The sequence below is a fragment of the Hydra viridissima genome, unplaced genomic scaffold, assembly GCF_058129835.1.
Source record: "Hydra viridissima isolate aposymbiotic clone 2 unplaced genomic scaffold, HvirCarnegie_v1 scaffold_4, whole genome shotgun sequence".
NCBI classification, from domain to species: domain Eukaryota; kingdom Metazoa; phylum Cnidaria; class Hydrozoa; order Anthoathecata; family Hydridae; genus Hydra; species Hydra viridissima.
Genome location: NW_028324303.1, coordinates 4446631 through 4590809, shown reverse-complemented (window position 1 = coordinate 4590809; position 144179 = coordinate 4446631). Strand labels below are relative to the sequence as shown.

Below are 144179 nucleotides of genomic sequence, written 5' to 3'. Positions count from 1 at the left end.
ACTTTGATAAACCAGCAACTTACGTTCGTCATCTAAGAAATATTTCAACTCATATAAAATAACAAGATATCTTTTTTTCACACAACGCGAATTAAGTGAAAAAATTAATTTCGAGCCAAAACTATAATCAAGAAGTTTCAGAGCACAATAACTTAAACGTACCTTAAAGTCCCTTAAAAAGACTTTAAACCCTTTTTTTTAAAAATAGACTTGCTGCGTGAAAAAAACAAACAAAAATAACAAAAAACATGGCTGACCTAAAATCATCCAATAAAAAGCCTCGTTTACAAACGCACACTTAGATCTCACTTTATATCAAATAAGTTTTTTTTTGCTATATAAAAAATAATGTTAAATAAATCTTTTTTTTCTCGCTACACGTCAACTCTGTGAAAAACATATTCTGTCTCTCGCTGCACAACAACTCTGAAAAACATTTTATGGCCTCTCCCTGCAGGAAAACTCTGCGAATTTTTTTTCTTCCATTCAGAGACAGATACGAATATGTACAGTGTCATTACTCATGTTCTAAAAAAACCAAGTTAATCGTCCTGCATTTCTTCAGCGATTTCGTGCGGATTAAGAATACCAGGTACATCTTTTTGTCTTTTTCGTTTCTCTTCTTGAGCAGCTCGTAGTTGCTGCTCACGTTCGTCTAAATACAGATCGCTGCAGTCTTCACCTTGGAACTCCTAAACAAGAAAAATGATACAATATAAAGAAATCAGTTTTATAAAAAATAAAAATTTTATAAAACTGCGATAATATCAAATTACCTTAATTTGAACCAAGAAATCTCTTAAATGCTCCTTGAATTGGGCGATATTTTGATCGAGATCGAACAATCCCTGAACAAATATCTTTATTTGTGGACTAAAAACAAAATACTCGATATATAGAAATTAAACGAAAACATAAAGTTCATATATAACTTCTGAAGATATGCAAAAGCAAAAGACTTCACGATATCATAAAAGGAATTTTTAAGAAACATAACGGCTAAAAATTAATTTTTGGATAACAATAAAATTAAACACTCACTGCTGTAAATGAGGAAACGCTTGCTTGAGTAAAGCTGCAGCATATTCTTTTATGTAAAGCTGAAAATAAAATTAGAAATGGCTTTCAGATGAAAAATAAAAGAGAAGTAAGAGAAATAGCAGAAATGCTGTCATTTTAGTACCTCATTAGACATTCCACCTTGTACTTGAGTAGGATTAAATAATGGCACATTTATTCCATTATTTTCTGCGATGGTAAACATATGGGATAAGATTGATGCATGTTTAGTAAGAGCTAAAATAAAGAATAGCAAAACTCATTGAAAATAAAAATTTGCTTTTGTAAATTGTCTTTTTAATTTTTAATGTATGAACCATTTCAATATTTAACATTCATCAACATCAGAATATAACATTCCATCAGAAGATTGTAACATTACTCAGGAAGCTAAACATACTCTTTTTGTATTGTGTAGTCTGCAATAATCAACATAAAAAAGTAGAACACTTACCTGCAGTATGGGAGCTATCGGTAACAACAGAGAATACATGCTGCAGAATCATAATGTAGTATTGCTGGTAAAACACTTGAGCTGCTTGTGGGTGTTTTTGAATATTCAATAAAATACCCAGTAGAATTTCAAGGCCTAGGCAACAAAGACCATAAAAAAAATTAGGCACCAAAGATAAAAACCAAAAGCCATAGCACTTAGAATAAATGACAACACAAAATAAAAATATAAAATTAAAAAAAACCTATATCTGCAACATTTCTCATGGTGTGTTTGAATGCCCATATGACAGAATCCAAAACAAGTTTAAACTGAGGAGGAGCAAGAGCAACCAATGCTAAAAATAAATTAAACAAATTGAAGAGAATAGGTTTAAAAATAAAAAAAATAAAATAAAAACCACTCTATGACTTCAGTTTTGGGTTTAGAACTAGAGCGCAAAAAATTGAAACCTGTCCTCAGACCTGGAAGTTGTGTAAGAAAGAGAAACAGCAATTTAGAAAATATATCAAAAAATGGTCAGCATTTAAACAAATTGTTCTTAAATAAGAAATTTTAAACAATAACAGTAACAATATTTTATCAATTTATCAACAAAAGAGATTAAGCAATTAAGGGAACTCTTTTGAATTCTATTTCAAAATTACTATTATATTACAGTAACTGGATTTACTATTAGATGTCTCTGTAGCATATTAAGTATGAAAAACTACCTGGAAAACAACGTTGATTAACTGCTTGTAAAAGAATAAAAAAGTTAGTTCGATGTTCTGGGAATTGCTCAAAATCCTAAAATAAAAAGAGAAACTTTGAAGAAAAGAAAATAAGTTGAAGTTAATACAAAATGTCTTTAAGTAGACTTAAGTTTTTATTAACAAAAAAAAACAACAAACAAATGTACCTTATTTATCATATTAAGTGTACATTCAAAAACAGCATCAAACATCAAAGGAACGTCATCAACAACGTGATTCTGAAAAAGAAATTTCACACAGTCATTTACAAAACAAAATTATCAAAAGTATCTTCATCAATTGGTTGAAATATTCATATTTAAATAGTGTTTTACTAATAACGCACTACAATCTTTTCTTATATTAAACTTGCATTTTTAATCTTATATTAAACCTGCAGTTTGTTGACAACAGTTGCAAGTGTGTTTAAAACTTCAGCTTCCCTTGCTTGTGGAACATTTTTGCTATAGTCCTCAAGTACAGTGGAAAGTAACGGAGGTATAAAATTGTCTTTAACCTACAGAAAATTAATTTAGAATAAGAAATGCAAAGCTTTTTATAAAAAGGCATTGAAAAAGTAAGAGCAAGAAAGAAACATGACTTACAAGCTTTGGATCAGTTGATTTATTTACCCAACAATTTATTAAATTTAAAGTTTCTTTTTTGACACCACGCATAGATTTTATTAATGATTGTTTTGTCACTCCTTCACCTGAGCAGATAAAACAATGATTACCTTTATATAAACAATGAAAAAATACTACAAGGTTTTACAATTGTTAATATGTATGTATGCACGCATGCATGCATGCATGTATGTATGTATGTATGTATGTACACTACTGTGGGCAAAAAACAACAAGAAACTTAAACTTGAATTTTTTTGTGATTCTGATAGGGACAAATGTTTATATTTTTAAGTTGGCACTCCTGTCACCATTATCTGTTCCAAATTGCACATTTGAGATACACATCCGTTTAAAAACAGCTAAGAGTGAATTTTTTGTTTTTTGTCTGAAACTATTATCTGAAACTAATCAGTAAAGCAGTTCAATTAAATTTTGTATGCAAAATGAAATTTCTACTGCTAAAGCGTTATTGCAGAAGGCTTTTTGGAGGGCAAGTTCTATTGAAAACAAAAGTTAGAGTGGTACAAAAAAGGTTCAGGAAAGTGTTGAAGACCAGGCACAGCCAGGACAACCATTAACATCAACTGATGAACTACACACCAACAAAATCAAAGAATTGGTGCTCCAAAATTGTTAAATGACAGTTCGAGACCTTACTGACCTTGTTTGACTATTGGGAGGATCAGTGAAAACCATTTTGAGTGACCATATGGAAATCAGAAAAAAGAAATCTTGATTGGTACCAAAAACACACAATTTCATGAAAAAACAGTACTACATTGAAGTGTATAAAACAATGCTTTCTGACTATTGACAAAAATGAAACGCATCGAAACTTGAGATAAGACTTGGATCTAAGCTTACGACTTGGAAACAACTGATCAATCAGGTGAATACTGTGCCAAAGACCCAAAAAACCACATTAAAGCAAGTCAAAAATCAAGGCCATGTTGACAGTTTTCTTTGAATTATCAATTCTTTCCAACTGGCAAAATTGTCAACAAAGACTAAAATTTGGGTGTTATAAATTGTTTGCATAATGCTGTGGGTCAAAAAAGATCAGATTTGTGGAGAGACCATTCTTGGTTTTTGAATCACGATAATGCATTATCTCACACTGAATTTGTAACTTGTGATGATTTGGCCACAAACACAACACATATACTCAAGAGACTGCTCTGTGGTCACCATTTTAAATTGATAGAGATAAAACCAAAATGAAGAAGGAATAGAAGGCTATACCAGAAGAAGTCTTTGTAGCATATTTTTAAAACTGGAAAAAATGTTACCACAAGTGCATTCCATTGGGGAGGGGGAAGAGGAAGAGAAGGAGGAAGAGGAGGAGGAAGAGGAAGGGGAGGAGGTAAGGGAGGAGGAAGAGGAGGACAAAGAGGAGGAGGAAGGGGAGGGGGACTACATTGAGGGAAATAAAATGAATTGATAATAAATAAAGGTTTTTTTATTTATAAACAAATTCCTGGCATTTTTTGCTCACAGTAGTGTGTATATATATATATATATATATATATATATATATATATATATATATATATATATACACAGTATTGGACAAAGCATTTGCAACCAAATAATGCTAATTTAGTTTCTTTATATAAAAGTGCTGCCTTTTTTCAATTTAGAGAAATAACTATGCAACTGTTTAGAGACAAAGTTCTTCAAGTTTTATTCATCACAAGGTTCATTACTTGTACATGAAAATTAATAAATTAATCAAAAGTATTAAAAAAAGTTGATTTCCTTCTGAACAAAACAAGTGCAACTTGACAAAATGTTGACCAAGCTGTATTTCGCTATCAATATTTCGTGGCGAATCCTTTGTTGTCGATCACAGCCTTGCATCTTTGAGGCATAGATTCGATCAGGTGATCAATGAAACTTGGTGGAATCGCTGCCCAGGCCTTTTGGATTTGTTCAAACAGTTAATCCTTATTACGAACACCTTCACCATTAATTCTGCGGTTGACGATCTCCCACAGGTTCTCGATAGGGTTGAGATCCGGAGATTGAGGCGGCCAATCCATCACCGATAGGTGGTTGTCTTGAAACCACTGCTTGACTACTTTTGCAGTGTGTTTCGGATTGTTGTCTTGCTGAAAAACCCATTTTAGTGGCATATTCCATTCAGCATGAGGTAACATAACATCTTTCAGGATATTTTTATACATGAAACGGTCCATTATTCCATCGTTTCGATGTATTGGACCTAGACCGTTAGCAGAAAAACACCCCCAGACCATTACATTGCCTCCACCTTGCTTCACGGTCTTATGGCAGTAACATAAATCAAGGCATTTTCCAGCCGGTCGACGAACACGGCAAATGCCATCGCTCCCAATGATGTTGAACTTCGATTCATCACTGAACAGGACAGTTCGCCATTTCTGCACATTCCAGTCAATATGAGATGTAGCAAACAGGAGTCTTTTCTTCTGGCTTTTTAGTGAAGTCAGCGGTTTCTTTGCAGGGCGTCGAGAAAAAAATCCGGCTTCAACAGCACAATGTCTGATTGTTCGGTCTGATACAGGCAGCTCCTAATTGCTTTTGTATCTCGACTGATGATATCCAGGGATCCTTCTTGACGGATCTGACGATCATAGAATCCTCTCTAGAAGTGGTGGAACGCGGTCTTCCACCTTTGTTATCTGCTGCCAACTTCCCAGTAGAACGATATTTGGAACATAGTCTTGATACGGTCCATTTTTTCACGCGATATTTATCACAAATACTTTTTTGTGACATTCCACTAACGTAATCGCCAATAATTTTCTTTCTTAGTTCCAATCCAAGACTGTCGGGAGCCATTTTTGCACTTGAAGTCATAAAAATATTTCTGGATGCTACTGGATGCTTCCAGATGCTTCTTCTGGAAACTTCTGGAAGCTTTTGCATGCTTCTGGATACTTCCTTTAATTATTAAAAAACTTCCGTGACGTTGACATGGACCAGACTTAAGAAAATGAAACAAACCAAAAAAGTTGCACTTGTTTTGTCCGCTGCAAAATTGCACTTGCCAACAAAATTCTGCCTGTGTGCTTTCACCTGTCAGCTGATTGCTCATGTCATGGCATGCTATGACTCTAGACTCCTGAACTGTTTGCTGTGGTAGTATAGTTCATTTCAATTTTAAGACATGTAAAATTAGGAACACTTTTTAGCATTGTTCGATGTTGGTTGCAAATGTTTTGTCCAATACTGTATATATATATATATATATATATATATATATATATATATATATATATATATATATATATATATATATATATATATATATATATGAAACTGAAAAACTATTTTTAAATCTTTTGAATAAAAACAACATGCCTTGTAATGTCATGAATAAATAAACACTATATTTTAAAGTAAATCAAAAAATTGAATTAAATTTTATTAAAAACATAAAACTATAATAACATTTAATAAAGAATAACATTTATTTAACATGAAACAAAGGTAATATCAGAATTTTATGTCAACAAATATTTAAATTCTTAAAAATTCCAAACTACAAGAAAATCTGCTCTTAAACTTATCAGATCATAATGGATGCTGACTATGTAATTATTTCAAATTTCATGAAAAAAACATACCATGCTGAGCAACTGCAGAAGATATATTTTCACTGAGCACTTTGTAAACATTGACCATATCTAAGTATATTCGACCCAATTGAATAACAAATGGATGCCCTATTGAACGACAAGCACTAACATTTGTCTTTAAAATATTCATTAATTGCTTTACAGTCTCAGGATCACGAAGGATGCTAATATCTTTAGTTGCAGATTGAATTATACCATCCCATATTTGGTTAGGTAAAAGCATACATTTCTCAATTAGACGTTCTGTAACAATTTGATCCTAGCATAAAAAGATTTTCTCAATATATCATAGAACATTTAAACTTATAATTTAGGTCTGATTTTGTGCTAAATGTTGCAAGATAAGAATAAAAAAAACATGTAAATTTAAAACTAAAATCATATTCCTATTTGCAACAATTATGGACAGATCACTAAAAAAGCATGATTTTTTACAACATTTTTTTTTTTACAACGAATTAATCAACCAAAACAAATACTGAGACAACACTTACAGTTTGTGAGCTTATCATAAATCCCACTGCCTCATAAAAGGTATGAACTTGTTGAGGTTGTAAATCACACACAATTGAACTGATATTGTTTAATATTTCCTCAATAAATGGCATTACCTCTCCTTGGTTTACCTAAAAACACACAATGAGTTTCATTAATGTGAGACTGTTACATTAATTTGAGATTTTTCCAACACTAAGTGAATAATTAGATTTATAGAAATGGTGTTGAAATCCAGCTTTAATCTCTATTGCTTCCCTAGAGTATTTTATTTACCTGGACAAAATGTCTTCGGCATTTCTGAGCAATTTTTATAAATGTATCACAAGCCATATCCTGAACACCATCATGAGTTTCTAAAAGAACAAACTGAATATATCAGGAAAAAATATCTACCTAAAAATGTATTTTTGCCTACAAAATCACCAGAAGAATCTCATTTTCCAAAACCTTTTATACTAGTTAGGAAGATTTAAATGCAGCAATTATCAACTTTTTAAAAGTTTTTAAAGACTAAGATTTAAAAAGGAAATACAGTCAAAGAATTCCTCTTAAAAATTCATTTTTAAAACATCAAAAGATGGTTTTGATGTTTTAAAAATCTATATCAGATTATGAATATATATAATTTAATGTCAACTTTATTATCATAATGGTTAAAACCACATAGCTGAACCATTTGGTTTTTTAACAATCTTTTAAAATTATTTGAAAAAATATACCATGCATAAATTCAAACAGCTTATTTACGACTGTCTTCAAAAACTTCCAATGAGCCCTAAAGTTAACAGAAAATACTATATTAAACAGCTAAAAGTAAATGTTTGATTGACAGAAAACCATGTAATAATTTTAACTAACCTTAGAAATCTTGGATATTGACCAACAATGTACATGATATTAGATGCAATAATAGCCTTGTTATCCTTCCCACGTTTTACTTCACATAAACCAAGTAAATCCTATGCAAAAGAAAAAATTAGTAAGAAAAATATAACACTTTTCTCCAAAAATATTTCTAGCTAATTCTTGTTCTTTTTTGAAGATAAAACCTTTCCCACTTTAATAGAGAAATTAATTCAGATTCTGTGAAAGTGTACTAACATTTTAGGTCTACTTCATAAATTATACAAAATGATAACATTGAACGAAAATAAAGGTAAACCTACTTTAATGACCATCACCAGAAATCTTTTCTCATCTTCTTCATGCATTGCGCCACTTATAGAACCAATTGCCCAACATAGCTAGAAAAAGTTCATGCTTCAATAGGTTGAAGGTACAGTACTTATAAAATGAATGTGTTTTACAAAATATAACATGGAAATTAACACTTTAAGAAATCTGAATAAGGTTCAGATTAAGGAAAAAGATAACTTTAATATGCAGGGGCTTAGCATGTTTACAAAATTACTTAGATTCAACTAAACTCACTGTATTTAGATTCTTCCATGACCATTCACTGCCATTAACCTGATTTTGCAATTTTTCTGTCATAATATGTTCAGTGTCTTGATAATCCAAATGTGTTAAGTAAACTAAATTCAAAAGATAATATCAAAACAATAAAAAAAAAAAAAATTGAAAAGTAAGCCTACTACAATTTCTATTGCTGCATTTCTAATAATTCCAGAAATTATTTAACAGCTCTTTTTAAGAACAATGTTTGATTTTTTTTTTTATGAATGAGTTTGACACAAATATAATTCAAACAACAACATTTAACAAAACATTTAAGCTAATTCAAAAACTTCTGTTATACCAAGTGTCTCTCTCATATTTTTGTAGTTATCAATGGTATCAGTATCTTTCATAAATTCTCTAACAACTTCACCATGTTCATTCTCTACAATCAATACTTCTTCAGGCTTAGCCATTCGTGAAACCATTATATACCGAATCTAAGTTACAAATTAGGACCAACTATTTAAAAATAATTCTGATATATATGAATAAAAAACAAAAAAACAAACTTAGCTTTACCTTCGATAAAATAGGCATGTAAATCATTCTCCGTGGAGTCATGCCTGCAGCTGAAGGAGAGCCTAAAAGTGGCATTGGAGCAGAAAAAGGACTTTCCCTATATAAATCTGAAGCTATTGAATTCCAATATTCTAGGCATATCTTAAATATCTCCATATCTTCTACTTCTGATACAAGAAGCAAGTATTGTAAACCCTAAAATTAAGTAAGATAATTTAGATAAATAACTTAGCATCAATTTTTGAACAGATTATAAAAAGAGCTTTCATGATATAACCACTAAACATAAACTATTAAAAAAACTCTCCTACCTCTTAACACACCTAGAGTTTTCAGTTAATAACTGTATAATATAATTAATGACCATACTCTAAATAACTGCATTCAAAAGAAACCTAAAGCGTTTGTTTACCTCTAATAATGATGCCTTTAATTCACTCTAAAAATTAGATAAATCCATCAAAGTTACATTATCTTTCAAGAGCATAGAACAATTTAAAATTAGCACTTTCAAAATTACATTTCTATACACAAATGATTTTTATCAGTTAAATTTAAAAAACCTTTTTTTCTAGTAACACGCCATGCTCTTTTAGGAAGCAACATAAGAAAAGTGCCAAATTCTGTATGAAGTTCTGCTCATCATTACTTCCGTTTACATAAGCTAACTTTAAATTTGTAGTTAATGGAAGCATCTAAAGTAAGTTAAGAATAAAAAACTAATTGTTTGTAAATCAATTTAAAATTTAAAAAACTTTATTGATAAAATATAAAAAATGCTTACTTACAAATTTATTTTATTTATAAAAACTCAGGTAATAAAAAAATTTACTTGTTTCAATTGAGCCAAAGTTAAACTATATAGAACAGTAAACTGCTCCTTGTATTGTGCATTATTTATACACCCTAAAAAATGGAATAGTGCTAACAAAATTTAAATGTGCTCACAAAATTATTATATGCACATTTTCACACATTTGCCAAAACTTTTAAAACAACTTCTTTTTTTAACAATGAAATTCATATCAAGGCAAAGTAAGGAAAAATAAATATTGCGCTCTCAAACTACTTACGTGGAGTTGCAAGCAGAATTCTACTTAAGGATGAAAAAAAAACAACCTAGTATTCAGTTAAATTAAAAAAAAAAATTTAATTAAAAATATTTTACCTATTTCTGTTAAACATTGCAAGGTAACATTACGAAATACTGGAACATTTAAAAACTAGAAATAAAGAATATAATGTGAGATGATTATAATTATGGTCAACAATTTCATTTAAATAATGTAAAAAAAAAAGCTTACTTTATAAATAAGAGTTGATATGAGCTTTGTTTCAAAGACATATCCAAGAGGAATCCAGTTTAAAAACTTTAATAAGGTCTGAAATATAATCAATAATTATTTACAATATTCTGCATCATTCAGCAGCAAGCTCTAAGCACTAGTTAATAAATTAAAAAAAACTTTTTTAAATTAACTACTGTTAAGCCAATTATTTTCATTAGCGGTACCTTTAATGTTGCATCAATAAGTGGTATGTTCATAGAATTATCCTAAATTATGATAAAAATTCAGAATTGATTCAAACATTTCTAAACAAAAGCTAATACAATATGCAAATATGCAATGAACAGTATGTAAAAGGAGTTAGACACAGGGATTAGGGATATCATTAAGAATGATATCACTAATACCTGTGTTCAACTCCTCTAGGCTATAGATCTTTTTTAATTGTTGAGCAAATAATTTTTAGAGAGATCCAGACTTACCATTACAAACTCACACAACTGGAATATTGAAGAGAACTCTTGACACATACTAAAAAGAGAAATTAAGAAGCTCTTTTATTGAATTGAGTAAATTATGCTTTGCATTTGTAAATCCATCATCATAGGGTATAAAATAGGGTTTGAAGTGGAAATTCTTTTAAGACTCAATAAATAAGTCTGAGTTATAAATAAAACAACAAATCAACCAAAACTCCACCTATTTCTAAGTAACAACAGTTCCTTTATGTTTTAGAACTAAGAAGTTAAAAGAATAAAAAGAAATGAATCTAAAAGTGAAACATAAATTTATTTATGCTATTACTTTATGCTTGTGTTAATGGTATAAATTTATTTAACTATCCATATCAATTTTCTATTATACCTGTCCTTGAGATGTTTAGCTTTAGTCTGTGTCATTTGACCAAGAGAATAATCAAAAACCTCTTCACTAAAGAGTAATAACTCAAATAAAATATATAACTCTTCTGAATATGTTACATCTATTTTAGTAATGTAAAACAAAGCAAAAACTTGTATTATATTTTACCTGAGCAGTTTAAGAATGATGAGGTTGTTTTTACAAAGACTTTCATTTGACTTGCTAGCACCAACGATATCACTGATAAATGTAGGCCAGTGCTTAGGCCATTCTTGCTTTACAACCTGTATTGAAAACAGACTTAACCATTTTTTCTGATTTAATCATTAAATTTATTTGAGCATCACATTATTTAGATACCATATATTTTTCTTTAAATTCACCTGGTGCAAGTAAATTAATTCTCAACTTTTCCAAGTTAAAAATATGAAAAATTATTGCAAATTGTGCAATGTAAGCAGTATACATTTCAGTGAATTATACACAGGTATATAAAGTATTTGTGAAAAATGTTTCAACCATATAATCTTACTCTACCTTTACAATTTTTGAAAACTTTGTTAACAAGTCATACTGTTACTTAAAAGTGCTATTAGAATAGTAAACAATGCAAAGTTTATAGATAAACTCAATAATAATCAGTTCATAACATAGATAACTTAGAGCAATTTTTAGAATTGACATATTCTAATTAAATTTTCTTAAACTTTTAGAAATCGAATAAAAAGGCTTGGTATAGTTTTAGGTGATCTAAGGGCAGTTCTTCAAACTAACAAATCCAAGTCTATTCATTCTGAAAGATGTTTTCTTTAAAGTATTTTCTGTATATTACCTGTATGAGAATAAGATTCAACTTGTTCAAGTAAACCTTTTGTTTCTAAAATAATTAGTTAAAGAAGATCAAAATATGCATGGAAATTAACAAGAGTTATAAAAACACGCACAAAAAAACATACTACTAAGAAAAATCATTATATAGCCTCAGTTCATTTTCATCAAACATCTGATAGTCTTAGTTCATATTCACAACAAAATTGAATTAAAATTTACCTCAGCAGTCTCTTCAAATGATGATATTTTGATTATTAAACCAACAATAAACTGCTTTATACCTAAGTTAAAGTAAACATAACTATTTAACAAACATAAAAGTAGTGTTAATAGTATTAACTCTTCTATAATCATAAATTATAGTAAATATAAACAAAATTAACCTTCCCGCTGTTCAAATGGAAGCATTTTCCAACGTGTACGAATCACATTCTCAAGAATTTGTAGAGCATAGAACTGAAAACAAAATTAGACTATTACTTAGTTATTGAGCTTTTTGCACATACAATACTTTAAACACACACCACAACTCATTTGCTCTTTAATGTCTCTTTTAGTCAAGGACCTAGTAAAATCTTGATGCACTCTAAACACCATAAAACTGAACTAGTACTTGTGACTGTAATAGGTGAAAAATTAACTTCATCCTTCAGTTTAAAAAAAAAACAAAAAAACCTTAGTTTCTTGGTTATTAGAAGTTTCCAATATTGAGTCAACTTTCATCCATGAGTCAGGATGTTCTTTAAGCTGATTTAATATCTTTTTTGCGAGTTCGTGCTAAAATCAATTGACTTAATTTTAGTTAACAAAAATACACCTCAGCTATAGATAAGAAATTTAAAATACAGCTATAAAACAGGTTTACAAACTAAGCGACAGTGCAGATGGCACAAAGATAACAAAGCAATACTGTAAATGTAGCTGTGTTGGTGTGTTGTGTTAACAAACTAACATACTACTTATGTATACTACATATGATTAACATGTAACCACATATACAATATAAATATGTTATAGACTTAAACACTTTTGATTAATGGAATGCTATTTAATTTTAATATAGTTATTAACATTTATTAGTTTTAGTAGCATTACATAGACATTAGATAAGTAACTATTCTTATTTCATTAATGCAGAAAATCAAAAAATACAAATATATACATATATATATTACTTGTGGACCATGGCCTTGGTACATGAAGTTAACCACTTGATCTAATAGTGTGATATCAAACTTTTGATTAAAATCTAGCAACTTATTTACTTCAACTTCGTTTATAACTTGATTCATTATTAAATTCATAATCCTAGACAAAGAAAGGCGAAAAAATTGTAAAAGTTATCAAAATAATATTGCTTTGATTAGCATTATAGCATTTTTCTCAATTAAAATTGAACAAGACCGTTGTTTACAATACAAGCACACGGAGCATGCAAGGGTAACTTATTATTCATAGGACAGAAGCAGTTTTAACTGCTTTCCGGACTTTCGAGTTTAAGATTCGAGTTAAAAATGTTTGAGTTAGGTGAAAGAATGCCAACTCGTCTAAAAGTCCTAATATTTGGTGGAAATCGCTTCCACAAGGGATTGTGGGTAGGCTTGCGGTACTCTTATCAGATTATCTTAAGTTACTAACTATAATTAAAGGCCAAACTGGAAAACAATTAAAATCAATTTTTCCTTTTTTTTTCTTTAAGAAAATTTTGTCTTAATAACCAGAAAAACAATTAGACTCCATGGTTATTAATCTTTTAATTTTTTCATAAACTAAAAGAGTGATCATGATCCTGTAAAATGGAAAAATAATTGAACTTAAGGACTTAATCAGATCTTTTTTTTAGCACTTCACATCGGACTTTGCATATAAATAAAGTAAAGAAAATTAGGTAAAGAAAGCTAAATGAGATTGTTAACTTTTTGATCTTTATAATAATAAATCAGAAGTTTTTTCATTTTATCCCGCGATAATTTTATACATATAAAATATCTTTATTCGAGTAAAAGAGAATGTTTAAAATGTACATTTACGGCTAAAAATAACTTCACATTTATTTGAGAAACTTTACACTTAACCAAGTTACTGTGAGACGTCAATAATGATTCTGAAGATTGTGTTATAGTCACTGAAGGCGTACTAAGAAAATATTACGGTTGGTGTCAAATTCCAAATGATCATAATAGGTTTTTGAATAATGCTTCCTGTTAACAAAATTAACGTATTGCTACGTGTAATTTTTCTGGATATTTTCCAACGTAAAATAAAAACTAAAAAGGGATCAAAATCCAATAGGCATTTTTTTGTTCAAAAAGGGAATTTTATGAGTTATTGAAATCATACAGAATCATTTTGATTGTAAAACCTGCTTCTGTTATCATCAAGATTGTTTCTTCAAACCATGAATATGAGAAAATAATTGAAAAAGGACAATTCAGTTACCACGTTTTAAGATTAAAATCAGATTTATTTAAAATGATAAAAAAAATAAGTGTGATTGCTTCTCTAATGTGGTTTTCAATGAATAGCATGTAAGAACTGATGTATACGTATTAGCAATCTTATTGTGCGGCCAGTAACTGTATAAAAAATTGCAAAAAAAATGTCGGAAATGATTCCCAGATGACAATATCTCTTTTTAGATTCCCAGACAAGAAAAACAGAAGAAAAAAAGAAAATTTAAACTATAGTAATAGTATTGGAATTGAACTGAGAGATTTAAGAGATTGCGATGTTGACTTTTTTAGTTCATTTTTAGTAAAAAGTCTCTGAAAATAATGCTTTCATAAATTATTTCAAAAATAAATTTATTCAAAATACTTCTTTGTTTTCTAATTTTATTTAATATGCTAACTTACCTTACAATTCTAGCTTATGTTGATAATTGTAAGAGCTTTTAAAACTTGTGTAACTCAGTTGTAACAGTTATCCCATATTTATGTTCGGTTTCATTTCAATTTTAGATCTAGGTTTGTAATAATCATCGACAAGACTTAGATCCTATAAGGAACTTGATCATAGTTACACTCTTTGTAGTAATCATTTTAATTTTACTTAATACTATCTAACACTGATAGCAAAGAAGCACTTGGAGCATGTGCACCAACAATTTTAAAATAATTCACCGTCTCCAAGAGAATTTCTTAATTAACACAAAAAAAAAAAAAAAAAAATCAATAAAAAAATCAATAAAAAAAACCTAAAGTAAGAGCAAAAAACTTTTAAAATATTGCAATGGTTCAATAGAGCATATCACCAAATTCTCAAAAAGTTAAGGATTATATACCTTCGCCCTTAAACTTTTAAAATGATAATTAGAATCGTTTTATTGCCCAGTCGAGCTTTCAATGTGCTAAAATTGCAATTTTGCAATATCAATGTCAATGAAGTTCAATTAAATAGAAAATCAATTGACCAATTTCATGTTTGACGATGCATGGATTGTCAACTAAATGAAAAACAATTGTATAGTTTTATAGTAAAGCTGATCAAGAGTGATGGAAGTATGAGGATAGAGGTTGTGGGTGGAAGGGGAGAAAGGGGGAAAATCTTTAAAGTTTTGGATTTGACTATATTTGCTCAATGTGGATGGGATATTGTGGTTTGTACAATTTCATTTGCCACTAATCGGTGCCTAAAGCAGCAAATGGAAAAGCAAAGATTCTATAATTCAACTCTGCAAGTTAGGAAAAAATTTTTGGTTTTCTTAAAAAAAATTTCTCTTGTAGGAAAAATGTCGTCAACAATGGTGGTACTTATTGTTGATCTGCCGGGTTTTCTTTTAAGTAATGTATCTGGATTAGAACGGATGACAAGATTATTGTAAAGTAAAACATAGAAATAACATACAGCTCAAAATCGATAACAAAATTATTGTCAAAAAAAATTATTAATTTAGTAAATTATTTTTGATTAAACTGACACCTTTATAAATATTTCCTATATAATGCCTTACCTTTATAATGTAAGATACCTTTATAATAAAATACCTTTATAATTTTGTAAAATTTTATAATATTTTATATAATATAATACCTTTATATAATATAATACCTTATATAATTTAATATAATACCTTTAATATAATACCATAATATAATGTAATACCTTTATATAATATAATACCTTTAAAATAAAGAAAACCTATATAGTATTTCCTGCACTTTCCCCCTGGATATTCTCTTCCCGGATTTTATTGCCAATTGTAAGGAAGAAATGGAAAAAACAGCGATTAGGAAAATGCATCCCACCAAGATGCACACACGAAGACTTATTCATCCTGCCATGTAAATAAATAATAAGTAGTCATAGGAACAAAAAACAAACAATAATTATGGAAGTTGGAAAACTATAAAAAGTTCAAAAACAGATATCGATGATGGACCGAAGGAAAAAGAAAACATAGATATCGATGATGGACCGAAGGAAAAAGAAAACATAGATATCAATGATGGACCGAAGGAAAAAGAAAACATAGATATCGATGATGGACCGAAGGAAAAAGAAAACATAGATATCGATGATGGACCGAAGGAAAAAGAAAACATATATTGGTGATGGACTGAAGGAAAAAGAAAATATAGATATCGATGATGGACTGATACTTCAAGATAATTTAATTGCAAAGTCAGCTAATTTCTCAGTCCAAATATTTAGTCGTTCTCAATTTTGATGTGTTAACAAATTGAACTGGTGCATATTTTTGTGTGCTGCTAATAGCTAAACGAAATCCTTATATTAATCTTAATATTTATTATAATAACAAATAGTTGCATTAAAAACTGCATAGAAAATTGCTAAAGAAATAATAGTTTGTTAAAATATTTTTATTTTGAAGAAACAAAAGAATTTTTTTCAGTGATTTTTTCAGTATTTTTAACAACTTATATCGTGTGATTAATAAGAAAAATTGTTTTTTAACGTCAATGTATTTATAACTTATCTGCTATTTTCTCATTATTGGTTGTTCAGTTTTAATCATGCAAACCACCGTAAATCCTCGAATAAGCGTCTCCTCTAATAAGCTCCTACCATTTAGATAAAAGTTATGACAAATACAAGATTCAACGAGTTCTACAACTTAACTCTCGATAGTGATCAAAACGAAGAGAGGAATGCGAAAAACAGGTCGTTGTAGTAGCAAGCATCTCGATCGGATCAAATAATCAAATAAAACGCCCGGGCGTTTTTCGAGAATTTATGGCATACTGTGAATTATTTAATATTAGGAGAATTTTCTGCGGTAAAATGTTTGAATGAAAAAAATGAGTTGTCTGCTATTCCAAATATTTAGTGACTTAAATACGAGAGTGTGAAAGGCGTCATCTGCACATACTCAGTGGTATGCCAAACAGATACAACTCAGCCGAGATCTATAAAAATATTACATATTATATTATCATATTAGATAAAAGGTAAAAATACAAAAAATAATTTTGCGATTATGGATGAAGAGAGAAATCAAAGCGATGGGGTGGGGATTTGAACAAATCTACTCTGAATAGATTTGGAAGGGGACAAACTTGATAACCGTCGGGTTGGAAACATCTGGCTCGGGTGGGGATGAAGATAGCATCTAAACCCGTGTCACTCTCTACTGCATGCTGAAAACTTGAACTTTAGTGAAAATGAATGATTCTTGCTGAGTAATAAAGATTTCTCTTTTGATCTTGAGAATAATGAGAAACCTTGCTTTAATAAACGCTTGTTTTAAGTGAAGTTTTAGTTAACTGAGGGTCGTCCCGAAACAGTTAAAAAGAAAATTTCTACAATATCACTGAAGTTTTCGTGAAAAATATTTGTTGTTAAAGTTTCGATGTTTTTAAAGTATTCGTAATGCTTTTAAATAATATCCTAATTGTCAAACAAATATCAATGGATTAATTTTATAGAAAGCTCGAAGTAAATCGCATAACATTTCTTAACATATCAAACTTTATCATGATTATAAATTAATAGAAAATGTTTTTTCCTCTTTCCCAATCCATCAGATGAGAAGTGCAATAATGTTTTTGCATTAAAACAAATTTCGTTTTTTTTTTTACCTCCAAACAAATGTTACTCTAACAAAATTTTACCTTTAAGTGCGTTTACGATGACCAAGTTTTGAATATATCCGCTAATATTGCGCTTCAATCCACGGATTACCCAAAAATACCTTCACGTTGGTTGTGAATTACTTTTGTTTGTTCTTATTCTTCATATCTTTTCTAAATAAAAATATTTTTAAAAGTTGGAAAAATTGTTAAAATTAAAAACAACATTTCATTTTTTAGTTTTAATAATTTTTATAATAATTACTCTAAACATTTCAGTTCCTTAATACATATTGTAAAATATTTTTCCGAAAAAAATTTTTTTTTTTGAAAAATTGCTGCATACCTTTAAAATCATAATTAATGCAAATTAAAAAAAAAATCTTATTTAATCCAATCCGAAAAATAAAAAAATAACGAACGTTTGTTAATTCTTAAATTTAAATAGTTATTTGTTAAAAAGACTTCGCAGCAAATCAAATTAACTACCATGTCTTTTTGTTTTCCGCTTTTAATTTCATAAAAACTACTTTTAAGAAGAATATGTCAATTGCCCTGCTTAGAAAATCTATTGCCCTGTTTAGAAAACCCATTGCCCTGCTTAGAAAACCTATTGCCCTGTTTAGAAAACCCATTTCTCTGCTTAGAAAACCTATTGCCCTGTTTAGAAAACCCATTGCCCTGCTTAGAAAACCTATTGCCCTGTTTAGAAAACCCATTGCCCTGCTTAGAAAACCCTGTTTAGAAAATCCATTGCTCTGCTTGAGTTATCTCTGCTGTAATAGTAAAGTGAATGGTTATCTCTACTGTAATAGTAAAGTGAATGGTTATCTCTGCTGTAATAGTAAAGTGAATGGTTATCTCTGCTGTAATAGTAAAGTGAATGGTTAAAAAAAAAAAAAAAAATTAAGTTCGTTATCGAGTTCATTGAACATTTAACATCCATAGAAAGAAAATCAAAATTAGCATCAAAATTTACTTATATTTTCTCAACAAAAAATTTAAATTTTCTTTCCATAGAGTTTAAATGATGAGCTGAATCGGCAATAATATTTTTTAAAATGCCGTCGAAAAGCAGTTTTTCAGTTACTGTTTTCTAAGCTGAGCAGAGCAGAGAAACTTGTCTTTTAGTAAATATCTCTGGGTTGAGAAAAAACTTTTTTACAAAAGGTTTTACATAGAAGTAACCCATTTTAATGGATACCTGATAGTGCGTCTGTGAATAAGTTTCTTATATATCCAGGTTGCGCATCGTACCATGGATCACCCATATATAGCTTAACGTCGTTATTCTCGATTGGATTTGTTACTTCTGCAGAGACAGAGTAAACTTCACCAATAAAAACGCTTCAGAGATATTTCCCATTAATTTCTGCGTTGCAAAAATTTTTGTCCACTCCATTTTGGAATGGTAGTTAAAGTGGCAAAAAAATGCGGACAGAATTACGGTATTTGGAACAGAAATGGATGCTCTTTCAGAATGATAATACTCAATCCATACTCCTCAAAATCCTATCTCCATAAGTTTCACTATTGGAACTGAGTGTTAATAAATGAAAGTAGACCAATCCAGCATAAATCCTGTTCGTTTTACTTCAAATGATTTTTCGTTTTTCCGTTTAGTAGATGAACCTTCACTAAAGATGATAATTATACTAAATTCAGAAATTTAAAAATAAATTAAATCTATTTTCTCTTTGATGTTTTGTGTCAAGGTATAAAAGCCTTTTAACAAATTTTTGGTTTGGTTTTAAAAAACTTTCATAAATTATTATACATTTCAGAGCTAAAATTTTGAACTCGTAAAAAATGCTGTGCCAGTTATTAATACTGCAACATGTAGAAAAACCCAGGCCAGTATAGACTTTCTTTTGAATAAATTATGATAAATTATAGAAATGTTACAGAATAAACCGTGATCAGGTTGGTAATAATATTTCACTAAAAATGCCCTGGAATTTCATTTTCTGGTAATCCGTACGTATTTTCTGGGTTGATTTCTACAGTAACTAATATTAGGACATTTTGGTAGTTTTAGGCATTCCAGTCATTCCAGTCATTATGTAATCCCTTGTTGGGTTAGGAATGTCTTTCTAAACAAATTTTCTAAGTTGCATAACTCAAGATCAGTTAAAGTTGCTGGTGCTCAGAGGCATCTAGATGTTTTGACTAAGCATCAGAGTTTCAGAACGGAAAGTATCGTGTGGTCACTGGATCGTTCATTTTTTATGACACCCGTCCAACGACACTGGTACAGAATTGGCATCGGTTGATGGTAGGACAGGGAAAAACGAGATTTTTTGAGTATCGGACTCGAAAGGACGGGTTTTTACTAGTCCAAATCTTCAAAAAGACTGACGCTTAATTTTGACTTGCAGTTTTTTCAAACATTATTTTCGCCACAAATTTTATGTTTAACAAAAACTTCAGCAATAATCTTTAAATGAAACAACTTTGTTTAAAAAAATTTCGAAGTTGTTAAGCACTCACCGAATGTTCCTTGGAAACAAAGAAATCACCACATCAGTGTTTCGGTAATATGAACAAAAAATAAACTAATGTACAATTAAAACGGGAAAGTGAAACAGTGCTAAGTACTTTTAATCATCTAGAAAATAAACCTTTTTAAAAAGCAACCAAAACTTTTCTTTCAACTAAAATCTGGAAATTTCAATTATAGAAGATTTACCATAAAAATGTCAACATGTAATGAGAATTAGAACTTGACAGAGTAAATTTTTATCTTTCCTCAAAAACTTACCTTAATCGTAAGACGCAAAAAACAAAAAATTATCTTATCTACGCGCACTCAATCATGAATGCACTCGAACATTTTAAAACCACCAACTTTTTCAGCAATAGTTGTAAACATCAATAGATATTTACATGATCTGGAAATATTACGGTTATATATATAGTTACCAACATTAACAAAATTGGGAAATGAGATTTTTAAAACTTAAACGGGTTATACAAGACTTTTTTCATATAAAATTGAAAATTGATTTTGTTAAAAATTCGTTAAGCAAAAAAATATTATCGTAGACTCCAAAATTCTTGATGGATTTTTGTAAAAAAAAAACTCTCCGCATCTAATATTTCTTTAAAATGTATTGATGTCAATTATACAATATATACTTTCTCTAAATAGTTCGGAAGGTCGGAAGAAATTACTAAAAAATCGGAAAGAAAATATTGGCATAAGTGAACCACCTTTTAAGTTACGATACACAAACCACATTAAGTCGTTTAATACTGCAAAGTAAAAGAACGACACCGAACGACACCGAACGACACTCAAGAAGTGTGGCGCATAAAATAAAAAACGGTAAACCGTTTGTTATACGGAGTATCATCAGAAAATGTCAACCTTACCAACCAGCCACAAGAAGATGTACCCTATGAAAAAACTGAAATTACCATAGGGGCGAAAATCTATTAAACAAAAAACAAGAGCTGGTGAGTAAGTGTAGGCATATGGATAAATACATGCTTGGTCATTTGACAGTAAAGACAAATTTGAAGCCATTAATAAGGATAATTCTTTTTTTAACGGCATTTTTAACGGTTTTTTCGTTTTCTTTAATGTTTTCTTTTGTAACGTTTTTTTTCATTATGTATTTTGACTGATGATTGCCGGTACGCCGGTATGAAACTCTCAGTACCAACAAAGTTGTTATCCTTCGCTGTATTTTCAAGACATATATATATATATATATATATATATATATATATATATATATATATATACAGTGTCTCAAAAAATTATCCGACCAAACAAGTTTTTCCCAAAAAAAATGTTTTTTCTCTAAATTATACTAAAAACAATGAATAGCGGTACTTCGTCTGTCATTTTAATTCTATTGGGAATAGTATGTTATTTAGCGTTCATATTTTTTGATTCATGCTTCAGTTGGTTTAATATTTGTCCTAAAAGAAACTTAGTATTGAATAGGCTTGTAAAAAAATTATCTGACCAAGCGACATTTAGGTAAGTTTAATTAATTTTATGTAAAATTTGTTGAAATATTTTAGCAAATTTTTATACAATTAATGAAATTGCATAACAAAAAACAGTTTTTTTGTAGTAAAAAAAAAGTTTTGTATAAAAAAAAGGCTTCATGTTTTTTTAAGTAAAATGGTTGGAGGTAAACGTCACTGGACTGTTTCTCAGAGAAATTTAGCTGTCAATCTAGCCGATCAGGGTAAAACCTATCGTCAGGTGCAGGAAGAGATTGGAATTCCTCATAATACAGTATCCGACATAATGAAGAAGTATAATTTGATCGGAACAACAGCCACAAAAGAAGGGCAGGGTCGCAAAAAAAAAAGACTTCTAAGAGTTTTGATAGAAACTTTATTATACAAGTCAAGAAAAATCGCTTCATTTCTGCTCGAAAACTGACTGAGCAAGCTGAAGAGAGTTATGGAATCAAATTATCCGCATCAGACAATCAGAAATCGTATCCGAGACCAAGGATTTCAAGGACGACTTGTGCGTAATAAACCATATTTGAGTAAGAACAAACCATATTTGATATAAGATACACATGAAAAGAAGATTGGAGTTTGCTAAGTTCAAAAACATGCCGTTAAGTTTCTGGAAAAAGATCCTGTGGAGCGACGAATCGAAATTTAACTTAAAGTCATCTGATGGAGCCCAAAAAGTTTGGAGAAAAGCCGGAGAAGACTACAAATTAAGCTGCGTGAGAGAAACTGTCAAGTATGGTGGCAGTAACGTGATGGTATGGGGTTGAATGGCTAGGAAGCGTGTCGGAAAACTCCAATTTATTGATACTATAATGGATCAGGTGCAATACAGAAATGTATTAAAGCAAAATTTGAAGTCATCTGATCGAAAACTTCGGCTGGGATCTAATTTTGCAATTCATCAAGATAACGATCCCAAGCAAAGTGCCACTAAAACCAAGGAGTGGTTTGCTGAAAATAATGTTGAGGTCTTGGAATGGCCCGCACAATCACCGGACCTTAATCCCATTTAAGATTTGTGGGAAATTTTAGACCAAAAAATTGGAGATCGGTCATTTTCCAAAAAAGATAACCTCAAAGTGGCAATTGAAGAAGTCTGGGAAAAGATTCAACCAGAACAAACAAAATCTTTAGTCGAATCAATGCCAAGACGTCTAGAAGCTGTAATCCAAGAGAAGAGAGGCCCAACAAAGTATTAAAATAATTGTTTTGTTATATAATAATTTACTATGAAACAAATAATGTGTTTGGTCGAATATTTTTTCGACAGTAAAAAAACGACCTAAGTTCCTTTATTTTAAGACTGAAAACATTGTGATTCATATTTTACATTAAAATAAATAAAACTATATAAAAACATGTTCTTTTATTTTATTAATCTTTAGTTTACCAAAACAGTCTAAATTTACGAAAATACATCACTTTTTTAAGGAAAAATATTTAAAAAAATGTTTGGTCGGATAATTTTTTGAGACACTGTATATATATATATATATATATATATATATATATATATATATATATATATATATATATATATATATATATTTGTAAGTTTTTTTTCCTATAATAATTCTATATTTCTACATTTAACTCCTATAATATTTTTGTCTTTCTATTTTTAAATCCTATTAGTCTTTAAACATTTACTGCAAATTTCATCTACATGAAAAAAAAATTAACTCCCCAATCTCATTTTTCATAAAAACATGAACCTCCCATGTCTTTTAACAACGATGATAAAACCATAAACAAAGATATAAAAACTATTTGCTAAATGTTGCTCAGAGTTAAAATGACTTTTGCGATTTTAGTGCGAAACTTATTGTTTTGGCAAATTTGGCACCTACCAATACCACCTCCTAACTCATAATTGATTTCTAGCGTTTATTGTACTTATTGTACTATTATTATTTTTGCGTTTTGATTTACAACAAATTAGTAATCATTATGTGCAATTAACTGCAAATAATGCCGTTAAAAATGACCGCTTTTTTTATAAAAAGTCGAACCTTTTTATGAAATTTACATTTCAACCTGAAAATGAAAGCGTCTATTCCAAAATGAGAAGCTGAGAATTGAAAAGCGTCTAATCACATTTTTCCTTTAACCGATTCTCTTTCTTTTAATATTGAATGTAAATTAACATAAATATTTTAATATTGAGTGTAAATAATTTTAATTCATTTTACTAATTTTAGTTACACTAAAAAATTAGTCGACTAAATTTAGTTACACTAAAAAGTTAGACGGCTAATTTTAGTTTTAAAATGACTTAAGGGCGCCTTTAGGGGCCCTTAATCATTTTAAAACTAAAATTAGCCGACTTAAAATGACTTAAATGACCCGCTTTAAAATGACTTAAGGGCCCCTTTAGGGTCCCTTAGTGGTTCAGGGTTTTCTAAAAATAGTAGCTTACATTTATTTTCATCACAAAGTTAGAATACTTTTGATAATTTTTTAAAATGAGGGTGTGTTTAGGGCAGATCCTAATAAGGGGTGGGTTAGGGCTAAATTCGGGCTAGCCCGAAATCGGCTCCACTTTTCTAGAATTTTAAAACTCGGAAAAAAACGATTTAGTAGAACAATTTTTCACCCTTCAGAAAACATGTTTTAAGAAAAAGCTTTATTATTGAAATAATGTAAATATTGTTTGTAATTAAAATAATGTAAATATAGTTGGAGTGTTTTTTTTAATGATGTAATTGAGGTATTTTTACGGATTTTAATAAGTATAAATTGTATGCAAAACTTATGTAGAGGAGAGTTTTTTTAGTATAAGAGAAAATGTAGAATGGAAACGTTGTGTTCGCTTCGAGAAAGCTACAGTATTGGACAAAACATTTGCAACCAAATAATGCTAATTTAGTTTCTTTATATAAAAGTGCTGCCTTTTTTCAATTTAGAGAAATAACTATGTAACTGTTTAGAGACAAAGTTCTTCAAGTTTTATTCATCACAAAGTTCATTATTTGTACACGAAAATTAATAAATTAATCAAAAGTATTAAAAAAAGTTGATTTTCTTCTGGACAAAACAAGTGCAACTCGACAAAATGTTGACCAAGCTGTATTTCGCTATCAATATTTCGTGGCGAATCCTTTGTTGTCGATCACAGCCTTGCATCTTCGAGGCATAGATTCGATCAGGTGATCAATGAAACTTGGTGGAATCGCTGCCCAGGCCTTTTGGATTTGTTCAAACAGTTGATCCTTATTACGAACACCTTCACCATTAATTCTGTGGTTGACGATCTCCCACAGGTTCTCGATAGGGTTGAGATCCGGAGATTGAGGCGGCCAATCCATCACCGATAGGTGGTTGTCTTGAAACCACTGCTTGACTACTTTTGCAGTGTGTTTCGGATCGTTATCTTGCTGAAAAACCCATTTTAGTGGCATATTCCATTCAGCATGAGGTAACATAACATCTTTCAGGATATTTTTATACATGAAACGGTCCATTATTCCATCGTTTCGATGTATTGGACCTAGACCGTTAGCAGAAAAACACCCCCAGACCATTACATTGCCTCCACCTTGCTTCACGGTCTTATGGCGGTAACATAAATTGAGGCGTTTTCCGGCCGGTCGACGTACACGGCAAATGCCATCGCTCCCAATGATGTTGAACTTCGATTCATCACTGAACAGGACAGTTCGCCATTTCTGCATATTCCAGTCAATATGAGATGTAGCAAACAGGAGTCTTTTCTTCTGGCTTTTTAGTGAAATCAGCGGTTTCTTTGCAGGGCGTCGAAAAAACAATATGGCTTCAACAGCACGTTGTCTGATTGTTCGGTCCGATACAGGCAGCTCCTAATTGTTTTTGTATCTCGACTGATGATATCCAGGGATCCTTCTTGACGGATCTGACGATCATAGAATCCTCTCTAGAAGTGGTGGAACGCGGTCTTCCACCTTTGATATCTGCTGCCAACTTCCCCGTAGAACGATATTTGGAACATAGTCTTGATACGGTCCGTTTTTTCACGCGATATTTATCACAAATACTTTTTTGTGACATTCCACTAACGTAATCGCCAATAATTTTCTTTCTTAGTTCCAATCCAAGACTGTCGGGAGCCATTTTTGCACTTGAAGTCATAAAAATGGTAAAAATAAATAATCACGCTTCTCAAGGCTTACCGTATTACATTTACCTTGTGATGATACAATATTGCTCTGTGGAACACAACGTCTTGGTTGGATGTGGACTGTATTGATGTAATGAAACACTTGTTGCATTTCACTTCTTGTATTGATGTTCTTCGATAAAACACTGATAAAACTCACTTCGATAAACTGTCTTGATAATACTGATTGATTGACTTCCATATACTGACTGAATTACATGTCGATTTACATGTCTCTTAAATAGTAAAATGAACCTGTGTGAACCTGTTCTGGAAGATTCTAGATGCTTCTTTTCGATGCTTCTGGAAGCTTCTGGATGCTTCTGGAAGCTTCTGGATGCGTCTGGATGCTTCTGAATGTTTCTGGATATTTCTGGATGCTACTGGATGCTTCCAGATGCTTCTTCTGGAAACTTCTGGAAGCTTCTGCATGCTTCTGGAAACTTTCTGGAAACTTCTAGATACTTCCTTTAATTATTAAAAAACTTCCGTGACGTTGACACGGACCAGACTTAAGAAAATGAAACAAACCAAAAAAGGTTGCACTTGTTTTGTCCGCTGCAAAATGGCACTTTTCAACGAAATTCTGCCTGTGTGCTTTCACCTGTCAGCTGATTGCTCATGTCATGGGATGCTATGACTCTAGACTACTGAACTGTTTGCTGTGGTAGTATAGTTCGTTTCGTTTTTAAGACATGTAGCATTGTTCGATGTTGGTTGCAAATGTTTTGTCCAATACTGTATATGGTTAGATAATAGATTTGCTTGAAAGATTTTTGTCCGTTCATATAGCTTCTAAGACATTAATCATGATGATCATTTTTTATTTGAACTATTTTTAACTTATTATTAAAAGTTATAATTCTATAATAGCAACAAAATATTTGTTGTATAAATTAAAAATGGCTTAAAGAACTGAAAGAAGAAAACGTCGTAATCAGTTTGATATTTTTGTTTTAAAATTAAAAGGTTATACAACGATGTAAATAGGTAACTAAAAATCTTGATAATTTAAAAATATCAAAGTAATGCTATAAAGTAATTATAGTATATTGTTACTTTTATCTCATCCCAATTACAGACTGTCAGAAAAGTATCTGGCTGCCTTTTTTTATCTAAACTTTTGTAAAAAACGTTTTGATCAAATATATTTATTTTAGGAGAATCTTCCAATTATATGACGCAGGTTGAGCCTGTTATAGAAGAGGAGAATGTTAAAATTGGTGAAGATAACTTTGATAACTTTTGAATTGAGCTTGCTGGTTGGTTCAAGAGAGGAAAGCTGTGCTCACCCCCTCACCCTCAGCCCCACCACCACCACCACACCACCACCACCACTTCAAGGTATTTGTACCTTTTGGGGGATACTTTGTTTTGAGGTAGTTCTCTATCTCCATCTCCCCCCAAGATATTCCCATGCATCTTGCTTGGGTCATCCTCTGAATCCAACAGATAATCCAAGAGAGCAGGGCCCCTGCTTTGTTTCCGCCAGAAAATGAGTATTGATTTATGTCTCAACTAGTTTTTCTATGAGATCCCTCTTGTGTTGTTCCTTTGATTCAGGAAACCAGAACCCTTTGACATTGGGGTTCAAGAAATGGGGCAGTTTGATGACATAAAGACCCATTTGGGAACCTCTTGTCTAATTGAGCCACAAAAATCATCATTTATTTACAAAAAAAAGCATTATTTATTTAGTATTTATTAAGAAGTCTCATAAGTAGTTTGCCGACGCCCATAGAGTGGGCTGCATTAGCACATTAAATACGGACTTTTCTGCGAAAACTTGTCTTTAGATGTTAAACAATTTTGCACACATCAACCATATCTCACAAATTCATTTAGCGTTTTACTAAAATCACTTTACTTAACTAAAAAAGATATAAATGGAAATCAATGTTAAAGAGAGTAATCTTGAATATGTAGTGTTGTCACTCATGACTTGTTATTAAAGGATTCTGTGACAGGTATAAAACAAGGTTTGTTAGACTTAATTTTTTTCTGCAATCTGATTGGTCGGTTAACTTAACTGGACAAATCATCATAGAAGTATTAACAATGCTGAGCAAGTATATGATTGGATTCGCCCAATTTTAAGCTGCAAAAATTCATACATATGCTTAAAAAATGCAAGTGGTAGAATTTAATCAAATTCTAAAGCTAAAAAACTTTTCTTTAGAACAGTTTCTAGAACTTAAATTTATCTTCTATTTATAAGAAACGAACTCTTGAACTGTTTTGTGGCAAATAAACGTGTTATTAAAGCAATGTAGTAAAGATTGCGCAACTAAAAAAGCAACTCCCTCTCTCCCTACCCCAGGAAATTTTATAATTTCCTACAGTTTAAAGAGCAAGGAGCAGAAAAATGTATTGCTAGTAATATTAAAATTAAACAAGCCATTTTTACATTTTATTAAAGTGCACTACAAATTTTTTAGCTTAATCTTTTGCCAAAACAAAACAATAAATCACCATTTACAAAAATATAACTTCGATTAAAACAATAACAGACTGCACATTGCTTTCAGATTTTCTTTTAAAAGATTGGACGAGTTGCTATTTGGTTTATTTACATTAAAGGAAGAACTTAAGCACTTTTTTTTTTAGTTTTTCTAAGTTCAAGACTCCATTCTTGTTAAACAAGGTTGAGATTTAGACTTTGAACTCAAATATCTGACAAAGAGCATAAACAAAGTACTATCATTAGTAACAGCATTTCTTCGCTAAAATCACTCGGTAACAGATTTTTTAAATTTTGTTAAAGGTTTTGTTAGAATTAAAATTATTTTCGTTTTTGTTGCTGTTGTAGGTTAAATTGCGAAAACTATTCAGAATAAACACAACAAAAAACAAGTTTCTTAAAACGAGTTACTTTATACCATAAATGCAATATATACAAACGGTCAAAAATATCACTTTATTTGGCGAAGGGACACGATCTTTTCGTATGACCTAAAATAAATCGAAATCAATGGAATCGTTCATGAAGTATTTTCCCAACAAAGCAACAAGCCAATGAGGCGCTATAGAATCTTCAATAAGGCAAACATTTAAGATGATTACAAATTAAAGTTACATTTCAGTTTTAAGTTACACTTAAATTACATTTCAGACAAACAGATTACTAACCTTCCTGGCCACACCCTCCACATTTTCGTTTTTTGGATTGTCTTTGAAATGCACCTGGAGGTGCTTTTCTAGTATCTAAATAAGAAGGGAAACCACAACAACTTTAAATAGTTTTAGGGTATCTTTTAGTTAAGAAATAATTTAATCCTAATTTAAAAAAGAAAAGCATTATATGAAAGTTATAAAAAATGCGGTAAAATGATTTAAAAAATCTAATTGCACTTTTTACAATTGAAAAAAGTATGATAATTGACAAGCGTAAATTATAAAACTTTAAAAAGAACCAAGTAGCCATTAAAAAATGGTGTTAAATCGAAAATAAAACAAGGTGAATCACCTCAAGTACCATTTATGCGCTAAATTACAAGTGGAACAAATTTGCTTACTGATTGAAACTACTTTGGTTGAATTCCTTATATATATATATATATATATATATATATATATATATATATATATATATATATATATATATATATATATATATATATATATATATATATATATATATATATATATATATATATATATATATATATATATATATATATATATATATATATATATATATATTGTCAAAACTTTTTGTTTGATTTGTAAAAGTAAGAACTTGTATTCTTTGTTTATTTTAGTCTATAAACACAGAAATGGACATCACATAAAAAAAGTCGTAAAAAAGAGAGTATTTGTTCATTTAAAAAAAACAACAAAGCTTACTCGTATTAGTGGAACCACTATTTCCACTTTCGTTTGTTTCCTGTGATTGATCTGACCATTGAAAAAACCCACACTGATCACCACGTGATTTTGAACAACAATAAAATTGACGACCCTTATTGGGACCATCTTTTTGAACAGTGCGCCTATAATTTAAAATGAAAGTAAGTTTCTTCGTCATAAATATTCCTGTTTCAAATAAAAGGCAAGTAAAAACAAGGAGGGCATTTCAAGTAATCTTTTAAACCTTACTTTAAGCAACATCAACTTAACATTACTTAATTTTAAAAATGAGTAAATCATTTCAATAAAATAAACTCAGACTAATATATTACCATATCCATATTTAATGTGAATGCAAACCAAAAAAAAACACTTACAGCACAGCAGGTAGGGAACAATTGCATTTTACCCCATTTTGTATTTTGTTATTTACACTAAAGAAAAGCAGTTTTTAAAAACTTTTTCTTCATTGAAGTACAAACAAAAACACGTAAAAAAACAGACATACCTTAAATTGGATGCAGTTCTGTTTACATGCTGTACATCTGAATAGGAATGACTTAATAGTTAGAAACAATAAAAAAAAAAAAGGAGATTAATCTATTGTAAAAAAGATTACTTGTAGTTTATCTTATGATGCAAACATTTTTAATGAAATTCCCATAAAAAGCTTCATGAAGCAGGATAAATATCATTGACATTCATAATCACAAAGCTCACTTGTGTTCCCTTGCTCATCACACCATAAAAAAAAATTACACTGCCTATTGGTTTGTCCGCATTTAAAGAATTGTCGACCTACATAGAAATTTTTATATAAAGAAATGTAAGTAGAATTTTTTTCCAGATCAACAAAAAGATTCCATTTCAACTTTCATGCCACAAAAACTCCAAATTGAGCAGCATAAAAGGAGTTAAATTTAATTAAGTACTTGACAATTAAAATGTTACCTTCATTGGGTCCTTCTTTACGCACAGTAAGCTTGACAGCTGGTTCATTACAATTGCACACTACAGCATTTTCATCAGCTGGATCATTATTAGTGTTTAGTAGGTTATTATTTACATTACTCAGATTATAATTTCTCTGTCCACAATCCTTTGCAGTACCCAGGTTCTTACTACCAATATTTGAAAAGTTATTTGTTTCTCTTTGATTAATATTGGAAGCTCCGGGTCTGTTTATTGTTCCATACTGATTTGGTTGTTGATTAGTGCTTGCTGTTGTTGAATTATAATTAGTCCTAATCTGTTTGTTAGTGGAGCTACCGCGCTTATTTTTAAATTGACTTTGACTGCCATTATCTTTGTTTATTCCTCTTGATTTAATAGCATTAGAGTTATTAAATAAACCATGGCCAAGATCTGCTCTCCTGATAGGAGGATGATTTGGTACAGGCACTAATAAATAAATATATACATATAATACAGGCACTAATAAATAATTTTGGTACAGGCACTAATAAATAAATAAATATATATATATATATATATAATATTGATATTAATGAAGTGAATAGTAGTAAAAATTAAACTGAATTAGAAAATAGGTTTTTCAAGAAATGGTGGTCATAAGAACATAAAAAAATTAAAAGTTGGGAACCTGTTGTATCTCTTGCTGCAAGAGCACCAAGTAACATTTCATCACACCCACCAACACAACCAATATAACTAATAAATGTTTTTATCATTCAATATGCAATTCTTTAAATTAAAAAAGTCTTTATAAAGACATTACATGCTAATGATCTGAATTGTTATCAGACATTTTTTTTAACCTACCGCTCTCCAATTCCTGGAGGCATGCTGCCACGTTTAAAATGAAATTCTAACTTATATACAGGATGAGGATTGCAAAGCAAGCAGGTAATATTAGAACGCACAGCATTCAACAAAAACTTTGGGAAAAAAATACTGTTGCGGCAATCAGGATAACCCATGCATCCCAACATAAAGCTAAATAAATAAAAATGAACAAAAGACTAAAGTAATTTGCATACTTTTAAAATAGAAGATTGGGTTTAGAGCCATTTTTAAACTTTATTATTCAGTTTTAATCTTAGTTTATATTATTCAGTTTTTACTACTTGAGTTTTTATTATTTGAGTCTAAGTTGGTTTAAGCTTTCTCAGATAAAAAGTTTTAAAAAACTAACCATCCTTCTTTAGTTTTCCTCAAAACCATATTGTTGCCACACTTGGGGCATTTCCGAACAGGATCAGAGACTTCACTAGGTGGATCTTTAAAAATCAAAATCAGTTTTTAAAAAGCATTTAACTATAAATAAGCATCCTAATTTTTTATAAGGACCATTTTTATAAATAAAAACTTTAAAAAAATAAAAAGTTTTCAATGGTATAAAGTGTAGTTTAGAATATAAATTATAAAATATTTCATATACAAGATAGTATACAAAACATTTGAAATAATAAATCAAATGTTTCAAAATTGATAATAAAAAATTAGAGTAATTCTAAAATCCAACAACAAATATAAAAGTATTAAAGCAAACCATCAGCAACATCACAGGCTTCCCCAAAGTACTTTGATAATGCATCATCCAACTTTTGTACCTAAAGAAAAAAAAATCTATTTACAAAAAAGTTAACAATGTTAAAATTATAATCATAGAGATGAAAGTTGTGATCATAAAATCAATTCATACTTGAGCAACTGCCTGCTCAAAAACAATTTTGTAACTTCGAATCTGCTGGGCCAACACCTCTATATAAATTTTTTTTCTGATATAGTATATTTAGTATATATACTATATAATATATTATCTACACTATATTTACTTATATATTTTTAAAAAAATACTATATTAAGTATATACATATACATACATACACATACATACATACATACATACATACATACATACATACATACATACATACATACATACATACATACATACATACATACATACATACATACATACATACATACATACATAAATACATACATGCATGCATACATACATACATACATACATACATACATACATACATACATACATACATACATACATACATACATACATACATACATACATACATACATACATACACACACACAGGTATACACATACTATTAAATATTATAATAACATAACTGACCTTTCTCATCTTTAGTACCTTGACATATGCTAAATAGAAATAATTTTATAGTGCAAATTTTTGAATAACAAAGAGGCTGGGTAGTAATTTCTGCTTTGATGATGTAGAGATATTAGAATTTTAATTTAGAGTGACTAATTTTTTGATTTTTTTTTTTTTTTTCTTTTTTTTCTTTTTTTCTTTTTTACTATTGCAAAATCTTATATAGTTAAAAGTAGATCAAAGAAAAGTTGAAATAAAAAGAGAACAAAAAAAATACACATCTGAAAAAAATCTATTTATTTAAGCTTTTCAAAGAAATATTCAGATGGTGGCTGAAGAAAATAGAAGTGGGAAAAATATCTTTGAAAATTGTCATGATTACAGGAAAAATGTTAAAAGAACAAAATGGTAGAGATTTTTAACAGCTACAAATTTATTTTTTATTTGGTTATAAAGTTTATTCAGAAGATAACATTTAAAAATATATGAATCATCACTGTGTTCAAAATTATATTTAGAAATCCTAAATTGGATTCTAAGCAAATAATAGATAATAGGACAATCAGGTCTGTTGTGGAATAAAATTTTATTGCTAAAATTGAAAACATTTAAGTAAACTATTTTCCGTAGCTCTTTAAGATATAATTAATATCCATATCCCAGAATGCAATATGGGTAATAAAATATTTACAGAATGCAAAAAAGAACTAATTACAAAACTTTAAACTTGGAATTGTCTATCATTGTAATATAATTTCAACAGCATTTAATATTACTTTTTTTGAACTGATTTTTAGAACAGAGGACCCATTAATTTAAATCATTAACATAAAGCATCATTTATGGTTTTGTACAAACATGGATTTTTCACATAAAACTTGACCTATCCACATTATTCATGAACAGAGTGACCTTGATAGATTTAATGGTTCCCTAGATCTGATATACTAATGTATGTAACTTGAGATGTATTATTAGATAGTTTTAAAGTTGATTAAAAGTTGAAAGGTAAAACATTGTAAGTAAAAAAAAAAAAATCTTAATTTTAACTTCAAATATTAAAAATCTGTAAAATAATTTTATAACTAAGTTCATTTTACTTAAACAAAATCACAAACGCAGCTCAAGATTTTTGCTGTTTGCTTTAACAACTTTAACAACCTGATGTTTCCAAACTTATGTAGTTATGAATTTTAAAACTTCCTTTTTATTTGTATAATGATTTTTGATACAGGAGTAAATTGCATGATTTTCTAAACCTAGAACTGTTTAAAACAAGTCAGTTATGGCAATTGCTAAAGTGTAAACAGTGGTGATTAAAAACAAAAAGAAAAAAAAAAATCAGTATTTACTTTATTAAGTTAACTTTACATTCTTACCACACTAAATCTGCTTCCAAACTTGCTCTCAAGTGAGGTTTAGACATTGCAAAGCCCATAGCATCATAACCTTAAATTGTAAAGTACTTAATACACATTTACAAAAATGTTCCGCTGAAAAAACTTGTGATAAAAAAGCAACACTTTGTGGATTAAAAAAAAAAAGAAAACTATTTTGTATGCATACTTAGAAAATCTGGTTGATAAGTAAAAAAAATTAAAAAAATCTGGTTGATAGTTAAATTTTAAACAGCCTAAAACTTTAACATTGTATGACATTCAATAAAAACAAAGAATAAAAATGCCACCTTCTACCAAAGCCATTCCAAGTTGACCAGGCAAGAAAGTTCCATCGTATTGGACACCAACATAATTTCGAGCTTTGATTGTTTCAATATGCTCTGCATGTGTAGCATCAGTACCTTAAAGTAGTAAATAAATATCTCAATAACTAAATATCATTTTACAAGTATTTTAGCAATAGTTGTTTAGAAAGAAACTTATATAATTTCTTTATTTAACTTTTTATATAACAAAATATTTTTAATTTTGTTCTACATGAATTTTATAACAAAAAAAAAATTTCTTTTTTCAAAATTCAAAACTTTTACATCACATTTTTATTTATAAATTACATTTTTAAGCAAATGGGATGTTCTTGATGTGAATTAGTAAAATGGAACTTTTTAAGTTGATAGGTTATAGCTTTTGAAACTTAACAATTGATTAAAGTAAAGATTGAATTTCACAAGTGCACTTATAATGGGATTTGGCTTTATTATGAAACATAATTGATCTTATTTCAACATTTGGTTTACAACTTCACAAGTGCACTAAAAATGGGATTTTCATTTGTTATGGAATATTTAACTGTTGCAAATACCCTTTCCAGGCTTCTTGATATTTAATGATTGTTATTGCTATGCTAAATTATTTTTGTTGGTGAGTTGGTTTTATCTTGACTGTAAATCATAAGGTAATAAAGATTTGCATATATGGCTAAAGTCATTATGAAATCACTTATCAGATTGTAAATATGGGTTAAACTCAGCATTTGATTTACAGTTAGTGAAACTCTACATCTGGTTTAGATTTCTAAATAAAATAATGAATAAAAAAAATTTACTTATCTGATAAAATCATTATTTACCAATTCCATGTTTATCCATCAATGCTATCAAATCTGCTTCGCTTAGCAGTGGAGGAGGACAAGTCTCACCTGATATTAACTTCAAAAAACACACAAATTGTAATAATCAGTTTCAGATGGTCATTCTTTCAGGTGGACATTTACCCAAAAAAGATTTTTTAGATTTTGTTTTTCTTGAGGAATGATTAAGAAAGTTCATTTCTCTCAAATGAAATATCAAGATAAATAAATACTAAAAAGTTCAGTGCAATTACAAAATATGTTACAAATATTATCAATATCCCTTATAAAACCTATTAATAAGAAATGCTACATTTGCAAGCATGTTGTATTTATAGAAAATTTATTTCACCTCAATGCTATCTGGAAAAAAGACTTCTCCTATTTGATAGTTGGGAATGTTCTGGATGAAATAAATACTTTTAAAATGTAAAAAAATGTAAAATTTTTGTAATTTTATAAAAAAAAAAAATAGTAGAAAAAATAGCAAAAAAATTAAATTAATTTTTAAACAAAGTACAAAACCATTTATTCAGGAATTCATGCAGTTCTTACTTTGGCGTTCCATTGGTCATAGGGGTAGACATCTAAGTAATTTCTTTCAGTGATCACAAGGCCATTAACAGTAAAATATTCATCTGAAATTTTAATCTCAAACACTGTTTCATGACCTTGGGCATCCTAGATTTTTTAAAAAAGAGATTTAAAAGCATTGAGCAGAAGTTACAAACTTGAGGTAAAGAAGACAAATGTAGACAAATCTCTCAAGATATTGAAACAAATAAAACTTAGCTTTAAATAAATTGTAATATAATTTACCTTAGAGACACAAGCAAGAAAATGCCGCACAATAAATTCATAAATTTTCTTCTCATTTCCCTAAAAAAAAAAAAAAAAAAAAAGATTTAAATCTTGAATTTCCTAAATTTGTTTTTATTCATAAAATTCAATAAAACTGTTTGTGAATTTTATTGTTTAAATATAGCAGATAAAGATGGAAGATGAGATGAGGACTTCACTTAATATTATTTTATAAATAAAATGTGTAGATTTAGAAACAGTTTAAAGAAGAGCAGCACAAAGTAAGAGACCATATACTATAGTTACAGACCATTTATACAGCACTATTTCAGTTAAACAACAAAAAAACAAAAAAAAAGAAAGAAAAAAGAAACAGCATTATGCTATGGACATGCCGTGGAATGGGGAAGGTGCCTGTAGTTTCTTGAGTAAAAAAAGTATTCAGAAAAACAATACTTTACATAACTGCATATCGCAGAATAAAACTCCAGTAATACGCTAAAATCCTGTGTATATCATTATTTAAAATAACTACAGAAACACTTTAAATATTCAAATGGACAGAACAGTAATTAGGGGGAGAAAGTTAACTAATTCAGTTCGCATTACTAAACCAGCTTTTGTTTATGAACTGCATCGTAAACGCAATATTTAACAAAGTTTAATAAAATGACTGTTAGATAGAAAAGTAAAAACTTGTACAACATGGATGGAGATAAAAGATAACAAAAAAACTTACTTGCAAAGAATCAACATATTTTAAAGGGTGTATGGGGGGATGTGCATTGTCTGTTTTTTTCCCTTGTCTTGGATTTGGTCCACCATTAGCAAGAATATTAGATGCAAAATCTAAAAACAATAAGATACAGAATATAAAAAGTAATTTTTTCAATCTGATCCTTAAAAATAATTCCATTTGAGAAAATACTAGATAAGAAATACCTTAATATTTAATATCAACTTTTAAAGAGAAAAAAGTACAGTTCATTTTGATTGATTTTTAGCACCCATTAACGCAAGTATATTTATCATTTCATACTTTAAGATTTTAAATATCAAAGGAATTTTTCATTTCATAACAAAGCTAATGTTGGAATAGTATCTTTCACTTTACCTCCCCACTGAAGATCAACAGTTTGACATTCAATTAAAGGTGTTAAATCTAAACCTTTAGGGAAAATGTTTGTTTCTGTACGCGGATAACTGATTATTCTAAAGCAAAAACATGGTGAAGATCAAGCATTTATATTGTGTACCATACTTTAGTGTGGATCTTTATTTCAAAATGCTCAATAGTAATACTTAGCAACTCTGATCATTTTGACCAAATCAATCTATTCATGACCAAATCAACCTATTCATGACCTAATCAACCTATTCAAATTTAAAATAAAGAAAAGAATCCTTACCCTTGAGTATATAACATCTCTGCAATTTTCATAGTTTCTTTTGCATTGATTCTTAACTTACGTGATGCTAATTTTTCAAATTCCTGTATGAATAGACAACAAATAACTCAGCATATTTTAGCTTTAAATTGCTATATAAACTAATGTAAATATGGGAACTTAAAAGCTTGAATTATTACTTTGAAACCTATTAAATATTTTTTAACAAAATTCTAATTAGATTTTTTTAACCCACAAAAATAGGGATTTCTGAGAAAAATCTTAAAATTTTAAAAACCGTTTTCTTTTTTGTAACATTCATGCTACTCACCACAGTGTCTAATGGTACTGGACGCCATTTACTTTTTGGTTTAGAAATCATGTTTGTCACTGTAGCTTGGGGATTCTAGAAATAGAAAAAATAAAAATAAAATTTCTTTACAAACTTTTTAAGGATTTTTATTACTTAAAAATTTTTCTCTTAAAATTTTTTACATAATACAAAGCTACTTTTTTTTAAAAGGTATGTAAAGTAAAATCAGTGATAAAAAAAAAAAAGGCAATAAAAAAACAAATGGATAATAAGATAACAAAACCTCTTGACACATATTACATAAAATTGAGCAAACTCTTTCATGGAAAAGACGACCTCTAAATTAAATAGAAAGTTACCAACCTTTTATAAAACACTTAACAAATGAGAGACTCTTGACTTAAATTTATTAATTGAAACATGTTATTGTCTATACAAACTTTTAAAATTGAAGAAAATTTTTGAGTGAAGAGTTATGTTGTGCAGCAACAAACTTTTTTGATTGCACATTAATGTCGTACAAAGAATCTTTTGTTCTCACAAGTACTATCCAGTCACATATAAACTACAAGGCAACTTAGAAAAATACACAATTTTATAAAATATACCTTTTCCACACAAAGTTAGTTACATATCCATCTTTTGTATGGGTAACTAAATAAAGTTAAAATGATACATAAAATAATTGTCCAGATGCATTGTAGACATACTACATATTGAATCAGAGCTTATAACATTCTCTATGCCCAACAAAAAAAACCAAAATATGGTAAAGACTTAAAGGCTTTCATTAAACTAAAACTATTTATATTTAACGGTGTTATTAAATTAAAACTATAAAATCATTAAAATGTTAAGCTTTCTTTTTTTTTTTTTTAAATATTTAAAAGTTCTTCAATAAAGTGTATTCAAAGTAAAACAAAATGTCAATTGAAATATAATTGAAATAAGAAGTTTGAATTTGAAAAATAATTCAAATAAGAATTATTACCTTTGATCTGAATCTAATTATTATTAGTTAATAGATATTTAATACAATATCAAGAAGATATTACAATTATTGTGTCTACTACAGCTTTAAAAACCATCCTGATATTATACTATCATTTTGGTATTATAAGATCATCTTAAAACAGGAATCTCTAGATAATTTTGATGTTTATGAATATGATAATTTTATAAGTTTATGAATATGATAATTTTGATATTTATGAAAAAATTGTGAATCAGACTTTTTGCAACTTATTTATTCAAGTGAAGAAAAAAAAAACTATTATTTACTTTAATTTTTTTTTTTTTTTTTTTTTTTTTTTAAATTTCATAAAACTTTTTATTTGAATGAAAAACAAAAAATGCCATCTTACCTTTAATTTTATAAAATTTTTCAGGAAGAAACTCTTGGACTTGCTTATACTGGTTAAAAAATAATGAAATAATAAAAGTTTTAATTCATTTTTTAATTTTTAATTTTACAATAACTAAGAAGTAATAAAGTTCAGGTCATTTTCTCAAATTATACACTTAAAAAAATGGATATTTTCAGAACAAAAGCATTTCTTAAAATTGTGACAAAATTTAGCAAAGAGATATAAAAAGTGCTGTTTTATGTTGTCTTCAAGATGTTCTTATTTCTTAAAGTTATCATACTTGTACTACTTGTTAAAACTTAAAAGTATTTTTCTTACTCTTTCCACAACAAAACCAAGAGTAGGAAATTGACAAGAACCTGTAAATAGAAAGATGCATAATATATGATCATACATAAACAAAATATATGAAGTAATACATAAATATACATTATGTTTTCTTACATTATGATTTTTTACATTATGATTTTTCGCATGATAATATACATATTCACATCTTTTTTTGATAAAAGATAACTAGTGAATATATATTTGTTGATCTAACTTATTATCTTTTTTATATATTGAATATGTATTTTTTCATGCAAGAACTCAGATTATTACATTCTCTACTAAGTACCTAGGGATATAAGCATGTCTTCTTTTTTTTTTTTTGAAACATAAATACAAATGGTATTTGCCCTTCCATGCACATCATAATTTACCTCTGTACAAATGTAAGAAAGAGAGTGAATTCTTTTTGCACTTGTGATATTTTAGCTGGTCAAAGTATAATTTGTTTTATCTGACATAACTGAAATGCTTAACGAATACTAGTAGCATCACTTTAAAAGTTCCTAGGCTTTTTTTTTTTAATTTCTTACCATAACTTATCAGTTGATCAGCCAAAACAGTTGGAAACCTTTTTTGCAGCCTCAATGTTTGGAATCTAGTGAATGATGCTCCTAAACATAGGTGAAAAAACATTCTTAATTTCTGCATGAACTTTTACTTTATAACAAATTAAAAAAATTGCAGTTTTCTTTATTGAAAGGCTTATACCTTTTATCTACATACCTATTCTTAAATCTAGCTCTCGTCTTACTTCCACTGCATTTGACACTTTTTCATCAGGTGCAGCAAGATTTCTACAAGCTTGATGGACAGCACTTAACAACAAAAATCAAGGTCTGGTTTAAAATTCACTCAGAAAAGGATATATTCTGCAGAAAAAGGTTATATTCTGCAGAATATGTGAATGATTTTACAATGAACATTTTTGATTTTTGATATTAAGCTGGGTAAAAAATGAACATTAAGATAAGGTTGACAGAGTACAGTATGCACCCTTAAAACCTACATTAATTTTTTGAAAATGGTAGGTTGTAAAAACAAGTAAACAAGAGAATACTTTCAGCGTAATAACTTATTTCATGTCATTTTTCTATGTATTTCAAATAAGTTACTCAATGTGTGAACCATTACCCTTGATCACAGCCTCAATTCTGGGTCTAATCCTGTTTTCAGGTCATAATCCCTGGGCATAGCATTTCACTGTTTGATGACAGAGGCTTTCAAACCTGCAATATTGTTGTGGAGGGCATCAGGGGGCAAGCTAGAGGTGATCCATGGCCAAACATGGTCTTAAAAGATTTTAATGTACACATCTGGATTGATTTTGACCCCTGAATTAATAAAAACAAAGGGCATTCAGGCCATTTGAGGCCACAACTCTAAATATCATCACAGAAGCAGGATGTTTTGTTCTGAACCTGAACTCAATGGACTCTGGAATATCTTCTGGCTTTGAGGTGCTAATGTAGCAACCACTCCTGCAATTTGATACAGAATCAATTGTAAAAGATTTTCCATTTTAGAATAGAATTATTGGGTGACCTTTCTTAAAGATGAACAAAAGTATCTTACTTCTTTTAACTTGTTTGACCTTGACTTTTTATTAGTATTATTATTAACTTGGCCATCGTCCTCATGAATTAGGCTGGATTTACAGAAGAATTTGCAGAAGGATTGGGGTTAACTTGGCCTTTGACTGCTCTAATTAGCCTTAAAGTCCTCACAGTCTTGGTTTTACCACTTGCTGGTTTCTTCTCTATGCAGCCAAACTTGGGATAGCTAAACAAACTGATATGATATTTTAAATCAATTTAAAATGTTACATGCAGTTTAGCCATCCTAAGCCTTACTATAATATCCTTGGGCATAACACTCAAGAGATGAAGGTCAATAATGATCTTATTTTTGACATTCATTGTAAAATTATCTAATTTTTCATATTATTACTTGTTTACGTATGAATCAAAGATTTTGAAACCATAAATTAAAAATTAAAAAGGGACATTTAAGTCAGTTCAGATTTTAGGGGCCATGTTGTACGGATTTTAAATCAGATTGGAGCATTACCATAGTGATTAAAATAATAATGAGACTTTAAGTTTACTAAATGTTAAAAAAAATTTTTTTTTTAAAGAATTAAAAACTTAGTAAATAAATGGGGGAGGGGGATTTTTTTTTTAATTGCAAAAAAAAAAAAAAAAGTAGCTGAAAACCTTTTTTACTGACTATATAGTAAAATTAATAAATGAAGTAAAAAAGTCTCATCGAAAAAATAATGACAGGATTTGAATCTATTAAAAAATAAGTACAAATATATTAAACAGAAAAAAAATCATACCGAGAAGTTATTTCTGAAAATCTGGCCCGATAAACATCAATATTAGCTTTTGCTAAAAAATATATTATAAAAAAACTTTCACCATAATAAATCTAAACTTGTAAAAAAAAAAAAAGATTTAAAAAACTAAGGAATTTATTGAGAAATTTTTTTTTTAAATTTAGAACATTAAAAATGAAATTGAAGTGATGCAATTCTTATCACCTTGTTTACATACTTCAATGATTTCAAAACCTATATTTTCACCTTCACGATCACCATCAGTCCAAATTATGAGTATTTGACATTTACGCACTTCACGCTCCAATGTTCTCTAATTAAAACAACTTCAAAACTACTTATTCTGAAAAGTAGTTGTGAACTTGCATATGTTGCAATGTAAGAAGTGTTATGTTAAATCACAATATACCTTTTATTAATCTTTTTTAAAAAGTGACTTTTTTAAAAAATCTAACCTGAATTTGTTTGAAGTTTTCAGGAACAAACCTGGTAATTGGAGCTTCAAATAGTGCAACTGGAGCACACTGGTTCCTAAAAAAGAAACATTTTAAAATTTTCAGAATTTTTTAAAATTGTTTAACTAGAAAAGTACTTATATTCAGAGAAGAAACAGAGAGAAAAAGCAATATATTTATGTTCAATTACCATTTATTGTAACCTCCAGCAAAGTCCATATCAAGTAGATGTCCAGAGACAGAAGTCATAATCATCTTGCAATTCTATTATATATATATATATATATATATATATACACATATATATATATACATATATATATATATATATATATATATATATATATATATATATATATATATATATATATATATATATATATATATCTGTGTCTATATTATACACACACACACACACTAAAAAAACAGACTTATGCTTGGCTGGTTAGCCAACTATTAATGTAATTATGCTGTTAATTTAATAATATTGAATATAATGGCACATATAAAAAATTACTAAAATTTAAAAAAGCTTACACAGTTAAATATATTGTAGTCGAATTCATATATCTTGTTAAACTTTGAAAATCCTTCTCTCTGTCAATAAAAGATAAGTGTACAGAAATTTAATCCTTCATGTAATTTACATACACTGTATACACCAGTGTATAATTCAACCTGATATATACAACCAGGAATATACAGTAAAAAGTAATTTATAACTCTTTTACTCGGTTTGATCTTCCATTAGACATGATTTGAGATAAGCATTTTGCTGCATCATTTTTTTCTGCAACATTAAGTACATGCATACCATCTTGACCATATCGTGGCATTAATGAAGATTTCTAAGTGTTAATATATATATATATATATATATATATATATATATATATATATATATATATATATATATATATATATATATATATAAAAGAGCAATTTAAGTGTGTGTGTTTATATATTGCACACTCATGCACACATATAGCTACTAATAATTATGAAGATATCAATTCTAAGAACATCTAGTATGAAGACAGATCATAAATAATATTCAGGATTAGAGGATACACTGTATGTATCTTAAATGTATCTTATGATAATAGATAATAAGAATACTTGATTGTAAAAATAAAATTGAATTATAAGATTAGGTCCTTTATAAACTATAATTTTAAATTCATTTATAGATTATCAATCAGTTGTTTATTCAATCTTCTAAGCACTGATCATCATTTGGATGTTTTTTATAACCTTCTCGATTAGAAAATAACAATAAAAGTAATTATGGAACAAATTATATATATACTCTTCATTTTTCAAATGATTGGCATTTCGCGGATTCTTATTTCGCGCCTTTAAGTAGGATTGTTATGATTGAACTCTACACGATTCATAAAAGAGCATGTGAGACGATTAAAAAAAAGTTTTACTAAATTTAAGAAAATATGCACTAGTTAAGATAATTCAAGAAATTATGTATAAGTTTCAGAACTTAAGGTGAGGTCTTTTAGCCAATTTAGGCGCATATATATGGCTTCAGCATAAACAGCATAATTTATAAAGCCTTTGTCTTTTGTCCCGGGCCCAATACAATATAATGCCGATTCATACTCAATTAAAATTTAGATTGAAACCCTGTCTAAATATTGGATAAAGTTAAATAGAAAACAGTTGACAAATTACTTGGAACATCTAGACGTAAATTGTCAAAGAAAAACTGTTAGGATCGGCATAAAGTAATGTAAATGAATTTAGATTAACATGACAAATGCAGATGTGTCGAACATTAAAGAAAATAATTTCTTAATGATACATAAAAAAAAAAAAAAAAAAAAAAAAAATAGAAATTTAAATTTTTATAAAAAGAGCTGTGGAACTAAAACTTTCGCAGAGCCCTGGATTTCTGTGGTTGAAGAGCACTAAACAAGACGTTTCTATCAACTAAACGTGAATCTTGCTTAGAATATTCAATGAAGTCAAGAAGAATTTTTTAGAACTGAGTTATTTCCGTGGTGTAATCAGCCAATAGGACTTTTCAGAAAGTTATTCTCAACTTAAATTTAACTTACATCTTACAGACCCAAGTTATAAATAGTTATACTATAAAATTGCGGATACATCTTACATCTTACAGTCCCATCGTACATTCTTACAGCCCCTTTTCATCTTTCATCTTACAGACCCAAGTTATAAATGGTTATATTATAAAATTGCGATTAATTTAACGAAATGTAGCTTTTAAATTATTCACAATGTTATCAAATGTCATTTTTATTTTAATATTTTACTGTTGGATTACTATTAAAAAGTTTTTCATATGAAATATTATTAGCATCTTTCTGTGGAAGAATTTAATTATATACTACTTAAAAATATATTACTAAGATTAAAAATAAACATCCACCCGTAACAGGTAGTTACGCTACTGAGTCAGTTAAATAAATTTCATTTAACTCAAGAAACCCGAAATCACTGCTGAATACCCAAAGATCTACGCTCACAAAACACTTTAAAATCTATTCTTCTATTCCCTTTCCTCCCAATACTTGTGAGAGAAAGTCAACACATACACTTTCAAATATGAACTTTGAAACTGATTTCAAATATGAACTTTGAAACTGATTTCAAACTGATCATTCAAAACGTGTTCCAAAAGGTCATTGTGATTACAAAAGTTAATTAAATAAAAGTTAAATATGACGTACTTTTGTATGAAAATCAATAAAAATTGCTTTTGTTTCAATGTCGTTGGATTTTCTTTTACATTGGTGTCTCAATATAAATTCCGTGTTATATATTACACATATACATATATATATATACAACAAATCACATAAGTAGCGATGCTTATCGAAATGTCTTGTGTCAAAGCAAAACACGTTTCATCTCTAGGTCTAGAACTCCGCAAGGCTACTCGCGGCTTGACCATAAAACCTGATCAACTTTTCTCATTCAATAATTTATAAATAAGTTAAAAATATTAGTTTTTATATACAAAGTATTTACATTTTGTAATAAAAAGCTATATTTATTACAGAGAATTTAACCAGGTTCTTTATTGATAATTCTCTTTTGTTTACTATGATGAGTCGAAAGAGTGTTAAAATTTCTCGTCTTCTTGTTTGAATCTTCTTGTAACTTTGAATCTTCTTGTAACTTAATTATTCGCTCCTGGACTTTAACTACTTTGGCTTGCGTTCTTAAAATTTTCCATTGGAGTTTTAATATTTCTCGAGCCGTGTCATGGTCCTGCTCTACAGTTTTAAATACGCTCGGCACAAGCGACGGTTCATCTTCTATACTATTTTCCATATTCTTTTCTATTTTATTTTGAATTGCACATTTTAAATAAGATTTAACGTCGTGCTTTTTCTCAGTTTCATAATTTAAACTTTCTGCACTTGATTTAAAAGGCTCTTTTCTTGGTTTTACATAATGAGGTTCGTTACTTGTAGTTTCTGAAATTCTAAACAACTGTTCTTTTGTTAGTTTCTCTTGAATTGTCCTTGTATTGCAAGATGCATAACTCATAATACTTTCACGATCGCTTTCAATATGGTCTTTAAAATTATCGCTAAGTTTACGTTTAGACGTAAGAGCTTTCCCGTCCTCGCGAATAGAAGTACCAGAATTTCGACGTCGATGTGCTTCATTTTTAATACTTTGGTCATTTCGACTATCTGGAAGCTTTTTTGACTGAAAAGTTATTTTTGATTTAATAGAAACTTCTGAATCAACTGATTCTTCAGAAAAAACTTTCTTTAAACGTGGTTTTTTTCTATTGCTGACGTTTGAATCAAAAGTATTCCTACTCGGAGGTTTAACTTCATGTTTTACTAGATGATCAGGAGTGTAACTTAACGACTGACACATTTTTTCAGGTTGTGTATCAACACAATTGTAGCCTTTATCCATGTTATCATTACCATGATTAAATGATTGAAAACCATTTTGGGAAGATTTTAGCTTAGTATGTGTTTTGTCTTCATATTGTTCGTCCTCTTGTATTATACCAAATGTCGGGCCCCAGACTCTTTTTACTAATGGGGTCACTAAAAACCAAACATATATAAGACTACATACAAAGCTTGAAGCCATTTGGACCCAGACTGAGGCCCAATTTTTTACCAATCTTTGTAAATCAGAGTTTTCTTCAGGAGAATGCCAGTTTGTAAGTATCATTAATATGTATAAAGAACCGATTGACATAACCATATGAAAAAATGAATAGTTGTAACCAACATATTCATCCAAAGAAACTTCTTTTTCACCTGACTCAAGTCTTTTTTCAACATTGGCACGAGCTTTGTCTTCTTTATAAGTAGACATTGCAAAGTCTTCACTTTCAGCCAATGCAAGACCATACTTTCCTAAATGCGAAGTGTTAGCTCTAACAGTGCACGCAAATAATAATAGAATTAGGGTTATTGCGCACCCAAAAATAGCTTCACCGCTTACTCCCGTCAACGAGTCATACTCAAGTATGATGCTACCAAGAGGATTGCAGGTAGAGTCAGGTTCCGAAGACAAGGTGTTCCAAGTTAAGTACATTGTATATAGAACGACAACAGAACTCTGTAGGAGCCCAGCTCCTGTAAGTTCTTGTTGTACGGAGGGCGTTACAGATACAAGAACTGCAAGAAAACACTGCATTCCTACAAACGATATGTAAAAAACGTTTGCCTGACATTTGTGAATATCGGGAGCATGAGTAAAATAAATATAGAATGTGATGAGAGCTCCACACGAAAGCGAGAACATGAACAATGTAACAAAGGCCATAGCTGCGTACCATAGTTTTGCATGTCCACTTTCTAATTTTTCTGCCCATGATAAAGACCAAGAATGCCCAAAGTCAATAATAAGCATGATCTGGAACATAATGAATACAAAGCCAGCTGTCATACTAACGTACATCCAAATTCTGAAAATCCCTGCTTTTTTTGGAATCGAAAATAATAGAATCGTTAAAGCAAAAATCAAACCCATTTTAAAAAACCATAAACCGTTATTAAATTTCGCTCTGAAACTTTTTACTCGAGTTACTTTGATCGTAAGAATTGCGAGTACGAAATGAAATAAAGCCAAAGCAGTTAGTATGCGGTAAACGGCAGAAAAACCCACAAATTTATCACAAGTATCTGAAGATACAACTTTTGAACAAAAGCTTGGTATTTTATCAAGTTTAAATCGCAATCCAGGTATTAACAGTATGATACACGTCACTGTTGCAAACAATAAAAATGAGCAATAGCGAAATTTTGCTCGAGTGGCACTGTCTCGCGTGACAAGACCACACACTGAAGAACATGCACAGCACGTAAGTTCTGCTGCTAATTCTGCCGCACCAGCGGTCTGTAATACTGCTCCCATGTAACATCGACGAGGAAAACTTTTAAGCGTGCAACTCCCATATATTTACCAATTCGGAAACAAATCGTTCAAGCTTAAACAAAGTAAATGATATTCTGCAGTCACCACAGTTTTGAAAATGTAACTTTTCTTTCATATTAACCTTACTTCATTGATTTAAATCCCATACTTTAAAAACGTTTTGCGATATTTTACATAATATTTTCCTACTCTGTAATACCTAACACTGAAATTTTGCAACGAGTATACACAAAGTGCGTTATGCAAACCGCGGTTTGTATTTCAAATTTTAGAGAAGGTAACCAATGTAAACTAAACAAAAGTTTTATACGAAACTTGTTTTATTTTAATCTTAAATATTGATAATTAATAATTTTACAACTCACTTTTTTAGAATTATCAGTTATATATTTATAATATCTAGGATTTTTTTAATATTTTTTGTGTTTTGGCATTTTTTGGGTATATTTAAGTTAAAAAAAAAGCTAATCAACCGTGTCTTATATTAATATACCGAAATATCTCTCACTAAGAAATGATATCTGGATGCGGCTGGAAATCAAATGCAATAAATAACTGATACTTCAATATCAAACGATTTTTCAACACCAAATGAAGCTGAAATGCATATGGCATTTCTTCAATCAGCGTGATTAACTTTAAACATACTTTTGGTGCCTTTTTTTCCGAAATCGGGTCTTTTTTTTATGTATAAACAATAGCTTTTCATTTTAAAAAGATTTTATATAAAACAGGCTTTATATAAAAAGATTTTATATAAAATATTGTTTAAAGAAAAAATACTGTTATAAACCTAAAAACATTAATTTCGCATCAATAAAACAAACATTAAAACAATTCGATCCGACGCCTAAATTTCACCTTTTACTCATTGTTTGCCTCAGGGCTGTGGAGTCGGAGTCGTGGAGTCGGAATCGTAGTCGGAGTCGGAGTCGGAAAAAATGTACCGACTCCGACTCCAGTTTAAAAAAAAATCTTTTAAAGCTTCATAGTTTTCATAAGGATTTTATAGATGTTATACATTAAAATATTTTATGTTCTGTCAGTCTAAAGCGCAAGTATCAAACTCTAGCTCTCCAGTTGTTACAAAACTACAAGTCCCAGGATGCTCTCAAAGCTGTAGGATATTCAGACACAATTGTAGTTTGTAACAACTGGAGGACAAAGAGTTTGACATGTTATTTTAAGGCCTTTAAAACAGTGATAAGCCATAGGGCATTTTGCTACTTATCACTGAGAATCATAAATCACCTCCCTTGCGCTCTCCTCTACCATCCCTTAAACTAGATAACTTTATGATGCCCCAACTCCCGACTTAAATTGTCTGACACTATGCTGCATATTCTTAGTAGAAAGATGGGCGTGACCCCACCAAGCACCAAAGAGCTGCTCCACAAACAGAAAGACTGTAAGTATTCAATTAATTTTGTTTCTCTGGAGAGAGAGAGAGTATTAGAAAATTAGTGATTGAAGAAGCTGTTAAACAAAAAGAAGAACTAAATGAATCTCTCAAGGGACGCTTTGTGTTTCTTAACAGAGTGAACTATTTTGCAATCAATCTTTAATTCTTTTTTGAAAAAAATGAAGCAGTTACCAAGATATTGGCAGTAAAAGACACCAAAGCTAATCACACCAGCGAATTTCTCCAGGTCTTAATAGAAAAGATTCTTAAAGAATATGAACTTAAAGAAGAACAGCTTCTTTCTGTCCGAATGAAAATATTTCAAACATGATTTTGACAAATTCATAATGTTATTAGCAACTGCATAAAAGAGTTTATTGCATAACAAGAGTTAAGAAAAGTTTTTTGTTCAAAAATTGTTTTCTAATAAATATTGTTTAAAGCACTAAGTGGTTGGATTATTTGTATCATAGTGATGAAATAGCCAATGTTAACATTTTACTACAGTAAATTTGTTATTACAATATTGTTACTTAGGAAGAAGTCGGAGTCGGGAGTCGGGAGTCAGAGTCGGTCCTTAATAAAATCAAGGAGTCGGAGTTGGAACAGCAGCTTAACGACTCCACAACCCTGGTTTCCCTGAATACAAAAAAAAAATCAGTTATAAAATTTTTTCCTCTAAATCTGTAATTTTAAGTTATAAAGTAATAACAGTAAAATACTAAATACCGTGTATTAAATTTAAAAAAATACAACATCTCATAAAATCAGTTTCTAGGCCGGGTCTTAAACTTTCTGTATTACGTAGTTACATAATGCATGAGAATGAATCCTTTGTAAAAAAACTGGCTGAGTTAGGAACTTTTCTTACGCTCTGTAAAGGATGTTCAAAAATTCCGTGAAAAGTTTGAAGATTAAAAAAATTTCCTGAACAGGTTTTTTATTATCTTTTTATATTTCTTTAGTATTTTACATGATACATTGCATAATAATTACACATTTTTCCAAAGATAAGCTCGAAGCAAAATATACGAAGAAAGCAAAAGCATGATTTCTAAGTCTTATGGCGAAATATTTACGGCGTGCTTAAAGCAGTTTTTGCATTCATCAACCAAAATGGTATTTTGATAAGATGGAAATTTACGTTCAAGTTTAAATATTGTTAACAGCAGCCATGAGGGTGATGTTTCCTCTTTATTGTTGACTCTTGAAAATTTAATATATGAAATCCATTCGATAATCACGACGACATAAGGGGGGTACGATTGAGTGCATCAACCCACATTCAAACGAAACATCTTCTGCATCTGTGCAACGGATGTCAAAATCTATTTTACAGGTTGTCCAGGGACACACTACTTCATTGAAAGTAATGCTAAAATTATTTATTTTTACAAAAGTAAAAATGTTTTTTTTACAAAAAGTATGAAGAATAATACAATTAAAAACAGCAATAGGATTTTTTATTTTTTAAAATAGAAGCAGTTCCATGCTTTTAACTCGCCTAAAGCAGCGCTTATTTCGTTTTTTGCAGAGCATGTGAAAGCCAAGAATCTTTTTCTTCCCAAAAGCTTCTTGGTTTTCTATTAAAAAAAACAACAAAAGAAAATGAATAAAATAACTGCTTATTATTTTTATTCATTCTGACAGGCCTCAAAATTTATTCTCTTTATCAAGCACAATTACTTACAGAAAGTTTTCAACCCAACTTCGAACTGTAGTCTAAACCTGAGCTGAACCACAAATCAACCTTACTTCATGTAATCGGACTCTAATTCTGCTTTTTTTTTTTTGAGCATTTGAAGTTGTTTTGTTTTAGAGAAAAAGCCTAAAGCATTGTCTAACATATTTAAAATATTTGGTTTCAAAATATACGCTGTTTAATTTACCAAATGACTCCAATACGTAACGCTCCAATAAACACTCTTATAAAATAAAATAGACTGGAATTTTTTAAACCAAATTGTTAACACAAATTAACAGATAAAGAGATGACAATTTTCTTACTGATGAACTAAAAAAATTGGTGCAGATTTAAAGTACTAAAAAGAAGTGTAGTTATTCTCGTCACTTTTCTCGTTTGGATGGTGCATTTCAATTTAAAAAAACGTTTATAATAAAAAATGTTTTACATAGGACACCAGCCTAAACCATCGATAAAATAAGATGCGCTAATAAAAAATATCTGCAATCAAAAAATGATTAAATTCAGCATCTCGTTTGCAAACTAAAATAGAAATGATATACAAACGAAGAGCATAAGTATTTAAAAAAAAGGTTCCTTAAAAAGCTTTCTCGAGAATCGATTTGTTTTCAAGGGTATTTTTAGCGTTCGTTTCCATCGGAAGTGAGATAATTATCCCAGCTGTTAAAATTCAGCAATAGTAAGTTTTTGCTACTGCGAGACCTTCAGTCATCTGATACACCACTTTACAACAAACCAAATAGGATTATTATTTTATGATTACTTTTTATATTGGGCCTTTCTCGATTGGGCGAGCCTTTGCCTAGCTTCCTCGAGTTCTCGTTCAATTTTAAGCACTTCATTCTCTGCCTCTCTTTCTTGACGAATTCCTTTCATTTTACGTTGGCTAACAGTTACTGAAATAACCTCTGTGTTTTCTGACTTCGCAGCATTTACGAGGATTTCTGTAGCTCGTTTAACATCATTGCCAGCGATCTAGAAACAAAAACCGAATTCATTAGGGGTACTAATAATAACCATAAGCAACAACCGTTACATTGAAAATACAGTGATAAAAGAAACGTGGATAAAGATAACGCAAGTAAGTAAATGTAGAAGAATTTAAACGATAATCTAATATAATAAAAGCATCTAAAGTAACTCAAAGCTGTTTTTATCAAAACTATTTTCGATGTTGTTAACTCAAAAATGTTAATTTTCATAGTTTACTTGAACGTCGAACATACAAAACTCACTTGAACATACAAAACTCACTTGAACATACAAAACTCACTTGAACATACAAAACTCACTTGAACATACAAAACTCACTTGAACATACAAAACTCACTTGAACATACAAAACTCACTTGAACACACAAAACTTACTTGAACGTCGAACACACAAAGTAGAGAAGAAAATGTATTTTAAAAAACGAGACACATTTTGTTCCAGACAAATTTTAGATTTTTCAGACGTACTAAACACATTAAATCATACTTGTAAATTGCGTTGAGCTTTGCTATTGGCATCAGCTTTCACTCGACAAGCAAGTAATAATTGTGCAGTTGAGCTGGCAACACCTTTTGCTACTGCAATAATTCTTTCTTCAGTTGCATTACCTTGTACAGCAGCATTGGCAGTCTCGCACAGTTGCAGGATGGTTCCAACAACAGTATGTGCCTGTAAAGCAAAGCAAAAATTTACACAACTGACGACAAGTTTATAAAATATATCAACATTTGGCATTTAGAATAACAGTTTATCAAACAAAAAAATTCATAAGAAAAAAACAACGAGCTTCAAGCCTAAGAAAATTTACGTACAGCAGATATTAGACCTTGAGACCACTGACCATCTTCATCAGATGACGTAACCGCATACACCTACAAAATGTAACAGTATCAAAGCCAACTGAACAGTATAGTACCGTGAAACATAAAAGAGGGGACCCATAATAGGCAGTTTAATAAGAAACTCGATTGAAAAAATTAAGGAAACTAGAAAATAAAAAATAAAAAATGTTTACAGTTATTTATTAAGATTAAAAAACTACAACAAGTGTATACAAGAGTAAAAAGGAAAATTTTAACAGTAACCTAAGAAGAAACTTAAATCAGACAAGAAAATTACAAGTTAAAGAAAAAATCAAAATACAAAAAATAACTTAAGCGAAGCGATTAAATTTGCTTCAGTATTGTTTTCTTATCATGATTAAATTTCATTCATGATAACAATGTACCATTAAATATAAAAACATATTTGCGTAAAAATAATATATAATAGTTCGCTAAAATATTTTGACATCTAATTCACTCCTCTTCGTCAGGTCTGTAGCGTTCTTTACGTATGATGTGAAGTTTAGAGCGAGCTATCTCGAGTTCACGTTCTTTACGTAAAATTTCTTCTTGAATTTCCAACTCTTGTTTAAAACCACCTGTCAGAGATTTACTAACATTGACTTCAACTTCGTCATAATGGAACATAGCTGAACCTTGAGCAGCTTTTACCAAAGTATCAGCAGCGCGTTTCACAGCTGCACCTGCCGTCTAAAACAGTGTGGAATTGATAGCAAAATTCATAAAATCAAAATACTTGAAATTAACATAAACTTATTAAAAAAAAAAAAAAAAAAAAGTGTATTTACTTGTAATCCTTGTTGTGATTTACTATTAGGATCAGCTTTAACACGACAGGCGAGCAAGAGCTGTGCAGTAGAATTAGCAACTGCTTTGGCACTAGCAACAAGTTTTTCTTCACTAGCATTGCCTTGTACTGCAGCATTGGCAGCTTCACACAATGAGCCTGTAGCAGCAGCTACAAGACGAGCCTAAACAACATCTTGATTTTAGAGTTTAAAAAAAAACAAAACAAATTATATTTATTTGCAGAAATTAAATAAACTTATATCTATCTGGTAAAAGTTTATTTGTTTAGAACAACAGTAAACTAACCGCAGAAATCAATCCTTGAGACCATTGACCATCTCCAGATCCTTCAGATACTACATCCACCTAAAAAATGCTTCAGAATATATAATCCAAGTGATACACAATTTTAATTAAATAGGGGCCTATAATAGGAGTCTGAAATCAGGCCCCAGTTAAAGATCTAAATAATTGTAACAAAACTTTTAGACAAAAGATGGTTCAACGTGATAAACCTTAAGAGAAAAAGCAAATTCATTAATATACTTACTAGAGCTTCTAGCCATGTACCAAGTTACTAATGTTTCTTAAAATTATTCATTAACACTTTTAAAAAAAATTCATAAAGCATTTCAAAATTAGAAAGCCATTAAACATATCTATATCATTCTCTATTACAATATATAATTCTATAAATTTTATATCATTCTACATAATTTTTATAATCTCAAAATTAAAAGAAAAACAAATCTATTAAATATTCACACACAAAAATAAACTCAATAAAAAAGTAAACTAATATTTAGAGACAAATGAAAGATTTATTTAGTGCCAAATCATTTTAATTTTTACCTATTATAGGCCCCCCCACCTCCCCAATTGCCATTTAGAAAACATCAGAAACTTTAACAAAAATAATAATAATAAAAAAAAAAAGTAAAAATTTGCAGAACTAATTTTTACCCTTCCAGTAGCTACTAATTCACGCTGAGCAGCAGTTGCAGCCTTCACAAGGGCACCAGCAGCTGCAGTGATTGATTTAGCAGCTTCTAAAATCTGTTCCTCAAAGTTAAGTGATTCATCAGCCTCCTAAATGAAGATCAAAATAATGTAAAAGAAAACATTTTAAAAATTGAATGTTGGGTGATTAACAAGAAAAGCAATATCTATATAAAAATAAAACAAACAGCATACTCTTGGTCTAGCTCTTGGTTTAAGCTCAGCTAGTTTTCTTGCAGCAGCTTCTATTGATGCTGCAGCTCCTAACAACTCATTTTCAGCAATAACATTAGGATCTTCTGGATTCACCCAATCAGCTCCTTAAGCAAATAATAAACTTTTAAAAAAAATTTTAGGAAAAAAGTATAGGCTGATTTTTAATTACATTTTTAAATTCTTCAACCAACTTAGAGTTCATATTCTTAATTTTTCTGCGATACCTTTAAGTTCTTCAGCAGATTTTACTAGTTGAGCAACAGAAAAAGCTACTTTTTTGGATAAAACAGTCAAATGTTGCTTTTTTTGTGGTGTAGGATGAACAATTACAGATGCAACATGATCTAAAACTTCACAATATGCTTGAGCTGTATCACGACCTTTTACAATAGTAGCAACACGTATTGATTCGGATTCAGCATTAAATGCAGCAGCCTAAAATACATTTAATATTTTATGGTAATTTTTTTACAGGATAAAATAAGTAAAACTATAATTAGTACACAAAAGAAAAATATTTAGTTGTAAAATAAAAGGAAAAAAATGCTAAAAAAAATGTTTGTATATACTGACATTAAATAAATTGGAAAATGAGCAACAAATTTAAATTTATCCAAAATAAAGACTAAAAACACATTTACTTCCAACTTATTTACCTTAACAACAACTAAAAGCTCAGTACAATATCTTCTACCAATATTTGCAGCTTGTACAATATCCTCTTGACGGCCAGAGTTGCCAGCAGCTACAGCTTTTGCAGTAGCTAGAGTGACTCCTTTTGTTGCTCTAATAAGATCTTCAGGTGATGCCTTAGATTCAGGATCTCCAACTTGCAAATTCTACATTAAAAAAATTACTGATTAGAAAAATCTATCATTTTTTCAATGAATTAAAGACAAGCAACATATATGTATGTATTACTAAAACTTATAACTCATCATTACAATAAGCTACAATAAACCTACAATGACTGCTTGTTTAACTGCTTCAACAGTTGATTCTATTGCTCGCACACCCCTAGAAGCTTCATCCTCAACACTTCTGACAGTTTTAAGTAAAGATGATACACTAGTTACCATCGTCTGAAAAATAAATACAAAAGTAAACTAAAATGATTACAAATTATAACATAATTAAATCTTAGCACCATCCAATTTAAACTTCTTTTGAATGTTCTAATTACAAGTAACTGCTACTGGAATAACAAAAAAAAGGTAGTTTAACAAAATAACCTTTGCAGAAACTTTAAGAGTGTCCATAGCAGGATCATTAGCTGATTTTCCTGATGAATTTTTCGTTGAGTTTATCAAGTCAGTTAATGCAACAGCCACATCTTTAGCAGCCATAAGTAGCATAGTCTAATAATTGCATTAAAAGTATATTGAAAAAATTCAGAACTTTTTTCTATTATTGATAACAAAAATGACATTAATCTTAAAACACACTAAGAATACTTTTATAAAAGTAACTGTATGCATTAGATGCAAATAAAGCAACCCAAAAAAAAAAAATAACAACAAAAAAATAGTAAAGTAAACCTGAGCCTCCTGGTCATCTGAACCAAGTGCAATTGCACCTAGTTTCACATTATCAACAAGCTTTGTCATACTTGACAACACATTCTGAGCAGATGTTGCAAGTTGCTCTTGACTTCCTTGTGCTGCAACAACTAAGTTCTTTGTATTTTCAACTAAATTCTTTGCTGTTTTCAAAATTATTTCTCGATGATCGCTAAAGGTTTCTCCTTCGGTTTCTGGGTTTAATGTACCAGCTTGAGCAAACATAACAGTGGTATCAATATCACCTACTATACCAGCAAGTGTGGAAATAGCATTAATACATTCTTGTGTGCCTACAGATCCTGCCTGTAATGTTGCTAATACATAAGAGACCTGAAAGAAAGAACAGTGTACTTTTATAGAAGTTGTTTAAAAGAATAAACTTAAACAATGAAAAACAGTGAATGAGCTGTTTACAGGCTAAATTTTTTATTGCATAACTTTTATATAGCAAAGTTATATCATTTATACATGTAATAAACTTCCCTAACAATAAGCAGTAACACTATTAAATGTTGTTTTTTTTTTATTAATTTGTATTATAAGGAAATTTTAAAAAAGCAATCAAATGTTCACAGTTCTCCACTTTTTGTTTATGAAGATAATCAGTTTCACAAATAAGCAGCTCAAATATGCAATACACAAATCTGTATTTACCTTTTCAGACACATCTCTAGCTTTATCAGAAAGTTCTGATTTAGCATAAGGATCATTTGGACTTGATTGTACACTACCAGCTGATTGAATTAATGATCCACAAGAATCTCCTAATGCATTTACACTTGTTTTTAAACGCTCTGCAATCTATAAAAATAAAGTAAATAGAAACATCACACTTAACATAAAATAAAATTTTGAGGTTTACTTTAAGTAAATAAACTTACATCCATTTGAACTGTTACTCTAATTGCATTCTTGGTATTTTCTGTTAACTCATTGTAGTTCTTACACATCTCCTGGCTTATTGTACCCAGCTCTTTTGGTTTTGTGTTTGCTTTACCAACCTATAAAAATCAACCATAAAACTTGCTACAATTAATAGCAATTAAAAAAGATGCTATAATCACTCATTGAATTTATACCAATATCAAAAAAATCAAGTATCACTTGCCATATCTTGAGCACCTCTAGCAATATCTTTTAATTTCTTAACCATATTATCCTGGCATTCAACAAAAGAAACTGTTTCATTGCCAGGAGCAGCGTTAGGATCTCTGCGATAATCAGCTACGTACATATTAATCTAAAAAACAAGGTTAGCTTTTAAACCTTTAGATAAGTAGATAAAAATTTAGATAAGTATTTTGAAAAAAAAAAAAGCTCATAATTTTAACACTTATTACAGAAGATCGTGCTTTATTGATGGAATCAACAAGAGCCATAACAGCTCCAGTATCACCAGCTGTTTCCTCTAGTTGTTGTGTAAGATCATGAAGTGCTTCAACTAAGTCTTGAGCAGCAACATCAACAGCTGGGTGGAAATTCAAAGCCTAATAAAATATAAAAACAAGACATTACAGAACAAGGAGAAGATTAATTAGATGAAAACTTTAGTTTATGAAATCTTATCATTAAGTTTGATTGATGAAATCTATCTATGGGTACAAATAAAAACTACCATTATTGATTTCAGCCTTCTATTTCAAAATAAACTTTTTGTTATAATTGAATAATAATAATAACAACAACAATAACAATAAAATTAATAATAATAGTAATAATAATAATAATAATAATAATAATAATAATAATAATAATAATAATAATAATAATAATAATAATAATAATAATAATAATAATAATAATAATAATAATAATAACAATAATAATAACAATAATAATAATAATAATAATAATAATAATAATAATAATAATAATAATAATAATAATAATAATAATAATAATAATAGTAATAATAATAACAATAATAATAATAACAATAATAATAATAACAATGATAATAATAATGATAATAATGATAATAATAATAATAATAATAATAATAATAATAATAATAATAATAATAATAATAATAATAATAATAATAATAATAATAATAATAATAATAATAATAATAATAATAAAAGATGAAGTAATTGAGAACTGATTACTTATTAATATTTGAAAAATTAATTTAATTTAGATTTATTGAATTCTAGTAACAAATTTGTCTGACCTAAACTAACCCTTTTTATTGATATGTTAGTTTTAACATTTATTTATCTAACAATTTGAGATTTAAATCAACATAACTAATTCTTAAACAAATTAATAGCAAATGTAGCACTCACATGCTGGTCAAACTTAGAGACTACAATTTTCTAAACTTATAATGTACCTTTGGATTTCCACCTGCATCTTTGGTAGCATATACCAGATGAACTGCTGATTCACAAACTGTTTTTGCTGTGTCAAGCAACTCGGTTTGTTTTTGTGAACCACCAGGTAATTTTGATGCAAAACCTATTGCACAGTCAGCAAGAGGATTTACAAGATTTGCAAGTTTAATTACCTTAAAAAAAAAAAAAGAATAAATTATTAAAAATTATTTAAAAATTTAGACAAATTACCGTGGTGTGACCTAACAAAGTCCTATGCTGTAAGAAAGTCCTAATATAACAAATGATAAATTTTGTATATTATAAAATAATTATTTTGAAAAAATACTTTTTGTTATTTTAAGTAAATGTTTTTGAAGAAACTTTCCATAAAAAAATTGACTGGATTGGTGGAGAATTCGGCCAATCAGAGTATTTATTCTACTGAGATGTAAATAGTCAATATAAGTTAATGCCATTTTGAACATTGCGTCAAAAATTGTATGGTGAAAAATTAGGTTTCTTATTGTAAAAATTTTGTTGTTAAAAAACTATTTTGATCAATAATGGCACATGAACGTGGTAAGTTTGGAATTTGCATGTAAAAACGATCGATTTACACGTAAAAACTAATATTTTTACGAAAAAGTTGATGTGACTTTCTTTTTTCCTCTTTTTTACCGTATACAAAAGAAAGTCCTAGCCTTACAAAAATAATTTAATTTTTTGTTTTAGGCCCAAAAAGATCTTACAAACCATATTCACAACAGGATATGGATGAAGCATTGGATAAAATAAAAAAGAAGACTATGACAATATATGCAGCATCTAAATTTTATAAAATACCTAAGACAACCCTTGTTCAACGAACACAAGGTCGAGCAAAGAGTCAAATAGGGCGTCCAACAATTTTTGATAAAAACGTAGAGGTTAAAATTAAAAATTGGCTAATTGATATGGCCAATGTTGGTATGCCAGTCACAAAGAAACTTCTTCTTAAGGGTGTATCTATTTTAGCACATAAAATGAATCTTGACCAAAAAGTAATTGGCTCTCGTTGGGCACGCAATTTTTTCAAGAGACATTCAACACTTTCGATTCGAAAGGCTCAGACACTTCCAAAACACAGAACACTTGTTTCCAAACAAGATATTAAAACGTGGTTCCAAAAAATAGCAGAGTATATGGATAAAAATGATTTATTGTCTGCGTTTGAGGATCCTAATCGAATTTGGAACCTTGATGAGTCATCTTTTGATCTGTGTCCATCTATTAAAAATGCAATTGGACAAAAAAATAAACGATTGTATAACATCACTGCAAATAGTGATAAAGAAAGTTTCTCAGTTATGATAACAGTAAATGCAAGTAATTTATTTGCACCACCTTTGGTTTTGTATCCATATGAACGGCGAATTCCACCAGAAATTGCAGCTGACTTTCCTAAAGATTGGGTTATGGGTAAATCAGCCAAAGGTTACCAGATGTCCCAAACATTTTACGATTATATATCTGGACCTTTCATTGAATTTTTAAGGAAAAATAGTGTCCAATTGCCAATAATTCTTTTTTTAGATGGTCACAAATCACATTTGACCTTAGATTTGGGACAATTTTGCAGAGAAAATGGTATTGTCATCATTTGTTTGCCACCTAATTGCACCCATTTTGCACAACCATTGGACCGAGTTTACTTTCATGTTGCAAAAGATATTTGGACCGACATAGTCACAGAATGGAGAATGCAAAACCTTGGAGTTGCCCTACCAAAAAGGACATTTGCACCCCTGCTCCAGACTGCAATTGCAAAAACACAGGAAAATCCAACTTTAATACCAAATGGATTTAAATGCTGCGGTTTGTGTCCTTTTTTACTAGAAAATTTGGATCTTACAAAAGTCCCGTTAAGTGTACAAGAAAATGAAATTCAAAGGGATCCTAAAGAATCTGCTGAAACTCCGGTTATAGCCGAACTGTTAAGTCCAATTGATAAGGCCAAAAATGATTTAGAAACTGATATTACAGATGAGCAATTAAAATCTTTTAGAGCCCATCGTAATCTTATGTATTGGACAGGTGCAATAGAACAAGAAGCCTTATTTTATTACTGGCAGAAGAAAATGGACAAAATAGAGGGTGTTGATCCCAAAACTCGAGAAAAGAACATGGTTCTAGAAATGCTATTAGAGGAAACTCCAGTAAGCAATGAGAACTTAACACAACCAGAATCAACAATTGATTATAATGAGACAGCTTTAGCACCAGTTCAAGGACGTTTGCAAGCAAATGACAATGTTTTCGATTCAATATTTGTTAATCCAGAAGAATTTCAGAGTAAAAAAGTACCAAGACAAGCAACAAGAGTTTCATCAGTCATTACATCTGACGAATATATTGCTAGTTTAGAGGAGAAAAAGAGAGCTAAAGAAGAATTAGAAAGACAGAGAATTGAGAAAAAGCAAGAAAGAAAGAGAAAAAAAGCTGAAAAAGAGTCTGAGAAACAGGAAAGAAAGCGAATTCGACTAGAAAATTTGAAAGAAAAACAAGAAAAAGCAGCTAAAAAGTCTAAAACTAAGTAAAATTATACGTAGAATAATGGAAAAGAATTTTTAATTTTATATCACATGTAGAATTAATAAATCTCTGTCAGAAAAATAATGTCTTTAGTGTACTTGTCATTTTAATCTTCAAGAAATATGTAATACTAAACATTAGGACTTTCTTTTTTACTTATTAGGACTTTCTTTTATTCCGTACAAAATTATAGTACTTTCTTTTTGTCATCACCTCGAATTACATTACAGCGTAAATCAAGACTTTTTTGAATGGATTCACGCCTAAAATAGGGTAAAACTGAAAATTTATTTATTATTCTACAATATTATCAAAAAGCAAGAATTCGAATTCATTATTTTTTAGTATTAATTCGCTCTTATAAATTGAGATATTGAAAACTAGGACTTTCTTACGTCACACCACGGTATGTCTAAGTATTATTTATCAAACTAAATAGATTTGCTAGAAATCATGTTTCATAAAGTTAAACACAAACTGAGTGTCCAATGTTTTCAGGAGAGCCTTTTGCATATTCTACAGTTACAGGAACTGCTTCTGTCAACTGAGTGGAAGTCAACATCATCTTTTCTTCGAAACCCTAGAATCAAAATTTATACTTAAGTAAAATTAATAACTATATATCCATTTAAAACGAGCAAATAAACCAAATAAGTAAGCAATAATCTTATAGAATGGAAAATACCTTAAGTGAGTCTTCATTAGATGGTTTTAAGTTATTACTAATAGCAGCTAAGGAAGCTTGATCAATTTTGTTAATAGCCTTGTTAATAGAATCAGCTGCAACTTCACATTCTTGTTGACCTGGAGCATTATCTCTACAATCAAACAAGAACAGATAGTCAGTGAAAAGATATTCAATAAATATTCACTCAGTTACACTTATCTGCTATCTTTTTTTAGTATATATATTAACAGGAGGTTAAAGTATCTCGAATAACTTTAAACTTTACTGCTGCTGAAACAGTAAAATTAAACAATTAAATTTGCCAGGGTTGTTATAAATGAATCACCCAAGGTTGTTTCATACTTTATTGCTGCAACAATTTTCTTCATTGCATCAGCCATTGTTTTTGAATGTTGAGCAAAGAGCTGCCACGTTCCTTGATCTTTGTTGTTGATGGCTAGTTGTTTAACCGTGATAAAGTAATGGCAGCTTGATGTTACCACAGACTTTCCAGACATTATTAAGGGATATTGAGCAGCTTTAGCCTGTAAAAAGAAAAACTCAAATAAAATTTCATTTCTAATTTAGTCCCTTTACTTGAAAATCTAAAAATTCTTTAGGAAAAACATTCATTAACATTTAAATTATCAACCCTCAAAATATCAAGGTTTGGCAGAAAAAAACATCTTATATCATTTAGTCTTTCTTTACCAGGTATTTGGTTTTGTAAAATACTGATAAAACTACATACATACATACATACATACATACATACATACATACATACATACATACATACATACATACATACATACATACCTGTGTGCTAATTTTGGCTGGGACAGATGCAAATTCAGGAGAGGAGGCATAGGTTACAAGATTATCAACAGCTTCCAACAGTGGTTCAGTAGCAACAGCACAGTTATCACGGTTTTCAGGTGTCATATTACTTGCATAAACCTGTTTTTAATCAAATATTGATTTCAATTAAAAAAAGAGTTTTTAAATTTAAAGTTTAACACTTTAAAATGTATTTTTACAAAAAAATTCTTGTTTAAGTATACAAACTTTTTGTGTACCTTAATAAATTTTACTAAGTTTGCAGTATTATTTGCAACATCTTTTGCTGATTGCACAAAGTGTCGTTTAGCAACAGGGTTGTCTGTCTTTGAAGATGCAGCTTTGCAAGCATTACACAATGCAGCAGTGTGCTTTGCAATAACTGTTGCTGCTGATAAAACCTGCAAAAAAGAAAAAAATTCAAAAATGAAATTAACACTCAATTTTCTCCCACAAGAGCAGGAGTTGTTTAAATTAAATTTACTCATTGTATTTATTTTAAAGAAGTTCAGTTTTAACTCTTTATTTATATTTTTAAAATATCTGTTAAATGTTTTAACTATGTTTTAATTTTTTTTTAACTTATGCAAACTGTAATCATACCTGGAAATATAGTTTCTCTTTTTCCTTGGAAAACAAAATAAAAACAAAAGTTTATAATAGTAACTTTAAAGTTCTTATTTTAGGATTTACTTTTAAACAGTATTTTAATATTTAAATTTATATTATAATATACAAACTATATTATAATATACAAAGATTTTTATTTATGTTTAACTTTTAACATTTAGTTTTTTTTATCTGTTTGACTTTGAAATTTTTTTAAGGCTGAATTTAAAATTACTTGTTGTTGAGTTGCATTAGGATGAAGGAGACCATCACAGGCTCCCCTAATAGCATCACGAGCTTTAGCAAATTGTGATTGATCAACTAATCCAGCTTGGCCAGCAGTGCTTGAAGGATCAGCAATAGCAACCAAATATGCTGCCTAAAGTAAAGAAAACAAAACTGTTAACTAAAAATTTTAACATAAATACTTCTAATTTAAAATTAGTTGAATTACCATTAAAGGAGGAGGTATTGACAAAAGACAAAGATATCTTACATAAGATATTATTAATATCTTATAAAAGTTTATTCACAAATGAAATAGAGATTTACTTGAGCTGTAAATTCAGTGAGTTGGCAAACTGCATCTGATGCACTACCAACAGCATTAGCTAAACTTTCTACATCTTCTTTTTTTAAGGCATTTGTTATATCTTGCATACCACGAGCTAACTCTTGTGATTTTTCTGAAGCATGCTCTAAGCACTCAAAGAATGATGCCTCATTAACAGGCTCAACAGGGTTTTCTAATACATGAGCTACCCCCTCTACATTTCTAACAGCTGAATCACATTCTTTTTGACCAGGAGCAGCAGTTAATGCTTGATTAAGAAGTTGATTAATTGCATCTGTAACTCCCCTAAAATAAGTAAATTTAATCATTTAAATATTCTTCATTTTTCTCATTTCTACATAACTTCATAAGCATTACCATTTTTTTTTTAAATTTAAGATAATAAAATTAAAAATTGTCTATGTGCTAACACATAAAGAAGACACAACCAATGGAAGTTTAAAACATACTTTGCAGCAGAAGCTAAAAGATTCTTCGCATTAGGAGCTCCAGGATCAGCAGCTAAAGCTTTTGATGCTAACAGTAGTTTGCTACTCACTGTTGATGTTTTACGCAAATCATTAATCAACTGATCTTGTGCAGCTTTATCTTTAATTTGGCCAGCTAAAGTTAACCCACTCTCTTGAAAATCTGCATAAGAATGAGAGAATTTAATTGAAGCATTTGAAAGTTGAGCACTAGGACCTTTTGCAGCATGTAAGACATCATTTGCAGCAGCATTAAGTTGAAGACTTGATGCATTTAATCGATCTTGCACTTGGCTGAATGAGTCATTTGAGTAAGGGAACTTCAAAAAAATAGGTAGTTTAAAGTAGATCAACAATGGAATTTAAAAATAGATAAATAGAAATGTACATATGCTTAAAGAACATAACTTAATCAATCAACAGAGATTTTTTATACTTTTAAATTTCATTATTGTATAAAAAGCATGCTATTTTAAATACTTTTATTTCAGGGGAAGTGAGATATTGACTGGCTTGTGCAATTTCTTCTATGGCATCTTCCACTACTCTTTGGCCAGGAAGACAATTAACAACATTATTTAAGGCATGTGATACACCACGGGCTACCTGGAAAACAAATGATTTAAGAAAATTATCAAACTTTAGATAAATATTGTGTAAATCTATTTTTTAAAAAGTGATATTTTTTTACTTGAGCCAGTTTTTGTTGGTTTTCTGGATCACTTGGATTTTCCAATGCTGTCTTTGCTTCCTCAATTAAATTGGCTGACTCATGCATTACAACTTGTGCTGCTTTAAGAATAGCTTGTTGATCTTTTGATTCAGTTGAAGTTGCAGCAACACCACGTACAGCATTAGAAAGTATCTTTAATGCACTAGCAGTATCTCGTGCTGCAATACCTGTGTAACTATCATTTCCTTGGGCAGCTGCAGTTAACAGCTGTGCCATCGATGCACCAACAGTTTTGGATGTAGCACCAACCTCTAATGCTCGATCATCTGCCTATTTAACAAATCAATTTTGATCTTACTCAAAATTTATTTCTAACTCATAAAAAATACCACATAAGAAATGGATTTATTACACCAACAATATGTAAGAAAGGTTACAAAAAAAATGTGAACCTGGGTGAAAAAACTTTAAAATATCAAAGTAGTTTACATTTTCATCAGGGAAAGGTTTTAGCTGTCCTTTGTCAGCTTGGTTTCGAATTTCTTCTAACTCCTCCTCAAGTGCCTTTACAGCAGCTAAAGCATTATCAATTTCTAAGGATCCACAAGCCTCAGCAGCCTGATAACAAATAGCTAATATTTAGCAAGAGTTAAATTATTAAGAAAGTGAACCAAGTATATTTAAGTGTGAACATTGTATAAGCATAGAACAATTGATAAAATGATCTACTAACTTTTTCAGCAGCCAATCGCAATTCATTCAAAGAAACTTGGGCATTTTTTCCAGCATTTGAGAGCTGCAGAGCAACAGCATTATCACCAACTGTTGGTACAGCAGCTTTTGAATGAGCAACAAATTTTGCACAAGCCTAAAAATTTAAAACTTTTTAAAAAAAAAGCATAAGCATCATCAAAAGAGCTAAATTAAAAAAGATAAACTTGTTCATAAAATAACAGAAAAATAGTAATTATTAAACCCTACAGGAATAAAATTCATGGAAGATGTAATAAGACCAAGCTGCGCAGCAGGACTATCAGGGTTGCGATGGCTGTTTCTAATACTGAATATCAGTTCACCTGAGTTATCATTAACAATCTACAACAAACAACAATTATATAAATCTGTAGTAGTAATAGAAGCAAAACTGATATGTATACAAAACAATTTTTTTTTTAATAGATCTATTTTTTATAAATAAATTTACATATGTGTAATAAAAAAAATATTAAAAAAAAATGAAGTTAAAAAAAACTTAAATAATTTAATAGCTAGGATTCACTAAAGAAAAATATTAAAAGCAAATAAACATACCTTTCCAGAATCATCCATTTGATTTTGTGATGCTGGATTACGATTAGAAGGTTCAGCAGCTTTAGAAGCAGATATTAGTTGTGTGGCAGAGGCTACAGCTTGCTTTGCAGCATTTTCCAAACGGGCAATAAGTTTCTTTTTAAGGGCATTACTTGCTGCAGCATTAGTTGCCACACGTAAATCTTCAGCAGCTTGCTTTAACTTTTCTTGCTCATTTTTATCATTAGGGTTGCGTGCTGCTCCCTTTAAAATATTAAAACATACTACTAGTAATTTTTTCATACATAACTTCTGCTTTGATATAATTTACAAAAAACCCTAACTCACGTGTATAAAAAGTAATATATTTTTTTGCTCTGTAGAATATAAACATGGAATCCATTCATCTAAAATTGATTTGGCAGTTACAACCATAACTCTCCCTTAGAATAGTTTTTGACAGGGAAAAACTGCTTTTAAACATGTAATGCTGAAAACTGGATTAGCTACACTGTGTATTAGTCCAACATCTATAAGCAAATTTTTAGTGAGACAACTGAAGCTTGATAGAATATTTTGATTAAGTGAGGATTTTTAAAGTACCATAATATTACTGAAGGAAACAAATTGCAAAAGATTTCATTTCCTAAAGAAACATTTCTTATTTTGTAAGTTTAATAGATTGAAAACATGTCAATGCAGACACTGCAAACCAGTGGTTTTTAATTTTTTTTACCTATAAGAAATATTTTAGAATAGTTTTTTAAGTGATTGTGTTGCAAAATACAGATTTAAATTGGTTGATATTGGAGAAGCTGGAAGATAAAGCGGCAGTGGAGTTTTTTTCAAATAGCAATTTAGGATATAGATAACTTATTTCCTCTTCCAAAGATGCAGAAGAATTGAAAAAAGCCATGGTAATTTAATTGCTAGATTTAATATTTAGATACCCAATATCTTTTTTTTTTTTGTACTGATGAAGAATTACTACAAAACTTTAGATAAACTACAAAAGTTTAGGTGCATTGTTAATGTCATTTAAAATGGGGTATTCAAAAAACACTTCATTATTATTTTTATTTACATCAAAATCTGTTCAACTAGCTCAATTATCTACATGATAAAGAAACATTTTTTAAAGGTCTTAAGGTAGATGCAACTGATCTGGAATTGACCTCTCTCGGTCAAGACACTTTTTTACAGTTTTTTTTTATTTTTTTTTATTTGCTTCTAAAATAATTACAAAAAAAAAAAAAATCTGAATTAGAACATATAAAAAATGTTATTTGAAAGGGTAATCAAAATCAATCTTAAAGTGGAGAGGTTTATGATAGGTGGAGAGGCACAATTTCCTAGCTAATGAGTGAAATAATATGAAATAAAAAAAGATAAAAACATAAAAGTACAAAATTTCTTTGATACTGTTTGCTAATACTCTTTTCAGGTATTAAATAAACCTGCAGGTTGCAATATATCAAGGTTAAAATGAAATTTTGCTGAGTTCTTTTTTACCTCGCACATCTTAAAACTTTTAGGCAAACAAGAAAACTGTAAAACCTAATAACATCTATAATCTTTAAACCTTAAAATTTACATATATTCAGAAATGGAACATGCATAATGTTACCCTAGATATAAGCAAGACAAAAATCTGATTTACAAGATTTTTATTCTTCTGTTGGGATCATATATTATTTGTGAGCACACAATTGCAAGCATAAATTGATAAGCTAATCAGAATTTTGAGAATAATTCTGTGCATAAGTTTGGCACTAGAAAATATGAAGCGGGAGTCATAAAAGTTTGAATAATATTTTAACAACCACAACTTTAAAATGCTTTCTATAACTAGATAGTTCTCTCACAACATTGTCATATATTTTTAATGTTGCTTGAAAGTTGTTTTTTTTTCAAGTCTTTAATTTTAGTGATCTTAAAATATTTTTTAACTTATTTAGTTAACTTTTATTTGATAATTAATACTTCAGATAACTTTCTTTGGAAAAAAAAAAAGAAAAAAGAATTAAGGAAAAAACCTTAGCAGCTTCCACAAGCTTTGCAGTAGCATCAGCCAGCAATTTGGCTGCAGCAAGCAACCTTTTCTGGGAGTCATCATCATCTTGTCCTTCAGCATCACCTTTTATGCCATTCACAAGTTGTGAAGTAGCCTAAAGTAATAATAACACAATAGAAAAATACTCTTTCTGAATGCCATTACTCATCCACATACAGCTTAAATTTCTGATAAGAATAATGTTATCAAATATGCATTAAAAAAAACTCAGCAATATCTATTTAAATTGATATATAAAAATCTCTAATTCTTATCCAATCATACAAAATAAAGAAATACAAAAATACAAAACTTAAGATAATAAATATTGGAAATAAATAACTTACTTGTGCTAATATTTTAGCTTGCTTAACCATTTCGCCGGCATTTCCCATGCTGTTAAATAATCTGTCAGTAGCATTTAAAATATCATCACAAGCACTATCATATTGACCATTTGATTTCATGCGTGAACCATCACGGATATGTTGAAGGAGTTTATTTAATGCATCAGTTACTGTTTGTGCAGCATCTTTCATTTTATTTGTAGTATCCTCATCATTTGTAGCAGCCTATAAGAAGAACCTTTTTAAAATTAAAACAATTTTTAAAAAAAGCTTTTAAAGTTACTAATATATTTAATAACTAATGTAAATATTTCCATTGGAACTTCAACACAATAATTCTAAATTTAATATAGTTTAATCTATAAATGTACTTTTATTACTATGGAGTGAAAGTGATTTACAGTTGAGCAAGAGTGTAATTTATTTTTAGTCAAGTAATGCATGAAAAAATAACCAATTAGATTAAAAATACTTAGCTGCTTTACTTGTTATTGATTCTTGTTTGTAAAGGATTTCTTAATAATATTTATGAAGTACTTTTTTAGAACATTTATGAAATTAAGTTAATAATGTTAAATATATTAAAAACTTCAAAAGATTAACACACATAACAAGCATCAGCTACTCCATCAACACTTGTAGCCACCAACTTGGCAGCTTCAATCATTTGTTCTTGGCATACAGGGCTTGAAATATGTGGAGCCAACACTTTAGCACAAGCAACTAACTGAGAGGTTGTCATTGCGGTTTCTTTTGCAGCATCAATAATACTATTCTGAACTGCTGTATCTTCAGATAAACTTGCAACATTTTTCGCTTGAAGAACAAGAGCAGCAGTAGATGTTGCAACTGCTTTTGCTAACTGAAGAAGGAGTTCTTGAAATTCTGCATCTGCATCAGGATCACCCAGTACAGTCATTATACTACCACTTGCTGAACCAATATCGCCTGCACTTGTCAGTATGTCTTGTCTGGGCTAACAATAGTAAATTTGAAATGTCAATTTTAGGGACTCAGGGACACTGAGATATAATAATGAGCTAAATAACTTTAACCTGTTTTGTAAATGTGAAAAATCAAAAACTAATTAAACTTCTATCTGAATTCTTAGTTACTTCCATATAAATAGTATAAAATAATCTCCTTACTTTTCCATCTGCCATGTTCAAATTATTTAAAAGATCAGAAAATGCTTTAGTCAGTTTTTTTGCAGCATCTAGTAATGATTGGCTATTGATATCATCATCCATTAAAGCTGCCAACAGCCTAATTCCATGTACTAAATCTTCTAGATTTGAGGTTCTAAATATAACATTTCAATACAAGTATATAAGTAGAGCCTTGTAGCATTTAACCCTATTTACAGAAATAAGGTGTAATAGTAAGAGGAAGGTTTGATAATAATCCTATTTGTAAAACAAATTTAATATGTTTAAAGGTATTTTTAATGAAAACATCAGTTATAACTACTATGTACCAAAATATCTAAACTTTTATTTAATCTTTGTATAAAACAAAACCACATTGTGTCCACAATTACTGGCACAAATACCAAGATACAAGCCACATGGGAAATTATGTAGTTTCTGAAAAGAAACTACATAATACCCCATGTGGCTTGTATCTTGGTATTTAAAGAGAACAAGTTAAAGAGAACTACAGGTTTTAATTTCTTGATTTTAAAATCAACTTACATTGTAGAGACACCAGCTCCAACTGCTGTATAATTAAAACCTTCTGGATCACCAGATGTTAATGAAATAATGGCAGCAGTTGCAGCAGACATGGCAGCTAATCGACTAGATATATTATTTTTAGAGATTTCCATCTGGTTATCACGCCACTTCATTGATTGCTTAAGAAAAATTTCATGCAACTCAGTTCAAAAGATAAAAAAATAAAAACATATTGATTAATATTATTTAAACATATTTTAAAATCAGAACAACTACTAAGCAAAAATAATTTAAAAATTTTATAAACATAATTTTAACCAATCAAGACTTTAACTTACAGGATCATTTCCTAAATCAGGTATCAAATCAGCTGTTTCAGACATATCTTCTACAACTACCCTAATCTTTTCATGACCATCAGTAACATTTTTCATCAATGCTTTTTGTCCTGCTGTTAGATTATAAATTTGTGCTTGATGTCCCATAGGTGGCTGATGACCTGTGTGTGACATACTGCGTGTACTTAAAGATTGTTCATCAGGCATGCTTCTGACTTCATAGGAGCTTGGTCCTTGCCCACCAGCACGTATGACAGCTGGGATAGCTACATTTCCTGATTCAGGTTGTTTTGCACGATTGGATTGATGCTGGAGAACTGTAGCACGAGAAGGAAGAACTGTATCCTCCAACATAACACTACTTTCATCTGCATCACCTTCATACATGTCATGAGCTCTTCTCTGCGAATGAGCAATTTTCAAAAATAAACTATGGAAGAAGCTTAACACAATATAATAATAAACTTATTTTGAAATTTAAAAAAAGCTTTAACCTGATTTAAAACACAAAAATACCTTTTTAAGAATAATATCAATATAACCAGCAATGAGTTGACTAATTTGTTCACCCTCTGAAGTTTGAACTGAGTAAAAGCCTTCAGTATAGTCACCAAAATCCTAGAAATAGTTTGTTAACACTTTTAATTGCAATTTACTTACAACAGAAAAACTACAACAAAAATTTTTAAAAAAAACTAAGAACTTACAAGATTAAGTTAATAGCATATAAAGTATTATAAGATGAATATAGTCAATAACTTATAACCAATAATATAAGATGAATCCAATTTCCTGAAGATCATTTAAATAAAACCTTTTATTTATTTAAAACAGTAAAACTTTTGAATTGACAAACTTATAAGCAGAAATAAACTTAGATTTGAAAAATTAATTGATTTAATTTGAGCAACACTTTTATATTTCATTTTTTATTGCAAAATATTTTTTATATTTCATTTTTTATTGCAAAATATTTGAGACCAAATTATAGAAGACATTTGATGTTGGTATTGCAAATATTTTTATGGAGATTTTAAACTTTACATGTTTAAATCTATAACTTATTGTAGATTTGACTTTGACAAGACTGATATATTAGTTTGTTCTTTATTTGCTATTAATCAAAAAACCAAACAGCTTTCAAAAAATACATGAATGTTTAACTAACATTTAAAAAAGCATTGTTACAAAACTGCTGTACAAACCCATGCTACTAATTTAAGTAAAGGTTTAAGAAAAATAAACAATGCCTCGTTTAACAACCTACCAAGGTAAAACTGTTTGGCGATGCAGCCCATCTACGCACTTGAGTAAGAGGCCATGTTTTTAAAACCTTAACATAAAATCACCAATTAAAGCAAGAAAGCTTCATTAAAATAAGCTGTAAATAAGAATAGACAAAATGTTGCAACCTAGAGTTAACTAAAAAGAAAAGTTTTCTTCTTACCTGTTTTGTTTTTTCATCTACACGTAAAACACTTTCTTTATTAATTCCAAGTAATCTGGGAACTAGTTTATTTTTCCCTTTCATTTTTTCCTATATACCAAGCAGATTTTATCATATAATATAAAATTTCACATAAAATTGTTTTTTACTATATAAAATATCTTTCATAAAAAGATTATTCACTTTGCTAAAATTAATTTTTTAAAAAGAATAAATGATAATACTACCTTAACTAAAAAGAATGTCACACCATATGATTGCAGGTTCTGGCAGAGCTGAATATACTTGTATTTTGAATTCAGAGCATCCATACCCATTATATTTTTATGTTCCTTAAAAATAAAGAAATCAATTAATAACAAAAAAAACAACAAAAAAAACAAAGAGTAAAATGAAAATGCTTGAAAACTAAAGCTGATATTAAACCTCTTTGATTTTCTTTTCTGCTTCTTTTTTCTTTCCATACTCTTTTGGGAGGAATTCTTTTAAACTAAATTAAATACAAGATTTGTCAATGTAACAGAAAACAAGACAAATATGCATCAAAATTAAAAAAAAAACTGTTAAGGTTACTAAAAAAAAAAAGTATTACATACTCAATATAACCAGATCTGTAACGACTTTCATCAAAATCGCCATGTTGAATTTGAATTTGATAAGCTGCAAACTAAAACAAATAATTGAGAATAGATTTTTTTCTTTTTTACAATGTATCAGTAGCAAAATATAAATAAATCCAAATATAAAATTAGAATTTTATTAACGAAATCTCTACTAAAGTAATTCTTGAACAAATGTTATTTGCACATTGAACAATGTAAAGGATAGGGTAGGTGAAGATACATATTAAAAAAAAAAAAAAATTATCTAATGAGGATGTTTTTTTTTAAACTTGCCTTAACAGCTTCTTCAATTGTGCAAGGATGTGTTCCATTAAGAATAGCATCTCGAGATTGTACATAAAGTAAGTTTATCTCAACAGGGTTTTTAATGTTGACACTTTGCTCATACATATACTTTCGTCTAAAAATCAAAATAAAAAAAAAAATCTTACATTTTCAGAAATTTTATTCAAATAATAAAATAGATAAATGCAGTTAAACAATCAAAAGTAATTTTTCACAAAATAAAAAAATGTAGGTGAATTTCAGAAACACTTGTGCTCTGATAATTATCTTTAAATAAGCAACACACTAATCTTGGTTAATGAGCCTTGCACATAGTGAACAATAAATGTAATAATAAAAAAAAAAATTCCCATAGATTTTAGTTTAAGTATCAATAACAATTGTGTATTTGAAGCAGTACCTTAAAACTACCATTGAGTCATCCTGGACTCCAGCTTCACGTAACGTTTTATCATGCCCTAGCCAGTTTGCTGAAAAAGAGAAATGTTCAATGACATCTCAATAAAAAGTCACTTCATTCAATAATGAAATCATACTTTTTCTCCTACAAGTCATTTTTAAAAAATTATGAATATACTTTCATCATCTGTATGCAACTTTTTTTTTAAAGTTCTCATTTTCTGTTTATCTCTTTCTTCAACTTTGAGTAGAGTACTAGTCTTCACTGATTTATTGTCCTAATATAAATAAAGATTAATTATCTTATTATGGCAGACTTTGTCACAAAAAGCATGCATTTACCTAAATACAAATGTTAAGAGGTAATTAGGAACTAGATAACATTATTTTTGTTAGCACTAACTACGCTGAAAGAAACAAAAGCGATAAAAAACAAACCATCTAAATTCAATAAGTGGAAGCTATAATATATCAATTCTATAAAGCTTTTTTTCCTTAATTCCTGTATGTATGTATGTATGTATGTATGTATGTATGTATGTATGTATGTATGTATGTATGTATGTATGTATGTATGTATGTAACGTGCGTGTAATTGATTCGTAGAATTTATAAAACAAGAATTTATAAAACAATGTACCCAAATGATACTAAAACATAAAAACGACAATTAAAACCATTAGTCACCTGTATATCATATAACACAGTTTCTATTTTTAGAAATGATTTATTCTAAACATATTTGCATGTTAACATTATTCTACGAATCAATTACACGCACGTTATGTACGTATGTATGTATACATATATATATATATATATATATATATATATATATATATATATATATATATATATATATATATATATATATATATATATATATATATATATATACACACACATATACATATATATATATATATATATATATATACACTTTAATAAGAAAACATAATTTAAGTAATAAAAATGAGCTAATGAGTTATGTGGTATGAAAAGGTTTTTTTTTCTTTATGCAATTAAAATTTTTTCAATATTTAAAATTTTGCATAAAAAGATTTTTTTTTATTGATTTGATTGTGTTAAAACTCTTAATTTTTATGAATTTATTCAAATGGGGAATATTTTACTGCTTTAATTATAATACTTGCTTCAGAGAATTTATTTGTTGGGCTTTACATGGAGTTAAATAGTTTTAAATGCACTTATTTTTCATAACTATTTTCATTATTAACAAAGATTAATGCAAAGCAACAAATCAATTTCAATTATTAGGCGAAGGACTAGCCCCCCTCCCTCCAAAACCCAGTTGCTATGTATCTATATTAATTTATAATTTTAAAAAAATCTTGAATATGTTGTTTACAAAGTTTTTTCTAATAAACTAAGAACTTGCAAGCAAAACAAATAAATAATGATAACATATTGTTTTTTTTATTATTAACTTAGACTGTTATATGCTTAATCAAAAAAAAAAATCTTATTTTATAAAATATATATTATTTTAATAACAGTCATTTATATAGAAATATCTTGTAAATTAAATATAATAAACTAGCAGAATGTGAAAAAAAAAAAAAAAAAAAAAAAAAAAACCATAGACAATTGAGATTTACCTAAAAAATCTCATATATTCAAGATATTTTAAAGATTTGCATAAATATTCCCTAAATATACAATATACTCATTTTTAAGTTAAAAGTTAAGTAAAATTACCTTTCTTCCAATGGTACCTGTAGAAAATTCTTCTTTTTTTTCATCTTTACTTTCTTCAATAAACAAAGAATATTCTTCAACATTTGTGATACCTGAAATGACAAAATAATTTCAAAAAATAAAATTTTAATTGAGTTTTAAAAGAACACTACAATTGAAAAATTTTTAAAAGGTTTTTAACAGTTGTAGAGAAATCTGATTAAAAAAAAGCTTTTGGTTCGGACTTGTAAAGTAATAAAAAATCAATACTTTATTTCAAAAACAACAATACCAAATGTCCTTTAAATATTCAAAATCTTTCCTTTCTCTTGAATTAATCAAACTCAAAGAGCTATTTTTATTTTTGTTGACTTACCTACTTTTTCACAAATTGTTTCCAAAACAACACCTACAGTTTGACTGTCATCAATCTAAATTAAATCAAAATAACTATTTAATAGGGTTTTTTTTGAGGGTATTCAAATTTTTTTCTTTTCTTAACTGTCAAAAAATGTTTTTTCCTATAAATTTTCTTGTTAAATTTAAAAAAAAATTGCTTGAAATAAATTGTACCATAACAGTTTTGACAGATCCATCTAACATTTTGACCTTCAAATATCTGTGTTTATCTCGATATATCAACTCCGTCTAAAGCAATTTACATATTCAACTATACAAAGTGTAATTTACAAAAGCATGTCTTCCAAAGATATAGGCAAAATTTAATGTCCTAATTCTTGATAGATCACTTTACACTGAGAAAAATAAGTATATACCCCATTGGCTATTCCATAAAACTCAAGAGTTCTGTCATTCTCTAGCCACTGACTTTTTAAGAAATCATTTTGGTCAACGTAAAAGATTCCAAAATTTTGATCTAAGTAAAAAAAGTTAAAGAATTAAAAAACCTCAAATTTTCTTTGAGCTCTTAAAAAAGTCATTCAAAGAAAAAAATGAATAAATTATACTTTGCTTTGGTGCAGCTTCTGGTATTTTCTGCCTTGTTAAATTTATAACTTCTTGGATAGTTGATGATGGTTCAAACTTAAAAGAAAATTAAAAATGATGGTATGCAATAAATATTAATACCATATTTGGAAAAGAGCAAAAGTGGAGAGGGTTTTAATTGCAAGTACTTCAAGAAAAACAATTTTGAAGATAAAGTAAATTAACTATTTGACCTACCTGAAATGTTTTGACAATTTCTAATAACTCAAGGTTTACTTTGATCACAATAAGGTTCGACATTTTAAATTTTGAGCTGCTTTAGTTAGATAATTCAATTAACATTCTAAAAATATACATGGTAGTATGATAGAAATCAAATCAGTGTATCATAAAACTTTACACCTAATGTTTGAAATTATATGATTCACCAATTGAATTTCTACCAAAATTTTAATTTTTGCAATAGTTCACTATCTGTTCATACATATACATATACTCTATAAGCATATTCATAAAATATAACTAGATAACATTATGTAAGCTTTAAACAATTCTCTTTACACAAAAAGTTTACATAACTATTACTATATAAATATAAACCACGACAGTCATTCATAATACAATATAAAACTAAAAGCCTTTCACAAACAGGATACATTTACAGTAATTCTTGGTTAACAGCAATATGACAATATAATTCTAAAATGAATACACTAAGAAACCACCTTCAATAAAAATTTAGAATTTCTCTAAAGTTAAGTAAAAATAAAAAACATAATAACCAGAAGAAAGAGTTTAGTAAATTTAGTCAATTAACAGATAGAAAGGGTTTTGCAAAAATGATTTTTTGAGACAGTCATGAATACATTTCAATATCTTGAGAAAACTTTAGAAAAAACAAAATGAGAGTGAATCTAAAAAGCTAAGAAAGTAATTATCAGAAGTTTTCACATTTAAAGTATAGTGCTATTTCAAGCTATAATTTTATGTAAGAAGTTAGTTGACAAACTAGATGAGTTTTAAACAGTTTAATCATGAAATATTTGATTTCATTAGCACACATTATGAGTGAATATCTATATACATTGCTAGCTTTTAAGAGTCTTTTTAAACAGATGTCCTGATATAAATGTTTTATGTATACTATATGAAACTCACTTTCAATCTCAGTGTACAAACAACCCAATCCCATAGAAACTAAACACTTATTTGAAATTTACACCAACAACCAAACCATAATATGTAGAAATCAACAACCATAGAATTATATGGCATTCTAGCATTTCAATCTTAAACTTGATACCATTTTAATGTCACAAATTTCATCATATGTTCTTTTTGTTTTAATGACTTTTTATTTGTTTTTATTTTTTTGTATAAGTTCTCTCCCCCCCCCCCCCCCCCCTCTTGCTGATTTCTCAGATTGTAGAATCTTGTTTTGTAAATGTTTTTTAATGTCAACAAATTCCCTCTCTCCCCTCTTTCTCAAATTGTTGTTTTTCTAAGTATTTTGAAAAAAAAAAGCATTTGTATTTGTAAGAACTCATCTTAAATTGTCTTTTTTTTCTTGAAATATTATATTTAAGAACTAGAAATCTACAGAAAATTAATAACTTTACATTAATTCAAATAGATTTTATGTTAAATTTGTTTACATACATGTTGTAATTAAAAAATTAATCCACCAATGAGAAAAAAATAATTTATGATTGCTAAAAAAATCTTTTTTACAAATAGACAACAATCTTTTTTAACAAATTCTTAACTTTTCAAATATATGAATATCTTGAGAAATGTTTTATACAAGTCTACCTTTAGAAATTACTGCCATCTTGTGCCAAAAAGAAAAATTAAAAACAGTAAAAAATTAAGTAAAAGATTTAGGGCTAGAGAATGATACCTACTTTCAAAAATCTAAGTGAAAAGGTTTTGATTTGCATTTGTAAAAATATTTTAGTAACTATCATCTGGTGATCACATGTAAAGAAGTCAGGTATGAGACGTTAGGTATGAGAAGCCAAAAACACAAAAATATTTTAGTAAACTATCATCTTGTGATAACATGTAAAGAATTTATGTATGAGAAGTTAAAAACACAAAAGTATTTTTAACTTAAACAATTATACAAAATAAAAAAAGAAACAAACAAAAAAAAAGATAAAACTTTAACATTTTCAAAACTATAATGATTGATCTATTGTGAGAAAACAAGTAAAATAATATTTCATAAAATGTCGATAAAATATATTGCTTCAAAAAATTTAGCATAAAACAAACCTTTAAAATTAAGTTTTAGGCAACAATTTAAAATAAAAGCAGGATTATCATTACACAGTGGAGCTATATTTTTAATAAGAAAGTAGCGACTCACCCTCTATACTGATTTATTCATAATGGCTACCATAAACACTTATTGCATAAATTACAAATCTTCAGAGGGCGTTTTACGGACGAATTTTAAATCCAAACACGCTTTATTTAACATTTTGGCTAGAAATAAGCTGTTCTTTTTTTTAAAGATTAAAGAATATGGAAGTATAAAATAAAATTTTCATGTTAAGATAGAAAATAAAATCATAATTAGGGTTTGGAAATTTATCAAAATTGTGTCGCTGGTGCTGGATAAAGGTGCGTTTAGCATTCCATTATACGTATGCAAGTTTATTTACCGAACTTGTTATTAGTTTATATTTCTAACCGTAAAAAATTAATTATTTATAAAAAACAATAATCTCATTTTGTAAATCAATACTGTGGCTAAAGAGAATAATAGAAGATAGAGTGCTTAAGAGTCCATAGTTCCTATCAAAATGTATTAAACAATTTTTTTTTTCCAATTAGTCAACATATTTCAAAATCATTTTCACCAATATTCCATCAAATTACTAGATATATCGTTCATTTGAAAGGTACTTAAGTTATTTAGTTCTTTTGAAAGTTCATTTGAAAGGTAGTTTTATTTTAAATCGAAACAAAAAAAAAAATCGTTAAACACAGACAACACACCGTAAAGGACAAATTGGAACGCCAGCAAGATTGGAGCTGCTGAACAAATGATACGTTTGGTTCACAAACACTCATAATTGAACAGCCAAGTTAGTGGAGTTTGTTGACAATGCCAGTTAAAAATTAGTGGCAGTTAAATATCAGTTGAGATCGCAGAGATTCCAGCGCAATATTTGCATAGGATTTAACCTTTAAACCTTTTGGACCTTTTAATCAGAGTGTTTTCCTGCTACTTAAAATATGCCATACCTATTAGGTACTAATGAGTATTTATCCGTATAGTCACAATGGACAAATTTAATTTCAGTGGTCCTTTTAAAAATGCATGACTTGAATACTAGGGGTCTGTGTTCCGGTCGAGTTTGATCGCGTTTGATGGCAAATTTCGAATTCCGTCGGAAACCGGAATTTTTCTATTTAAAAAACAAAACTAAGAAATTTACAGATAAGAAATTCCAAGCTTTAAACAATACTTAAAACGAAATTTACAAACAAGAATTTCGTTTTAGATATTGTTTTTTCATTTTAAATTTTAGTTTCTCAGAAGTTTCTTCTGAATTCCGATTCCAACGGAATTCGGCACTTGCTATCAAACGCGATTAAATTCGGCTGGAACGCAGATTCCTATTACTTGTGTGAAAGCAAGTAAGAAAACATACCAAGATGAAATTTTGGACAAGGTTGTCAATACTCTTATAGAAACTACGTGTATTGGTAAGTGTCGGAGGGGATGGTCTGTACATATAGCATCCAAATATAAAGAGTTTAAAGCAATCGTTAAAGAAAACAGTAGCCGATTTTCCGAAGGACTTCACGCGTCCTACTTTTAATGAGTGACCGTCACGTTTAAAGATTCGTGTAAACGTCAACGGATGGATTTCAAGTAATAGAGTTATTTTCATTTAACATGGTATACATGTAATGCAACAATCTAAAAGATTGATTATAAAGCTTTTTATAATTATAATACAAAAATTTTATAAAAGAATTTATTGGCAGATTAGGTCGTAGGGAGGTTTATTCATTGTGTAAAATTGAACCTTAAACAAGGATAAAATGCGCAATTTTCTAACTTGAGGAGGAGCCACAAGGAGTTAATTAGTTATGAAATTTTACGTTTATTGATTTGTCATTGAGATATTCTTACATATTCGTGCATTTAAAGTAGATGAATTTTTTAGAGCCGATATGGATTCAAGCAAACTGATCCATTCATGATTACACTGATTAAACCTATCCCACAAATGGAATTTTACATTAAAGCCGTGTTTGTAGCATCGAAACCGCTAGGTTACAAACAAGTATTTTTTGTTTGTTAGGTATTTCATTTAACATATAATAACATTATTTTAGATATATAATAACTCATTGAATGAGATAGAACTATGTTTTTAATAGATTTGACAGTTGGTTTTTTTATAACCTTTAAGCTATACATTTTGAGTTTTATTATAAACGTCGGACACCTAGGGTTGTCTGTATATTTTTGTCTATATATATACTTTTTTTTAAAGTCAGGACCGGAATCTGTTCTTACGCATTTGGTAGTGAAAACTAAAATATTGTTTTTAGTAATAAGCCCTTTCCATTTCGTGAAGTTAAATAATCAGTGTGACTTTTTTTTTTTTTTTTAGTAATGATGGATTGAGCAATTAGATATTTTGACATTGAAGTTTAAACATAGCTAGCATGTTTTTGCATAATTTTGAATTTATATTTTGGACAAATTGTGTAAAAATACTACTGATGTAAAGGCTTAACCTACCTTTTAAATCATTATTTACAATAAAATATGCCTAATTTTGAAATATTACTTTTTAAGGAAAATAGTAGGAATGAATGAAGAGCCTCAAAATAAAGCTGGCTATTGCTCTATAAATGCCAAATGGTGCTGCACTTTTGAAGGAATATTTAAATTAGTTGAATTTGTAAGTAAAATACTTTATCAGTGAAACAAGTAAAATAGAATCTTTTATTGTTAATTTATAGTATAACTTCTTAACAAAAATTTTTATAGATTTTATTCTGTAAGTTATTATTTTGTTAAATTTGCTTGAAGGTGTACTTGTTTTAATGGTTTATATAGCCTAATAATTACAAGAAACATTTGAAAAAGATTGATGGTTTAGAAAGAAACTAAAACAAATTTGTGTTAATAAACTTGATAGTTATGCTTACTTTCTTTCTTTTTTTTCTTTCTTCTTACTTCTAATGAAATCTTACTGATATGAAATTTTCTAAATATAACTTTAAAAAGAATTTAAATATCAAGGTATTAAAGAATCAAAGGAGATATTACAAAGTCAAAAATTAAAAGAACATACTTTCCAAAGATAAAAAAACAGTTCTGATTTAGGAAAAATCTTTACATCAGCATATTTACATAATGTATCTGTAGTGTATAATTTGCCAGTTTTACAAGTTCACCTCCTACTTGTAACTGAAAAGAGTACTTTAATATTTTATAACCAATATATTAGTTAAAGTGCATTTTCCATAGATTTATATTTTCATTTACTTAGTTTCTTATAGAACATTTTAAATCTATTCTAAATGGCCAAAAATCTCAATTCATACACTGATAGATACAATATATATATTTTTGTATATATTTTTCTATCTGGTTTTTAATCAAAATTTTAGTGCATTAAAAAATCATTAATTGATATTATTATTCAACCCTTAATTTTTTTCTTCATCCATGATTTTGATAACACTCCAATCTATATCATCTAAGTTTTCAGCACAGTATTCAATTTCATCTTTAATCATGTTGTTTTTTTCCCATCAAAATAATTACTTTCGATAATACCTTTTTTAAATATCCTGTTCAGATATTTGTTTCCCAAAATTAGGTATTCATGCACAACGATTCATAGGCAAACCAAAAATCTAAATATCCATGTATATTCTGAAACCATTTAATGTGTTTTAACTTTTTTTTCATATTGAAGTGTATTGCATTTTCTTACATGTACTAAACTTATTACTTTATAATGCAAAATTTAATTTATATGCTATCTACTTCTTGTAGTTAACCATCAATCAAGGTTTATCCCAAATGTTTTCCCTTTCTTGTGTTTTCTTCAAGCAAAAGAATTTATTTTATAGGTTTCACCTTACTTGATGTTATAGTAATTAAATATTAACTTAAAAAAAGGAGTGTTGGTATATCTAAAACAAATCTATATGGTTACAACTTTTAATTTGACCTCCCAGAACAAAAAGTTAAATGTTTCAAAAGTCTATTTGAGTTCTGTATGAATCTTAAAGACGCTCTATAAGACTACTAAAGAATTTTTTTTAATTGTAAAATGATAGATGTCTCTTTTACATATTATGAGTATGTTGATAGCAAAGTTAAAGGTTTATGATAATAATGCTAATTTGCCTTGAGGTTTAGACATAAAATTTATTTCATATTATCTATGGAAGCGATAATTTTAAATAACACTTTAAAACTTTCATATGTAAAACTTTTAAATCATTCCAAACAAGACTTGCTTGTGAGTATATGTAATGGTTATTCTGAATTATTTAACCATTGACCCTAACGATTGAAATTAGTTGTTATTGCAAGACTCTTATATCAGTTACACTATCAATATGTGACAATTGAAGCACCACTCTCTCAATAGAAATCACTAACAAAATTGAAATGTGATTATATTTATAGCACGTTTTCAGTTTGCTGTAATATACAATTAATAAAATGTTTGATTCAGATTTGTGACATTTAGTCAAAATGTAACTTGCTTGCTTTAAAAAGCAAGCAAGTTACATTTTTTTGTATTCAGAATATTTATTTTGTACTTATATAGTGTAGTTGATTAAGACAGTTAATTGGTATAAAGTAAAAAAAATCTAATGTTATGTTGTATTTTAGTTAAGTTTATGATTTATTTGAAATAAAAACCTGGACAAATTTTTAAAATATGCAAATAATGATGATATCTAAAATATTCATATTTCAGTTTACAGTATTATTATCATGGGTGATATGTAATGGTGTTTATAATGAAGTAGACGATGCACATATAACTTCAAGATTCATCTATTTTCTTGTGATTGGTATAATCTGTTGGATTTTCACAATGGTCGTTATTCTTATATACTTTTTTGGTTGTTTTGGAAAATACATTGACACAAGATTAGAAAAGTCTTATGGCTGGGTAAGGTTCTTTTTTACTGATCGTACAGCAAAGTATTTTAAATAATTTTTAAGAAAGCTTTTTAACATATTACATTTTGGTTTATATAATTCTAATCAAATTCCAATTACATAGCATTTATTACCATGCTTAAATAAATTTTTTATAGCACTTTATTGGATGTTTTATTATTATTAGTTTTGTAGACATGTATATAGACATGTATATATAATCTGATTAAACTGGTTCACTGAAGTTAAATGTGATATGAATGTGGCACATTTGCCAGATTCATGTTTTTTGGGTCAAAAATAGCTCCTTTCTGTTAATAATAATCAGTTATACTTCTTGAGTAATGGCAAGATGCCAGATCAGGTTCATGAAAAATGGCTGAGTTTTGAAACCACATAAACAGATGGCTTACCAAACCAGATCATTCTTACCAAATTTTTCAGTTTTAATTGCTTTTTGCAAAATATTAAGTTTTGTTTAATTTGGGATTGTATATAAGTGCTGCTTGAACAGTTTATGAGAGCATTGAACAGTTGAGTTTGCAAAAGGTTTTGTCATCCATTATAATCCACTTTTGATTTCCTTGAAGCATTTCTTGTAGCAGTTTTCAACCAAATTTTGGTCCTTTGCTGAAATGCTGTTTGGATCTTCAAAGGAACTTCTACTTCATTTATGTCTTGTAGCCATATCTCTTTTTGACATTTTAGATTGTTGACTTTGGAACACAGGTTTTTTTTTATATCCCAAACAGAGAATCTTGATTTGCTTTATTTTTTTATAATTTTAAACTTAACAGACCTTTTTCTCAGTTTCTTCACTTTCCTCCAATCCATTATCTTCACACCAGGATTTGATAATCAACTAAAAGTTTTCTTTTGAACATTATACTTTTTTGCTAGCAAACTAATTGGAATATTACAATTTTAAAGCCACCATGAATTGATATATAAAAATAAATAAAACCAAAATGAATTTTCTCACTACTTGCAAATACCTTTTCTTTCTTTACAATGAACTTTTTTCAAAAGTTGGCTATATTTTTGGAAATAGAGATAAATTTGCTTTAAAACACTTAAAAAAAAAAAAAAAAAAATCAAAATTTATTAAATGGTTTTTGAAATGTTCCAAAAACTAATGGCTCATTATCATTTTGGATAGTTTTATAATTGATTTTCTAAGAAAATTTTCCAGAGTAAATTCACCTAAAACAGTGCACACTCTGATTTAGAGAGTACAGCTATTCCATGTTGTACAAAAAGTTTGATATAAATTTCAAATTCTAGAAAATAAAAAACTAAATGTATCATTCAAAAGTTAAAGGTTTGTAGTTTCTAAAAACATGTAACATATAGAACTAGTTTTCGAAGAATTTTAGGATTTGATGCTTAAACTTTAAACAAAATTTTTTAGGCTTCAAATTTAAATTATTTTTCTAGTAAATCATTTTGAAACTTCTTTTTTTTGAAACTTTTTTAAATTTTTATGTAGATTTGTCTCACGCAAAATATAGATGGGGCTCTTGCTTTTCAAATTGAAAATTTATTATAATAATTAAATAGTCTTTTATTGAGAAGTTTCTATTTGGTCTTCTTTAAGTTTGTCACACTGTGACATGTCATGCTGTGACACTAATAGTAACATTTTTCATTCTAGCATAGTAATATTTATTTATTTTAAATAAATATTTATAAATTACTTCTAACTAAAATAGGGCAATAAATATCAATAGATATTTAAATTTAAATATTTTTAGCTTTTGTGTTATGTGTCTTAAGTTTATGTCACGTTGTGACGACACGGCGTGACATTTTTTAAAATTAAATTTTTTAAAGACTACCCAGCGGGCATTTATTTTTAAAAGTTATGTTCTAAATGTATTTTAAATTCTGAATGTTTATTGTTTATACAATTCTTATAAATAGTAAACTTTCACAAACAAATTGTTTATTTCTTTGTCAAAAGTAATGAAAATGCCTCTGACACATGCTGAACACCAGAGAAAGTATAGAGAAAGACAAATGCAAACATTTGGTCCAGATTTTATAAAGGAAAAGGACTCGATATGGAAAAAGGAAAAACAAAATTCTAATGTTGAATTAGCACGTTTAAAAGACAAGTTAAGAAAAAAAAAGAGTAGAGTTTCTTCATCTAAAATAACATCTAACATCTCTCCTGTTTACAAATCATCTTGTACACTTGGTAAAGCTGTTAAAAAAGCAATACATGCTCTTCCAACTTCTCCTCTTAAAAAAGCAGCTGTTGTTAAACAACTTGCAAATCAGTTTAACAAAGATTTACCAGATATTCAACGAACACATGGACCTAATGCTCTTAATGATGAAACGAAGCTATGCGTCATTAATTTTTTTGAACAAGATGTTATATCCCATCAGGCACCTGGGGTAAGAGATACGATTGTTTTAAGAAGTAATTAAGAAAAAAAGAAAATGCCAAAAAAAGGTATTTAACAATGAATGTAAGTGAAGCATGTCAAATATTTAAAAATGAACACACTGATTTTTCAATCAGTAAATCCAAGTTTGCTAGTTTGAGACCATGCCATATACTTTTATCAAGCTTAATGCCTAGAAATGTTTGTTCATGTCAAAAACATGAAAACATTATCATGTCACTCAAAGTATTACATTTCATCAATTTGAAAATTCGCATGCTTTACCAAATACTTTAGTGTGTGACGAGAAAAAAGATAATTGTTGGAACAATCTTTGTGAAGCTTGTAAGGACGGAAAGTTTTTTCCCAAAACATACCAATTAAATTAAAAAAACCACGATAAAGAAATTACCTGTTACCTTTGGGAGAAAGTTACGCAACTTAATGGAACTAAGTACCTTGAAAAAGCAATAAAAAAAAAGACAAAGCCATAATTTTGTATAACAATGTTTGCAAAATGCTCCCAAAATTTCTTTTGCATTATTTTATAAAAGGAAAACAATGAGTTATGAAAAACAAAAAAAAGATTTAAAAAGCAATCTTGATTCAGTTTTGTTACAAGTTGACTTGAAAACATCTCAACTTTCTGATAGGAAGAAGTTCAGTCAGTACATTGGAACAAAAAATTAGTAACATTATTTACTGCTGTTAGATGGCATGGTGACTCTTGTAAGTCTGCCGTTATTATTTCTGATGATTTGAACCATTCAAGAAATTCAGTTATTTATTTTATTGACTTGTTAATAACTAACCTTATTAGAAAGGATGTAAAATACTTGCAAGTTTGGTCTGATGGTCCTAGCAGTCAATTTAAAAATTGCTGGAATTACTTTGCAACCTCTCATGGTAAAGGACCATGTGATGGTATAGGAGCAAGCATAAAAAGATTAGCAACACAAAAAATTGTTCGAAGAGAAGCTCATATTAATGACGCAACAGCATTTTATAAAGCTGTCAGAGATGAAAGTCAAGTAAACGTTTTCATGTTTGCAGCTTAAAAAATTTAAACTGCTTTTGATGGCACAGAACTTGGAAACATCATTAATAATGCTTGTAAAATGCCTGGAATATTTAGTGCCCATTGCATAAAACAGTTTAATGATAAAATGGAAATGAAACCTTATTCAAGTGCATCCTACTTAGTTAACTAGATAAAATTTAAAAAAACGTAGTTGAATTTTACAAGACTTTTTTTGAAATTATTGTTAATAAACTGTTTTGTTAAATGTTATTTTTATACCAATCTTATAAAAATCCGAATAAATTGGTTTCTTTTGTTTCAACTGTCTTTTTGATGATGTTATTGTCTTAATATTCAAAGATTTTGTACTGGTCACACCGTGACATCATGGTGTGACTTAAACTCTGTTGATATATATATGTGGTGTCTCCATTTAAATTTATAAAACATTTTAAAAATGTTATGAAACTATTATAACACTGTTTAAGTATCCAAGGCATAACAAAAATATATTTCAAAATATCCACAAGAGCTGAATAACTGTCATTTCTTCTAATGACGGAAAATGCTAGATAATTTTTGTCACGTCGTGATGCAACCTTTTAATGCATATTCCTAAAAGTCTATAACATTAAAACTAAATAATTTTGTTTTTAGAAACCGTAATGTATATGAAAAATTTTTAGTATCTTTAATTTTTAAATTTTTAATTTTAAATGCGCTAAAATCTGATGTTTTTCCCAAAAAAAGAGTGAAATGTCACGCTGTGACAACGTGGAATTGCCCAGTATCATTAAACAACTTCATGGACTACACAACTGATAGGGTATGTCATGGAGAGATAGTCATGTCTTAAAATTTTGCTTTTATTCAACCAAATGAGGCTAACAAACTTTTTCTTACTCATGTTTAAGTAGTGCTACTAAGTCTGTTATGTAATTGAGCACTTAACAATAAATAATAAGGATTTTTTATTTTCTGAACTCAGTTTGTTTGTTTTTTTTTGAAAATTTTACTTTATAACACTTGATATCAAATTTTTCCTAAAAGCAAATTTAAAGCTAGATTATTATTCATAATTATACTAGATGTATACTGATCTATATTTAATGTTGTTGTTAGGGAAAGCATTTCGATAAAAATTAGGTCCCAATCTGTAACATAAATTTAGGAGAGTTTGCCACACCTTCAAACTGTTAATGGGGAGGCTAAGGGAGTTACTAGCTATGGATTGATTTCAGCTGCTAACCACGTTAAAATAATTTAATTCTTGTTGTTAGAATTAGAGATAGGGGGAACATCTCAATAATTCACCAATTGAGGCAACTGTTCTTTTTCAAAAGTAGATTTATAACCAAGTTACCTAATAAAAGATTTCAGTTTTTTTTTTCTAACATTCTCTATAACCTAAATATTTTAATGATGATAATATACTTTTATTAAGTAATTAAGTTTCAGTTCTAAAAGTTGAGAGCACTTCTATGGTTCGATGGTTGACCAGAGGGATTCGGCTTGTATCTTTCTATCTCTTTCACCATAGTATGATTTGTTGATTGTGAAACAAAGTTGCATAACTAAAACACCACAAAAAGACGACACTACTTTAAAAGATTGCTTAATAAGACAGGTGTGTACATTTGAAATCAGCGTTTAAATTTATTGAAACTTTTTTTTTTTTTTCTTAGTATATCTTTTTGCTGTCTGCTTCATTGGTGTGGTTTTTTTTCTGGCTGTTTACTGCTGTTCTCTTAGTTTTTTACTACAAGTTTTGGGTTGGCCTCCTTGGTGCTGCTGTGAGATATTTTTAAATTTGATTATTTTAAATTTGATCTTTGCTTTTTTATGTGTGCATACAAACAATAAAAACGACGTTTTTTTCAAGATTCTATTTTATTAAAAATTACTTGAAACATGGTAAAAATTACATCGGATAGGCATAAAAATAATTGTTCTAACTTTTTATTTCATTGCAGTTTTTTGGCTTTGTAAACGTTATTCTGTTTCTTATCGATTCGATTACCTACTACCGTTTGTGTCGAAAATACCGTATCACTATTCGTAAGCGACATCGAAGTATGTTAGAGAGTCAAGCTATGTGATTCATAAATTTCTATAGTATTTCACGTCAATACCCTGTAAATAACGCGTTAACGTTTTTTAAAAATTTTTCCCCTTCAAGAGTAAAGATTTTTTATGTCAAAAAACGTCCGTAATACACGTCGATGTCATTTATTAACTTTTATTTATCTCGTAACTATTTTTTATTATTTATATTATTTACACTGAAAAAAAAAAATAGACTGTGCATACTATTTAAAATAATATGATATAAAATTTTTACACGTTTTATAATTTTGAATGAGAATTTCGATTAATTTATTGGTTGTTTTTTTTCTCCACCCCAACCACCCCCACCCCAAAAAAGGAAAGAACACAGGTTGTTCAACTTTGTATGTACTAATTGAAATTAACAAACAAGTCAAGTTTACTTGAAAGATTTGCATTTGCTTTTCATCGTTTCATTTTTCTTAGATTTGAAAACTTTAAATGTCATAAGTTTGTAAATTTATGACATTTAAAGTTTTCGAAAGTCTCGAAATAAAAAGAAGCCTTAAAGATACGCGTTTTCTTTGCAAAGTGCAGTTCGTCTCACTTGTCTGGCCAACTTTATGGTTGCTCTCTTCGTAGTTATTTTTTGTAAAAATATTAATTTAAAATTAAACATCTCAACCTCTTATAGTTGCAGATTGCATTTAACAGAAAAATTAATATTTAAGATGTTTTAAAGAATATTTAATTTTTAAAGAGTTTGTGTATTTTTTACTTTGAATTATTTATGGTTACTATGACAAGCATCCAAGGTAGTCAATAGTAAACATTCTCGTAATTACAAGTTGAGACGTGATACTCGAACGCTTATTCTAAAAAAAATATAAGTTCAAAAAAAAGAAGGAAATATGGCCGGTGACAACAAATCAGTTAATAATAGTATCAAATTTTCAAAAAAAATTACCACTGGAAAGAATAGTTCTAGTGGATTGAAGTCAAAAGTAAAAAATACGGAATGCAAACCACCGAAAATTAAGTTTGCAGTAACAAAACCAACTCCAAGAAACAGTTCTACCAGGAAAACAAAACTGGTTAAAGGAAACGCAGCGGAAACCAAAACAAAGACTACTGAAAATAAGAAGGAAGATGATCCTACTGGTGATGTTTTGCAATTAAAATTAAAAGTCGACGAAAATAAATCTAATGAAAACGAGCCTAAATTGCATAATAAACCGAAAATGGATCTTCATTTATCTTTAAATCTAAATGAAACCATGCAAAGTCTGAGGGGCGGAAGTGGTTTTTTAGAAATCAGTTCTGGTCTTGTACCTTTAAAACGACAGAAAAATTCTGCGTTTCATATTTCTTTTGATGAAACTTCGCCAATGAACGAATCAGGAATTCATATTCGAAACCAAATTTTTGATCACAACGACGAATGGAACTTCAAAAAAACATCACCAGGTCGTTACGAGCAACCTTCTACAACTAATAAAGAAACAACACTAAAATTTGTTGACTTTGAGAGTTCTCAGGTTGATTTTTCTTATTCTCCATTAAATATCGAAATAACAAACAGCGGTTGTTTCATAAGCTCTCAAACACCAGCCATTAAGAATGGAGAGTTGAATACCTCATCTGAAAGCAATTTGTCCTTTTTATTTAATCAGCATACCGGCTTTTTGTGCAAGAACTGCTTCTCGTCATCTTGCATTCATATTCAGAGTATTACTCGTCTGTCTAAGCAATTAAATAGCCAAAAGTTAAAAAAAAAAAAGAAACCGAGAGGTCGACAAAACTCAAAAATAAAGAAAAGTCAAAAAAAGAACATCAAAAAAATTAAGGAAAACTGTTTGGAATCAGAAGTTCAGTTACGTTCAGAATGCGCGGACGATAAAGAGCCAGATGAAGATTTTTGTAAAAGCTCCAGAACACACAATACTCTTAATAGCAATACAGAATTAGAATCGTTACTTGGTCCTTTGCTGAAACAGATTAATGAAAATTATGTGAGCGAAATGAGCCTAAGTGAATTTTTTACGCTGATTGAACTCAATGAGACTTTGGGTCGTGATTCTAACACTGCACAGATTTTAGTTGAAACAAGTGGAAGTCCTAAAATAACACAGGAAAAAGATATAAAGGATAGTTTGATACCTCCATCATGCTCCATCGATTTGCAATGCAAAAATCAGCAAAAAAGATCTGGATCAAAAAGTTCTTTTTACTACGATAGTGATTATGACGATGCAAGCTATCTTGACGCTTGCCAGTTTTCAAAATCTCAAATTTCATTCGATGAGTTAGAAATTAGCGACGGTAGTAAGTCAAAAGAGATTGTCAAGGAAACTCTGTCGGAAAGAGAACCTGTAACTCCGCCAAATTTGTCGTCAACACCACATGATCGAAACACCGATAACTCTTTCTTAAAATCTATTTCTAAAAAAAAACGTGCTTCACTGAGACCATCTTCCGATTTACAGCCAGTTATTGAGTCTGAAGAACATTACACCGCAACATCATCCCATCGGTCTGCGTCTCTCGATTCAAATATATTATCGCAAAAACTTCATGGAATAGATTTTTCTACAAGTGAAGATTCTCCAAAAAATAAACTAAATTTTCAGTATAACAAAAATTCTTCTGTATTTGAAAAGTCTCATACAAATAATTTGAATGCAAATAATTCGCCAGAAGTTGAAAAAATCAAAGTAGAAAACGCAAGTAAAAGTCCAAATTCGGAAATCCGAGTGTCGGAGCCAGAGGAAGCTATAGAGATGGCTGTGAAGCGGAACGAAAATAATTATGCTAGATTGTCTTTAAAGGAGTTGAAAAAACTGGCGAAAAGACATTTAAAAAAAAATCACTCAAAAGAATTTGACAATAACGCAACTCAAACCCAAACTTTAAAGGAGCAAGACTCAGACTCGATTAAGCTACGCTCCCTTCGTAAACGCGAGGAAAGTGTTCTTTCTGCTACAGCATTCGAACCTTTTCTTGCTGAACCTCCATTTTATTCCAATCAACTATATGAAAAAAAGATGTTAAACAACAAAACCGTCCCAGGTGCAGAAACTCCGTTTACTGTGATCTCTCCACCGAACAATTATTTAGGTGGTGAAGTTAAAACAATCAACCAAGATGAAAAACCAGATTCTAGAAGCGATAAAATGGACTTGCAGGCTTGCAGTGAATCAAAAACTCAAGACCACGTTCAAGAAGCAACTTATCTAGACTCCTTCGGGAAAAAAAATTACCCAAGTTTTGATCCAGAGAACATATTGAATGAAAAACACCCTGAAAAAAACATAATTTCATATGAAAGTGAAATAACGCACCACACTATAGCGAGTGAAAAAAGTAATTACAATCTCTCAGTGCAAAACGATGACGATGATTATGGCTATACTCCAGATCAGGACGAACAGTTGCAACTCCAGTTGCAAGAACAACGGATGAAAGCTCTCAACGAACGTTACTTTAAAGAACATGTTTCTGGTAGTGATAAAGATACACAAACAGACGACGAAGAAGTCAATCAAATAAATAGACTAGGAGACCAAACTATTATCACCCAAAAAACAGAGATATTTGATCCGACTACAAACCAAGAAAAAATAAACGACTTATTATTGATACTAAAAAAAAAAGAAAATTATTTCTTGAAATCATATGCAGAACAAAGCACTAACACCGAGCCGTGCAATATTATTGAAAGTAGATCTCCGAATTCCGTAATTAATGGTTTGTATGAGCACATTGACACTTTACTTCTACCCACTTCGCGTTCAAATTCATTACAAAAACAAGCATCCAATTCAATTGAAAACAACTTTGTAAGTGAAAAATCTGATGTTCACAGGTGGCTAGCAAGAAACTATGTATTGGAAAATGATTCCGGAGTTGATTCTTATCAGGAACGCACTGTAATTAACTCCATCAGAGATTCTCAACTATTTAGTGATCAAAAAAGAAATATAGTTTCTTCACCTTCTCAAAATCTTGATACAGAAAATTCAATGCCCATCACAGAACGTTTATCATTCGGTTCTGACAGAGAGGCAAGAAATTTCCAAATTCAAAACTTATCATATTTAAGAAATATAAACGATACCAGGGACTCATTTTATGGGGAAAAATGTTTTGCACCTTATCGCAATCTGCACTACACCAATGATAAATGTTCATCCTTTCCGATTGTTAAAAACCTGCAAGATTTTCAAAATGAAACTTTCTCTCATCTTGTTACTAGACTTCCAAAAAGTTCAATCGGGCGTCCAATTTCGATGGACTCTGATGCACACTTTTATAATAACTTACCAAATTTCTCTTCTCTTGGATCTAAAAATAAATTTTTTATTCCTAGACCTCCGCCTGGATCAAACAGAGGAGACTCTTACATTCGTAATCTTTCTGCTAAATCGAGAGACGATTTAACAAAATCTCCAACCACTGTTTACATAAAAACTATCGATTGCATTAAATCAAGTTCTCCCCCCAAATTTAGAAAAGTTAATTATCCGATGCGATGCCAGTCAGGACGATTAAGAAAGACTTATAGTTCTATGATTCCAGACGAAGAAATAACATCTTATACCGACCCGGTAGATTTCAATCGGATGTATTTCCCACAAAAGATTTGTAACAATGATATAAAAATTAGTTCTCACAAGCAAAGAAAATTTCATCATGAGAGATATCTTTTTATTAGAAAAACTACAGATTTGAATCACGATTGCCCTTTATATTTAACAACACCTTGTCGCACACTAAAATCAAGAAGATGTCAGTATGTAGACAAAGTGACTGCAGATAAAAATTTCAATGTGCTTAAGATATGAAGTATATGATTTATTTATATTTAAACATATGGTGGATTTATATATATATATATATATATATATATATATATATATATATATATATATATATATATATATATATATATATATATATATTGTCGAGAAACCATTTTGTAAAATATAAAGATTTGCTTGTTGTTGTTTTGAGATTAATTTACCATTTTAAAAACTAAAAAAATTTTTTTGAGTCAAAAAACTTTTGACAACGAAAGGGGATTATTTTTACTTGTTATCTGCGAAATACAAACAAAACATTTTCAGTGTGACAGCACAATAATCAGGCTGCCATTAACAATACCTTTAAAATAATTCTGAAGTTTGAGAGCATTTTTTGTTAGAAAATAAAGTCAAATCAATATTCAAGTACAAAGATTGTTCGGTCGAACTTAAATTCCATGAATGGAATTTAAGTTGGACAGAACAATGTTTGCACTTTAATATTGAATTTGACTATGGTATTCATCTTGCAGTATTTGATATTCTCCATAAGAAAATGGAAATAACTCATTAAGAACTAATCAATGATGAGAATTATGAAAATGAAGAAGCTGACTCTGATCCTAATGATGATAGTAACAATGAAGATTGCTGGAATGAAGAAAGTAACAGCTCTGTTAGTAAGGGAATCCAATTTAATGAGGACTAAGGTATTTTTTATATCTATACTTCGTAAATCAGTCTAGCTGTTTAGAAAAATCACCACTTAAAAATGATACTCTTCAAAACATTAGTAGAACTGATTTAGGCAAAGAGTTTAAGCTTATTCTGGATACTAAAAAAAGATGGAATTCTCTGATCTGTATGCTAAAACAATTTTTGGAATTGAAAAATATTATCGAAAAAACTCTTGTAGATGTATCCAAAACAGATTTGATTTTAAAAGAAGAAAAAATAAAACACATCTCTGTTGTTCAGGCTCTTGATGTTGTGTAGTTAAGTGTTGTGGTAATAGGAAATAGAAACTGTGGTCTGATAAAATTACTTTGTTTTTACTACAAAATCTTGGACAAAAAAATACAAATGTAGGTCAAAATTTATTTACTGTTGTCTCTGAGAAAATTAACGAAAGAAATTAAAATGGTTCTGGTCTACTTTGCTACCTTGCGATCCAGATGACTATAAATCAAATTCAGAACTATCAGATAATCCCTTAAAATCTCTTCAAAAATAGCATCTAAGTCTGAGTTTGAATCGATTTCCAATAAGGAATAAAGAAAAAAACTAAATCTGAAGAATCAGCAGAAATTATCTCACCTATAACGGGAAGAAATGAATGACTAACTCGTAACTCATTTCCTCAAGAAATTTTGTCTTGTATTAAACTTGAAATGGCAGCTCTTGAAAGAATTGAAAAAAAAGTACAACCTCTTTAGAAAAGATTTACAATGTCATGCTAAGCCTTCCTCCATCTATAGAAGCAGAAAAAAGTTTTCGTCCTGCTGGCTTGTTTGTCATTAAGTAACAAATAAAACGAGAAAGCCTTAAGGAGCAGCAATGTACTTTTTGTAAATCGTAAAAATTCATTTTCAAAATTTTATCGAAAATTTATTATTAATCGATTAAAATACTGATTAATCTACATCCCATAGACACCATAAAGTAGAACTTTAAACGATGTAAAAAGCTGCATACCTACTGCCGTGTGAATACAGTATGCAACTTTTTTTAATTAAAATTTTCTCGTCTAAAGCTTTTTTTTTTTTTTTTGTCAGTTCACGTCAGCTGGAATAGAAAACGCTATGAAAAGATTTAATTATAAATAGAGAATCTTCACATAAAGAACAAAATACAGCAAATAAAATTAACAGCTACTTCATCTTTATCAAACGAAGTTATTCTATTCATATTTATCCTATGCGATTATAAAAGACAAGGGATTTTCTTCAGAAACACAGCTGATTTATCTCCAAACGAAGGCTCTATACGTTCCGATAAATCTATCAACTCATCGCAAGTAAGAATTGGTCGACTCAATAAGTAATCCTGTATTTCATTTATCTAAAACATTATGTATAATGTTATCTATATTTCATAGCTATGCTACATAAGAGATATACTAGTAGAAATTAGTCTACAAACTTCAAGAAAATAATAGTAATTAACTTACAAAATTCATTGAAATAATAACAATTATTTTACAGGTTCTACAAAAATAGAAATCTCTCGCAAATTTACAATTAAAGCAGAATTTTATCAGAGTAAAATATATAACAAAATCTAAAGGCACACAAATAACTATGAGCCAAGACTGAAGGCCGCATTAAAAAGTTAAATACTCTTAGAAACAGAAAAAGGATTCACAAAGTTGACATTAACGATAAACGATGAACGATCATTTAAAAACCTAACAACCTGACAATAAACGATAATTTAATAAAAAAATAAAAACCTGACAATAAACAATATTTTAAAAACCTGAGAAAGAACGAAAATGCGGATGTTAATCGTTGCGCATTATTTGAAGTTGTTTTGATATTATTAATTAATAGTAATCCTATAATACAATGACTTTGAAGTGTTGTGTGTTGTGAACTTTTACACTGATAGTAGAATACCTGTATTTAAATTATTCTCTTAAAGAAGGTGAAAAAATAATACGGATTATTAGTGTGCAAGTTTTAACGTAACAAAATATGTTGTTAGTAAACTGAATGTAAATTTCCAGATGACACTAAATTTACTTTATATCGTGGGATATTGAGATCATTTCATCAAACTTCAATGTTTCAATATACCCCTAAATATCGTCTCCATTCTTTCACCAAAAATGATAAAGAATTTAGATGCTGCGTCTAGTAGAGGTATGTGAAAAGATTTCTGTATGAAAGGTAAATATACCTTTCATATACCAATCTTTTCATACCCCTTCATACACTAAAAGATTGGTGTGTTAAGGGGTATGAAAGGATTGGTATATAAAAGGTATGAAGGTGTATGAAAGGTATGAAGGCGTATGAAAGGTATAAAGGCGTATGAAAGTGTATGAAGACGTATGGAAAGATCAGATAAATGTTGTTCAATATCGCTTATTAGAGATACCAGTAATCTTGTATCTTGTAAATAAATAATCTTGTCGTCTATCAAATGTAAACGATAGTTATTTTTGATTGGTTTTGTTCTGATCCAATTAAGAATGCTATGGAAAACTACAAGTCTAGCGCACTTTTATTACAACCACTAAATCAGTTATAGAAAAAGTGAATATTCAACATGCTAATCAATATTGATCTTAAATTCAATGATAGTCATCACTGTTCTCTATGCTTTTAAATGATTTTGATGATAAAGAAAATAATATCATTGATAGTTTGCCAGATCTAGAAGATAGTATAAAAAGGTTAACTTTTATGAAAAAGCATGACACTGAAAAATATGTAAATTTCTATGTATTTTTTTCACTATTAAATGGAAGAGATTTCTAAATATTTTGACTTCGCCAGTTCACCTTTATTGAAAAGATATGCAGGTTTTCTATTCAAATGAAACATACAATTTTTTTTTGAAAGCTTAATGATTGGCCAAGATGTGAGAAAGGAAATAAAGTTCATAAAGTTAATGTAAAAGTAACAAAAAAAAAACAAAAATAAAATTATTCTGTTCATAAAGTTAACTCTATTATTCTGTTCATAAAGTTGATGTAAAAGTAACAAAAAAGCAGCAAAAAATGTTTTGTAACAAAATGCATATTACACATGGTTCAGGGATTGGGTTTTTTCTTATCCAACTTTTTATCTCATAAAGTGAAAAAGAGAAAATATTTATTAAGTCAACATCTTCCAAACAGCAAATTCTGCATATCATACATAAATTATGAATAAAAGATTTATTTTATAAGCAGTATTTTCTCATTGAAAATTTATTTTTAAAACAAAAGTTAAAAAAGAAAAAAAAGTACTTTATTGAAGTAACAAGTAAGCTTTTCACTCTAATTAATTGACTTATTTTACTGATTTTTATTGATGATTTTACTTTTCACTGTTTATTTTATTTATTATTTTTTTTTTTAAAAAAAAAGGCTTTAGACAGAAATTAATGCATGTTGTTGTTGAGATGTTCAAAAAAAATTGGTTAAGAAATGCTTGAGTTGTAAAGAACTAGGATGAATTGGAAAACTCTTAATGCATCATAGACTGTGTGAGTTTACTGTTAAAGCTGAGATTCACAAGCAATTCTTTGTTATATATATATATATTATGTACATCCAAAAGATACCAGTAAAAGTTTAACATTTTGCACATTTGCATTAATCTTAGAAAATTACTTATGGGAAGGAGTGCCTTAAACATATGCACATTGGTCACCATGATAATTAAGTTATAAAGTTTCTTACTTTTTTAAAATTGTATGCTTTTAGTTGATAGGAGGAAATTTCTGCCAAAATAGAGTTTATCTGAAAATGAGAATAACAAATGTAAGAACAGCAACACCTCTAATAGAATAGTAATACCAATTAATAATAATAATAATAGTAATACCAATTAATAATAATAATAATAATAATAATAATAATAATAATAATAATAATAATAATAATAATAGTAATAATATAATGATAATAATAATAATGATAATAACAATAATAATAATAACAATAATAATAATGATAATGATAATGATAATAATAATAATAATAATAATAATAATAATAATAATAATAATAATAATAATAATAATAATAATAATAATAATAATAAAAATAATAATAATAATAATAATAAAAATAATAATAATAATAATAATAATAATAAAAATAATAATAATAACAATAATAATAATAACAATAATAATAATAACAATAATAATAATAACAATAATAATAATAACAATAATAATAATGATGATAATAATAATAATAATAATAATAATAATGATGATAATAATAATAATAATAATAATAATAATAATAATAATAATAATAATAATAATAATAATAATAATAATAATAATAATAATAATAATAATAATAATAATAATAATAATAATAATAATAATAATAATAATAACAATAATAATAATAATTATGGTAAAAAAAATAAATCAAAAACAATAAGAAAGAACCTTAACAATCTTGAATAAATTTAGAATATCTCTTTTTAAAAAATCTGGATTTCCATCATTTAAAAATGTCAAGTCTTTCATATAAACGCCTAAGTAAGGTACAGTTGCAGATGTAGATGTAAAACGTAATTGTTTCCTATAGTGGGAATAATTTCGTTTTGGATTCATCAGCTTCTGTAACTGTTTCATTCTATTAACTTGATCCCAAGGGACATATTCAAGTGTACCTAAAAAATTTACACTTCATAATCATAGGTACAAAAAGCACTTTTTTAAAATTAGTTTTATTATTTGACTGTATATATTTGATAACATAAACATCTTTACAAATACAAGTACATTTTTAGAAGCTAAAAAAAGTATAAGTTTACTTTTTAATCTGAGCACACTAGTATGACCCAGTCCACCCACTACAATAGCAACCACAGCATTGTAATTACATAATTGAAAACAGTGAACTGCTGTCTGAATAAAATTAACATATAGATGAACACGACGTTGAATGTTTATCTCTGAAACAATGCAGTTTGAAACCCAATTGCTTAACTAAAAAATAAAATTAGTTGACTTAAAAAATACTAATGAATTTGATCGATGATCAAGAGTTAAGCAACATTAAACATAACAGGAATAAAAATTAGTAGGTAGGTGTCACTGTAGCAAAAATTAGCAAAATTTTTACCTCATTAATACGACATACAATTTTTTCAATTGAGAGCTCTTTTTTATAACTATACTCATTAATAGAACCAACACCAATTTTACGAAGCAAGTCATCAGTTGATAATTTACTGAACACATCTGTAAATTAAAAATTAAATAAGAAATGATCAAAAAATGTCTTTGATGAACAATCCTAACATAAATACTTTTGCTATACATATTCAAATACATGACAAATTATCTACAAATTTTTTGATGAAGTGAAAAATATATGAAATTTTTAATTTCCCACCATGGTCTATTAGGGTAATCTGTCGTGCCAGCTCTTGTGGATGTTGTAGAAGCTCAAATGCACTATGACAATATTTAACAATATTTGTTAAACTTACAATCATAATTTGAATCTTTGATTGTTACTTAATTGCTAATCATCATAAAATCACCTGAAATCTTTTAAATTTAAATCCTTGATATCAGGATCAGGAGGACAACAGCAGTTAACATAATGATTTTCTATATTTTCTCCATTATCATCATAAACCAAGGAAGCCTGTGCAAATAAAAACAGAAAAAAGGTTAATTTTTTGTTTTATAGATAAAAGGTTAATTTTTTGTTTTATATCTTTTAAACTAACTGTTTAACTCTTTCTGATGATTGCAAAGTCAAATGATTAATTTTTTTAATGGTTAAAAACAGCAATCAATAAATTATACTAACAAAAATGTATATAATTCAAACATAAGTGTTATTAAATGTCTTACAGTATTGGTCAAATTAAACAACTTTGTTGAATCTTGAACTAAAATTGAACTAAACAATAAATAACAAGATTAAATAGCAAAATCTTTAAATTGAAATCAAACAACATTTTACAAGTATTAACAATGATCAAAGTGGAACTAACCTATTTTGAAAAGATGAAGAAAACTGAAGAAAGTCATTTACTTTTGTCATCTTAGCTTCCAGTGCAGATACACCCCAAATACCACAAGCTTCAGCAAATTTGCCCCATGGATTAGAATCAAAATTGCTTAGATTCCCAAAAATGCTTATAAAGTATTTAACGATTTGATCAGATATTTCTTTTAAGATCTCAGGATTTTCAAGTACAAACTCAATACAACTACTAACATTCTTAAACTTTAACTTTAAAGTTGATGATTCAACATAAGGAAACCATTGATGTAAATCTGTAAGATTAAATTGTTTTAAGCAAAGTTTTGAGCTGGTATCCATAATAATAAACTGCTTTGCATTCAAGCCTAGCACTAAGTTAGCTTTCTTTTGTGAGAGCGAGCACTTTTTAATTTGATAAAATTTGCAACCATAGCTGGGCAAAGCTTGACACAAATCAATATAGTTATGTTTTGCATTTCTAATTGAAGTCCTAAGAAACATGCATCTTTCATAATTAAAACGAATCTTTCCTACTAGTTTTTTCATAGAAACAGCCTGTTTACCTAAACTGTATTTTAAACGCTTGTAATTAAGGCTTTTAATTGTATTTAAACGCAATGGGAAGTCACATCCATATTTACATAAATCTTCAACATAAAGCTGGATTCCAGCTAGGTAAACAAAATCATTTTCATGACATGGTAAAGTTCCATCAAGTATTTTTTTTTTAAGTTCATCAAATAAACTATTGTGTAGCTGCTGATCTAATGGCATTCTGATAGGCTTTTCAAAACTACAAGAATCAAGTAAAAATTCTAAATGCTTTGCACAAGGAATGTATGGGCCACCAACAACCTTCATTAAACTAACCAAATGCCATAACTCATTTTTTAAGTTTGGTTCAGAATCAAAATCTTCTGGGATCCTTTCTAACCATGTTATCCAAATGCGCATAAGATGTATGTGTAAAATTGGGAGTGGATAATTGGCCTCCATTATTGAAGAATCTTGAGTAAGATTGCTATTGATAAAACTCTTATATATATCAGGATGTTGAAATCTATGCAACAGTAAGCGCATAAGTATGACTGGGTGAAGAAAAGTTTTGAACATTCTTATCAAAAAATTAACTGATTCTTTACTGTCATTCGCATAGTTATATGAATGGTTACCTTTAGTCAAATCTAAGATTAAACCTTCAACTGAACATCCACCTAAAGAGTCATTATTCAACATTACAGTGGGACTTATTTCTTTGTCAAGTAAAAATTTATATAGATAACCTTTCTCAGCATCAACATGTCCCAAATAGACAAGAGCCTTGATGACTTGGTACTGAACTTGAATGCCAAAAGAGTTTTGAAGTTTTAAAATACTTGCTTCAACACCCATCTTTTTCATATATTCCTGGTTTTTAAAATTTTTTGCAATGTTAACAATTACAACAAGGCAATGTAAAACAACATCTTGGTCATGATCTAAAAGACTGTTCAGCAAAATATTAAAGATATTTTCTTTAATAAACTGATTAATAAACTTAAACTTATAGCTACTTGCTGCTAATAATTTCATGACCAAGTTTTGTGTCAAGAATTCCTTAGCTTGTAGTTTTACAGATATTGATGAGTCAAGCTGTAAAGCAGCATTTGAAATAGAACAACTTGACTGTTTGATCGGATTAAACTCATTTGAAAATAAGCTAGATGGTAGATGATTAGCATTTGTCATATTTGAAGTTTGGTGAGATTTTTTGCCAGGACCTAATATATTTGTTAAAATTGAAATTTGATTATCCCGTTCAATTGAAGCAGAACAACCATCATGGTCTTTGGAGATAATAGAATTGAGAATGAATAAACAGGTGGTCTAAAAAAGAAAAAAACTTATGTTTAAATCATATCTTTACTTATCCTCAAATTAAAATTGATTCTTGCTCTATTTAATTTATTTTGTTCTTTTACTTAACATCTTATTATTTTAAAATTTTTTTTGATAAAATGTCAAATGAAGAAAACTAGCAACAAAAATATTATTAGCATTATTCCTTGTTAAAAAATACAATATTATGTAAAAGTATAAAAAGGCTTTGATTACAAATAGTAGCTATTAGGTAACCACAGTTAAATAGTTACAAAACAGCAGTTTATAACATTGTCACTGTTAAAGGTTACAAAAATATCAGGCACCCTTAGAATTGACACAATCAAAAAAATTATATACCACTTTACAAACATGGATAATGCACATAAAGGTCCAACATTTCTTTGTTGTCCAAGCTGAGTGGTGAACAATGAAGCAATATTAACAGTTATACAGAATTCTGGCACCCTTTGGCATGAAGCTTTTAAAAGCTACTGTTTTGCAAATAGATCAAATGTATTTACTTGAGAAAAAAAATCAAGAGGGAGAGAACTTAAACCTGGTGATCTCTTGGTGGACTATGCTAATGGTACATTTAAAAACATACTTTTCATCTGTGTTGCTTTTCTGACCTTAATTGTAACTGTATGCTAACATGATGATAGTTGCACCTGCATATTAATGTGAGTAATTGTATTTGTGCACTGACATGTTAACGGCTATTAGTAATTGTACTTGTATGTTAATGTTAGTAGTTGTACTTGTACACTGACACTGTAATTGTACACTAAAATTGAAATCATAATAAAATGAGCAGGTGCTTTTTAGTCTCTATAAATACTTGTTTAAATTCAGATTACTAAAGTTTGAAGTTCTGTTTCTATCTAAGTATCTATTTAAGTTCCTGTAAGTCACTTTAGTTGCAACTGGTTTATTACTTTTAGTTTGATACTGGTTTTAAAACAGAGCACCAAAATGATTTCTCAAATACTATTTAGTATTGGTACTTTTCCAAACAAATAAATGAATTAATTACAATCCAGGCAATCAAATTAAAAACTACAAACCTGTAGAGGTTCTTCAGAATCTAAAAGATCCATTACTGTTTTAAAAAATGTAGATATCAGCAATCTGTGATTCTCATGTTCCCAACCAGTGTTTACCTAAACAATTTAATCAAAAGTTTTACAAATGTTTCCATTTCAAATACGAAATATTTCCCCAGCAAAAAATTGAAATGCAACTTACATTAAATAAATTCAATAAAAACTTTGAAACCCATTCAACATTAGGTTTTTCAGCAGAGTATGCCAGAAGTTGCAAATTTACTAGAAAGACACACTATGTTTATATATTAAAAATTTTAATAGTTTTTTCACATAAACTTTAAAGGTTCTTAAGGGAAAATATATCTTGACCACTTAACTAACAAAAAAAAATTTTAAAAAAATAGTGATTTAATTTTTAGTTTTTTGTTATTTAAAAAAAGACAAAAACAAAGCTATTAAATACCGCAAAAAATAGTACAAAAAAAAGATTTTAAAAAACAAGCAGCATGAAAGTTGAGTAAAAGGAAGTGCAAGTTACAACAAATGTTTGTAGTGTAGAAAATAACCTAAAAGGAAAAAATACTTTTATGCACTCAAACAACTTACTGGCATTCTTAAAAAGCTTTAAACTATCTTTATAACTGTTTTAAACATCTTTACAAATGTTTGTAATTAGGAATGTTTGTAATTGTTGTTTATAATTCATAAAGTATTCTACTCCTTCTCCATATAATCATAAGTTGCATATCTTTAAGGCCTGATCAGAAAAGAATAAGTAATTTATAGTAAATTAATGATTGATTGTTGAACATTACTGAGCATTATTTTTAGTTTTTTTAGTTTTTTTTTATTAGTTAAAATTAGGGTTTAAAAAAAAAAAAGGAATATATACATACCAACAAATTTGGGTTTGCATAGTTCGGTTACTAAAATAAAATTACACTCTCCATTAGCTGATAATTTCAGTAAAATAGACAACAATTCTGCTTTTCCAAAAGAATCTTTATTGTGAGTTTTCTAAACACAAAAAAAGCTATTTTTAAACCATTGTGCATGAATTTCTGATGTAAAAAATGTTAACTGACCTTAAGCTCAGTTATAATATAGGGTTAAAAATAGATGACTTGCCAAAAAGTAATTATATCTTTATCTAATAAATACATTTTGTAACTTGCAAATTAAGTATGAAACTTGACAACAGTTTAAGCTTGTTTTACTAGAGAATTTTTGTCAACAATTTTTATTTTGGTTTTAATTTCGATGGATATCAAGAGAATATTATAGTAATTATTTTGGTTTTAATTTCAAAATGAATATCCTCTTGATATTCATTTTGAAATTAAAACCAAAATAATTATGATAATTTTGCAATAATACAATAACAAAAATTATGTTTGGAAATGTTTGTATTTACTGAGATCTTGGTGGAACTTTTGTTCTGATTACTAAACCACATTTCATCTGATGGTGATCAAGAATAATACCAATTATGTATTATTGATACATTTCTAAGATTTTTACTTCTTTTTAATTTTCATCAATCATTTATGATGATGTGCATATGATTTTGTGCATTTAATGGTTGTTGCTGTGTTTTATGGATGTTGGTGTAAAAATACTAACATTCATAAATTATGAATAATGGTGTTTTTATGGCATCAAGCACTAATTACAAGGAAAGCACAAGTTTTTTGTTGAAATCCCTCCTGATCAACATTAACCAAAATTATTCAAACATTATGTTCTGCACCAATCCATTCTAGTTTTTAGTATACAGCCTTAATAGTTAGGATGTGTAACTGATATTTGATTCCAAATCAATTAGTCTTTTATTTATTTAACTGCTGTTTTATACATCTATAGATTATTAAGATTATTAATAGACAATAAACAAAAAAATTTGTTCTGTTTTCATGACTTCTAGTTTTGTTATTGCCATGGCTTATAATAAGTCAAATAAAATGATCAAGAAAAATTTGAACTCATGGACACATAATTTGACTGTTGATGCTAGAAGACATTGAGACCCTTTACTGAAATTGGATTCCTTTCAAACTAAGATCGAAAACCAAATAAAAACCTTAGTACATCTTTATACCATGTTATTACTAATGATGAAGATGACACAATTTCAAGAGATGTAGAAAGTAATAGTATAAAAAAAAGAGAAAAAAAAAAAAGAGTTTTTTTTTTTTCTATATCACATGCAGCAAGTTTGCAACAAAAAAAAACTCTTTCAAATAACAAAATTCCAACTACATATGCTAGTTTAGACAAAACCATCAAAGTCAGGTTTTTGGAAACTCATTAAGTATCATCAAACTCATTAAGTAATCATCACAAGATACTCCAATGAGCTAAAAAGCTGCTTGAATAAATATCATAAAAGAAAAAACTTGAAAATGCTAATTTAAAACAATAGCAGCAAATGCTTAAGGACTAAATGATGTTGTTGTGAGAAAAATAAAGTGATTAACAGATGTTTTAATCTATGTACTAGACTTTGTTTCAAAGCCTATCAATTAAAGATAAAAGTTAACAAAAACATTAAAATCTAATTATTTCAGAAATTAAAGATAAAAGTTAACAAAAACATAAAAATCTCAACAATTTCAGAAATTAATTAGTAAAAAGGCTCTTAATCTTGTCAAACCTCTTGAATATTTTCAAACCTCTTGGTTTTGAAAATGTATCTGGTGAAATCTAATCATGTGCTTATATGAACCACATTCTTCGCATAACTTTGAAGATTGTGCATGGATAATTCAGTCCGACACTGTCATATCAAATCTTTCCAGAAGACAGTTCATCACATCTCTAAGTTAATTTAATTGTGATGATTTATGACTGAGAAACAATAAATATTTTCTCACACTAAATTTGTCAGAAACTATCTTTATAATTTCTAAATTTATCATAAACTAATTTTCATGAAAGAAATCATATCAAAAAGCTGGAGATACAATGGTATTCTCTTCCACTGAGAAACAATAAATATTCTCTCACACTAAATTTGTCAGACTAAGCACCTTTCAACTACCATTTGTTTTGTAGAGAGAGTTTTGTAGAGAGTTATTTGAAGAGAGAGATGAAAAAGGATAATAAGTTAATGACATACTTGTTTCCTATAAAACATTTAGCTTTCTATTGCACATAAAAAATATAATTACTTTTTTGGGCGATTGTAAACATAACATTACTTGACAAAACTTAAGTACCAGTATATAAGAAGCATGTAAATAGCAGTATAAGAATGATGTAAATAGCAGCATAAAAGAAGCAGCAGTATACAAGTAGCATGAAAAAAACTAAAAGGCAAACCTCTTTAGAATAATCAATCTTATTTTCAATAAGTGAATCTAAAGTGGTATTTCTAGAAGTGCAGCTTCTTAGATTATCAGCAGATAAACTTGATTGTGAAATGAAATGGGATAAAATATAATGGGATGATAAAACTTCATCTATCTTGATTTGGTTGTTGTTCCCAGTTACATATAGTATGTCTAAATTTGTAAATGCTTCAATTATCATATAAAGCAAAGAACTTTGAATTTCTTTCAACTTCTAAAAAAAATCAAAAAAATTGTGCAGGTTATTTACATGAAATCAAGAAAATGTTAAACAAAAAATCTAATTTAAAATTGACTAGTACAAATTTAATTTAAAATACTCAATTTTCTTTATAAATAGGTCTGATCACCACAAACATACATTGTTAATGTCAGTTGGCCGTATTCCTTTTATGTTGGGTACTTCGACAAAGGCACCCTCTTTTATTAATAACAATGGCAACTTTGTTAGGCTATTTGCACACAGATGGAGTGGAGTTTGTCTAAGGCAAATGTTTTTCAAAAGTATTTTCAAAAGCTTAAATATCAAAGTTTTAAATTACTAAAAGTTAATAAAGAAAAGGTTATGAAGTTATATTAGTCAGCAGAGAAGATGTAAATTATAATAGTTTAGCATATAAAGCATACTAAAAAAAAAATTAAAATAAAGATACTTTAACCTATATATAGCTAAGTTAAAATATAAATTAAAAAAAAAAAAAATTTCTTTTTCTTTAGAACAACCCTTACCCAAATGCATCTTTGACATTGATATCAGCACCATTATCAATAAGAATGACTCCTAGTTCATAATTTTCAAGTAAAACAGAAAAATGAAGGGCTGTCTGTGCATTTGGACCTTTTATGTTGACGTCAATACCCCTTTTAATAAAAATGAGTAAAAAATTTAATTAAACATTTTATTGAACAATTATGATTAACAAATAAACCTCAGGTTATAGTCACAACATTGAGATATGCATTTTCAACTTTTAGATATATTGGTTTGATACTTAAATTTAAAAAATTTTTTGATAAAAAAAAAATTAAGGCTACTAAATGCTTGTTTTTATTAATGTTATCATTAATGAACAACAGAAAATTATTGAACAACATTAATGAACAACATAAAAATACAACTAAAATTTGATAAAAAGTAATGAACTTTATTTTTCCTTATAAAAAATCTTAAAAGTAAATCTAAAAATAAGTGTTTTTTTTTTTTAACTTTGATAACGAAGCTGTTTATTCATTGTTTAACGAAGTGATAACGAAGCTGTTTATTCATTGTTTAATACAGTTAAATATAACCTCCATTAAAATTCAAAGGCTATTTGCAAAATTTTGGTTAAAGTTTATTATAAATTAAGGTGGTGATTCTTGTTAGTTACCAGTACAGTAGTAATAATGGCAGCAGTAATGGCCTTTGATTAAACAGTAAAAACAATAGTAATAAAAAAGTTATCTAACTACATGCTGAGTATCAAAAGGATTTTTAAAATATTAGTGCAGAAACTATGTGTAAAAAAAAAAAAAAAAAAGGAAAAGAAAATTAACAAAATTTAATTGCAAACAATCTTACTTTTCTAGAAGAGCATGAACTACTTTTATGTTGTTTGATTCAACAGCAAAATGTAAAAGGCTAAAGCTATATTCATCAACCGCATTTAAAATAAGAATATCTTCATCAAGACAGTTTAGCAAAATCCCAATATCACAGCTAAAAAAATTTTTTGAATTATTCTAATTTAAAATTAACAACACAAAAATATTAATCAACTAATAAAATCACAATAAAAACTGTTAAAAATAGATTATTAAATACTAAAATAAGAGTTTGAGAAATACACTTAAAAGTTTCATAAAACTATATATTCAGTTAAAATAAGAAATACATTTTGTTTCTGCTAAACAAAAGGAAGAAAATACAGTGCAACGACAAATATAGTTGCAGCTTATAGTTAACAAAAAAAAAAAAAACTTTTACTCAACCACTTCATAGCCTTTCATATACATGAATGGAAAAAAATAGGGCACATTTATTCTATTGTATACTCCCCATAAAAAAATATAGTATATTGTTAAAGTACGAAATAAAAATTATGATCATCTAAAAAATACTTGCATAAAATATCAGATAAGATATTTTAATGCTAAATACATAATGAAAGGATCACAAGCCATAACAAAAAGACCTTATATCAGATGATAAGATTATCAAACAATAAAGATAACAGCACAATGGTGCTATCCATAGAAAAGAACTTCAATTATTTAACTTTAGGTTTTTCATAAGCAGTTTGTAGTTAACCAAAAACAACAGGTGTTCATAAAAGATTAAAGGAAGACAGAAATCAATTAAAAAAAAAAAAATTAACACCCTTTCCTTTCATGAAAATGGTGAGTCAATAAAAAATTCTCATAATTAAAACAACTATGAATTGTCTTCAAAATACTTAAACAGTGCAACAGCTACTTAAATTTTGAAAAAATTAAAAGCAGTTGTTTTAAGTTAAATGCTCAGCCGCTTATTTGAATATATAGCAAGACTTTTATGTGTGGGATCCTAACATTGTGCCATGGTCTAATACTATTTTTATCAGCCAACTTTGTTATTTGGAAATATAAAATTTGTGAGAAAAAAAAAATCCTAAGAAATTTGGAGTGCCTACACCAAAAAAAGCTCCATGATATTTTATTTTTATGGTATGCAAGATATTTTTAAAGATACCTCAGACAAGGATGGTTTTGAATATTGTTATTCAAACTCCTACATCAATCAACAAGCTTTGTGTTAAAAGAAGAGAAATTTGTTTTGTTTGTAAATAGATAAAAAGTACAGTAAAACCTTTTAATTGCTTGAATAGCGGATTGAAATGACTTTACATATCTAAATAAAAAGTTAAAAACACCCAGAAATAACATTTGTTAGTCATAATCTTAGACTACTACTTAAAAAATAGCTTAACTTGGTAGAAAGAAAATGTTGCATCCTTTATCATAATCAAAATATTTATCTAAGTTAAAATATCAGAGTTTCAAAAATAAAAAAAAAGGTAAAAAAAAAAAGAAAAAAATTTAAAAAAACTTTGTAACAGAAATTACCTGTTTAAACTTGTTGGGAGAGTTTTGATCAACACCTTAGAACAGATCTCTTGCGAAATTCTATCATTTTTTACCTTGCAAGTAAAAAATAAACGATTTTATCAGAAGAATTAGTAGATTTTTTATCAGAAGTTCATATATATATGTATGTTTTTTTTTTTACCAGAAGAAATAATTACAATTTAACTTAGAACTTTGTTTCAAAATATAATTTTAAAAAGACTTGCAAAATTTTCTGACATAATATTAGAAGCAGACTAATTTTATCAAATAACTATTATTTTTAAATTTAACTGTGGGTAGTAAATATAAAAAAACAAATGACGTTCTTTAAATCCTGACATATCACATGTTAACTATTCATAATTTTTACATTATTAAAAAATTTGTTGATTCAGCAATAATTGATTGTCTAAATTGTATTGCATAATACCCTTTCTGTATTTTTAATTAACTAGTAAGAGTTAGAAAGGACTTTGCTTTGCAAATCTCAATCACTCAATCACTGTTTAACAAAATTTGATTGTCTAAATTGTATTGCATAATACCCTTTCTGTATTTTTAATTAACTAGTAAGAGTTAGAAAGGACTTTGCTTTGCAAATCTCAATCACTCAATCACTGTTTAACAAAATTTGATTACAAAATTTAAAATAACTTAAATAATTTTGGTTAATCAGCACTGTGCTAAGAGCCCCCCCCTCCTCCCTCTGCAAATTCCTTGTCCAAGATAGGCCTTAAAAGTAAGAAGAGGTCCAGCAAAAAAAAAAGAAAAAAGTTCATGGCAACACGAAGAAACAAAATGTAAACAGTCAAAACTTGGTGTAAAAAACAAATAATTACACTGCATCATCAGTATCTATGAATAATTACTGCACAAACAAAACTTTTCAAATTTAAAAATGCTAAACAATAACTTAACTCACTCTTTAACAAACTTTTGATTGAAAACATTGTATAATCTTCTAATCTTCTATTGGGAACTATAAACAAATTATATACAGTAATTAATTATTAAAAAAAAAAAAATCTAAAATTAAGACTTAACCCAATATGGAAATTTCTTAAAAAGATGTTTGAGTTTTTGAAAAAAAAAGGAATCTCTACTGAAAAAGCTGCATAACAGAAAAACAACAACAACAACAACAACAACAAAAAACAACCCAAGAACACTATCTCAGCAAGAAAATTTAAAATATGTTAATTGTACTAAAGATTTAGAAACTTAAATCAACTGCAGTAATATTTCTTATAGTTGTTTATTTTCTTTTTGTTTACTTTAAAAAAAGGTAAAGAAGGCCTTTTTTGATACCTTAATGTCAATGAAAGTTCAGGAAAAGAATTGCTGTAGACATTTATGAAGCACATTGAAGAGCATGGGGAAAAAAAACTATAGCTGATTTAAGTAGTTCAAATATAGAGAAACATTCTGGTAGCCAAGTCTGCATTTTAGAAATAGCACAAAAGCTCATGTTCTAATCTGTCATTAAATCTGGTTTTATATATGATAATGAAATTGAAAGATGATTTTTATATGATAATGAAAAGTCATTACTGAAATTTTGGTGTTCTCTCTAGGTTATTCAGCCTATTTTGAAGAGCACTGTAACAACTAAAATGCAATCAAATAGAAATTGCAATCAAATAGAAATTACAAACAGCCTCAGATTTCAATCAATTATCAAGCATCCATCAGATTGGTCCTTTATTTTATCAACTGTCTTATATGACTTTGTGTTTCAGATTTTCAATTTTCATTTGCCTTTAGATTTCATGAAGAAGTAAGTGCAGAAATATTGTATAGAGCAAAGTATTGTTGCATATCTTCTACAGAGTCCACATCAGCTGAAAATCCGAAACAAAAAAGAAAAGTCACAGAACTATTCTTTGAAAATATATATGCTCCATTTCAAGTGATATAGATGAGTTAGATACATATATGCTCAGAAGTAAAGAAACGCTACAAGATTTGGTTGTTTTCTGGAAACAAAAAACAAGCATGCAACTGAAACTGCATCTTATAACTTTTTCTAGCAATATCAACTACAAAAATATCCTCTTAGCATGTGTTTTCATTAGCAGAACACACCATTTAAGAAAGGCAAACACAACTAAACACAAATATAATGAACAAACTTCTTTTTATTCATGGATTAAATAAGTCTTAAAAAAATATTTTTCTTTCTTATCTTCTGTAAATTAACTATATAGAATAAATTATATTTGTTTTATTATCTATATACTTCTGCACTTTTTATTTTATTGATTCTTACTTCTATACTGCTAATGATAGTTTTAATCAGGTGATAATTAACTATCAAATAAATAAAACATGAATGTTTTTATTATTATTATTATTATTTTCAATCATGTGGTACTTAACAATTTTGTTACTACATTCAAATACAAAATTTAGAAATGATTGCATCCAGGGACAGCTAGGAGACCAAAAAGGTTGTAGGGATGGAATTGGGACAGGGGAACAACTTTTCTGGGAATGAGGACTAGGGACTGAGGATGGGGACATTTTGATGAACAGGGTGGGGAGACAATTATCTGACCTCATGTCACTCTCTATTCTACAACAAAAATTTGATACAAAAATAAATTATTCTTTAAGCAAGATGACTGAAACTTGCAATTGGTGAAATACAGGTTGCAGCAGCGATTTGTGAACTAATTTTTGGCTAGGTTTTACGATGTCAAAAAAATACTTCTGCAATTTATTTCTTAGATTTTAATAAAATTGTGAATAAAAAATAATTTTGTTAAAAGTTTTACAATGGAAGCCAAAAGAACTGAAGTTTTAAATTTGATTCAAGTGGGTTTGCCTGCACGCGAAGTGATTCGTATTTCTAGAGTGTCTAAAAGTAGATTTTACAAAGTGAAAAAAAGTGATTGTGCTGAGAGAGCACAAATGCCCTCTCCAGTGGACAAAAAAGTTGATGAAAAGTTCACTGAAAAGTTTAAAATTCATTTTGAAAAGAATTCTACTATATCCATCAGAAAAACAGCAAAACTGTTCAATTTTGATGAGAAGACAGTCAAAAGAACTCTAAAAACAATTAGAAAAGTCAGTCAACTTTTTAACATTGACTAAGTAATTAATAAGCAAAATGAAAGTTTCATAGTACAGAAGGGTGACAGAGCACAACCTGTCTGTCACACCAAGCACTCTCAGTCCATCATGATGCTAGGAATCATCGCTTCTAATAGAGAGAAATACCTGCCAATCTACACAAAAGAGAAAAAGTTACCTCTGATATGTATATCAGCTAACTGAAACGTTATGTGGTGCCATGCCTTAAGAAGACATTTCCAGAAAACAGTTACATCTTTCAACAGGACAATTCATCCTGTCATGGGTCCAGAAAAACCCAACAATATTTTCATGATGATATGGTTAATTACTGGCTTGAGGCAGTGATCAAAGAGAAAAGGAGATCTAATTGAATGTTAAGTTGGGAAAGGCATTTATCTTTAACTTTTCTTTTATTAATGTTCCATGAATAACTTTTTAGCGCTTTAAAAATTCATTTTAAAACATAATAAAATGGTCAAACTGCTGCCGCACTCTGTATTATTTTAAGTACATGAACTATATTTGCAAAACATTTTCATTGATTTTTATAGAGTAAAAACTCTAAAAAGCTCACAATGAATTTACCTTTCTAATAAAGCATTTTCACAAAAAGTAACAGATCCCTTTAAAATGGAAATCAAAAGGATTGTGCAGGAAGTTAAGCCAAACAAATAATAGCTAAAATGCATATGATTTTTTGAATCATATAAACAGCAAATGTCTTTAAGAGACATATCAAAATCTCTCTATAGTGCTACATGTTTTGTTCATCCTATGACTGTATCATTCTACTGAGAGAAGTTTTAGTACAGTTTATTTTCAAATTTTTTACTGAACAACGCTGATGCAACACTAACTATTTTCTTTATTTATACTTTCAACAGAAAATGCCTGTGCCAGGATAATAGATTGTAGCAACCTGATATACTTGTTTACTTATTCAAAAGTTGATTAAAAAAATTCTTTCTCCTAAGAAAACACTAAATATTGGACCACTTTATTATTTATGAAAATTTAATACACTTTAAAAAATAAAGATATCATGTTTAGTTGAAATGCCTTAAGGCATTTAAAATACTAAGTAAATTAAAATACTAAGAGTATTTTATAGTGAAACCTAAAAGAAACCATGGGGAGGGAGAAAGCACCTGTAGACTAGCACAGCACCATGTTTAAGATAAAGCTTATACTTTTAAGTTGAACTTATACATACTATTTCTTCAGCATTGCTACTATGTTCTGAAGATTTTGTTTCAGCAGTGGTGGATCGCAATCGCACAAAGCCAGATTTTGGAACTGAACAAGTTTTCAACTTCAAGCCAGTAGATTTAACTTTGCAAAGCCATTTCTTAGTAGTATCATGAAGCTGAAAAATTCATGTAAATAATTTCCTTCCCCCATCAAATAAATCCAATAAAACAAACAAAAAATATTCTACCTTTCTACAACGGTAAGTGTTTTTAAGTCACTATTATCATTTAATGTACAATTAAAACTCTTGAAATTATGTATATTTAATAATTGTTACCGTAATTTATTTACAATTACCTCAGTCATATCATAATCTGAATGAAAACAGTGGCATATGTGATTCTTATTCTCTGTAACAATTAAACAAAGTGCATTTCCGATATCTGATAAATTCTCTTGCGAAAACAGTGTGACAGCATATAAAGGAGCTTTTATAATTAGAGTTCCATTTTCTTTTAACTTTACTACTACAGAAGTATTAGTGAAGGTGATTATAACTGATGTGGTGCTCCGTTTGGAATCGCAAAATATTTTTGACAATGTCTTGAAAATATCTCTCGTAATTAACTCAGAAATCGTGTCTGAGCCAATGTAGTCCGAAACAAACGCGATATCTTCTGATAAAACTTGTTTTTCAAAATCAACATCATTGTTTTTTCTTCTTAAACTACTTTTTTTTAACATTTAAAAAAACATTTAAGACCTCGTGGTTAATTGACATACACATTGTCACGTTAGAGCAGTTTTCTAATGGTTGCAGCTTAGCGAAAAAACCGTGATATGATTTTTTACGAATACTAAAGAATATTTTTATATTTTCTTGGTATGCACAGTGGGCGGAATTTCAAAAAACCTGGCCAAAAGTCAAAAAATGATTATAATTAATGGAAACTTTCTGTAAAGCATTTTTTGAGTCCCCAACTTTGAATTTGACATAAGTGTACCAAAATTCAATAATGACAATTATGATAAATGATGCAAATAAAATAAACTTTTATTTGCATCATTTTTCATAATTGTTTCATTTATATTACTTTAAAATAAATCACCACTGTCATCTGAATCATTTATTGTTGAAATATTGTTGATAAACTCAATCACAGACGAATGAGTTTCAGAGTTTTCGTTAATCTCCGGAGGTAATAACATTTGTAAAGCTTGAGAAGACAAAGATCTGCTAACTTTTGCATGAGATTTTAAAAGTGAAGATATTGCAGGATCTGACGAAACCAGAAGTCTGCAAAAAACGTCATGCATTGTATTTTTTCTGGAATTTTTCCTGGAGAAATCTTCGCGATATTTTTTTAAGTCTTTGTTTCTCGATTCCTGTGCATCCTCAGATAGTTGTCCTATGGGTAGTATTGCTGTTTTTGTTATTAAGGCTCCATGAATAAGTACTTTGTGTACTGTTGTAGGCATGTTGTAACAAGGATACTTTTCAACAAAAAGTAGTGCAGTTTCGGTAGAATAGTTATCGAGTTTGCCTGCGTCTATTGGAAAGCCACTAGATAATACCGGTAAAATTACATGAAACCGATTTATTAGTTCTAAATCCACTCCTAGAATATCAGCAGACACTTGTGAGTTTTTAAAAAATCTTCGAGCTGTATTTCCGTCATTTGTATTACCGCATCCTGGTTTCGGTCGATCAACTATTAACCCTAGCTGCAGCTTAAAAGCATTCTGGATTAACAATTTTTGTTGTAATATTATACTTTTTTCAATGTCAGAACGTGCTTGCCATTTTTTTATTCCAAGTTTATACCCAAGATGCAAAAAACATTCAAAAAAGCGAATCCATGTGTGCAACGTTGATAAACCGTATTCCAATTTTGATTCATCAACTTTTATTTCTTTAACGAAATTGATATTATTGAATTGACTCGAAGTAGCAGAACACAAATAACACCGCATTGTTGATTTCGTCAATGTTATTGCATTGCAAACTTTTCCGTCAATCATTGTCATAACCAATTTATAATGTATTTTAATTTCTATTTCATGTTGAACAATGATGAGAGGAACCAGTGATTTAATTTTATCTTCAATATAGTCTTTTTCATTAATGCTTGTATGGACATTTTCGTGAAGAAATTGAAGTCTGATAGGTCGGCAAAATCGAGTAGATGAGGGTGTCCTATTTTTCCATAGAATAATATCTTGACCTAAAACTGAATTTGTACACAAAAGTTGTAATAGTACAAGTGAAGTCAGAAAAACATTTGCATCTGAGTTTCTTCCATCGGCAAATCTCTGTTTATATTCGCTATGACCGGAACTGCCATCAAACCCCCACTTAAGAATTAAAATAAAATTTGATAAAATACTTACATTCAAGGAGTCAATTACATTTTGTTGAGTTTTTATAATTCTTAAACAAGTGTGATTTAATAAAGATTGCAGTTTTACTTCGGCGCTTATTTCAGTTACCGTTATATCTTCAGGGTAACACATTTTCTTGGCTTCTTTAAGTTTTTCGTAAGATGGTAAAAAAGAAGAGCTATTCGCAATTGCAGTACTTCTTATAATGCAATATTGATGTTTAGAAAGCTTTGCTTCCATTAGTATAGAAAGAGCTGTTTCAGCACATAGTTTAGATGTTTGTGCGACTCGGTGTTGAATTGTGGAAGGTAAATCTTTAACTGTAACTCCGGCATTGCATGCTCCTGAAGCCCGAAGACTCATCTGAGAAGCAAATGCTAACTCGGATGAACTAAATGTCGAACGCATTTCCTCTGTTTTTCGCCGCTTCGTTCGTTCACTAGCTTCATCAAAATTCAAAGGTGGTCGACCAATTGCACTATGGCTTTTTCTCTCTTTATTTCGTGCTTGAACAATCTGAAATTATTTAAATGTTTAGTAAATATAAAAAAGTTTAAAACTTTAATAGAGATAAGCATTAAATAACTTACACAAATATTTGTTGAGGCTTTTAACCAAGTGTCATGTGTCTTCAAAAATATTTTTTTTGTTCGGTTACTACTTTTCCATTTTATTTTTAATTTTGTCAATACATTTTTTAGTTTCTTTTTATCATCTGTTGAAAATTGGAAACAAATTTTTCTTCTTAGACACAACTGTGATTGCAAAATATTAAGCTGGTCATCTAGATCTGAAGATAACTCGTTTTTTAAAATTTCAAAAATTTCAATTCGAGGAATTTGCAAATGATCTTTTTGTGAACCTTAGATATTAATTGAAAATATAATAATTGAAAAAATCATAAAAAAATTATAACTTTACTAAACTAATTAAAAATAAAGTAAAAAGTAATCGATAATATATTATATTATATAAATTCGATATATAAGAGAAAGGTAAAATATACTGTTAATCATATGATTGTATATAGATATAGTTGTTATATTTTTTGAGAAACTGATTTTGTAAAATTCAATAAAACTATACAAAAATCGTCGTAGCTGAGGTAAAAAAGACGTCGTAACCGAGGGGGTTTCTCTCCCCCCCCCCCCCCCCTACACTCTAACTTTGTCAAAATCTCATTCATGTGTGCTACTAATTTTTTTGTAGTTTTATTGCACTTAACAAAGTCAGTTTCTCAAGAAACATAATAACTATATCTATATACAATTTGACTGATTTTGTAAAAAAAATAAAACACCGCCATTTTGTTTACTAAAAAACACGACTAGCACTACACAATATAAGTTAATGAAGTAATAGGCAAAAATAGGTGCCTTTTCTTTTAATCAATCTTTAGAATACACTTTTATGAACAACATCCAAATTATAACTAAGCGGAATCTCGCGGGTTCACTACTTTTTCAATGCTTGAAAAATAGGTTAAAGAAAATAAATAAACTTTATTCTGTACTTTTTTGTTCGCACTTTTCGCATAAAATTTAGAGAAATAATATAAAACATTTTACTAAAATATTATATAAATACCTTGAATAGTATCGTCCATAGTTAGTTTTTTAGTAACGATAAATAACTTTTTTGTAAACGATACTTATTTGACCACATTTTTTTTTTGTTTTTAAAATGCCTATTAAGTGTTTTTAATAACAGATGTTTAACTGCGTAGATTTAGGTAACTTTAAAATTTATACAATTTTTTCTTATACAATTAAATGCAACAGGGCTTTGTTTATGTAGTTTCAAAATAATAAAATCACAATAGTGATTTTTTTTTTTTGACTTTTGGCCAGCTTTTTTGAAAATTAGCCCACTGTGGTATGATGCGAAAAGATAAATTATTATACTAAAATAGAATAGTTAGTTCGAGTATTCTTAAAAATGTTAAGAGATACTTACTTGCAATAAGGAAACAGACAAACTCTCCGATGAATTGCCTGGTGTCGATTTTATCAGGCTAGAGTGAGAATAAAAAAACATAGCAGAGTGAAATGGAATATTACAGTGTGGTGACAATAAGTGATTCAGTAACTTTCATAAGTATTAATCATTGATAAATTGGATTTTAAATTATTTTTAAACAATTTGGCAGTGCAGGAATATTAAGAAGTCACTGATTATCAGATTGATAGTTTTTATTTACAATTTGTTACTTAGTTCTTGTTACAATTTACACCACTAAGTTCTTTAAAGACGTAAAATGAATGAACTTTCAAGAACAATATGATTACTGAACTGGAAAATATTAGAGCTACTAAGGTTTATAAGGTAGCTGTCTATTAGGTAGCGATCTTCTTTTATAAATTTATGCAGTGTTTTTATTAGCTTTTTTTAAAAGAAAAAAAAAAAATGTCTGTAACAATATTTTAAAGGGTAAAATTAGAGATAACCCAACCTCATCCTACCCACACCCCACCCTCATCCCAACCTTGTCTTACCCTCATCTCACCCTCATCCCACCCCATTCCATTTCACCCCACTTCCTTTTTTTAAGAACTGAAACATGCGCATAAAAAGTAGTTGTAGATATCAAACTTTAAAAATTTTTTAAGGTTTACATTTACTTACAATTGAAAAAGATCTCAAACATTCTACAAGTTACACTAACCGATATGGACAAGATAGAAAATGGTTAAATTGTAAGCAAGTCAGTTAATATTCCAAATAAGTGTTTTTTTTTCAGTGGTTTTATATTTATAACACTACAAAAATAAACGTATTTACTTTTCGCCGATATTCTCTCTTATTACGTTTTTCTCAACTTTATTTAAAATACCGACCGGAAAAACCTAATGTACTTTATCAAATCACTACATCATGACTTTTAAAGAATGCTATCAGTTACTGGGCTTCTTTTTTGTACTGGGTAAGTCTTTCTTCCGGTTAATAAAAGATCTCCAGTGCACTTTTAATAGGTCATGAGTGTGCAGAGTGTTTTGTAGGTATGTGAATCCGTGTATTAATTTCTTTCCCTTTGTTTAATCATAACTGTGATACCAATCAGTATCTGTGACTCATGTAGTTTGTAATGAGTAGAAACTACGCATCATGGTATATTGCTTTGTTAGCTCGTTGCGTCAGGCGTGAGGTAAACTAAAATGAACTACTCTTTTGAAAAACATTAGGCTTGTAGTTAAGTGAAGTAAATTGCAGTAATTGCCCAATAAACTTTGTTTCTATCTTTACCATTGTTTTTGTTAAACTTCTATTGCTTAAATAGTTTTGTCGAGTTCTCTCTGTAGAACAGTGGACCATTGTTAATTTTTCAATTACTTGGGCTTCTGTAGTTTTTCGATAACTTTTGAACTCGTAGTTTTTGATACTTTGGATACAATAGGAAATCGAGTATAAATGTCCATTTTTACAAGTAACTTTTCATCGTTTCACATTGGTCCGTGTAAACCTGCAAACTAATCGCACCATGTATCCGTTAGCAATTAAAGGTTCTGGAGAGCTGGTGTCTCCAATCGACTGTAAAGTAATTCACTCGTTTTAAAAAAAATTTACTCGTTTTATGAAAAGTTCATTTTTAAAGTTCCTATTGGAATCCTGAAATACTCTTAAGTTTTTTTTTTTTGAAAATATTTTAACAGAATAAAATTCAAAATAATAAAACTAAAAAGAAGATAGTCTTTTAAAAGAATAGGTTTTAAAAAACCTATTAAGTTGGTTAAAAAGACAATGTGTATTTAAAAAGGCAATTTTTTGAGAAAATTTTTTTCAATTTGGTTAAAAAAAAACCTCCCAGAAGGAGAATGAATAAACTTTTTACGGGAGTTTTAACAGTTACAAGCAAGGTAATATTTTTTATAAAATATCTACTAACTTTAATAAAAAAACTTAGTTTTGTTAAATAAATACTATAATTATATTTTAGAATAATTTATTATTTATTTAATTAATAAAATATTTAAAACTTTTTTAATTAATGTAGTTTAAACTACCTCGTTATCTTACTCGATCTAGACCTCTAAATTCTAATAAAATCGCTCGAAACTCACTTCGATTCTTTTAAACATCGCGTGGCGTTCCGGTAAGTTACAAGGGCAAAGTCTCCTGTGTGTGAAATCTTAGCTTATTTAAACGTAACTACTTAACTAAATTGGCTAATTGCAATCACCTTTTTTATAGTGTAGCGGTTGAGGACGCCAAAATGCAAATTTTCGTAAAGACGCTGACTGGCAAGACCATTACACTTGAGGTGAATAGAATATGCGTTAATGCAAAATAAGCTATAAAATTTTCAGGAGGCCATGTCTATCAGCTTAACTTTGAAGTGAAAAATATAAGTTTCTAGCATTTAATATTTCTTCAGTGAACTTTTTTCAAGGAGCAATCTATGATGACCAAAAGATGACGAGGCTGATTTTAAGTTGATGTCAAATCGAGGCATTTGTCTGAGATGCTCACTGATCTTTAAATCATAAAATATTTTTTCAAAATATCTGGTTTGCAACTTAAGTTTTCAGGACTTATTCTCCATGAAATGCTTTTTTCAAAACATCTGGTTCACAACTTAAGTTTTTTCAAAACATCTGGTTTACAACTTAAGAGTTATTCTTCATGAAATGTTTTTTCTAAATATCTGGTTTACAACTTATGTTTTAAGGAGCCATTCTCCATGAATGAATCTCAGAACAATCTCTGTTTAGTGCACCTTTTAAAAATTTAGATTAATGCCACCCATCCTCAATGATGAAACTTGGAATTACCGGATGAATTAATGATTAAATTTCTGGCTGAATATTCTGAGAGGAACTTGTAAAATAATTTCTTTTATTTTGTATTAGAAGCTTTTTGATTTAAGTTTAAAAAATGTTTTAGGTTGAGGCAGCTGATACCATCGAAAATGTTAAAGCTAAAATTCAAGATAAAGAAGGTATTCCTCCTGACCAGCAAAGACTTATCTTTGCAGGAAAACAGTTGGAAGATGGTAGAACCCTAAGTGACTATAACATTCAAAAGGAATCTACTCTGCACCTTGTGTTGAGACTGAGAGGTGGTGGTAAAAAAAGAAAGAAGAAGAACTACACAACACCCAAAAAAATCAAGCATAAAAGAAAGAAGGTAATTTGTACTTCCAGTAATTTTTATGATGCCACATGATGCTAACTTAAATGTACCTTGATATTTATGAAGATAAAATGTCTTCCTTAGACTGATGGCATATTCTCTATTTGTTTGCTTAACTAAATGTCAATGGCCATATGATGAATTTTATTCTATATTCGCAGTTTCCACTGATGAGATGTAAAATTTTTTTGATGTTTCATGTCCTTCCTTAGATGTCTGATGGCCATAATTTTTTCACTAACTTAACTTGTGCTTTAAGATATAGCTTAACCATATGATGAATTTTATTCTATATTCGCAGTTTCCACTGATGAGATGTTTTATTTCATTGATGGCAATTTGTCCTTCCTTAGATGTCTGATGGTTAAGCCACACAATAAATAGTATTAAGTTCTATCTATGTAAATACTTTAAAACCGTTATCTTTTATTTTAGGTCAAGCTTGCTGTTCTGAAATACTACAAAGTTGATGAAAATGGAAAAATTACTCGATTAAGACGTGATTGTCCTAGTGAATCTTGTGGAGCTGGTGTTTTCATGGCACAACATTTTGATAGACAGTACTGTGGCAAGTGTTGTTTAACATATGCCTTCACTAAGCCTGGTGAAGCAGCAAAATAAAAAAATTTCTCAATTAAATTGTCTATTTCTTTTTTTGATTAAGTTAAGAATCAGCATTTATAATTAGATATCTTCAAATGAAAGTGATGTTGATCTAAATCATGTTTTGTGTAAAGTTCTTTAAAATTCTTCAAGACATCAATTATAGCAATGTTATAATTAAAGGAGCAATGGTAAGGCATGAATTATTGAAATGTATATTCAGAGGACTGTTGGCTAGAGTAAGAGTTATGATAACTGAAGTTGGCATTATAGTTTCATTTACATTTCAACTTGGTAAGTCAATTTCAAGATTTTAACAGCTGTCATTGTTACTAATCATTTTAATATTTACTCTTCAAGGAAAAGTAATTAGTAAAATGATTAGTAAAATACTATTTACTCTTCAAGGCGTTCTTTGGAAAACAGTCTTAATTTTTAGCCTTTTTGGAAAAGCATCTGATGGAAAATCGATAAGGTCAATGAGTTTCACTAAAGAATACAGTCAAGTCCTAATGTTGAACTTTCAATGCCCTTTTGGAAGTAAAAAAATTAGTCAAGACTGCGTTAAATTTTGACCAGAAACTGACAATCTATAGGGAAACTATCAATCAACTTGTGACATTCGTGTATAACTAACGAAAACCCTAGTTTCATGCTTATTGCATCGATCTTGGCTGTTAATCCATCTACTGAAGCGAAATGCTTCATTATTTAGCTCAAGTTTTAAATTCAGTGATAGGTGTACGGTACAACCCTTGGCTGTGAGAAATGTTGTAGGGTCAGTTCTCACTCATCCCTTTATCAACGGGAAAGGATGGGGGGAAAAAAAAGGATTTGGATCGGATGGGATTTATTAATTTCCTTTTGCTCTGGTCAAACCTGCTTCACTTAAACTTTTACTCTTAAATGATATCTAAATCATATAATGGTAGTGTTACCGATTCTTAGGCAGAAAAACTATTTGTAATTACTGTATTATTTTAAAATCAAAAGTATAAAAAAAGTGTGTGGGTCAGAAAATTATTTAGAGAAAGAAAATCAAAAGGAGCATTCAGGTTATTTACTAAAGATATGCAACTTTTCGATGACGAACACTTTAGAATGTCACCTACAAAGTATGAACATTTCTTAAGTCTAATCGCACCAGCGATAACAAAATCTTCCCTCAGACGTGAAACAATTGAAGTGAGTGAACGATTAATGGTCTTTTTCAGATACATTTTTGTTTCGAATAAGTCTGACTTCCATAGGAAGAATAATAAACGAACTTCTATTGCTATATGGACTATTTTGCTGGCTAAGGAATAATATATTCTTTAGCCAGCAAAATAGTCTAAATAGCTATCCAAAAAATGAAAATGAATGGAGATCTATAGCAAACGAGTTCGAGAAGAAATGAAACTTCTCCACTTGCATAGGGGGTATAGATAGGAAACAAGTAGTCATACAAGCTCTTTCAAGATCAGGCTCGATCTACTTTAATTATAAAAAATCTCACTCTGTTGTTTTGATGGCTATTTGTGATGCAAACTATGAATTCAGACTTGCTGGCATTGGTGATACTGATAGAAACAGTGATGGTTGTCTATTTGGAAATAGTAAAATGGGAATTGCTTCGAATCAAAATTCATACATATCCTAGAGTCTTGGAACATATGGCAATTTTATGCTTGAACCAATAGGTTCTTTGTATTGTTTTTTGTATTTTGGCAGCAAGATGCAGAATTTTTTGTAAACCAATTATTGCAAAAGAAAAAGTTGTTATTAATGCGACTAAAGCTGCAACTGCTCTCCCCAACTACCTTATGCATGGTCTTTAGTTTGAACCATTAAGTCAATATTGCCCTTCAAAGTTTGTTAATTATGAAACATCCCCTGGTTTGCAAGCTGGATAATGGTAATATTTCGGATTACCAACAAATAACACTATTACAAAAACAATTTGGCTCAAATAATTATACTTGTGTTGCAAAAGCAGTGAGAGAATTATTTCGAGACTTCTTTAATTCTCCTCAAGGACAGGTTCCATGGCAATATGATATGGTTACTCATATTCAAAATACATTTGATCAAAGATTAAGTCCTTTTTCCTTTTTATTCACACACACACACACACACACACACACACACACACACACACACACACACACACACACACACACACACACACACACACACACACACACACACACACACATTTATATATATGTATATGACCTTTAAACAGCATTATTTAATGAATAATATTTTTAAAAATTTTGATGTGCTGTTTCTACGATCGCAACTTTTTGCTGTATTTTACAAACTTTTTAATGTTAATAGTCATGCTTAAGTTTTTTTATGCTCTTACAGCTAATAAATGGAAATTAGTTAAATATTATCATTCCCCCCTCCCTCTAATAGAGAAAGAAATTAACTCTAATAAAGAAAACGTTAGGTGTGCTATTTCTGTGACCACCATTAATAATATTCATCTAATAGTATTCTTACAACTTCTATTTAGTACTAATTTCTATACAAGTTTAGTTATTTTACTCATTTTCAGTTAAAAAATATTTTTCAGACGAACATAGATCACTTTATACTTCTAAAACATTTTATTAATTAAATTTTGCATTTTTTCTTTAGTAGCACTCAACATTTTTAAAACATATTAACCCAAATGACCGTGAAATACTTGATTACCACGTTGAGCTTAATCTGTGTTGTAGTATATTGGAGATTTTAAATAGCCTTTTAACTCATTAGGGGGTTGTAAACCATAACTTTCAAAATAATACTTTTCGTTTTTTTTTTACAACAAGCTACCCAGAGTGTACTTTTATAAAAAGTCTAAATTAAAAATACCACACTTTTTTCTGGCCTTTTTTTGATAATGTATCTTTGGCTCATCTAAAACTTTTTGTTTTGAGATCCTTAGCTGCTTTATAAAGGTCGATGTTAGAGAGGTTTGTTATCTAGTATAATGTTACCAATATTTCTTTTTCTTTTACGTACAACTTTTTAGAAAATTAAGTACATATAAAATGAACATTAAACGATATTCGTGGAATGATTCTTTAAACGTCAAAATAATTAACTATTACCTAGAAGTATTAGAGGCCCAGAAAGCACACAACGTTGAAACAACGTTGAAACAACGTTGAAACAACGTTGAAACAACGTTGAAACAACGTTGAAACAACGTTGAAACAACGTTGAAACAACGTTGAAACAACGTTGAAACAACGTTGAAACAACGTTGAAACAACGTTGAAACAACGTTGAAATAACGTTATTTCAACGTTGTTTCAACGTTGTGTGCTTGCTGGGGGGCAAATGTTTTTTGTAAAAAGTCTTTTTCAGCCAGATTATCTCATGATAAAAAAAGCATTTGTGAAGAAATTTACCAAAAGTGACAATATCTAAATTTTTTGATAATAAAAAAGCAATAATACAAACAGGTTTCTTGTTTTCATCTGTTTCTTCATTTATTGAAGTAGCAGCAAAAGAAAATGAGCAACAATGAAATTTTGAATGTAATTTCTTTGATTCCGGAGCAGAACTTCCAGATCCTAGAGAATTATCATCAAGTCTTGGCATTTTTGATTGAGCTATTAGAGGTCCTTTCAGCCCTAAAAATAACAGTTTAATTTAATTTCAGCTAACCAGTCTAAATAACAGTTGCGTGAAAAAAATTGAAACCGGAACTAACCTTTGCAAATTGCTTTTGGGACATTATTGTGTTGCGTCCGCTAAACTTTTTAAAATCGTAGAAATTTCAGAAACTAATTCTACTTTTTGAAATTTTTACAATTCTACTCAAATACTTTTTAACAACTTTAGTTTAACTTTTCGATGGGTTAATATTCTCTTATTAGCTTTAGTACCATACAAATTTATGGCAAAGAAAAATAAGAGTTTGAAAAAAGTATATTTGACAACCATAACCATTTTTTTTGACGTTAAATAATCTTTAATTAAATCTTTACATTGTTTTAGTTAATAGTCTTTTATTAAGTGGTAAGCAGTTAATTGATCAATCTGAATCTCAAAGGGACTTAAAAGCTAAATAAATGACAAATGGCATGTCGAATGGGACGTGTGTGGTCCATAAGCTATTATTAACAACAGTAGCTGTAACATTTTACGTTATTTTACTTTACTTAAATCTAATTGTGTCTCTCTGGAATTACTTTTTTTTAAATAGTAAGAAATATTGGATTTTTGAAAGGGTTATTTATTTTGTTCCCCTCAAATGATTCTTATCCCATATTTAATTGTTTTTTATTTAATTGTAAGCTTGTATTTCAAAGTACTTCGTGGGTTTTTATTCTTTGTGTTCACACAAACTTGTTTTGCAGTATACAAGTTACATATGAAAAACTCTGCTTTGAATCTAAAATCTACCAAGTGACTTTATTTAGAGGGAGAGGGCAGGTTGCATGTACATACATCCACTTAAGCAATCGGAGGAGGAAGTCTGACCAAAAGTTTCATATGCCTTAGGGTGATGACAAATCTTCTTTAACTTGAGGGAAAACTTAGTTTGCTTTTTGTTTGATTTTATGTTCTGTTTTTGAGCTCAAAAAAATTGTAATTTTGTCACTTACTATCTTGGTTTTCAATTAAGCACAACTTTACCCATTAATAACAATTCTGCTTATTCTTCTAAAGAGAATAAATACACGCTCTCATTTTGTAATAAAAATAAATGCGAGGCTTTTTTTTTTTTTAAATACATTTATTTTAACTTCTAAGTTGATTTTTATATCCTTTTTCTTATTCTAATTTTTAAGTTCAAACAAACTTCCCAGCAAGACAAACTTGACTCGAGTAGGTGAGAATCTAGAAGAAGATGCCTATACAATTTTACGATGGAGGAGAGTTAGGCAAGTCATTCTTGTTTAACTTGTCAGCACGTAATTTAATTCTGCTTTTGAGATTTTTCAATTTTCCGCAGTTTTTAACTTGAGTAGATTTCTTGAATTTATTTTGCATATTAAAATATTGCGGCAAAATATCATTTTATTTGAAATTCTGGACGGGACGGGAAAAGATTTTTAGAGAGAAAGTCTGGTTAGGGTATTGACACAAGAGCGCACTATGATCATATACATATTTGGGAAATTTCATTCCTAAGTAAGTTTTTTTCAGAAAAATAAATTTGAATTAATATCAAAAGTCATGTTATCTTTGGGTTACCTTATGTTTAAAGGTTTTTAATTTTGATTACTTAACACGTGAGTTTGTTAATTGCGTTGTAATTAACAAACACACATAATGTCAAAAAAAAGTTAAGGCACAATATTATGTAATTTTAAAAGGTATAAATAATACAAATAAGTTTCATTTGTTTGACAATATATACAATAATATATTTATTTCGGTTTTTCAAAAATGTGACTGTCTAATAAGTAACAAATATGCCTTTTTTTTATTAAATTAATGCTAAAAAAAATATCCAATTAGAGATTAGAATATAACAACTACAAAAAACTACTTTTTTTTACAGCTGTTATATTCCAATCATATAATAACATAAAGCCAAATTTCTGTTTGTTGCACTACTTCCTTGAAGCATATAAACCTTAATTATTTCGGTCCCAATGTCCCAAAAGTAACAATTTTAATACAACTTATGAATAATTTTTTTTTTTGTTCATTTAGACCAAAAATAATGACTAAAACTAATACTGAAAAACAAAATAAAGGGAGACGGTTGAATCCTACATTAGTAAGAAGAAAAAAATGAAGAATGTGTTAAGAAGCACTAAAAAAAAAAGGAAAGGGGGAGGGGGAAACTTAAAAAATTACCAAAAGACAAAAGTCAAACCTGATTAGAAAGTAAGATTGAAGAAAGGAACAAAAAAAAAAAAAAGTGGAGAAAAGCAACTTTGAATAAAATTAATCAAACTCTTTGCCATAGGTAACTTTAGGTACATATTCTTTGTCAAGAGCTGCAAGTAAATAGTAACTAAAATTATCCCTTCAAAGCAAAGGGCAGTTATTCTAAAATTAGCTAAAATGCAAAATTGGAGAAAATTTAAACGAATTTAGAGGAGCAGCTTCATTAAATGAATTATTCAATTAAAAAGGTTTTGAATTTTATAAAAATGATGGGGTTAGCCATATCGCGAGGCTAGAATTATTTTGTTCTATCTCCTATTTTAAAAGTTGGGAGAAAATGAGTTATTAATTTTAGTAAGTAATGATTGCTTTCAAAATACGCTCTATTTTAGAAATTTTTTTATAAACAATTTGTTTAAACATAAATTATTTAAAGCATAAGTTATCATTTCTTTAAAAATTAAAGCTAAAATTTTAAGTCATTTTTACTTAAAGAAAAAAATCAAAAACTTTCTCTCGACGTTTAAACTTGGAGATAGAACAAAATAATTCTAACCTCGCGACATGTCTTAGGGAAAAAAAAAGATAACAGAAGTAACAGCAAAAACGTTTTTTAATACTTAAAAAAGACACATACAGAAGAATTAAGGAGACTCTTGTCTTGTTTATCTCAGAAAATGAAAATGTTAAGGTTAGTAGAAGTCAGTTTACAAGCTAAAAGCCTTTACATATTTTTGTTGGTTAATAAACGCCAGCTAATTTATGCACATAAATTTATCATCAAAATACTTGCACAGAAAAAGCTTTCTGATTACTGTACAAAAATAGATGTAAATTGCAGACTTTTCCTTCAATCCCAAGATGGCCCAGCAAAAAAAGAGATACTTGTAGTAATAGTGATACTAAAATATTGTAAAGTGGAAGCAGTGGCAAGATGAGTATTAAAAAATAAAGCAAACAGCTCGAAGTTCTTCAGCGGTGCCTTTGTACAGTCATCTGTGCTTACTAAAGTCTAGTTTTTTAACTCATAGTTTTACTAAATGGCAATAGCGCAAAAATTTAAGACCCGGCAAAAGTAGCACAAAGAAGGTGAGTAGAATAGCAATGCTACAAATGGATGACGCAGAAAATTTAAGAAATTTTTTTCAAGAGAAGATTCAAAATGCACACTAAAATCAACAGCAGGTAACTATTTTTACATCTGTGGCTTGATATCAAAATCTGAAATACTGTCGCTCAATTGTTGATCATTGTACTACTCGTGATCACAAAGAAATATTAGTAAATCTTTACATGATGATTAAAAGTCTATCAAAAGATATTTCTGTGTTAAGAAAATTTTGGAAAAATAGTTCATTAAGCCGATTCAAGAGCAGATTTATCATAGCAGGTACTCAAAAACTCCAAAAAGTATACGGGATTGCCATCAAAATTATAGAGCAACTAGTCATGGAAAGGAATCTATAAATGGCTCAGGAGCAGCTGTAAAAATTGCTTTTAATCAGGTTTTAATGAGAAAGGCTGTTGGTATCTTGAAAACTTCATCCTGAAGATGTATAGAAGTTATTTAGATAGTTCTTCAATTTTAAAATGTCTGTTTGTTATGGTTTTTAATAAGCCACGTCCCGTAAGTAAGGATTTTTTCTGTCCCGTAAGCAAAGCTCACTTATTTGATTTATAATGCAGAGATAAGTTGTTAAAACTTTTAATCGATTAATTTTATATCAAACGAAAACTACTTGATTAAATTTGAGGTGCTCGTTTTTTTAGATTAAATAATTTCTTCGAAGTATTCAAATGAAAACAACATGTTTAACGTGGGGTTTTTTTGAGTCCTGTAATAATACAATAAATAGTATGATACAATAAATACAAATAACACAATATATACAATTTTTATAATACAATATAATGAAGTATAATTTTAAAACAATAGTTGAAAGAATTAAAAGTTTACATTGAAGCAAGTAAATGATTTCGGGATGATGTATACTTAAATGAACATCTAATCTTTTAAAATAAAATAAAAACTAAAAGTGTGACATTAAAAAAATTGAAATATCCCGTAAGTGACGGTGGAACCGCCGATTTGAACATGAGGGTAATAAGTCCATCTTATAGATAATAACTTTTTGTTTGTGTCTTATATAATTGTTAAATAAATCTTAAATAATTATTTGTTTGTCTAGTAATGATTTTTTAGTTGTCTCTTCACGTATACACAGCTGGTGGTATTAAATAAGATAATGGACAATTCATCAGAGAAAATAACATTTTGGTTGATTACTGATTAGGCGTTACCAAATAAGTCGATTTTCGACGGACACCATATATAATTTCTACCATATATAATTTTTGTTAACAGTGTGAAAAATAAGCTGATTTTCAACGGCCACATTATACACTTGATAGAATAGAAAGTAAGTCGATTTTCGACAGGCACATTATTATACTTAATAGAATAGAAAAGCTAATTTACTGTAAAAAGTCAATGTTATAGGATTGAAACAATATTTAAAACATTTTGATTCCGAAATGATAATATTTATATCCCAATATATCATAATTTGGATGTATAGAAATTCTATAAGTAAACCAATCAACGCACCCTATTTCGATTAAAATGTATATATATATATATATGTATTGACTTTTATCAAATGATTACGTATTTTGAAGTAAATCGTTTTCAGATCCTTTTTATAAAAAAAAAAAGAGTAGGTTTTCGGTAAAAAGTTGTGTGGTATTTAAAAGTTTCTTTTAGATAAAATTCGAATGGTACTACCTAAATAAAATACTAAAGAAACGTTTATTTTTTAAAAAAAAATTACTTTCGAAAGTTAATATTTACCATTGTTTGGCTTCCCCTCACTTAAAAGTTAATTGTAGTTTTTAATAACCGGAGATTTCAGCATTTTGTAATTTTTATATAGAAATTTAATTACAGTATTGTTTACATTATTTACAGTAATTAACTTTTGACAGTATAAGCTTTAAAAAAATTATTATGGGAACGAGAAAATTCACCGTCGTTTCTCCTCCGAATTTGTTCAGTAAAATTTCAGCAAATCAATTTTTAGTTTCTTTTTATATTGTTGCATATGCAAAACCAAATCACGTTTTTCACGAATAATCTTTGGTTTATATATTTGACAAACGTTTGAAATATTGTTCTGTTGCATCACAATCAACAAAATAACTTACGAAGAGGGAAAAATAAATTAATAACTAGACAAGTGGCTACAAAAGTACGACCGGCTGCATTTGTTCGGGATGAAAGACGTATTTTTTAAACTCAGACTTTTCTAATACAATATGAATTTGATATTTCCTGGTACTGAATAATTTTTTCATGACAAAAAGCACTTGTTGATCAAAAATGAAAAGAAGTCTCATTTATAGTGTTGAAAATCATTGAATGGGGTTTTACTTTTTCTGACCCCCCCCCCCCCCCCCTAACGGCTCTGTTTAAGCATTTGCATTTAAAAACCTTTTTCAATAACTATTTTTTCTTTAAAACTCTCAACCTCGAATATAAAAATTTCAACCTATTATAAATATCTACATTACATTTTAATATTTTATAAACATTGATAATATTGTGTTAGTATTGTTTGCATAGCAACCCCGTTGCGATATTGAATTCCAGTTTTGAATTCGGATGCACGCCATAAGAAAATTGACGGTTGTGTAATGCAACGGAACAATTTGTTACGTAAAAAGTAAAGAACCCTTACGATGCATTCGTAAGTTGCATACAGTTTTAAAAAGTTAGATGGGAAAAACTCTTTGAAAATGTTTTAACTCGATAACCTGAAAATAAATGGTTTTTGCATTCTTATTTGGTAAGGTAAATCTTATTAAATATGTTGCGGAAAAAAATAATATACTACGGTTTAGACTAAGTTAAGACTTTTCATAAGTTTTGATTTGTTTTTAAATATAAAAAAGGGTCAAATTTATAAAAAAAGTTAACTCAGCCATATTAAATTATTACCATTCATTGTTTTTTACAAAAAAAAAACAAAAAAACAAACACGCGCTGTTTAAATTGCTTAGTAAAATGAATGCTAATGAAAATAATTTATTTCCAATAATACAAATCTTTTTATTGTTCAAAGTATTGCTGCTCGTCATACACGGAGTAGTTATGCAAGAGACATGTGAATGCAAGAACAACGGCATTTGCAATTTAAATGGATCTTGCAGTTGCAGCCCTGGCTATTATGGTATTACTTGTAGCAACTGTAAGTGGTCGGTTAGATTTTTGCACTAATATTTTTTATCAATTTAACTAATTTAAAAAAAAAAGCATCAACAAAAAATTTGCTTCACAGACGCATTTACCTACAAAGTCCAGTATTTCTCAACTCCAACCGACGTTCAGCGTGTTCTAAATGAGCTGAAGGTGAAACTTGCCAATTATTCAATAACTGATGCTGTTCGCATCGATCCTGGAAATATTGTTAAATTGGTATTTTATGAAGTTATTTCAGATAAAGACTTGGAAAACATAAGAAAAACTTCTGAAATTGGAGGAAAAATAGAAGCTATTTCTGATTACAATGAATGTACAGAAGGAAAACAGTCATGCTATTCTGATACTGAATGCACAAACACAATCGGTTCATTTCAATGCATTCAAAGCGGTAAAATTCAAGTTCATACACTTTTTACTATTAACACCAAATTTAACCCCAAATTTAAAGGAATTCTGTTCGACAAACTCAATCCCTTTTCTGGAATTAAGGCTTTTTTTATCCTGGTTTACACTTGGATTTTTACTTTTCTTTTTTTATCAGTTAAAAGACCTAGATTCTTTAAAATGGTTTTGTTACAAAATCCTCCCCTGGAATTTATTTATTACAAGTTTTCTACTTTAGAAAAAAACAATCCATTAATTTATCTTTGGATTGGTGCAGTGTGTGCTATTTTCATTTTAATGATCTCCTTCATCGTGTGTATTCGATGGAGAAAGAAAAAAAAAATGTGAGTTGTAATTCCCGCTTTTTTTTTTTATAAAGATTACCCCCGTTATATATGCGTAATGAGTTTTTTATAAAGATTGCTATTAATATTTTCATATTTTATCAAAAAGAAGTGTAAAGCAGTTGCTTTTTACAAGTAAAAACTATTTTTCTGTCAGGAAAAAAGAAGAGGCAAAGCGCGCTCAGCAACTGGAGCGTAAGATAAGAAGCAACAGTGCTTTGGCAGCTGTTAACATCCACGCTGCTGCAAGTCCTGCTCTCCGAAAAGGACCTGGCTCAGTGTTTGGAGAGAGCATTACCTCAAATCAACCGCTTAGCTTGAACGGAGTAAATGCCGACGCTTCATCGATATATTCTTACAATTCAAGAAATTTTGTGGGACTCGATTCAGATCAAAATAGATACAGACTCAGTATACCAGTATTAGATAGCTATCCGTCTTCTTATTCGAATTTCGGTTACGATAGAACTTCTAGTGTTTCTCGCATGTCAAGCGGTGATGCAATTTCTTATAGGTTATCAAATAACGAAATTAATCCACACCTATCACAGTCGGCTGAAATTGCAAATTCCACGGAAAGAAGAGAGCAAACAAATATCTACCCTTAAGTACAATTTTAACTAAGTGAATCAAATATTTTCTCATTAAGACCTTTCAAGAAAGATAAATAAGATACTCTAGAATTCCACTCAAACAGAATTTATTAGCAATTTATGCGCGAGGAACCGATTTCTATATACACAAGAATAGCTTTCACCTCTTTTGAACGTTTGTTAAATATGTGCTTAGTTAAAGGCTCTGTTACACAGATCAGATAAAGGACAAAATCTTCTTTAGTAAAAACCACCAAACCAGTTGCTGACTGTGGTGATAGCTGTGGGAACATTCTTTTAAGTTAGTTGCAAATATTTTATAATTTTATCTAAGTAGAGAATGAGTAGTTTCAATTTAGTTTTATAATAAAAAAATTATGTAAAATCTAAACATAAAGAAAACAAAAACCTTCATAAGTACTTGAAGAAGGTTTTGCGATTCAATTCAACACTCACACAATTTTCTTCATTTGATTGTTTGTTATATAAAAAACAAAAGAAATTATAGAAGAAACGAAGCTGAACCTCTATCATTTTTTGGTGAGGTCTTTCAAATGAGCGTTTTACCTTTAAACCTGCCATACTAGAATGCATTTTTAGGGGTAAGAGACATTTTCTGTTTCTAAAAAAATAGTAAATGCAAAATCCACGAATTTACATAAAAGAATTCAATTCTTATTTTTCGAGGAAAAACTCGAGAAAAACAACTTTAGAAAACTTTGATCAAAACAAAAATAATATGAAAATTGATAAATTACAAAACACCTCAAAAAATGGTAATCTTGTTTATAAATAGGGTTAATTCACTTCCTCTTATTTAAATATGATTAGATTGAGGTTCTTTATAAACAAAACTAGGACATGAAAAGGAAAAAGGGGATTTTTACAAAAGGCTTTGTATGACTTATCTGTATCAATTTCAACTAACTGTATTTCTAATTGGGAAGAGAATTTTAGAGTTCTAGAGATTACACACCTGTCCGGAGAGCCTCAAAACATAAAAGTCTTGCTCAAAAAATAAAACTAATTGCGTTTGGTAGCCCATAAATCCATGTTTCAAAAAATAAAAAAAATTGAAATCATCTGCCTACGTCCATGGAAAAAAAATGACTTTGAATTTTCTCATGTTATTGGCTCCTTTCCTAGAGGCATAAGGAAGAAAAGATAATACTTATTTATGAGTAACAATAAAATTTGATAGATAATCACTAGAAAAAATAAAATTTGATAAAAAATAACCATATAAAATAAAAAAAATGAAACTAGATTGCTTTTATTGCTAATCCATTTTAAATTGCATAACCCTAGGTAACCATGAGCGAGATCTCGTCTCGTTCTCGTTTCTCGTGAGAAATGGGACTTCTCGTGAGAAACGAGAAATAGAAAATTCTCGCGAGAAGTAGAACGAGACTTAAATATTATATTATTTTCCAAATTAAAAATTATTATAATTTACAAAATGCTTAATAATTTGTTTTTTTAATTAATTAATATTTTGACTCCGTGATTTTAATAAAATAATTTGTTTTTGAGGATAGTAATAAGGACAATCCGTAATAATGTCATTGAAATAATTAATATCTGGATCAAATTTTTCATCAGATGCGAAGTGTCTTATTTCTGAAAAATTACAACTAAACGATTTAAAATCATTTGTTTCAGACATTTTGATTGTGTTATAAATTAGAAGAACTTTCTTAACACTGTATGTTAAAAAAAAAAAAAAAAATTACTTTTTATGATCTCTACAAAAAATAGAATCGAACTTGAGAATTGCGTATTTACCTTCTTTTCTCAATTTAATTACTTCATCCCAGAGTTTTTTTACGCTTTTCTATTGTTTCCTTTGCAAAGTCTTCGTTAACAAACACTCCTGTTCCGCGTAGTTTTTTTGAGTTTTGCAGAATTAACTTTTTATCATTGAAATTTAAAAGTTTTAAAACAATTGATCGCTCTTTTCCTGACTTAATTGACCCTGTTCTGTGCGCTCTTTCAATTATAATTTCTTTGTTTATTTGGAGTTTTTTTGGAACTTTGAAATTTCTTTGTTTATTTGGAGTTTATTTGGACTTAATTTCATTAGTTTACCAGTGGAATTGAACTTGACACATATTGTTCATATTGAATGTCATCCGATCATCCAGACACAACTTACACCCAGAAAGAGTAGAACAAATCATCTTAATCAGAGAAAAAATTGTCTTGTTGGAAAAGTTTGGCAAAAAAATTCTGAATTAATATTTGAAAAAGTTGTTTACATTTGACAAATGTCATTTGTGTTTATTTGTCAAAACCCATGTTTACATTTTTTTTTTTTACTTTGATTTTAATAAATTTGTTTTCAAAAATTGTTAAATTTCTCGTCTCGTCTCGTTCTCGGTCTCACGAGAAGTACTAACTTCTCGTCTCGGTCTCGTCTCGGTTTGAAAAAACCTAGTCTCGCTCATGGTTAACCCTAGGGGTATCTTTACCTACTAATTCGCTTTCTTTTAAAAGTCAAGTGTTTTAAACGTTTTTTTAAGACCATATTTTTAAAATATCTAGGTCCATTTTACTGCATAGTACTTAATGTTACAATGTTACATATTTATGTCATTTAATAGTAAAATAAGGAAGCTGCAAAAGCATTAATTTTTTAATAGTTGCTGATAATAAAATAAGTCCTTTATCAAATGAAAACACAAACAAGTACTTTTTGTAATTTTAACTTTACTTGGACTCTTTCAAAATGCCCAATAGTGCCAAATCTCATGAAGAGTGTAGAAAAAAAGTGTGTGTTGTATGTATGAAAAAGTGAAATTCACCAATTTCTGGTGTAGCCTTTGAGAGATTCAAAACAATTTATCAACAGACATTGACTTTTTGGACTCTATAGTTCCAAATCGAATGTGCAGAACGTGTAGAAATCAACATTTAGAAGGGTTGGAAGAGGAGTATCTGTCAAGCTGCCTACTCTTTACAATTTTCAAATTATCAATGTCAAGACTGTGACAAGAGGTTCCAACTGTAACTGCCTGATTTGCCAAATTGGTAAGCTGAAGCTGACTGAAAAACATCTTTTGGATAATTCTACAACTTCAAATCGCACAAATCCCCTGAAAAGATGTTTAGATTGTTTGTCATCACTAGGGAAAGGCTTATCTCATAAATGCAACTGTACTTTTTTGAATTAAAACCTTAGAGAAATTTCAAAAGAAAACAGAAAAGTTTTTGAACAACTAGCCTCTGCAACTTTCAGAGCACCATGTTCAAAATCAACAACTGCAGAAAAGTATAAGTTAAGTGCGCAAGACCTGATGCATATTCAGCAAGCTACAGGCATGTCTAATATTGGAGTCAAAAACCTTGCAACAGCACTAAATTTGGTTTCCAAATCGCCTCTTTTTGAGCCAAACTATCGAGCAAATTTTCATGAAGCAGGGTTGTAACTTGCAAATTTATTTACAAATACTACAATTGCATCATCAGGCAAAAAAATCCCACTCAAAGAGTACACAGTTGTTCACTGCAAAAATCTCTCTGACTTTCTAGCAGAAATTTCACTTAAGAGACAACTTCAAGCAGGTCATCTCATAAAAGATGGGATTGATGGAGTTCGAGGCTTTGTAAAGTTTACAGTAAGTCTTCAAAGAATGAATGATGAAGATGATTCAAGCAGCCCACCTTAAAAAAAAATTGTCACCTCTCGAGCCCTAAAAGACAGTGGAGTTAAAAAGCAATTTCTAATTGCACTTGCAGAGGACCTACATGAGAATTGCAGCAACATCAAAAACTTTATTGAGCTTGTTCAACCTGGAAATGTAGACTTTGTGGTCTCTTGCGACTTGAAAATTGTTAACATTTTATGTGGTTTGCAATGTCTATTTAGCTCACATCCATGCCTATACTGTGATAGTGAAGCAAAGAACTTAGCTGAAAAAGGTGCGGTCAAGACGTTGTCTGATCTTCAAAATTGTTAGACAGACTTTTTTTCAAAAGGTGGTGACATTAGCAGGGCAAAGTTTTTCAATATAAACCGCTTCTAAAAGCTGATCCAAGCAAATTCATTTTTGAACTAATCCCCCCCAATGGAACTTCATCTGCTTATTGGGATAGTAAATCACTTGTCCAAAGCACTAAAAGAAGCATTGTCAGAAGCAGATGAGTGGCCAAAAAGACTCAACATCACAATCCAACCATATCATTGCAGACAATTTGCTGGCAAAGATTGCCAAAAACTCCTAAAAAATATTGAAGTGATAGATCAGCTGTTTGAGAACCTATATAAATCAGTTTTGGCCATCATTGATGCATTCAAAAAATTTAGTGCTGTTGTTAGAGCCTGCTTTGGAAACGTCCTTGACTAGGAATATGAACAAAAATCGAAGAATTTCGTACATCTTTTTTAAGTCTAGGATTTGTAAGTGTAACCCCAAAAGTGCACACCGTTTTTTTTCACATTGATGATTTTATCAGAATGAAGAAAAAATCCCTTGGTCTTTTCAGTGAACAATCTTTAGAAGCTCTTCATCACGATTTTTCTTTTCAGTAGCAAAGATACAAACATTCAAAATTACATCCACAATATGGAAATTGGCTTGAAAGATGTGTGGTTGAATACAATAGCAAGCACATTTAGGTGAAATATGTCTGTTGCATCTTTAATGAACATTGAAACCTTTCTACTTTAGAATAAGTGTTCGTGACAAAAAAAAATCAACTGAGAAAATACCTATGGATTTATTTAAACTGGTTCAAAAATTTATTTATGAGATTAAATCTTTTTAAATATTTATTTGTTTAACCTGTGTGTAATTGTAATTTGTAAAAAAAAAACCACAGTAAATAAAACCTATATTTAGAATTTTGAAACAGCCTTTGCCAAAGTTTAATTATAGACAAAGTTTAATTATAGACACTATTTTAATAGTTTTTTTTATTTTGCGACAGTGTTTTAAGTTTAGAAATGATTCAAATTCAAAGAAAAAATGGTGATCAAAGAAATCTTTTCCATTAAAAGTAAGGTCAAATGGCTGACAAGTTCAAAGTAACAAAGATTTCCTACAGATTGACTGATGGCTTCATTTTTTATTTTTAAAGCCTCTATGTATAGACTATGCATATGAATATTAGTAATATCAGTTTTATTATTTATTTCTTATTTTTGAGTGTGTCTTTTGTGGTTTGAGGCTCTCCGGGCGATGAAGCAAGGAAAAAAAAATCCAAAAAATCAAAGTCATTTTTTTTCCTTGGACGTAGACAGATGATTTCAATTTTTTTATTTTTTGAAACATGGATGTATGGGCTACCAAATTCAATTGGTTTTATTTTTTAAGCATGACTTTTATGTTTTGAGGCTCTTCGGGCTTAATCACGCCGGGCAGGCGTGATTAAGTTTGCTAAAAAGTAAGCGGTCAATAGAGTACTAAAGGGTGAATAAGCAACACGCAAAAGGTAAATGCAAAGTGCGATTACATATTCAAGCATTCCATTAAAAAAATACTTGCCAACCATTTAACACAGCAACACATAGACATTTCAACATTTAATTCAACAATGCATGGTTATTTATTTTTTTATTAGAAATAATAGTTCGGTCCTACTAACACCCATTTTCTTTAACTATGTTTAAATTACTAAAATATGCAGCATAAAAAATAGTAAGCCAAACTTAAAGCCTGATTTAAAATTAAAAATAATTATATTGTGATAATCTATGACAACTATCCTTTGTCTTCAAAAATTCCTTAAAAGAATTATATTAAAAATCATACACCCTTTTAAAACGCGTCTATTGTCTAATATCAATTCAAAATTCAAATGGTTCTCAACATTATTTATCATAAGACTGCATGCTAATATGCCTATTATGCTGTGTTTTTCTCATTACAATGGTTGTTAATTTGTATTTGATGCTGTTTTTTTTTATATCAGATTACTGAAAATGTTTAAAACAGTTTCTTTAAAATTAATTACAATGAAAAGAACGAGTTGAGCTTGCATTAATTATACGGACAGTTTTTGTTACATTTGCGGAAATTTTACAACAAAAGATCAGAGAAAGAATTTAGCCAAAAGACTCAATACTGCATAGTAAAAAAACTTGGTGATCAGGATAAAAGTTAGGCCCCTCATACTGCAAAGTATGTTATTCTGGGCTACTGTAGTGGCTACATAGAAAGTTCAAGTCTTTAAAAATTCAAAACTTTCTATATACCCATGGTGTGATGTGATTCAACCAACCATGTGTCCGATTATTACTTCTGCATGAACAACAGCAGAATTTACCAAGAAGATCAACCAGCTATAGCATATCTAGACTTTTCGTAAGCTTTTTGGTTAGCCTTGCATAATACACTGAACCCTGTGCCCACCAACGTACTCAAACATTACCAGTTATGATAGTACAGATGAGGCTCAATGTGACATTGAAGACACTTTTTAATCTAGGCTAATCAAAAAAAGCAATGAATTTCAGCAAACCTAGCCCGGAATATTTTTGAAAATTTAAGGTAGTTTCACTTCTTCTGGGAATGCAGATAGATTACTCTAAGTACAAGTTTTTATGTCTCTGGGATAATCGTAATTACAAAGCTGACAACGAAGTAAAGGACTCTAAAGTGGAATTTCTCAATTGAGGGATGTTAATAAAAAGCTAAAGGAAGTTGTACACAAAATGTGCATGCGCGTTCTTAATCTAATTTCGCTGTTTGATGACAATGAAGATAGTTCTATTGTTAGTGACTGCTTCAGATCTTTTAGTTTGGTCTATCTGAGGCAACATAGCTGTATGATCCTTAACTCACAATACTTAATGGAGTCAATCTTGTTCATTTATTTGATAAAAATAGTAGATAATAACTCGTTAAAGCCTTGCAGCGAAGTCAACTCACATTAAAGTAGCTCTTAACTAATAATTGTGCTTAACAGCAATTAAGAATTTTAAAGTTTCAAAAATTGATCAACAACCGACCCAATGTAGCAAAAGTATTATTATGCACAGTATTATGCAAAGTATTATGATGAAATTTGAAGTTAATTTGAAGTATTATTATGCTTAGATGAAATTTGAAGTTTTTCTATTTTTTTGTTCTTTTAAATTATTCTTTAAAGGCGATCTTTTAAGAAATATCGAAAAATAGGAACGTAATGGACTGATTAACCACTAGAACAGCAACTGCGAAAATGACTTGCCCCTTTCCGGAATTTAGTTTTGTGCCCCCACTCGTACCCATCCCATCTTTCTTTAGCAAGAATCCTCGCTACGGCCTACAGGTATTTCTGATATTAGAGTTTGAATTGTGAGCACATGTTTTTTGAGAGAAAAGACTCTCTCAACAACAAATTCTACAAAGTCATTAGTTGAATAGTGTGCAAGGAACTTAATCACTTCATTAATTCTATGGATGCAACCATTCTTGATTTTGATTTAGCAGCTCTCTTTTCGAATCTTGAAAAATATGAATGTAATTGAAAAATGTGTCTTTCGGACTAACGTTTATTGTTGAAAATATTCAACCTTAGTTTCACATCAGCAGCAAACTATTCCAAGCAGTTAAATCCGTTACATCTTAATTCTGTAGTTTTATCCTTAATTATACATTATTACTATACATTATATATGCTCATACTTAATCATCACATAAGTTTTAACAATCAAACAAATTTAAGCCAAAAATCAACGTTTTTTTTTTGTTTTTTTTTATCTACAAACATTTTCTAACCAACATTTTTAAATTTTCGTACATCTTCTGCTGGTAAATCTTAATATCTATGTTAACTTAAATAGAAAGATTGGTTCTCCTTAAGTAACTGTCCCTTGTTGCTTTATATGTAGAATTTTGACAGTTTTGGATCCACGTTTTTTAAATCTGCACTTAAATTTAACAGGTCTTTTAAGATTGAAAATGGTAAATGGGAAAAATACTGGATATTTTTGGGTATAAAATCATTAATGTATTTGTTCTTTCTGAAACTAATAAATACAACCAGGTGCTATCTACTGCATAACGAGATCTCCTTTAGTCAAAATCAAAAGTAAAATAACGGCATAGAAAGTTCTAATTGGTGTTCAATCAGAACTTTTCTACGCCATTTTTTATTTTTAAGTTTCATTAGGCCGGGTGAATAAAAATGAGCATTTGCTTTTACTCAGTAATTGGTCAGCTTTACGTGAATAAAAACTTCAGCAGTTTTCCTGATATTTTTATTCACGTAAAGGTAAGCAATTTACTCAGTAATTGCGCAATTTTACGTGAATAAAAACTTAAGAAAAGTTGTTGAAGTTTTTATTCACGTAAAGCTTACCAATTACTGAGTAAAAGCAATTGCTCATTTTTATTCACCCGGCCTAATGATACGAGGTTTATACATATTTTTTTATTTGTTGTGCCAGTCAAAAAATACAATTTTTATACCTTAGTCAATCCCAAAACTTATCATTTTTTTAAAATTGACTTTTAATCATGCAAAAGTATAATTTTAATTGTATTTGATATAATATAATTACATAATTGCAATTGTATTTAATAATAAAAACCTTCAAAATTTTTAAAAATATTCTCTTCCTGTAACCAAAAAATTCTGTATCATTTGATCATAGAAGTGTAAGAGCATAAATATAGAAAAAGATAACAATCTTAGTGTACACCTTATTTCTTAACAATATTCTTAAAAGCTGCATATGAAAATGGGAAATGTTGAAACCCCATTCCTTTCATAGGAATTCCATGAAGATAGGAACCTGATCGCTTCAAATTACGGGAAAGTGAAGACTGATTCAAGAAGAGATGTAAATAGGACAAATGGTGACACTCCCGTGCGGCCTTAGTGTGCTTGAGCTACTTTACTTTGGTTGTACATTTTTCTGTAAAGACTATCCATGACGATTGCCAAAAAGAGAATAATTGAACCGTGTGTTTTACTAAATCGTTTAGCTTATGAAGTAAACGAATTTGTAAACCGCTAGTTGTCAATTGGCTTAAGTTAAAAAATTAGTTGAATCAAAAAACTTACTAGAGGTCTGGAGGTGATTATAATGACGCAAGTGTTTTTTTTTTGTAAACAACCAGTAATTAATTTGAGTAATCATACAATTGTTCAGCTAAAAATAGCACGTTTATATAACATATATGTCCGTGATATGTAAATATAAATTGCAAAAAGTGAAAAATATTTGACGCACTTCATAAATGTAGCTACTGCATACAATTGGTCATCAGTTTGATTCAGGATTTTTTCATGTCATGATATATTATTTTTTTCTAACTTCATCAATTCGTACTTAAGTTTTTTTAAGTGGTTGAAAGTAGTAACGCTCAGTGCTTACCTTTCCTTTTGATTCATTTAACCAACTTTCACACCGAACAATAACTTGAGCTTGCTTCAACAAGAAGCGTTTTTCAATAACCTAAAGAGATCAAAAATTTTTATTTACATTTGCTAAGAATTTTCCGGTACTTAACTTCTTCGAGTGACCTAAAAATAATTTTTCTCATTTCATGGAATTTTAATGGACAGGAGCTTTCATCAAATCATTTTACTTTCAGATGTTTTTATTATAACGACTGGTTCTATTAAAAAATGAACAAATAATATTGCCTACAAGTTGTAGTACAGGGTGCGGTGCCGAAATCTGGCGCCTAAATAGCTTCTACAAGTGTTAAACATTCATAACCTCAAAATAATCGCCATGTTGAAACCAAGTGCAGAATATAACTAAAGAGCCGTGATTATTGAACGTATTGCACTGGACGCTTGGCGACAGAAGTCGACCGGTTCTTTGTGTTCCCGAGATTTATTGCATACGATGTATCACTAAGTACAATGAGTCAGAGGGTTCTGCAACACCAGTGTTGTTAGGAGACCTAACATCATTCAACGAGCTCAGGACCTGTATTTTGAAGTGGTCACTGACAAGTAGAGACATCCAAATGTTGCATCATTAAAAGCCACATACCAACGTTTCGGACCGAGAATTGAGGCGGTCAATTGGTGGTGCTTTAGTTGGTGTCCCCTTTTGAGAGGTTTTAACGTATTGCGTTTCGAATACTATTAAATAATTCGTTACTAGAAGAATTATGTTGATTATATTATTTATGCTAATTATGTAAGTAGCCTATTAGCAAAATACTTGTAAACATAACCGAGCATAAATGGAAGCTAACCTAATATACTGGCCGATGTTGGCTTAACTAATATCCACCGTTCCTAGCTCGACATCACGAAATAATTAAGAGTTGTTTTGATATCAGTTCTACCATTATGGAGGACAACTAAGTTACCGGAACTAATATACTAATTATTATATTCATAGTTTTTTCAAAAAATATATTATAAAATTTAATGTTTTTATTAAAAAAAATAAGAAAATATAAATTTTAATCTGGTTTATTTACTTATTATTGTTGTCTTATTTTAAACTTAAGTTAAATATATAAATATGCAAACATTGTTATAGAAAAAAAAAAAATAAATAAATATGATCAACTTTTGCGCTGTATTTGGGTGTTCAAGTCGTTCAAGTCGTGAAAAGGGTAAATCTTTCTTTCGTTTACTAAAAATAGTTTGCAAATAAGGCGATGATGGAAAGACTCTATCAAAAGAACGTAGAGAAAAATGAAT

The 144179-nt window shown here is 29.1% G+C and overlaps 9 protein-coding genes, 3 long non-coding RNA genes and 1 pseudogene across 27 annotated transcripts in view; 5 read left to right on the top strand and 8 right to left on the bottom strand.

Annotated features, from left to right (window-relative positions):
- The window catches only part of LOC145182487 (exportin-1-like), a 13769-nt gene extending 117 nt beyond the window's left edge, over positions 1–13652 (bottom strand). The window contains exons 1-33 of the mRNA XM_090083667.1: positions 13134–13652; positions 12634–12735; positions 12342–12414; positions 12178–12239; positions 11960–12004; positions 11296–11411; positions 11131–11196; positions 10749–10797; positions 10491–10532; positions 10282–10359; positions 10146–10200; positions 9810–9883; positions 9541–9672; positions 9390–9416; positions 8978–9172; positions 8757–8895; positions 8429–8532; positions 8164–8241; positions 7856–7956; positions 7717–7772; positions 7271–7350; positions 6994–7125; positions 6488–6758; positions 2853–2959; positions 2642–2764; positions 2415–2486; positions 2227–2302; positions 1758–1850; positions 1514–1648; positions 1184–1296; positions 1042–1100; positions 777–873; positions 1–692 (exon numbers count right to left, since the gene is read on the bottom strand). The exon at positions 1–692 is cut by the window's left edge and continues 117 nt beyond it. Of these exons, the coding sequence (XP_089939793.1) occupies positions 543–692; positions 777–873; positions 1042–1100; positions 1184–1296; positions 1514–1648; positions 1758–1850; positions 2227–2302; positions 2415–2486; positions 2642–2764; positions 2853–2959; positions 6488–6758; positions 6994–7125; positions 7271–7350; positions 7717–7772; positions 7856–7956; positions 8164–8241; positions 8429–8532; positions 8757–8895; positions 8978–9172; positions 9390–9416; positions 9541–9672; positions 9810–9883; positions 10146–10200; positions 10282–10359; positions 10491–10532; positions 10749–10797; positions 11131–11196; positions 11296–11411; positions 11960–12004; positions 12178–12239; positions 12342–12414; positions 12634–12735; positions 13134–13262 (3231 nt within the window). The 5' untranslated portion in view covers positions 13263–13652 and the 3' untranslated portion in view covers positions 1–542. The remainder of the gene's footprint in view (positions 693–776; positions 874–1041; positions 1101–1183; positions 1297–1513; positions 1649–1757; positions 1851–2226; positions 2303–2414; positions 2487–2641; positions 2765–2852; positions 2960–6487; positions 6759–6993; positions 7126–7270; positions 7351–7716; positions 7773–7855; positions 7957–8163; positions 8242–8428; positions 8533–8756; positions 8896–8977; positions 9173–9389; positions 9417–9540; positions 9673–9809; positions 9884–10145; positions 10201–10281; positions 10360–10490; positions 10533–10748; positions 10798–11130; positions 11197–11295; positions 11412–11959; positions 12005–12177; positions 12240–12341; positions 12415–12633; positions 12736–13133) is intronic.
- A 3002-nt stretch (positions 13653–16654) lies between these two features.
- LOC149889477 (uncharacterized) lies at positions 16655–20620 on the bottom strand. Its single transcript, XR_016451381.1, has 3 exons — positions 20481–20620; positions 19195–19627; positions 16655–18164 (listed from the first exon to the last, which is right to left on the bottom strand). It is a non-coding gene; the product is annotated as an uncharacterized LOC149889477 (long non-coding RNA).
- An 8349-nt stretch (positions 20621–28969) lies between these two features.
- Positions 28970–43442, bottom strand: LOC145182856 (DNA topoisomerase 3-alpha-like). 4 transcript variants are annotated; one of them, XR_016451682.1, is made up of 35 exons: positions 43324–43436; positions 43130–43189; positions 42783–42856; positions 42593–42668; positions 42342–42450; positions 42138–42189; positions 40523–40614; positions 40330–40410; positions 39785–39825; positions 39464–39512; positions 38708–38753; positions 38383–38437; positions 38118–38192; positions 37808–37890; positions 37513–37610; positions 37138–37247; positions 36417–36476; positions 36153–36278; positions 35950–36000; positions 35598–35676; positions 34756–34869; positions 34448–34517; positions 33087–33115; positions 32630–32688; positions 32477–32537; positions 32120–32204; positions 31747–31920; positions 31568–31635; positions 30916–31365; positions 30584–30762; positions 30473–30509; positions 30342–30398; positions 29962–30107; positions 29245–29319; positions 28970–29067 (listed from the first exon to the last, which is right to left on the bottom strand). XR_016451682.1 is itself a non-coding variant. In XM_090084750.1 (35 exons), the coding sequence occupies exons 12-35, from the start codon at positions 38392–38394 to the stop codon at positions 29033–29035; spliced, it is 2232 nt and encodes a 743-aa protein (XP_089940876.1). In that variant the 5' UTR covers positions 38395–38437; positions 38708–38753; positions 39464–39512; positions 39785–39825; positions 40330–40410; positions 40523–40614; positions 42138–42189; positions 42342–42450; positions 42624–42668; positions 42783–42856; positions 43130–43189; positions 43324–43442; the 3' UTR covers positions 28970–29032. The 4 variants fall into 4 exon arrangements, 3 of the variants coding, with proteins under 3 accessions (XP_089940876.1, XP_089940874.1, XP_089940875.1); XM_090084750.1 differs by having other exon boundaries at positions 30685–30762; positions 42624–42668; positions 43324–43442; XM_090084748.1 differs by having other exon boundaries at positions 30685–30762.
- A 1885-nt stretch (positions 43443–45327) lies between these two features.
- On the bottom strand, positions 45328–48361 carry LOC145183779 (putative serine incorporator pseudogene; annotated as a pseudogene). Its single transcript, XR_016452054.1, has one exon. The product of XR_016452054.1 is annotated as a putative serine incorporator pseudogene (transcript).
- Positions 48362–50760: 2399 nt separating this feature from the next.
- On the bottom strand, positions 50761–51184 carry LOC149889476 (uncharacterized). Its single transcript, XR_016452044.1, has 2 exons — positions 51082–51184; positions 50761–50974 (listed from the first exon to the last, which is right to left on the bottom strand). It is a non-coding gene; the product is annotated as an uncharacterized LOC149889476 (long non-coding RNA).
- A 271-nt stretch (positions 51185–51455) lies between these two features.
- On the bottom strand, positions 51456–78979 carry LOC145183014 (talin-2-like). Of its 6 annotated transcripts, none has more exons than XM_090085976.1 (52): positions 78696–78979; positions 76562–76667; positions 76345–76420; positions 76153–76253; positions 75950–76024; positions 75753–75807; positions 75398–75489; positions 73857–73956; positions 73680–73749; positions 73268–73394; positions 72968–73038; positions 72798–72861; positions 72599–72703; positions 72372–72461; positions 72192–72257; positions 71441–71542; positions 70925–71326; positions 70605–70765; positions 70059–70212; positions 69518–69886; positions 68911–69135; positions 68547–68678; positions 66532–66774; positions 66202–66315; positions 65954–66088; positions 65710–65838; positions 65239–65550; positions 65028–65153; positions 64530–64867; positions 64059–64365; positions 63742–63885; positions 63501–63524; positions 63137–63298; positions 62877–63017; positions 62421–62602; positions 62076–62208; positions 61869–61970; positions 58837–59010; positions 57842–57988; positions 57610–57741; positions 57383–57502; positions 57156–57302; positions 56478–56831; positions 56172–56297; positions 55905–56021; positions 55596–55778; positions 55164–55374; positions 54919–55043; positions 54688–54813; positions 52903–52962; positions 52577–52759; positions 51456–52071 (listed from the first exon to the last, which is right to left on the bottom strand). In XM_090085976.1, the coding sequence occupies exons 2-52, from the start codon at positions 76622–76624 to the stop codon at positions 51856–51858; spliced, it is 7713 nt and encodes a 2570-aa protein (XP_089942102.1). In that variant the 5' UTR covers positions 76625–76667; positions 78696–78979; the 3' UTR covers positions 51456–51855. The 6 variants fall into 6 exon arrangements, with proteins under 6 accessions (XP_089942102.1, XP_089942105.1, XP_089942099.1 ...); XM_090085973.1 differs by lacking the exons at positions 51456–52071; positions 52577–52759; positions 52903–52962 and adding exons at positions 53097–53625; positions 53724–53906; positions 54031–54090; XM_090085974.1 differs by lacking the exons at positions 51456–52071; positions 52577–52759; positions 52903–52962; positions 78696–78979 and adding exons at positions 53097–53625; positions 53724–53906; positions 54031–54090; positions 78602–78688.
- LOC149889475 (uncharacterized) lies at positions 59386–61859 on the top strand. Its single transcript, XM_090085980.1, has one exon. The coding sequence runs from the start codon at positions 59590–59592 to the stop codon at positions 61393–61395; it is 1806 nt and encodes a 601-aa protein (XP_089942106.1). The 5' UTR covers positions 59386–59589; the 3' UTR covers positions 61396–61859.
- A 1102-nt stretch (positions 78980–80081) lies between the features above and the next one.
- LOC149889474 (uncharacterized) lies at positions 80082–80650 on the top strand. The gene is made up of 2 exons (XR_016452045.1): positions 80082–80213; positions 80512–80650. It is a non-coding gene; the product is annotated as an uncharacterized LOC149889474 (long non-coding RNA).
- A 25-nt stretch (positions 80651–80675) lies between these two features.
- LOC145183097 (uncharacterized) lies at positions 80676–89283 on the top strand. Its single transcript, XM_090085981.1, has 4 exons — positions 80676–81258; positions 83305–83502; positions 88592–88699; positions 88880–89283. The coding sequence occupies exons 1-4, from the start codon at positions 81166–81168 to the stop codon at positions 89003–89005; spliced, it is 525 nt and encodes a 174-aa protein (XP_089942107.1). The 5' UTR covers positions 80676–81165; the 3' UTR covers positions 89006–89283.
- A 6282-nt stretch (positions 89284–95565) lies between these two features.
- On the bottom strand, positions 95566–114872 carry LOC145183044 (uncharacterized). 7 transcript variants are annotated; one of them, XR_016451849.1, is made up of 21 exons: positions 114409–114846; positions 114074–114226; positions 110705–110761; positions 109780–109853; positions 109523–109564; positions 108257–108394; positions 107425–107556; positions 107057–107177; positions 106667–106909; positions 104242–104362; positions 103545–103624; positions 103364–103459; positions 100485–102302; positions 100301–100349; positions 99982–100088; positions 99831–99892; positions 99558–99676; positions 99247–99421; positions 98876–99102; positions 98148–98207; positions 95566–95815 (listed from the first exon to the last, which is right to left on the bottom strand). XR_016451849.1 is itself a non-coding variant. In XM_090085382.1 (21 exons), exons 9-21 carry the CDS (start codon positions 106874–106876, stop codon positions 95678–95680), a joined length of 3303 nt encoding a protein of 1100 aa, XP_089941508.1. In that variant the 5' UTR covers positions 106877–106909; positions 107057–107177; positions 107425–107556; positions 108257–108394; positions 109523–109564; positions 109780–109853; positions 110705–110761; positions 114074–114226; positions 114409–114846; the 3' UTR covers positions 95566–95677. The 7 variants fall into 7 exon arrangements, 4 of the variants coding, with proteins under 4 accessions (XP_089941508.1, XP_089941507.1, XP_089941509.1 ...); XM_090085382.1 differs by having other exon boundaries at positions 100444–102302; XR_016451848.1 differs by lacking the exon at positions 110705–110761 and having other exon boundaries at positions 114409–114872.
- A 274-nt stretch (positions 114873–115146) lies between these two features.
- LOC149889473 (uncharacterized) lies at positions 115147–118039 on the bottom strand. The gene is made up of 3 exons (XM_090085124.1): positions 118021–118039; positions 117024–117295; positions 115147–116949 (listed from the first exon to the last, which is right to left on the bottom strand). Exons 1-3 carry the CDS (start codon positions 118037–118039, stop codon positions 115147–115149), a joined length of 2094 nt encoding a protein of 697 aa, XP_089941250.1.
- Positions 118040–120469: 2430 nt separating this feature from the next.
- Positions 120470–122202, top strand: LOC145183781 (ubiquitin-ribosomal protein eS31 fusion protein). The gene is made up of 4 exons (XM_080059237.2): positions 120470–120523; positions 120622–120691; positions 121315–121557; positions 121999–122202. The coding sequence occupies exons 2-4, from the start codon at positions 120644–120646 to the stop codon at positions 122182–122184; spliced, it is 477 nt and encodes a 158-aa protein (XP_079915363.1). The 5' UTR covers positions 120470–120523; positions 120622–120643; the 3' UTR covers positions 122185–122202.
- A 9523-nt stretch (positions 122203–131725) lies between these two features.
- On the top strand, positions 131726–134095 carry LOC145182975 (uncharacterized). Its single transcript, XM_080058268.2, has 5 exons — positions 131726–131840; positions 132117–132242; positions 132333–132644; positions 132879–132984; positions 133142–134095. The coding sequence occupies exons 1-5, from the start codon at positions 131819–131821 to the stop codon at positions 133590–133592; spliced, it is 1017 nt and encodes a 338-aa protein (XP_079914394.2). The 5' UTR covers positions 131726–131818; the 3' UTR covers positions 133593–134095.
- The last annotated feature ends 10084 nt before the right edge of the window (positions 134096–144179 follow it).

Coding starts and splice junctions, on each gene's coding strand:
- LOC145182856 (XM_090084748.1), bottom strand. CDS start 43,428: ATGCCACGATATGGTCAAGATGGTATGCATGTACTTAATGTTGCAGAA. Junction 42,190..42,341: donor CATTGAAGTATGTAAACAAG/GTGATAAGAATT, acceptor TATATTTTTTAG/CAAAAGCTAATATTGATGTT. Junction 32,689..33,086: donor AGGTACTAAAGATGAGAAAG/GTCAGTTATGTT, acceptor AAATTTATATAG/AGGTGTTGGCCCAGCAGATT.
- LOC149889475 (XM_090085980.1), top strand. CDS start 59,590: ATGGATGAAGCATTGGATAAAATAAAAAAGAAGACTATGACAATATAT.
- LOC145183014 (XM_090085973.1), bottom strand. CDS start 76,624: ATGTCGAACCTTATTGTGATCAAAGTAAACCTTGAGTTATTAGAAATT. Junction 72,862..72,967: donor TACAGATCTGGTTATATTGA/GTATGTAATACT, acceptor TATTTAATTTAG/TTTAAAAGAATTCCTCCCAA. Junction 70,213..70,604: donor GGAGCTGGTGTCTCTACAAT/GTAAGTTGATTT, acceptor TGTTATATTTAG/AACCTCAAATCTAGAAGATT.
- LOC145183097 (XM_090085981.1), top strand. CDS start 81,166: ATGAATGAAGAGCCTCAAAATAAAGCTGGCTATTGCTCTATAAATGCC. Junction 81,259..83,304: donor TATTTAAATTAGTTGAATTT/GTAAGTAAAATA, acceptor TTCATATTTCAG/TTTACAGTATTATTATCATG. Junction 88,700..88,879: donor TTGGCCTCCTTGGTGCTGCT/GTGAGATATTTT, acceptor ATTTCATTGCAG/TTTTTTGGCTTTGTAAACGT.
- LOC145183044 (XM_090085381.1), bottom strand. CDS start 114,795: ATGTTAAAAAAAAGTAGTTTAAGAAGAAAAAACAATGATGTTGATTTT. Junction 103,460..103,544: donor TTTTATTGAATTTATTTAAT/GTAAGTTGCATT, acceptor TAAATTGTTTAG/GTAAACACTGGTTGGGAACA. Junction 99,677..99,830: donor GATTACCCTAATAGACCATG/GTGGGAAATTAA, acceptor TTTAATTTACAG/ATGTGTTCAGTAAATTATCA.
- LOC149889473 (XM_090085124.1), bottom strand. Junction 116,950..117,023: donor AAGCCTCAACAAATATTTGT/GTAAGTTATTTA, acceptor AAATAATTTCAG/ATTGTTCAAGCACGAAATAA.
- LOC145183781 (XM_080059237.2), top strand. CDS start 120,644: ATGCAAATTTTCGTAAAGACGCTGACTGGCAAGACCATTACACTTGAG. Junction 120,692..121,314: donor GCAAGACCATTACACTTGAG/GTGAATAGAATA, acceptor AAAATGTTTTAG/GTTGAGGCAGCTGATACCAT. Junction 121,558..121,998: donor TCAAGCATAAAAGAAAGAAG/GTAATTTGTACT, acceptor CTTTTATTTTAG/GTCAAGCTTGCTGTTCTGAA.
- LOC145182975 (XM_080058268.2), top strand. CDS start 131,819: ATGGTTTTTGCATTCTTATTTG. Junction 131,841..132,116: donor GGTTTTTGCATTCTTATTTG/GTAAGGTAAATC, acceptor TATTGTTCAAAG/TATTGCTGCTCGTCATACAC. Junction 132,645..132,878: donor ATTTCAATGCATTCAAAGCG/GTAAAATTCAAG, acceptor TTTCTACTTTAG/AAAAAAACAATCCATTAATT.